The sequence below is a fragment of the Amphiura filiformis genome, chromosome 13 (assembly GCF_039555335.1).
Source record: "Amphiura filiformis chromosome 13, Afil_fr2py, whole genome shotgun sequence".
NCBI lineage: Eukaryota > Metazoa > Echinodermata > Ophiuroidea > Amphilepidida > Amphiuridae > Amphiura > Amphiura filiformis.
Genome location: NC_092640.1, coordinates 44600221 through 44744399, shown reverse-complemented (window position 1 = coordinate 44744399; position 144179 = coordinate 44600221). Strand labels below are relative to the sequence as shown.

At 36.9% G+C, this 144179-nt stretch overlaps 2 protein-coding genes, 1 long non-coding RNA gene and 1 other non-coding gene across 4 annotated transcripts; 1 reads left to right on the top strand and 3 right to left on the bottom strand.

The window, feature by feature from the left end:
* Positions 1-51011: 51011 nt before the first annotated feature.
* On the bottom strand, positions 51012-53428 carry LOC140167301 (uncharacterized). The gene is made up of 3 exons (XM_072190631.1): positions 53316-53428; positions 52060-52328; positions 51012-51380 (listed from the first exon to the last, which is right to left on the bottom strand). The coding sequence occupies exons 1-3, from the start codon at positions 53398-53400 to the stop codon at positions 51321-51323; spliced, it is 414 nt and encodes a 137-aa protein (XP_072046732.1). The 5' UTR covers positions 53401-53428; the 3' UTR covers positions 51012-51320.
* Positions 53429-55073: 1645 nt separating this feature from the next.
* Positions 55074-56618, bottom strand: LOC140167300 (uncharacterized). The gene is made up of 3 exons (XR_011861024.1): positions 56523-56618; positions 55909-56028; positions 55074-55310 (listed from the first exon to the last, which is right to left on the bottom strand). It is a non-coding gene; the product is annotated as an uncharacterized lncRNA (long non-coding RNA).
* Positions 56619-57039: 421 nt separating this feature from the next.
* Positions 57040-115422, bottom strand: LOC140168725 (uncharacterized). The gene is made up of 47 exons (XM_072192134.1): positions 115371-115422; positions 111953-113383; positions 111553-111678; positions 110688-110813; positions 110117-110242; positions 109547-109672; positions 108474-108593; positions 107307-107435; positions 106437-106805; positions 104556-104719; positions 103097-103264; positions 97490-97684; positions 95092-95308; positions 93415-93630; positions 92510-92773; positions 90791-90901; positions 89476-89681; positions 88463-88553; positions 87430-87654; positions 86552-86662; positions 85473-85733; positions 84054-84232; positions 83674-83749; positions 83147-83313; positions 81742-81922; positions 80687-80812; positions 79911-80033; positions 78970-79086; positions 77985-78227; positions 76208-76327; positions 75890-76024; positions 75191-75316; positions 74638-74838; positions 73811-73930; positions 72671-72907; positions 71794-71937; positions 70979-71101; positions 70446-70577; positions 67512-67624; positions 65496-65727; positions 64617-64757; positions 63406-63546; positions 62433-62560; positions 61978-62188; positions 58510-58752; positions 57949-58071; positions 57040-57215 (listed from the first exon to the last, which is right to left on the bottom strand). Exons 1-47 carry the CDS (start codon positions 115420-115422, stop codon positions 57040-57042), a joined length of 8892 nt encoding a protein of 2963 aa, XP_072048235.1.
* On the top strand, positions 102597-102667 carry Trnat-ugu (transfer RNA threonine (anticodon UGU)). Its single transcript has one exon. It is a non-coding gene; the product is annotated as a tRNA-Thr (tRNA).
* Positions 115423-144179: the final 28757 nt, after the last annotated feature.

Genomic DNA, 144179 nt, shown 5'->3' with positions numbered 1-144179 from the left:
AAAACATATAAATTCATAACTTGGAAGCAAAACCAGGCTCTTATCTAACTTTTCTAGTCCCTGCCCATATAAAAAAACATGTTTATAACTCACACATATGAGTTTGGCTTTAAATCAACATGCATTTTAGGTCAATAATGAAATCTGATGAAATAATGAAAAATGAAAAATGAAAAAGTCACCTCATCAACATGGGAAAAAAAGGGACGATAAACTCGGAATTGACTTTCATGGGCCTAATGGATACTTGTTAGATAATCAATTTTAAACTAGGAATTCAATAAAATATTAGTTTTATGTAAAAAACATTGATTTTGTGGAATATATCTGTAAAAATCATCATTCCAAAACACAATTGTGACCCTGATTTTTCAGGATTTCGGGTTGGTTACTAAAGGCAACACAATAATTATTTTGGTTCTAGTTGTTCATATTCCAAATGAGGTTTTGTAGAGGGTGTCTGCCTTCCATCTCTTTCGTCTAAAAACACTAATATAGAGGAATTATGCCTGTATATGGAATTGCTGTTCCTGGTTTTGTCAGAGTGGGTCACATGCTTGTAGATGTATGATGGTTAACTGAATATATACCTGTGATTGATTTCTCTGTGGTTGACATATCTGTTGATATCGCTGTGGTTGATTCTTCTGTGGTTGGCTGCTCTGTGGTAAATACATCTGTGGTTGGAATGACAAATAGGTTTTAAAGTGACATTACACACATCATTTTTGTGACAAATTAATACAATTCTGCCTCAATTTTGACAAATCCATGTAAGAAAGTAATGTGCTATACTATGATTTACAAAGTGTTAAAATTGTAATGGGTAAAGGAAATGAAAGATGTAAAAGAACCAATTTGCATCTGTAATATAGTTGCTCAAACTGCAAATAATTTTTTGTGGGATATCTGCCTTTCATCTCTCTTGTCCAAAAGACACTCATTTAGAGGTATACATGCTTGTAGATGGAATTCTACGGTATTATGGTTAAATGAATATATACCATATATATGTGTTGTAGGCTCCTCAAGCTCCTCTGTGGTTGATTCTTCTGTGGTTGGCTGCTCTGTGGTAAATACATCTGTGGTTGACATATCTGTGGTGGATTCTACTATGGTGGATTCCTCTGTGGTGGATTCCTCTGTGGTGGATTCCTCTGTGGTGGATTCCTCTGTGGTGGATTCCCAATGTGGTGGATTCCTCTGTGGTGGATTCCTCTGTGGTGGATTCCTCTGTGGTGGATTCCAATGTGGTGGATTTTTCTGTGATTGATTCCTCTGTGGTTGTTTCTTCTGTGGTTGGCTGCTCTGTGGCAAATACATCTGTGGTTGGAATGACAAATAAGTTTTAAAGTGACATTACACACATCATTTTTGTGACAAATTAATACAATTCTGCCTCAATTTTGACAAATCCATGTAAGAAAGTAATATACTATGATTTACAAAGTGTTAAAATTGTAATGGGTAAAGGAAATGAAAGATGTAAAAGAACCAATTTGGTGTAATTTCAATAATTTCAACAACACAGATTGTAATGTTGAAAAGTTCAACAACTGGTCAGTTTGAGGTTGTTGGTACAAAATAATTGATAATATTTGCAAGAAAGATCCAATACCGTAGAATTCCATCTGCAAGCATATATGCCTGTAATTATATGAGTGGTTTCTTGTTTGACAAAATACATAATAGATTGGTCTTACATTAATACATGTTTGTACAGCCACCTGCATCTGCCTTTCATCTCTCTTGTCCAAAAGACACTCATTTAGAGGTATACATGCTTGTAGATGGAATTCTACGGTATTATGGTTAAATGAATATATACCATATGTTGTAGGCTCCTCAAGCTCCTCTGTGGTAGATTCGTCTGTGGTTGGCTGCTCTGTGGTAAATACATCTGTTGACATATCTGTGGTGGATTCTTCTATGGTGGATTCCTCTGTGGTGGATTCCCATGTGGTGGATTCCTCTGTGGTGGATTCCAATGTGGTGGATTCCTCTGTGGTGGATTCCAATGTGGTGGATTCCAATGTGGTGGATTCCTCTGTGGTGGATTCCAATGTGGTGGATTTTTCTGTGATTGATTCCTCTGTGGTAGATTCTCCTGTGGTCGATTCTTGTGTTTGCACTTGTGTTGAATTACAAAGAAATCAAATTTGTTGGAGTAGTAGTCGTGTAGGAAGATAGGAGCCCACGAAAAAAAATCATGTTCAGAGTACCATTTATTATACGTAGGCACACTTTCGATAAATACCTTGACTTTGGTATAAAATAGTGTAAAATTGCACATTTCTATGCACTTTGTGCGAAATGAACCCAATGTATATCAACTTCCACTTCAAAAAGTAAACAACTTTTTTTTCGTTCAGATATCCCAACAAAATTGATATGGAAAATAATAAGGAATAGTTATAGTTATAATTAAAACCATCTCTTTTCAGCTAAGTGTTGCCTAAAGGTGAACACATGAAAGCAAAGCTCATCAACAGCTGTTAGTCATTTTGAGGGTTAATTCAAATACCCGAAGAGAACCAATTCCACCAACTCCAACTCTAGTAAGGGACGCACCATTTGATACTCGGGGGGGGGGTAGGAAGTTGGGGTCGGGGAAAGAAATTTTTTTCCAAAGGCGGCAAGTTTTTTTTTTAATTTCATGTATTTATACACAATTAGGTGGGGGAAGTTTTTAATTTTTTTTAAATGTTAGTGGGGAAAGTTTTTTTTTTGTTTACTCATGTAGTGGGTGAAGTTTTTTTCCAAAAACTTCCTACCCCCACCCAGACAATCTAATGGTGCATCCCGTCCCTAAGCTTCATTTTAATTTGCGTCCTTGTTTTCATTCTGCATCTAATGCTTTTTGCCATAAAACGCGCTGTGTGCCAATAAATTTCAACCGGGTAATGGCCATTGTTCGTATTGCAAACTGGCAATTTCTTTTCTGCACAACCAATGTAAATTCGTAAAACATATGGCAAGATATTTTCAACATGCTGTACGCAAATTGTCAGAACCACATTATTGGCACAATTTTTTTTTTTTTGCCGTTTTGAATTCTATGCATTTACTAACCACAAAAGCTACTTCAAGCTTGGTTTTTCGACAGCCATTTTGAAACAGCACCCTCAACCTGAAATTCCTGCCATTTGAAGAGATTGAATATCTTTTAAATGACTTCCAATGCTTTTAAAAAACAATTTAAGATCAATTTTGCAATCATTTAGCCACAGAAATATTCTCTCCCATTAATTTTGCTTGAAGCATGTGTTGTCTCACAAAATTGAACAGGTTTTATTTCAGCAAACAAACAAATATTGCAGTAATATCAGCATATTTTTATTATTCATTTTAATTTAGATACAAAATCTAAACAACAAAAACAAAAAAAACAAAAAAAAACACCACTTTGCAATAAATATCAGAATAGCCCTTAAAGTTTATGACCAAAAAGGGCTGCATTTATAACAGACAATGTTCAGGCATGTGAATGACCACACATACTGCTGAAAAAGCTGACATTTCAAAAGCTCCTTTACTTTTGTATATAGCAAGTGTGAAAAATAAGAGGAAATCAAAAAAAAGAAGAAAAAAAACAAGGAAATCATATGAAAAGAACTCCTGCATGCCTAAATGTAGGCCGACCCATTAACCTTTACATGTAGTCAATATGGTAACAATGCAGTTCAGGTCGGCTATGTATTTTAACTGGTTTGTGCTATTGTTAAAACCAATTTAAATGAGGCTTATGAATAATGAAGTACCTCTTGCGCACTTTTCGAACATTTTACATGCATAGTTTGGCTAAGAATAATATATCCTATATCATAAAATATTGAAAATTTAATTAATGATCATTATTGTATAACAATAAATAAGCGACCAATACCAAAATAAACCAGTTCATGGGTGATAAAGTGAGAATTTTGGTCATTTTCTAACCGCAATTAATCAGTGATGATGTTAAAAGGGGCCAGATATTTCTCTTTTTAAAAAAGTTCATGTCCCACCCAAAAATGAATGATGAGTGGTTATATTGCCTCTTTCTTGTGTTGAAATTTTGTAGTGATTTGTTGCTCTAAACGTAGTTTATCATACTGTAAATTTTGTTCATTTTGAACAATTCGTATAAAAAACTAAGTTTTTTAACTTACGTTTTAGTGACGTTCACTAGTATACAAATATTGACTGTTATGAGGGGGCATGGTTAAAATTATAGGCCAAGGTGATCTCAAAACCATGACTATGCCCCGAGGCGTAGCTGAGAGGCATAGTCATGGTTTTGAGATCACCACGGGCCTATAATTTTAACCATACCCCGAATAAAAAGTCAATATTTGTTTTATACACCAAATCTTAAGATTCTTGTCATCTGTTTGGTTAAAACTTAAAAGTATCAATTTTGGAAAGAGAAAGTAATAGTTTCAATGCGAACGGCACAGACGATGTCCGCGTAATTATAGCGCGCGAAAACATTAACGCGTGCGTAATATCATTTTAAGCTGGGAACAAAGCACACGCAGAACTATGCCCGCAAAAGCGGGCATAGTCAAAACTATGCCCGCTCTTTTAACCAATCAGATGGCGGGAATCTTTAGATGAGGTATATAATGGCTTCTTCAGACTGGCAACTCATCACATCTGGCTGTGTCCTTTTATGGGTAACAGGAGACACCGTAGAGGGTGTGATGAGCCCGGGGGTGATGAGTTGGTCAGATGATGGTGGATGCGATATCGCTATTTTGACGTCGCCATTGGATTAACACATAATCATGAAATCTTCACAAACAATTCTAAATTTGTTATGTGGTGTCAAAGCAAAATTATCTTACTCTAAAACCGTTGGGGTTCTGCAAAGTACCCCACTGCAAGTATGTTAATTGTCCATTTATAATCGCTAACCGTGTATTGTGAATGGGGCTGTCAGCCCTGTATCTTCGCCAGCCTCGTACGTCCGTGTTGCGTGTCCTATGCCGCCTGGAGTTGGTCAAAGATGTTGTTGAGGAATTGTTCAAAATTGGACAAAAGGTCACAGTCGATGTGAAACCATGAAGTACAGTACCACCAACAGCCATTTTGTTCATTATAACGAATATGCGGTATGTTTACTGTCTTCGCGTAAACGTCATGAACGTGGCCATATCGTGTAAACGCGAAGTTTATGGGCAAAAAGGACCCACAATGGCGACTTTGGTAGAATCTGCTGGAAAAGTGCTTTGAACCCATAGTTAGAGCTAGTTTATGATTTGGTTTTCAAATTAGGAATTTTTTTTTCCAACTGCAAGGATAGTTTCTGGGCGCAGTATATATTTACGGTCTTTCTTTTGCGTAAACATAAAGTCATGCAATGCTATATCATGTAAACACGAAGACACACAATGCGCCATCGCACTATAACGCGAAGGCACAAGATGCTGGCGCTATTTGTTAGGCACCTACGATTAAACAATCAGCCCTCATGGGATTTTACCTGTTTGTGGATAGTCTGTATAGTTTATCATGTTTATGGGCAAAAAGCACCCACAATTGCTACTTTGGGTAGTATCTGTTGGGAAAAGTACTTTGAGCTTCAATTGGAGGATTTCTTACCTGCATTACATACCAGTAGTAGCAGTATCAAAGAAAACGTCTGCATGCGTCGAGTCTCCATCTGCAAGGAGAAAATTATACCAATGATTATCATGAAATGATTAGATCTGTGGATCTTACAAATAAATAAAAAGGTGATCTTCTGTAAACGTAATATTCGCAAATGTAATTTTTTTTATTTTTGCCGATTACAGTGAGCTACCGTATTTTGCTTGTTTTGAAATTCACAATTTTGAGTTATACACCTATTCAAGGATGAACATATTTACATGGTAGCTGTGTTGAGCACGAACAAGATAAAAAGACATTCAGCCTGGAGATCCGTCAATCCCAAACTACGGTATTCAGTGGCATGCGCAGCACATTGAAAGTGTGGTGGGAAGGTTGTTCAGTTCCCCGAAAGGAGTCTGATTAGGAGTGTAAGGTGCTGACGAAATCAGTCATTTCGGGGAAATGACTGATTTCCCCCGAATCAGTCATTTCGGGGGAAACGGACTGATTTCCCCGAATGACCAACAAAAGTGGGGGGCGTGGCCCCCCTGCCCCCCCCCCCCACCCTTGCACACGCCATTGACGGTATATTCCCCACAAATGTCATCATTGTTACAGTTGTTGAATATTTTCTATGAACATCTGCAGAGATCCATCAATCCCAAACTAACACTATTCCCAACACATCATTATATTTGCAGTTTCAGAATATTATCTAATGTGCGTAGTAACTAACCCCTAATAGTGGGGCGAAAAACACTTTTTTCTCGGATCGACTTGGAACTCTCGGAGAATTTTACTGGGGTACATACTACTATTGTGCTAAAATATCAGTAAGATCGGAGCATGTTTCGCCCAGGCAGTCGATTTTCACAAAATCCCTACTTATTTGCTATTTCTTACTGTATAACTCTGTATAGAGAAATCAGTAGAAACAACCTGGGAAAAGTAGGCATGGAGATGACATCATAGCCAATATTAAACAATTTGGGTAGTTTGTTTAGACCTCATGAACATCACCAAATAGCAAGCAGTCTCTAATTGGCTACCATTATTTTTTGCTAAAGACATGTATTTAGTTAAATATTGATGATATTTGAGTTGCTATATGAATGGGTAGTTCTAGTGAGTCAAATTTCACAATCTTGGTCTTGTTGGTTAGATATGAACTGCAAAAGTCCAAACAATACATGAGATATGATCTTAGAGCAGCTCTGACTTGACCAGGGGTTAAAGGGTCATGAGACGCCTGATTTGTAGTAATTTTCAAAGCTGTGTGACCTCTTGACCTCTGGTCAAAACATGGATAGCCGAAAATCATATATCATTTATTTTTAAATAATGAAGAAGGAGGCGGCCTATATGCTTCACCCTAGCAGGGCGTAAGACAATGCGAAACACAAATTAATATATGCGAGGATCGGAAATAAACGATGCAAGCCCCTGCTAGGGTGAAGCATATAGGCCGCCTCCTTCAAATTGGCCGCTGAGACACAATGAGAGAGTTATCATGGGGACTTAAGTTGAGATTGCCCGAGTACCGACTGTCACTGTGAACTCAGGTAGTACAGTGGTAAAGCTCTGGACCGGTAATCCAGCGACCGGGGTTCAATCCCCGCTGAGTCCTGATTTTTTCTCTCTCAATATTTTCATATGCCAGTTTGCTCGAGCCCCAATCACGCCATCATTTATTTTTGGCAATGCTGCAGTTCATATCTATGCAACAATACCACATTTGGGAAATTTGACTGAGTAGAACTGAGGAAATGCTCCATAATGCTACCCCTACCCCTTAATATAGCAACTCAAATATCATTAATATTTAACTTACCTTCGTGTCTTTAGCAAAAATAATGGTAACCAAATGGAGACTTCTTGCTATTTGGTGATGTTCTAGAGGGCCCAAACAAACTACCCGAAGTGTTTAATATTGGTTAGGATGACATCTGAATATCTACTTTTCCGAGATTGTTTCTACTGATTTCTCTAGAAATAGCAAAAACGTAGGGATTTTGTGAAAATCTACTGCCTGGGTGAAGCATGCTTCGATCTTACTGATATTTCAGCACAATACTAGTATGTACCCCAGTAAAATTCTCCGAGAGTTCCAAGTCGATCCGAGAAAAAAGTGTTTTTCGCCCCACCCTACCCTTCAATGAATAAGCTAAGCACTAATGTTTTGCAAAGCGGCGTCTGACTTTGTGTGGGCGCCGAGCCTCGGCGGCGCACTCGACGCCCATGGCTCCCCTATTGAAAATTCCTGGATCCGCCCCTGTAACCATATGAGTAGGCCTAGGTATAAAATAGTTGAGCAATTTTTTCGTTTATGGATGAATTTTGTTTTAATTGATACAACCTTTTAATTAGGGAGTGTTCATAAATACTTTGGTGGGGGTGGAAAAGTTGGCGCCTCGCGAGAAAGCTGCAGTTACATATTCTTCCTCGTGAGAAAGCTGCAATTACATATTGGGGGTGGAAACGTTGGCGCCTCGGACACAATTGATCCCCCTTTTTTAGGGTCTAAATTTTTCTGATCCCACCTCATGTCTATAAGAATAACAAACGCTATAAGATACTACTAAAATAATGAGCGAAGTGTGTGGGGGTGTGTCGGGGTGGGGGTGTCTGTCTGTCCGGCTATGTGTTTCGCCGCACTTCGACGCATCGATCCGATATATATAAGGTACCGGAAAAAGCATGTCCTTCAGCTGGTTTTAAAGGTCGGAGGTGAAGGTCAAAGGTCGTGGATTGCAAACTTCGGGCTCAAACTTGGTGGGCGTAATACTTGATACCAGGGGAATATAATGTGCAAAATGAAATTGAGGTCAACCAAGGTCAAAGGTCATCACGGAGATTTCAAATTTCAAACTTTGCCCGATTGGGCTCAAACTTGGTGGGTGTAATCCTTGATACAAGGGACATATATGGGCGAAATGAAATGAAGGTCAACCGAGGTCAAATGTCATCACGGAGGAGTCAAATTTCAAACTTCGTCCGGTCCGGCTTAATACAGGAGCATGAATAAAATCAAACCAGGTCATCAGGGGTAAAACAGCATCGCTATCAGTTGCTCTCACAGCTACGAGTGAACTAGTAAATCTAATTTAAACTTAATTTTATTCCAAAGTATTCATATGACATTGACAGGTATCTAGATACAATTGTGTATACTTAGGGGGCCTACTACTTTTATAGTACTGGTATATGCAATTTGAAGTCAATTCTAGATAATTTGATGGTGCTGCTTTCAATTGGATCAGTTCATGTCACATTGATGTTTCTTCAACTCTGATATCATCAGTATACATGGTATAGAGACTTCGCCAACACTGATATCAGCAGTACACAACTTCAACAGTTTATGCAGAGGTTTAAAGGTTCTATAAAACATGTCATTCCAGAATAAAGTGCTACGACACAAGTCATTGTTTCTTCTGATGAATATGGGTATTTAGAAAATGCTTAAAATATCCTTTAATTTTGTTAAAGTTGAAGCTTGAGAATACATAATTGAATACTTAACATTTATTTACATGTTACCCCAGACATTTACCCTGACATTTTTGATCCCCCCTATTTACGACTGAATTTTTGTGACCCCCATATTTTCCACCCCCCTCCAAGTATTTATGAACACTCCCTTAGGTAGATTCAGCCCATGTTCAAAATTGTTACATTTTGACGAAACTATACATTTTTTTTTGAATTGACACCACCACCAGGAGTTTTTCCCACAATAATGACATCATAAAGTTTAAGATTCTATAGCTAGCAAAATGTACATGTAGTTTACCACAGACTTAAAACGCAGTATGTGCCGTGACCGTCTGCACACCTAAAGGGGCGTGCTCAGATGGTCATAGAATTCTTGAGGACCGGCGTACTTGAGAATTGTAATTCCTATCCACACAACTCTATTAAAAGCTGGAATCCTTGAGTTTTGCAATGCTTGATGCAGTAGCGTAGCCAGTGGGGTGACAAGGGGGTAGAGTGCCCTCCTGACAAAAAATGCAAGAAAAAAGTGCCCCTCTGACAAATAATGAAAGAGAAAATCTGGAGGGCAAAGGAAAAGAAAAGGCAATGAGCCAGAAAAGGACCAATTCAGGAGCCCCTTTTCCACCAAAATCCACCCCGATCATGGGCCAAAATAGTGTAATTTTTTTTTTCGCGCTGCGCGCGCACATTGTCACAATAAAGCCCTTTTCATCCCTATCATGGGCGAAAATAGTATACAAATATATACTGCCATGAGAGGTTCTGGTTAAAACTATGGGCCCGAGGTGAGATCAATAGTACTATTTTCCTGAGGTGCGCAGCCCGGAAGGAAAATAGTATTAATTGATCTCAACGAGGGACCATAGTTTTAAACCAGAACTTCGAATAAAGGCAGTATATATTTGTTTTATATACTTCATTAATATGTTCTTTGTTCATTGATTGGTTAAAAGAAAATTATTTGATGTTTTGACTCTCCAGCTTCTATCCTGAGTGAACAGCACGGCCAATTTAAGCACAACCTATATTTTGCCCTTCAAAAAAATCGAATAGGCTAAAATCGGGCTAACCAATTACAGCAGCGCGAAATCAATCTATGGTAGTTTCGCGTGCGTGAACTGTTCCGTCGCATCGAATGCGCGCACGCGGAAGGCATGGTCAAAAGTACTATTTACGGCTTGGAGGTACTATTTACGGCTCATCCGTGACATTGAAAATACTATTTACGGCTTAGAGGTACTATTTACGGATAGGAGTACTGATGGTAGAACTATTTTGGTCATGTGACCCACTTTTAACCAATCAATGAACAAGAATATATTAATGAAGTATATAATGTAAAATACAAAATTTTTGTGTGCTATACACGCATATCGTCCCATAAAAGCCTCTCTAAAATAACAAAACCGGTATGTATTGTACTATGATCCAACTGCAATTTTTTTTCGTCTGTGCCCAAAAATGTTATTTTGCCCCTCCTGACCAAGAAAGCTGGCTATTCCTTGAGTCAGTAAAGTAAAATCAAATTTTGAGATTTGCTCAAAAACTGTTAATTTTGCACGAATCTGTTATGCTAGTTGGATTCCTTGCATCATTTCCTTTCTGAAAATACTTTTATATACTTCTCATTGAGATACAATAAAAAAATCTAAATTAAAGGTATACAGGTAATATTGGATTTTTGGTGTTGGTAAAAATGTTTTAATAATATTTTAAATGTCGGGATATATAAAGGTCAATAAAACGTTTTGTATGAAAACACACTACAAAAATATTTTTAAACGTTTTCAAAATGTTAGTGTAAAATATTTTTTGCAAACATTTTTTGCCATATATTTTGTCACCACTTTTAAGTGGTTATTTAAAAATAACAGTATGTTAGAATATTTGGAGTAAGTTATCAAAAAACGTTTTTGAATGTTATAAAAAACGTTCATACCCTTTATATACCCTTTATATAACCCGATATACGAGGGTCGGTCAGTATGTAATAAGAGTTGACTTGTGACGCCATATATGGATTGTTTTCATGGCATTTTTCAATGATCCCATAAACACTGTACCTTTGTCTTTCAAATAACACATGTAAAAATTATATCGCACACATGATTACGTAACAGCATTAGCATAAAATCAATGGTCTAAAGTAACTGGCTGAAAATGAGTCGTTCTTGTTAAGGGAAATAAGAGGCTGAATTGAGGTATTGTTGTATATTTTATATTTTCTCGGGAATTAAAGTATGGAGAATGCTGCCTTTTGGAACAGTAATAGAACACAAACTTCCATTTCATTAAACCATGTTTGGTGGGCTGTAAAGGTTTTAGTTTATTTAAAATGCGTGGTCAAATATGTTTTATTTTTGACAGAAACAAGACTTTCTTTCTATAAACATTTTGATATTGCCAACAATAGCAAATATGGAAATTTAAGTGTTTTTTTTTTTTGCCAGTTCTGTTGACTAATCCCCAAATATTAAAACGGGAGTCTCCCTAGAAAATATTTGAAACCGTGATTAAAATATAACTGTTATTCTACTATTGTTACATTTATACAAAAATAGTGGTACAGAGAGAGAGAGAGAGAGAGGCCATCGTTTGAATGAGAAATGTATTTTAAAAACTTTTCTGTTCATTTGAGGTTGAGATCATCCATAAAAATTCATGTAAATATTATAATTAAAATTTTCCTAGCATTTTGTAAAATTTTAGGCCCTATTTTGCAATTTGTGTGCATTTCCAGCATGTTGTATCGGTCATCACACCTACGCATGCGCAGATTGTTGTTTGATTTGCACCAGTTATCATGGTACTGAGTACCAGCTCTCACACGTGACCAGTCATTATATTTTAATCTGTTTCATTTTGGAGATAATTAATGTCATTTGTAATAACTGCTTTATTTTCACTTTCGCCATTTTTGTAAAATAATGTTGCTTCCATTCAAGCCCTAAAGTTGTTGAAGTTCCCAGACGTCCCATTTCCACTCAAGTTTAATGGCAAGTCTCATATTTTACCAAAAGCAAACTTAAGACCTAGTTTCCTGCCCAAAACTAGCCATATAGTGTACTTTGTACTTTTGCTGTTCTCGGACATTTTGTACACCTGTCTTTGCTGTAACTTAAAAGGTCCGCCTTGTTGCGTGATTTGGCAGTGTCCCTAGTCTATTGATTGTATGCTAATGCTATTACGTAATAGCATTAGCATACAATCAATAGACTAAGGACAGTCTTTATGTGATCATAAAGAAATTCCATCCAAATATTGGGTAAAAGGTCAACTCTTATCAAATACTGACCCAACCTCGTATGAACGTTTTCTGGTAACCTTTTCTAACCTTTTCTACCCTCCCCCCACACACACACTAGCTACGCCACTGGAATCTGTTCCAGTAAAAAAAAATAAAGGGTGTACGCACAATTTTAATTGTCATTTCACTACAACAAAAATTCGTAGTTAGTCATTAACCACAATCACACTTTTGACATTAGTGCAGTAACACCACAAAATCATATTCAGTCATAGACCTACGCCTTTGCAATTGTACAGTAACAAAAAGACTGAAAACGTGATTTTTTGGCAATCATTTGTTAACTTTAAAATCATGATTTGCAAAACTTTTAGTGCTAAATGAATTAACTAGGCTTATCACACACCCAAATAACAAGGAAATCAAGTTGCTTTAACTCTCTCCACTAAAAAAAAATTAAACTAAACAACTAAAAATATTCAAAAATTGTACATTATCATTACAATAGTTGGAATCAGCATGAAAAATGCATTAATATGAATACAAACAAGCCCAGTATTGGTTCAGTGGTTCTTGAGATAGCTCTTGATATCTTGATCACAAACAGCTGAAAGTCTACATGTGACCAAAAAAGTGAAATAAATATAAAGCTTAAAGGGGCCAAATATTGATTTAAGGTGGTACTACACCCCTTGATAAATTTTTGACTATTTTTGCATTTTTCTCAAAAATAATAACACACTGGTAACAAAGGTTATGTATCTACAAGGAATCCAGTTAAGACAAGGGAGTGGTACGTTATTTATGATAAGTAAAGAGGTACCGCTAGAATGTACCTCATTTCTTAACAGAAGAAAAGTAATTCATTGGTAGAGCACCAGCGCAGTCACCTTCGGAGCCTTATTTCACCCTTATACAGATGAGCACACCATTATAATGCCTCTTTGAAGGTGCCTTGGGAAGTATTTCTTGAACTGCATATCTCCTTGTCTTGGGTAGGCATCAATTGATTCTCTGAGGTCTCTGGACTTAGGACCAGACTCTGGTGGGTTAAACCGGTTTTAAGTGCGCACAACCGTCCCGCTTCCCTCAGAGCATATTCCAGTGCTGTCATGAACTCCATCAACCGAAATGATCCCGAGCACCAACATACACACAAGCTCAAGTGCAGCGAGCTCAAAAGACATCCTCAGACGTTGTATCCATGAAGCAGGAATCTCTGAGGTCTCTGGACTTAGGACCAGACTCTGGTGGGTTAAACAGGTTTTGTGCGCACAACCGTCACGCTTCCCTCAGAGATAGATTTAATCAAACCATCATCAGAGATCGGGCACTCCATCCTACTTTCAGGCTAGGAACAGCTGGTATGAGTGGCGTAAACCAGCGTGCTAAGTCAATGCCCCTATATTACCCAGCAGACCCTTGAGTCAGCTGAGCAGAGCTTGCACTGCTGAGATGTGCAATGTCATTACGGACAATGACTGGTCATAGGAACCTAGTCTTACTATCAGTTAGAGGGGTAGTTCATTGGTAGATCACCAGCGCGATCATCTTCGGAGTCTAATTTCACCCTTCTTAAGATGAGCACTCCTGGTGTAGTTCTCTCTTGGAAGATGACAAAATTGGAAAAATCACCTTGTTGCAGTCTAACTACTTGTCTTGAATCACTGAAATTTTAGTAAAGTAATTGGATTCCTTGACCCTATAATAATATACATAATTTTTGTTACCAGTGTGTAGTTATTTTTTGAGAAAAATGCAAAATTAGTCACAAAATTTATTAGGGGTGTAGTACCACCTTAACTGTTCAAAATACAGTAATACAATGCAGTGCACATAATTAAAATCAAAAGTCAATATTGCATGAGAAGTTGTGAACAAACAAGTTGTTAACTGTGGTGACCAAATAGAGGCCGGAAATAAATGTTCAGAGTACTTTTATTTTGTAGATTTTTGCCTTGAAACTAGGTCAAAGTGTTTTTAATGTGTTCTAATGTATTATATTGTCTAGCTGCCTTCTAATTTGTATATTTGCATAATTAATGAGCTAATTTGCATAAATACTTATTAATTATGCAAATATGCAAATTTTAGGGCAGCTAGACAATATGATACATTAGAACACGTTAGAAACCCTTTGACCATTAAGTTTCAAGGCAAAAGTCTGCAAAAGTCATTCATTTTAAGCAAAATATTGGCAAAAATGACATATTAATGATAATTTTCAGTCATTTTAACTCATTATTATATTGATATATTGATTGATTATTTAAATAATGAAGAATGAGGCGGCCTATATGCTTCACCCTCGCAAGGCGTGAGACAATGCGAGACACAAATTAATAAATGCGAGGATCGGAAATAAAGGATGCAAGCCCGAGAAATTATTATTTAAATGAAGTGTTTGGTTTCCGAGCAAACTGACATATGAAATTAATATTGAGAGAGAAAAATCAGCATTTGACTGTGGTCGCTGGATTACCAGTCCAGAGTCTTACCACTGTACAACCTGAGTTCACAGTCGGTACTCGGGCAATCTCAACTTAAGTCCCCATGATAACTCTCTCATTGTGTCTCAGCGGTCAATTATATATTAAATAATGAAGAAGCAGGCGGCCTATATGCTTCACCCTAGCAGGGCGTAAGACAATGCGAGACACAAATTATATTATTTATATGCGAGGATCGGAAATAAACGATGCAAGCCGAGAAATTATTATTTAAATGACGTGTTTGGGGCTCGAGCAAACTGACATATGAAAATATTGAGAGAGAAAAATCAGAACTCAGCGGGGATTGAACCCCGGCCGCTGGATTACCGGTCCAGAGCTTTACCACTGTACTACCTGAGTTCACCGTCGGTACTCGGGCAATCTCTCATTGTGTCTCAGCGGCCAATTGTATATTAAATAGTGAAGAAGGAGGCGGTCTATATGTTTCCCCCTAGCAGGGCGTAAGACAATGCGAGACACAAATATTGATTATTGATGAAAACAATAAGGTACAAAGAAAGTATAAATTGGTGTATTATTGGGGTACCTTTTCCGCTCAATTAATCAACTCACTTCCAAGTAAATTACAGTTCCTGCTCATAGGTACACCCAATAAACGGTTCTAAGTAAGTCCCCCCTCATAAATTTGGGTATAACAAAAAACAGTTAGGCCCCTTAAGTTGATTTAAAGTGTGAAATGTAGCCTGGTGAGTTACACATTACATGTGCGTTACTTGTTTGGTCCAACATTTGCCCATCACCAGAAAATACAGCCATTTATGATGAAATATAATGAAATTGCTCTCATTATGGTTTAAAATTATCCAGCAAAAGTTTTGATCATGGCTGAGTGATTATTGTCAATTGAATGCTATTGATCAGGTTTCGAATGCACTGCTGGTCATTCCAGGAATTTAACGACTGGGATGGACTGCCAACTTGTGCCAAGTCCCCAGACTGTTACCCCATTGGACATCTCTGAGACCATCTGACGCAAGTTACAAACAAGAAAGTCAATGACAACACAACACTGCAAGGGTTGCTGAAAATACTGCAATGTGCATGGAATCACCTGGACCAGCGGTGCATTCAAAACCTTGTCAACAGAATGCAGAATTGTTGCAATGAGGTTCTTGAGAATGAAGGTGGACCAACACATAATTTACTAAAACGGAAAACAAAACTTTCACATTACACAAGTTACTTTGTTATTAATTGCTATTGCAACAGAAAGAACTTTGTGATGCCTGAATGACTCTTTGCTCTGACCAGGAAAATAAATTCACTGAATAATTTTAAACTGTTGTGATTTGGTAGTTCACAGCATCTTACGAAAGGCAGTAAGCTTTGGCAAAAACTGCATTGCTCAATTCATAGCGAGCGTGTAGAAGAATTAAAATATCACAGATATACTTTTATAGGTGCTGCGGTTCTTGAGTTACGTTGTAAAGAGGACTGAAACAACAACACTTTTGTAAAACGTACATAATTCATTAACAACAATAAATTAAGCAAGTTTGCAAAGTATACGATTTGTAGAATGAACTTTTGCAAAACATCAAGGTGTTAATTTTCAATACTATATTGATCTAGATAATGAAAATCGATTTTTAGGTTGCTTCGACCAACAATACATCGTCTACCCTTAAGGTTAGCCGAGAGTTTTTCATGCGCTTGATTTCAGAGGGCGTAAGTTCATAACAGAAACAGCCATGCAGAAAATGAACAAGCGTACCGGGACGTAGGCCTACTTACAATAGAATATCGATCCACGGTCAAGACATGAAAAGGCTATGAAACTTGGCTTAGCTCGTGCCCGGAGCTCGGATGCCGGGGGGGTGGCACAAGCCATTTTCGGCAATTTTCACAAGGATTTTATAAATTTTAAAATTGATTGGGGCACTTCGTCAAGCTACGCCCTGGAAAATGTGTTGATTTTGAATTTATAGCCTTGATATCTTTGATGAAATCAATGCTGCTATTCCCCTGATTACAATGTAAGGGTAGGCAACAACAACAATATCAAAAAGCAATTATTTGTAAATCGAATTTGGGATGAAAATCAACAAGACAGACTTAGCAGGCCTACAAAGTGAAAAACAATCAATCACGATTCACTGCACTCAGCGAATCAATCAAATAAAACTAAAAAGAAAGGAGCAAGAAAGAATAAAGAAATAGTGAAAAAGAGAAAGAGAGAAAGAGAGAAAGAAAATGAACGAAAAAGAAAGAAAGAAAGAAAGAAAGAAATGAAAAAAAAAATGAAAAAAGAAAGGGAGAAAGAAAAGAGGAAAGAAAGGAAGTAAAAATGAGAAAAGAGAAAAAAAAAAAAAAATCAGCCACACGGAGACTCGAACCCACAAAAATAGTTCATATTAGATTCCCAGTCCAACGCTCTATCCACTCGGCCACAGATCAAATTACACAAATTGACTGTCCTCAAAGCGGATGATATAACTATAATTGGATGCAATTACATATGATTACAATCGCGTCCGCATTATGGCTCTTAGAATAAACACGCATGTCGGCGCTGAAATTTTGAACGAACTGATGGAGGAAAACCTCGTTTTTGCAAAACTAGCTTCAATTTGGAGTGAAAATCAAATGGAATAGCAATTGGCAGAATGTTGAGAAATAATGTAGGTATTCAGATGTCTAAATTAACGTCTCGTAATCAAGATATCGATAATTTCACAAACCAGCTTTTTCTCAAGCAAATTCTCCAAAATTTTCCCCCAAAACGGGCTTTTAAAATTTAATCGGTACTGTATTTGGTTCTTCCCCATGGCAACATTATTTCTTTGATCGATTTGTAATACAATAGGAAAAAGAAGAAAACAATCGCTCGGTGTGGATTTATACGGAGCGCACATTTGAAAAAAACCTCATGGAACGTGTTTTTGATCTTGTGAACATGGTGGGTAAAAATGCTTTAAACGAAGGATTTTAAAATTTATTCTAATAATTTGTATATAACACACACAAAATGTTAAGCTACATCCAATGCACCAACATTTCACTCGCTGCGATATTTGATTACTGAGAAAACTCTGTTTTAGAGAACAACTTTATACGTCTTTTATACGTTTTTTATACGTCTCTTTGTGTAACCTTAAGCGTTGACTAAAGTCATGGGTTCTATCCAAACTGATAATCGGCATTCAATTGACAATAACAATAATCACTCAGCCATGATCAAATTTTGTGCTGGTTAATTTTAAACCACAATTTGTTCGTTTTCAATATTCTTGTCATTAAGGGGGTACTACACCCTGGTCAATTTTGTACCTATTTTTACATTTTTCTCAAAAATTATAGCGCATTGGTGACAAGTAAGATATGCATATTATAGGGGCAAGGACTACAACTACTGCACTGGAAATTTTATTTCAGCACAGACAACAGTTGTGGAGTTACAGTCAAAAATGAGGGAAAACCAATATTTGATCAATAAATCAATAACTACTTGCCTTGAGTTGCTGAATTTTCAGTGCAGTAGTTGTAGTCCTTGCCCCTATAATATACATATCTTACTTGTCACCAATGCGCTATAATTTTTGAGAAAAATGTAAAAATAGGCACAAAATTGACCAGGGGTGTAGTACCCCCTTAAAGTTGTTTAGGAGAAATGCACAGATGTGAGTCATGTGAGTAGGCCTACTTGAAATGCAACTCTTTTTCGGCCTCAAATTTCATAAATGGCTAACATTGCTAAGGGCAAATGTTGGACAAAAAAGTACAGCGCATGTAATGTGAAACTTATCAGGCTACATTTCACACTTTAAGTCAACTCAAGGGGCCTAACAGTTTTTTAATTGTGCTCAAATTTATAAAATTTATGAGGGGGCGACTTAATTTTTTGGAACCGTTTAGTTTAGATAAATTTAATGAGATCTGTTTTTGGGTAATATGGTAATACAAGCCTTGCTGTATAGATTTTAAAGGCGAGTGGTTAATCACACACTAGTATGATGCTAGATTGAGTGGAAGAATCACTCTATTCGCTGTAGTAATGATGTAAGTAGTGATGTAACAAGATTAATTATCAATTCAAAGCGATGGGTTTACACTATTTTTAAATGTATTGCCCTGCACTAGCCATTACACTGTCAAAGAACAGGGATAAAGACCGGGATCGTAATGTTACAGTGCAACTGCAATAATTTTGGACATATTGATATGTAATTTAAAATCTGGATTAAAGTGATAGATGCCATTTACAACATTTTTTTTCTCAAATTTTCATCTTTAAGAAGATTGCAAATTTCGACACGTTTTCATATAATAAGCATAATAAAAAGAAATGTATGAAAAAATTAACTTCAAAAGTTAATATGATTAAAACTTACAAGAAAGATTGACTCTTGTCAAATCCTACAATTCTGTCAGAGAAAATATGCATATTTGTATTATTTTTTTTTTAAATAGTGGACATAATTGATTAATTAATTAATTCTGAAGTGACCATAAGCTATATATCTGCCCTTTTGGATACAAAATTGATTTGGAACACCTAAACCCGGGCCTAAACCCTGAAATCACATGCTCAATCTGAGGCTATTGACATGTTGACTGTTGATTCCGTACAGTACGCGTATTGAGGGCCAAACTACGGGCTATATTATGGTATAGATTGCAATCACAGTGGATTGCAACGTAGGGCCTACAAAAAGTGGCCTGGGCCTGTTTGATATTTGATCCAAAAGTCACCAAAGGACCAAATTTTGATAAGAAGGTCCACTTAAAAAAAAATCGGTATTTCCCTCTGGAAAAAAGGGTCTACTTTTTTCAAAATCCGCACCCAAAAAAATCCCGCGTACAGGCCTGTGATTTTGTGATGATTTTTTTTAATACTGTATGTGGCAAAAAAACAAAAACAAAACAAAAATTACGGACCAGACGACCCTTACTTTATTATGCCTTATTTTTTAAGTCTATATGAAAAATAATTGTTTTACTCACCATATAATTGCTAGGGACTGGAGAGTATACTTCTTGAGATCCAGAGATGCAACTGTTGGTAAGGAAAGTCAAATTCAAGTTCATATAACAAGTCCAAATCCAACCAGCCACCTGTTTCCTGGTAGCAGTTTTCATGTGCAAATTATGATGGGCGCAATGTTAACCTTTTTGAGAACATTATGTAAAATACACAGCCTTATTTAGGCATACATGCACGTCTTAAACATAAACCTAGTTGAATGGTTTTAATGATGAACTGATATGAGTGCCTGGTAGTGGTAGTGCATGGCAATGTGTCACCAAATATAACCCATTGCCATTTTATCAATAATAGGAAAGTAGTATCAAAATAAAGGATATGTGCTCCGTCAGACCTGGATTTTTTTTCTCTTTTCCATCTTGAGTTGAGATACTTGCATTTAAAAATAACAATGTATTTTAAGATTTTTGACCAAATTTAATCCAAAAATGTCTTCATTGACCTACCTAAAATGTCTTCATTGACCTATAACTTCAAAAATAAACATGAGTACATGTCGTCACCTGCATCACATACTGTCGTATCGCAAAAGGCTGCAAAAGACGCGCGCTGATGTTGATGCGTCTAATGTACGAACCCCAAACCACGCGAGAAGAAAAAAAACCACATGATTTGTACTGTTTTTATAACAAATTATCACTAAAAATGTTGGAAAATAGAACCAAATATAAATGCATCAACCTGCCCGAAAAATGAATCAGGTCTATTCGACGCGATCCCGTGCGAAAACACTGCGCGTAATACATGGAGTGCACATTATACGCAATCAATGCACTCCGCGTACTTTTCTAACCGCTTTTTTGATTGGCTGCTTTGATATATATAGGAGTGTATGAAATAATTTTCATATTTGCTGTGGAGCATACATGTCACATTGGACTATTCGACTTGAAATTAATACACTTCCTACGGAAAAACAGCCTTGATCTCCCACACAGGGAGTGTGAATTTCAAATGGAGCTACCTGAATAGGTAAACTCCATTTGAAGTTTGCACTCCGTGTGTGGGAGACAGTGGCGTAGATTTCTTTTTGACATGGGGGGGGCACAGTGTCATCGCCCCCCCCGATATCTTCATGGCAGAAATCGCCATGGTAGGTCGAATCCACCGCCACGCATGGCCGAAGGACATCTGACTAAGGCTACTGACAATAGCCCGGTGACTGACCTCGAGCAAAAATCTATGGTGTGAGTTAGCATGGTACGCCATAGGTCACTGCTTTTAGACTACCTCCACGATTGACCTATACACTGCGCTATTATAATTCTGCACATATAAAATCAGAATTATTGTCAGTTTTTGAGTTCAAGACGCAAGCTTCATTCTCAAGACGCTAGCTAACGACTATCATATCTGTTCAACATGTATATTCAAGTGCAAGGAACCACATCTGGATTCTTTATACGAAATCATTTACGGGAGATATTCATCATTTTCTACCCCGGTATCCAAAGATTTTCGTCTGAATATCAACATCGTGCATAGCACATTCACGTGTATCGATCCCGGGTACTTATTTTAGTATATCCGCTATACCAAATAATTATTAGCCAGGCGATGTCGGTGTGGGGGGAGGGGGGGGATTTCTCAAAGTATAGTGAATCCAGCAGCTTTTGGCGAAAGAATACGTTTGTGGTAAAAATGCACGGGAAGCGCGCGAAATTTTTTTTGCCATATTGAAGCTACAGTGGTGAAATATGGTGCAAAAGTGGAATAAATTCGCGCGAACCGCGAAAAAATTGCACTTTGGGGGCTAAAATGTCCAATATGAGGTTAATTTGATCAAAAACCCACATACAGGCGTCAACATTGGGGGTGATGATTGTATGGACCATCCCCTGGATTAATATCGGGGATTTATCCCCCCCACCACCACCCCTCTCCGGGATCTACGCCTATGGTGGGAGATTAAAGTCATGTCTTCTATGAATTTCAAATGAAATAGCCCTTTACTATTCAAAATTGAATCACGCTATCTTGGTGCAATATTGGGTGATTTGGTCAAATTTTGACCCAAACAGCTAATTTTACATGGTAAATTATTCCAAACGTAAGATTTATGATATAAAAAGTATACCGTTGTATTGGTTTGAATTTTTGCATGAAAAAGTCAACTGCGACAACTGAGACCTAGTTCTAGTTATGACCTCTTGAAAATTAAGGGTTGGCAAAAATTCAACTTTTGGGCATCATTAGTCTTAAAAACAGTTATTGATAAGTACATTAACCGCATTGGTAAATCATATTTGTATATATTTGTTTTGTTGACTTTACTTCCGCCTTTGATACCATTAGGCGCAATGCACTCTTCTATAAATTAACTCAGATTGGTATTGGAGGCAAATTTTTGAAAATAATTCATGATGTGTATGCTTCAGTTTTATTTGCTGTTAAAAAAGACAATAATCATGATAATGTCTGACTTATTCAGTACTTCCGTTGGTGTGAAGCAGGGATGTATTTTGAGCCCATAATATTTTCCTCAGTAATTTACCTCAATTTTTTTATTCTACTTGTGCTCCAGTTAATCTTAATAATACTGATTTGAACTGCCTAATGTATGCAGATGATCTGATTCTCATGTCAGAGAGTGCTGCTGGGTTGCAAATTGCGCTTAAGGGGTACTACACCCCTGCCCAGTTTTGTGCCTATTTTTGCGTTTTTCTCAAAAAATATAGCGCATTGGGGACAAGTAAGATATGTATATTATAGGGGCAAGGACTACAACTACTGCACTGGAAATTTTATTTCAGCACAGACAACAGTTGTGGAGTTAGAGTCAAAAATGAGGAAAACCAATATTTGATCAATAAATCAATAACTACTTGCTTTGAGTTGCTGAATTTTCAGTACAGTAGTTGTAGTCCTTGCCCCTATAATATACATATCTTACTTGTCACCAATGTGCTATAATTGTTGAGAAAAATGCAAAAATAGGCAAAAAGTTGGCCAGGGGTGTAGTACCCCCTAAAAAAATTACACATTTTTTGTAACTAGTGGAAATTGGTAGTCAATATCAATAAGGCTAACGTAATGATTTTTAATAAGGGTGGTAGATTAATTCGTCAACATAGTTTTAAATATGGTACATGTAATTGTAACATTAATGTTACTAATGAATACTGTTATCTTGGAATTATTTTTGTACCTTCTGGCTCATTTACAAAAGCAATGAACAGACTTAAAGAAAAGGCTTTGAAAACCTACTTTAAAATACGTCATAATTTATTTGATAATTCAACAAAATGTGGTTTTAAGTTATTCCAAACATTAATGCAGCCAATAATTGGATATGGCTGCGAGGTTTGGTCTCCATTTCTGTTAAATAAACTTAATAATAGTAATCGTCTTTCATTATGTAATAAACTACCAGGTGAATCTCTTCATATTAAATTTTGTAAAGGAATTTTGGGTGTGCATAAAAAATCTACTAATCATGCTGTTAGAGGTGAACTTTGTAGTTTCCCTTTACTTATTCATATGATTAGTTTATCAATTAAATATTGGTGGAAATTAAATGTTAAATGCCATAAAGGGAGTAATGAGCTTGTGACAGATGCATTCATTGATAATAGAAGGCTTCACTCATCAGGTATATTTTCATGGTCATCTGGTATCTTTAATAGTTTAAAAATGATTATGGTTGGATATATGGGATAAACCCAATGTTATTACTTTTACTTTATCTAACTTTGATGATATTGTACACAGTATTATTAAAGATGTATACAGTGATTTATGGGTTAAACAAATCACTTGTTACCAGGCTAAACTTTTTGTCTTTTCAAAAAAAGATTTTCGTTATAGAAAATTATGTCATGATGATGAACCGTTCCTCTCGTGTCTTATTTTGTAAATTAAGAATTAGCGCACATCAGCTAATGATTGAAAAAGGCCTGAAGATAGGATTTGTAAGTTATGTGATGTTGAAGATGAGTTTCACTTTGTTATGAAGTGTTCTTTTTACAATGACTTGCGGATACGATTGCTTGATAATTTTAGAAGCATCTATGACTTTGACAGTCTATCTGATAGAGATATATGTATACTTATTATGAGTGTACAGGACTATGATACCATTCATTCATTCATTCATTCATTCATTTTAATTTTTCATCATCATCAATACATACATAATCAGCATAACAGATATAAACAATGTTGAAAATAATGATGTGATGAGGTAGATGCATTACAAAGCCAAAGGCCTGAAAGACAATGCATCACCTTTACATTAAATAATATATAAGTTAAGATATTTACACAAGAAAGAAAAAAAATCAGTATAAAAACAGAAAAAAAGAGACAGCACGGAACCCATCTTGAATATCACTTATATACATTAACCAGGCAAATTAATGCAATTTTTTTTAAAAAGTGTTTATATGTAACAACTTCAGTAACTTGTACAATAGAGTAAAAACAGAATTATTACATGAATGCGATAATCAAGAGTTAGTGATCACCTTTAACGATTCTAATAATACCAGTTTTGAATTTGGAGATGCAATTTGCTTCTTTGACTTCCTTTGGTAAGCTATTGGGCTATTCCAGATAAAACATGCACCCCCTATAGAGGGCAAAAATTTGTTTTTCTAAAATGTCTGGAATTCCAAAGCATACTTGAGGAAGAAACCTGGATTGCCGGGCCTGTTTAGTGCATGTAAAATCTGGAAATCCATGGAGGGTATAGAGGGTTTTTAAAAATTGTCAAAAAAAAGTTGGAATTTTCAATTGACTTACCAAAAAAAATCTGGAATTCCATCGCCCTCTATAGAGGGTTTCTAAAAATACCCAAATAAAAAGTTGGAATTTTTCAATTGACTAGCAAAAAAGTCTGGAATTCCATGGAGGGGTATAGAGGGTTTTTAAAAATTATCAAAAAAAAGTTGGAATTTTCAATTGACTTACCAAAAAATCTGAATTCCATCGCCCTCTATAGAGGTATCTAAAATTACACAAATAAGTTGGAATTTTTCAATTGACTACCAAAAAGTCTGGAATTCCATGTTAAGGTTTTTTTTTTTGGGGGGCACCTTTATTGTTCTAAAGGTTTCATTATATTTGCTTTATCTGCCTTTATTCCAAGTCATCTATGATGTTTTACATGTATAATATAGGCCCACCACCAAGGCGTGTGTTTGGCAGTAACGTATATATACGCAGGTTTTCAAAGTCTGGTTCAGGGGTCTCGATTCTCTGACTGTTTTAAAATTTAATAACTAATTCCCCAGTTTCCCCCCGATTGGGTGCATTTCCCCGAACTTTTGACAAAAGGGGGGGGGGGGCACATCCCCCTGTCCCCTTTGCGCACGCCACTGGTGTTGGTATCCTAGGTAACCACTAAAATTAAGCTTCTCTTTTGTGAAGGGTTGCTGTTCTCCTTACGGGTTTTCAATAACAATATGTGGTATGTAGGCCTACTAGTTTCTATATTAGGCCTAAAAAATGTTTGATTGGCGTGACATAATTTTAACATTCTTGTTAAACCGGGTCTTTAGGTCCATGAACTGAACCACACAAAGGGACGCATACTCTGTCGGCAGCACACATTTCGAACTATAAAAGGATTGGATTGTGAAACTCAGTTTCTTGCTTCAGCTCTTTCTAAAAATTCATTAGGGCAAAATTCTTCTTTATGTCCTTAATTATTCTTTAGTTATTCCTGTTCTTTCTTTCTTGAGGCCTAGATCTTTTTCCCCTACTTTACAACACGAATATTGTTGTATTGTCAATGGATATAGCGTAGAACGTTCGCCTAATGGCGCTATGGGCCCCTTTGATATAACTGGTATTAGACACAAACTTAAAGTGCCCTCCCACAAAAATCCCACCAGCAAATAAGGGCATGCACATATCCTTAATTCTTGTTGTGATTTTTAGAGGTGGTAGCTCTCTCTTTGTACATGAAATTTACCCCAAGGCAAAGGAGCCCATGTGCGCCATTAGGCGAACGTTTACGGTACATAAGAATTCAAACTTTCTTACTTTGGTTTGAGCTGAGACTAAAATACCTAAAGCCTCAAATGTTGTTTTTATATTAAATACATACCTGTATTTGAATGAAATAGATATATGTGACGTGTCATGTCAAAAGGAGACACTTTTGGGCAGGTTATCAATTTTGAGGTTTTTACATATCTTAAATATAGAGATATTTTGCTCCACAACGCCGTTTTCCCCAATGAAATCGGACATTCCTAAGTGAAGATATTGAGTTCGTAAGTTATGGTATTATAAACTTGGAAATAGAGATATCGGCCTTTAAAAATATTATTGACAATGTTGAGTGTAGCAATTACCTTGGAAAATGTCTCAAAAAATACAAGATGCCAGTTATATTCCGGTCTGAAACTATCAGTCAATATTTTAAACATTATAATAACATCACAAATTCGCAAAAACCCAAATTGTGAAAAAATTATCCCTGGGCATTTTTGGCTATATCTCCGTTTACGACTCTGCCCAAAAGTGTCTCCTTTTGACATGACACGTCACATATTTATAAATAGGCTACATGATAAATACATAAAGCCACAGCAAGTAGAACGAGTGCGACCTTGTCGCGCCGATGGTGCTTATGCTAATTGCTGCAGTACCTTGTACTACGCAGGTGCTCCTTTGTTAAAAGGGAATTCCCTGATTGGGGAGTAGACATCAAAGAGCTCTCATATCTAAATTCGTTGGGGACTGTTACTTTTAAAGTTTCAACGTCCGTATACATACGACATGTATGAATAAAATACGACATAAATAAAGTAATAATAAAGTGCACACACGTCTTCCAAATCTAGGTATATCAATTGAACACCCAGATTGGGAAGATGTATAGAGGAAATGGTCCTTTATTGTTACCAAAAATAAATACATGTTGCATGGATCGAATGGTGCAAAGTCATGTGCTAATTTCTTCGATAAAACAAAACAAATAACCACTCGTATCATACTGATGTCTGAGTGAGGGATTATTATTTGAAAGGAAAATAAGTTCACGACTGCACTTTCAGACCACAAATTGACCCCACTAACCCTAGTAAAAATCAAAATGCAAGTTTAAGAACTTGCAAGTTTTGGATTGGGAAACTTGCATGTTTTTACTGCACTTGACTCACAAATGCTAGTGTTTCGAACGCAATGCAACTTCCTTTCTAAAATGTGGAAGTTTTTGAGTTTTCTTCTTCCCGGGGGGGGTGGTCACTCCCATTGTGGCCTGTACACCATCCGCGATAATGAAAACGCGTAAAAAGGGTAGTTTTTCGTGGGTAGGCACGATACGCGCGTAACGTGTTTAGGGTGTCAAAACATGAAATATTGGAAAAAAGGCGGGAAAAAGGGTAGCAAAATTGCAATTACTAATACGCGGAAATGAAATTTAGGGTATGACATTTGATGCAAGGAAGAAAATCCGTGTTTAGGGTGTGAAAACACTTGTTTAGGGTATCGTTTTAGCCAAGGGTTAAATCGTTGTTTAGGGTACTTTTGAAAAGTTGATTATCGCGGATGGTGTACAGGCCCCAATGGGAGTGACCCCCCCCCCCCCCCCGGGGTTTTCTTGAGTAAACACGACCAAGCTGAGTTGTCCACACTTGCGTTTTACTTGACTTTGTTTATGTAAATATATTCAAGGTTTTTAGCTGCGGGTAGCAGCTCTATAAGTCACCATGTCTCTCCGTTAGTCCGTCCGTGCGTCCGTCCGTGCGTCCGTTAGTCCGTTAGTAGGCCTAACAAACGCTAAAAGATGCTGTTACGTCAACATCGTTTGTCGCATGGCTATGGTACTTGGTGAGGGGAGGCCTATACCGGCCCCATACTGGAAAAGAGTTTCGTCCCGAAATATGCTAATTAGGTCATTAAAGGGGCATTACACGATTTTCAACAATTTCAAAAAATGCTGTTACGTCAACATCGTTTGTCGCATGGCTATGGTACTTGGTGAGGGGGAAGGCAGGTACCGGCCCCATACTGGAAAAGAGTTCCGTCCTGAAATATGCTAATTAGGTCATTAAAGGGGCATTACACGATTTTCAACAATTTCTAAAAAATGCTGTTACGTCAATATCGTTTGTCGCATGGCTGTGGTACTACTTGGTGAGGGAGAGGGCTTATAGGGCAATTAAGGGAAATTTGGGAAAAGTGGGGAAATTGAGAGAAAAGAGGGAAATTGCGGGGAATGGGGGAAATTAAGGGCAATTTTGGGGGAATTTAGGGAAATTCAGGTGAATTAATTGATTTTGTGGGCAATTAAGGGAAATTGAGGGGAATTGGGGAAAATTGAGCGGAATTAAGGGAAATGTGGGGAAATTGAGGAAAATTAAGGGAAATTCAGGTGAATTAAGGAAATTTGGGAAAATAGAGGAATTTAAGGAAATTTGGGAAAATGAGGGAAATTGAGGAGAATTGCGAACATTGAGGGAAGTTAAGGGAAATTGAAGAGAATTAAGGGAAATTCAGGGAAATTCAGGGGAATTAAGGGAAATTGACAAGAATTAAGGGAAATTTGGGAAAATAGAGGGCAGTGAAGGAAATTTGGGAAAATGAGGGAAATTGAGGGAAATTGGGAACATTGAGGGAAGTTAAGGGAAATTGAAGAGAATTAAGGAAATTCTGGTGAATTAAGGAAATTGACAAGAATTAAGGGAAATTAGGGATTTAACACTTGATGTCAAGGCGCTTTTTTCCCGAAAATCGTGTGGACATCAAAAGTGTCCGAAATCGGTTTCCGAACACTTTTAATGTCAAGACGCTTTTTTTCCGAAAATCGTTTGGACATCAAAAGTGTCCGAAATCGGTTTTCGAACACTTTTGATGTCAAGACGCTTTCTTTCCGAAAATCGTTTGGACATCAAACGTGTCCGAAATCGGTTTCCGAACACTTTCGATGTCAAGACGCTTTCTTTCCGAAAATCGTTTGGACATCAAACGTGTCCGAAATCGGTTTCCGAACACTTTCGATGTCAAGACGCTTTTTCCCGAAAATCGTTTGGACATCAAACGTGTCCGAAATCGGTTTCCGAACACTTTCGATGTCAAGACGCTTTTTTCCCGAAAATCGTTTGGACATCAAACGTGTCCGAAATCGGTTTCCGAACACTTTTGATGTCAAGACGCTTTTTTCCCGAAAATAGTTTGGACATCAAAAGTGTCCGAAATCGGTTTCCGAACACTTTTGATGTCAAGACGCTTTTTCCCGAAAATCGTTTGGACATCAAAAGTGTCCGAAATCGGTTTCCGGACACTTTTGATGTCAAGATGCTTTTTCCCCGAAAATAGTTGGGACATCAAAAGAACACTTTCGATGTCAAGACGCCTTTTTCCGAAAATCGTTTGGACATCAAAAGTGTCCGAAATCGGTTTCGAACACTTTTGATGTCAAGACGCTTTTTTCCCCGAAAATCGTTTGGACATCAAAAGTGTCCGAAATCGGTTTCCGAACACTTTCGATGTCAAGACGCTTTGTTTCCGAAAATCGTTTGGACATCAAAAGTGTCCGGAATCGGTGTCCGAACACTTTCGATGTCAAGACGCTTTTTCCCCGAAAATTGTTTGGAAATCAAAAGTGTCCGAAATCGGTTTCCGAACACTTTTGATGTCATGACGCTTTTTTCCCGAAAATCGTTTGGACATCAAAAGTGTCCAAAATTGGTTTCCGAACACAATTTTTCAAATTTTGATTTTTTTTTTGGTGTGGATGGAAATACCCTTTCTGGCATTATTTTAAGATGAGCGCCCTCAAAGGTGAAGCTCACAGAGGGGTTACAGGTCAAAATAGGGGTCAAACTTGAACCTGCTTCAAAGACACCAACACTGCAAAATTGAATTTGTTGTCCCGCAGCGACCGCTACGGATCCGACGGTACTTGTTATAATTGACACCTAGTTCTTTCCTTGCCCTGTTATATAGCTATTATTATAAGATGAGCTCAAAGTGTATATTTCTACATTTTGAGCTCAAAATATTTAATCAATGATAATAGGGATATCATATGTCTATACTATTGTGTGTGGGGTGTGGGCTGTGGGAGTGAGTGTGATGCTGTTTTAAACAAATAGGCCTATAAAAACAAAATCTTCGCACAAGCTAGAATGAAGAGTGAAGACCCAAGTCGGGCTGGGGATCACCATTGCAGGGGATGAACCTATAGACCCACACCACTCTTCGTCATACATAATTTCTCCCAGTCACATTTCCCTAACATAATATGAAATTTAAAAAAAAAAAGGAAATTTTAATAGTTCGGCAGAGGTGGGGCTCGAACCCTCGCTGCACCGCTATCATGTATACAGTATCGACATATTACCAGCGCCTTTACCATGTTTACCGCTCGGCCAACTGACTTGTTGGAGCCATCTTGAAAATTTGAACATATAATCACAACTTCAATTACTTCATTACTTCAACATACCACGTGACAAGCAAAGACAGAAAACGTACCATATTTTGGAATTTTATCTGCTTAAAAACATTAATGTGTAGAGCTACCATTATTAATATTGTTGAATTCTCAGGCGCATACAAACAATACGAGGGGCCTATGATACATAAGCTTACATACACAATTGATTTCGTGCATGCACGTGCTCTGCAAGGCAGGGAGCCTAGTCAGCCTACCATTTGATTCGTAGTCCACGTAGGTCCCCAAAGTTCTTTCAGATATTAAAAGATTAAATTCCCATAAAGACGAAACAGTAATCTTTAGTGGGGACCTACGTAAATTTTACATAAAATTTCCGCCATCAATTCAGTGTTAATTTTTATTATTCAGAAAATATTTTGGCGTATATAAAATTGAAATAAAATTCTCTGCTTCCTAAACCACATAAACTGAAGCATGATTGGGTATCACGAATCGTTATATATGATGTAGGCCTACAGTTAATATTCAAATATTCTTTTACACATATGATGCTCAGTTTTTACACAAACAAGAAGTTCACGGATCAGGTGTATAGTACATGTACTTTGAGCTACTTTGGTCTAACATTTAATATTCATATGTAACCTACTCTGCACTTATTCGACAATAAATAAATGATATGAGGCTTAATAATGATACCTGTGTCTTGACTCTGAAAAACAATATTTTTTTAAACCTCATTTTGCATTTAGTTTTTTAAGCCACCTCGGAAGCCACCTACATGATCTCATTTTGCATTTAAGGTTTTTATTGCGTTGCAAAGTAGCAAAACTTTCTTTATATATGGCCCAATTTGTGCCTGGAAAAGGCTTTCCCCTCTTACAACCTATCAACAGGTCTGATTTCTATAATGAGGTGTCACCGGGTTTCATGAGATAATAATACCAAATCTAAACACCATGAAATTCAATACATCACGACCAAGCTCACATTGGGCGCCCCATTCCTTTTTTAAAGGAATTTTTATGAAGCCACCTACAGGAAACAAATTTGGCTATAAACTACGAAGTATAGAGTCTAATAAATAAATAAAATAAATAAAATAAAATGAAATTTGTACATGTATGCAAGATGCCTTATCACTAAAGTAAACAAATTACACAGCCATTTGCTCTTGCTAGCTTTTGTCAGGGTCAGGGATATTTGTCTCATAGTCCTGCTTTTATGAACACCAATATTATACAGGTTTATAGGCCTACACATGGGTTATTACAAGAGTCAATAAACATTTGACCAATTAACTATAGATAATGGACTTAGTTTTATGCAATGTAGTTATATTGAACTTTTTCTGAAGTAAGTCGCCTGCTGCATAGTTTTCTATACAGATGATATGTTAACTTTGTGATTAGACCTGACCATGACCTGCTAGTTTGATTAACCAATCAGTTATGTGTATTGTCAGCATGTGATGGCTATAAGCCAATTGCAAACATATTTATAAAAAAGGTTAAAAATTACTACAATGAGCAGACACTTTGCTGGGTTTAAGGGCTAAATAGTAAGTTGTCATGTGGGGCAAGATTAGATAAAGGCATACAAACTAGGGTATGAGATATTAGGAATTATTTCCTAGCCTCTTAACCACAGGGTTGGGTTATATAGCTATTCAAGACACAGGATATGTAAGGGATAAACTGTGCATATGAGATGTGGGGGCAAATGGCATCATTTCACTGATGTGAAAAAATATTTCATTGAAAACCCCCCACTCAGCTATTTTAAAAAGGTAATCAGGCTTCCTCAGCATATGTGTTATGGTATTATTTTGCGAATTGCCCCGTGGTACTTTATGGAGGGGAGACTTTTATTTAAATATAAAGGACGAGTGGCCAGTATTCGGTAGGGTCTATATAGCTTTACAAATTCAGAGTCTTGTAATTATGATTTTAGAGCCAAAGGGGTAACTATTATAAAATTATAAAAGGTTAGAAAGTCAGTATTAAAAGCAAGTCAGTAAGATACACCTCTACACTACAGGCTGCACTCCATAGTAGGCCCACAGCTAAAAACTACACTGACAGAAAAAAAAACTTTAAAAAGAGGAGAACTTTTTTATTTTTATTTTTTTCTACAATGCAAAATTTAGAGAATAAAGGTATTGTTTTTAGCTCCTGGAGTGTATCTATCATCTCATATAACACGGGCGACATCATTATTTTAAGTAAAACAACGAGGCGAAGCCGAGTTGTTTTATAAAATGTATAAAGTGTATAAAGACTGATATTGTTCAATAGGCCTACATGTATATCAATTGTACCCATATCAAAAATAGGCCCTGAAATTACATCGAATTTTTCCTGTTGAAAAGACAAAACTGATGTTTAAGATATCAATTATTTCATAAATGACATTTTGAGTCATTTTTATCCATAAAACGATACAGGATATAGGATATTTTTACTTTGACTTTTAGGTCCATAAAGGTTTTAATCATGTTATCAATACACTCACATCTCATGCTGTGCTGATCTCCAGGAGGTCTGCAAATGTAAATCTAAGAACGCCTGATAACAAGGATACTATCATTTTCTTTCGTTGATATGCTGTGGAAACTATTATAGGCCTGGCATATAACTTTTAATGTTATATTTCCTTCAAACCATAGCTTTTGAAATTCTCACTCGTTTTCATTCGTTGAAACGGCAAAACATACTTTCTTTTTCTTACAAATCGAATAACAGGTCTTACATATATTTTCACCATAAAAAGTTCCGCTAAGTAATTCAAACCAATGCTAGTACCCCGTAATCTCTTTAGCAAACAAAGACGATCTCCGAATTAGATAGCCAGCTCTTAGCTGGCGAAAATCAGAATCCCTCAAAGGGGCAGGGACAATCAAATGTTTGTTTGTTGTTGTTGTTTTGGCCAAATTATTATTTTATTGTTTTGATTACGTTCGATAAATTTGGTTTTACCATGGACCACTAATGTCTTATCTTTCATATTTTGGAGATTGATGATAAAAGACATAATGTATGATTTTGGTAAAATTTTAATTTTGTTCTTCTTTTTGTCAAAAATTACTATGATTAGGCCTACATAATATTACTACTACTAGTAACACTTTATCTGTCAAGGGGGTCTTCTGATCATTTTAACCTGAGACTAGTAAACCAACAGTCTCAGGTTTACTAGTCTCAGTTTTAACTAAGCGAAAATAAATGAGGTAAAAAGTAAAAAACCGACTTAGCCGCTTAACTGTGGAGCTTTGGGGATCCCAGTTTTATTATAAAAACTCCTTCTTCTTCCTTTTACTTCGAACAGGCTTAGTCCTTTACATGGTATTTCAGAGAGCCTTGGGCAATTACAGTCATGTAAAAAGTACATACAAATTTGAGCAAAATATGCAGCAAATGATAGATTTACTGTAATACCAGAACGGGAGAAATACACGTACATCTCTTCTGCTGATCAAGCAGAACCCCCCAGATCCACTGGGTGTACATAGACTGGTGTGCCTGTGAAGACTGTGCATGTATTATAAACACAAGTGTGTATAACTTTGTTTGCCAAGTCATGGAACCTTTAATGTGTTTGAAGAGCATAATTATCTTTATCCATGGTTAAACAAACCATGAACAAGATCTTGTTCTGTTACATGTACTGCTCTGTGGTTAAAGTTTTGCAAGTTACCAGTTTCGTTTGATTTTGTTTACTTTCGTTTTTTTAATCTCCATGTGTTATTCAACCTTTTTATGTTCACTCCGCATGCAGGGGAATTTTAGACGTGCTAAGAATATTGTAGGCTTTACAAAAGCAAAACGATAATTATAATGAGCTAAGTTAAATAAAGCCTAGTAGAAAAGAGATGCAGGGTATTTTAATGACATTCAAAGCTTTTTTCCTCCACCCCCTACACAAAACCCAAAATGGCATACATGTATGTATTTAAATTCCTCATCAAATTTATAATACGCTGATTAAAGGGATGATATCTGATATTGTATTTTAAGATTGAACAAAATCCACATCCCAAATCAATTTGGTTATACTGTTATTTATTTTATAACATGAAGCCATAGAATATTTTGTTGTTTTATAACTGGATTTATGTTTTCCAAGTAGTTTTTATAAGTTGTTCTCAAGCTTGCTTTTGGGAGAGTACATGTTTTGTAATATCCAAAAAAGAAGATGTGAGACTGACTTCTAGTACATATTCATACAGTACAATATTGCCCCTGTTGTTGCAAACGATTGTTTTCTGGATAGAACTCATCAACAGAAGAATTTTGGTGCTTAAATGGTCAAAATCGGATAAATACATTTCGAATTATGAATTTTCAAACTGTCCCATTGTGACCGGTCATTGGAACTGAATAACAAAGTCCAAAAATACCAATTCATGAATTAGGAACAAAATTAACACAAGTACATATTTACCTTTTCATACATGCATATTGTGAAAGTGTCAAATAAAAGGGGTTTCTTATGAAATGGCACTTTATATGTCAATAACATATCAATTATTTTTTTCAAACCGAGGCACTGCATTGAAATCATGCTTTTAGAATTTGCCAAAAATCATGGCCCACATGGCACAAGATCAACAGTCCAGGTGGTTTTTTTTTCACAACCAAGAGTTAAAATGTTATTGGGTTATGCATCAAATAGTAAAATGAACTGAAAAGTTTTGGGGAATTCTTATTTCTGCAGTCATGGGTGCAGAATTCTGACATTTTAAGGACAAATTCACCAAAATCCATACAAGCTGAAACTTGATCAATAATTTATATAAATATTATTTTGTGTATTATGTTCCAGTCTCCATTATATTTTTCACAAGTAGGCCTACCAGTATATAAAATATCCCGTAATTCATCGTAACTCAAATACCAAGGATGTAGAATTAAGCAACCTTGGCAGCAAAAATAACCAATTTCCCCCAAACCAGCAAATTAATGTGACTGAATTCAGTGAATTTTATAAATATGTGCATTGTGCATAGTAGGATTACGTGATCTTATAGCATAGTCTTTTTATGACATTTTCAGTAGATATCCACGAAAAAATTCCCAAAATTTCAGTTGATTCCGATTTTGCGTTTGCGAGTTATGCATGATTTATATGTGTTTTACACTGCTCCATAGGCCACTGTTGTAAATTTCGTTCTGGTATACCAGAACGAAATTCAAATTTGGCGATATTTTTGCTAAATGGAATTAATCTGCAAGAAATATTTGGTACATAAACATTATGTAGCCAGAGGTATCCAGTGGTATAAAAATCTCAACTTTTTTTGAGAAAAGTGAGGGGATGAGGCTGTGGATCACGAAATGCCCTTTTAACATGTTAACTAAAATAATTTAGGACCTATATCAATTATCATTAGGGACATGACATTAAAAAAAAAAGAATTTAAACCAGTTGAGTAGTCTTATTTGCATCACTTGAAAGTAAAAATCACTCATCATTTTCAAAAGATTAAATAAATTAGCACAATTGTACACTCTTAAAAACTCAACCTTGGGTAAAATCATACTCTTTTGGATGGTAAAAAGCTAGGGCACAACCCTTCTAGCAAGATAAATTTTACTCAACTTGATTGAGTAACACGTTTACTCCGGTATTGTGCAAAATTTTACTAAACAGCAGAGCAAAATCGTTTCCCTTTTTACTGTGATTTTTGGTTTACTACATTGTAATATTTTGGCTTAAAATGTGATTTTTGATCAAAAATATGATTTGGGTCAAAAACTTAGTTTTTGGTCAAAAAGGTGTTTGGTCAAAAATGTGATTTATTTTTTGATGATGTTTTGTTTTCCTTTTCTAAAACATAACTTGTTTTACAATTGGGAAACAAATGAATGATGTGATATTTATACATTGCCAATACAACATGTAGGCCTATTTGATTGAACATCTGCATTTTGTACCATATTCAAAGAACAGTAGTTTTAGCTAGTATATATACAGTTAATATTGATGAGAATTTTAATATGATATTGGATTCATATATCCCTCTTTCAAATGTTATCAATTTCAGACAATCCATAGAGACGAATTCGTATGACGTTTGTAATGAGGCATTTTCCAGATGCAAAACATGTAAAAACAAAATCAATGTCCGGTGTTTTTTTAGGCGGGGAGCATCATTTAATATAAATTAATTTTAATAATAATGCACTTCTTGATTTTATATGCTTTTGGATTTTTAAATGTATTTAGAGTCCCTCTTTCAAATTTTATATTTATGTGTAATCTTTGTATTTCATCGCTATATGAATTTTCTGACAATTTGGTCAAAATTTATATTTGATCAGAAAAAAAAATATTATTGTCAAAATTTCTGTTTTTTTGTGTCATGTTATTTAATCTAAAAAGTATTTTAGGCGACGAAAAAAAACCCCACCCTGTTCTACAGGCGGACCTTTCTACTTCAAGTAGGGTCAGGTGTTTTTGTGCTTGTTTTTCTAGAGGGAGGCTAACTTGAAATTACCCTAAAATATCACCAAAATCTGAAATATTTTTACAAACATATTTTCTATGATTTAAGCAAAATACATATTTTTTTCATTCTCAAAAACACTCGGTTGGGCCCATAGACAGGGGTTTTTTTCGTAGCCTTTGTCAGAGTTTAATACTATTTTATGTATTATTATTAAATTTATTTTATTTTGTAACATTTTATAAAACTTAACTAAATAACAAAAACTGATGCTAAACTTAAAATGTATATCCATCATTGAAAATCAATCAATCCCGGAAAGTAAACCTGTTATTAAAACCCAAAGCCATGATGAGTTGATTTGTTTTTAATACACAGTTTCTTGAGCTTAACCCAAATCAGCTATCCTAGAATATTCTAAAAGCACACTCAGTAAATTTTCAACAGATGACAGGATAACATAGGGCTACTGCATGACCAAGAACTACAATATTGACTTTCCTTGTGTGTATGTGTGTACTATCTATATGGTGTGTGCTATGTACCATGAACAATTATTACGTAATAGTATTGACTTTATTTGTTGAACTTGTTGAATGGGCAGTGTACCCCATTATCACACCTATGATGTACCAGATATTTTCTAATTAGTGCATTTGCTTGGGGGGGTGGGGGTGAAATATAAATTTTGCTGGTATCGCTGGTATATGGCTGGATTTACCTTTTGATGGTCCATGGGCAAGGCAACATGATTGCCACCTCTAGTGGCGGCCCTTCAGATAGAAGACACCCCTCCCCACAACTGTAACCCAAGGTTTTTTTTCCAAGCTTACCCCAGAGTTGCTATTTCAATGCTAAAATTCAAAGGTGGATGGTACCGGAATCACCGAACCAGTGGGCAAAATTTCCAAATCGTCCCACTGATTTGCTACTAAAAGAACATCAGGACAAATCCACGCGAAAAAAAATTGCAATTTCAATGCTAGAATGAACAAAATTGAGGACAACATGTGCCAAAGGAAGATGGAGATGCATAGGCCTTTTACAACGAGGAGCTGCCCTAGCACTCATATTATTTATGATTTTACATTATAGAAAGGGTGGAATTATAACTCTCATTTTTGAGATTCGTATTCAAGTTCGAGAAGAAAAAAAAGAATTTCCAAGGGATGTCTCGCAGATTTACTCACAGAATAGGCCTACCGAGAGGCGCAGCAATTTGGCATTTTAATACTAAGTGGGCCAAACTGGGGTAAACTATAGACCAAAAGGAAGATGCAAATCGTAAATTTTGTCACAACATATCTGTCGACTGTCTGAGCAGGGAGGGTCTGATTCGCCACCCTGCGACTTGTTTCACGTCAAGTTGGTGTACCTTGCTCTTTTTCTTTCCCTTTAAATAATTAGGGCCTACTCAACAACAAAATTGGTTGTCATAGTAACTTGGGCTGTCAATCATGATGATTATAACTAGTACCCACCACCAACTGGAGGCGCCAAGTATTGTGAACTCAACTTGTATGGGATGGGAGAAAACACCCCCCACACACCCCCTCCCATATGTACATACATAATGACAAATTACATTGAACTGGAAGAGAATGGAATTCCTGATATCTATTTGCACAAAAGACTGGAAATCCCGGCAAATTACTAACAAAACGATCTGGAATTCCAGCACCTCAATGGAAAAAAATATGGATTATTTTGTTGAAAAGAAAAAAAAAAGTCTGGAAATCCAACGAAGGATAAACACAATAAACCTGGAATTCCAAAACCCTCTATGCCTTCAGACTAACAAAACGGTGGAAAAATCTGGAAATTTTGCGCCAAGCATAGGCAGAATAGGCTGGAATTTGACAAGCATATTGTAGAATTGGCTGGAATTCCAAGCCCCAGAGACCACAAAAAAATCTGGATTTCCGTTGCCCTCTATAGGGGGGGGGGTGCATGTTTTATCTGGAATAGCCCATTCCACAGCCTAGGGCCAAGTGACAAAACATTATTAAGTCGATGGACCTCGGCCCGATAATCATTTTTACCTCTTGTATCATAATTGTGGATAGACTTCATATTGATGAAAGTATTATCAAAAGATCTTGGTAATAGACACATGTGGTATTTGTACATAAATAGACCCAATTCCTTATTATAAAGTTGATACACATCAAGAATATTAAATTTTTCAAACAATGGCTTTGTATGACACAAATAGGAGCTGTTAGAGATGACCCTTACAGCTCTTTTTTGAAGCTTTACAATTCTATCCAAAATATTTTTATTGGCATTGCCCCACAATATTATACCATAAGTTAAGAATGGTAAGATAAGGGTACAGAACAACTGGTACATGTTGGGTTTTGGTAAGAAATGTTTGAGTTTGTTTAGTACACCAATATTCTTACAGCATGTTTTACAAATACTATTTATATGCGACCTCCATGTGAGGTTATGATCTAGAGTAATACCAAGAAATTTTGCATCATATACACGTGTCAACTTACATCCATCAAGATATATTTGATAATCATTGGTAATATCATTAGTCTGATGAGGTGTTCCAAAGAACATAAGATTTGTCTTGGTGGCATTTAAAGACAGTTTGTTACATTTGAACCAATTTACAACCTCTTTTAACTCTACATTCATAGTATCACATAATCTTTGTATATTACTATCAGAGTAGCATACTGTTGTATCATCAGCAAACAGTATAAATGATAAAAGTGTTGATGTGTTACATATATCATTCATATATATAATAAAAAGAAGAGGACCAAGGATAGACCCTTGTGGCACTCCACAAAGTACATTTTCATATGATGATTGAGCACCATTAAAGGATACAAATTGTTTTCTGTTTGACAGGTAGTTTTCAAACCATTTATGAGATACACCACGAAAGCCATAATGATATAGTTTGTGTAATAAAATTTCATGGTTGATGGTATCAAAAGCTTTCGATAAATCCATAAAAATACCAGCAGTGTACATATTATCATCAATAGCATTATTTACATCTTTAATAAAATCCAATACCGCCATATATGTTGAATGATTATGTCTAAACCCATACTGTCTGTTGTAAAGAATATCTTTGGCATCTAAAAGTTACAACATCTATCATGTATAATTCGTTCTAGAATCTTGGAAAAACAAGGCAACACAGATACAGGCCTGTAGTTACCAAATGATTCAGGAGATTCTTTCTTATAAATTGGCACCACCTTTGCTATTTTTAAGGTATCTGGAACAATTCCATCTGAGAGCGACTTATTGAATATTAATTTAAGCGGATACACAATCTCAGCTGCAACCAATTTTACTAAGTCAGATTTTACAAGATCATGACCCGGGCTTTTTCTGTTACCCAGTTTTTGATGATTTTCAAGATTTCATTTTCATCTGTTGGTTGGAAAAAACATGTAGAGTTACAACTATTAGCTAGGTACTGGTTAAAATCTTTACCTTGATGTTTGATTGATCCAGCTAATGTTGGTCCAATGCTGGCAAAAAATTCATTAAAATTGTTTGCAATTTCTTTAGGCTCAGTATAGGTCTTATTGTTACTTACAAACTTTTGACATTGTACCTTTTTTGGACTTCTGAGTATTGAGTTCAGGATTTTCCAGGTATTCCTCATATTGTATCTTTCTTTATCCAGTTGAGAACTGAAGTAGTTTTGTTTTGCTCTCCTTAATAGGGAGTTTAATCTGTTTCGATACATCTTATATTTAGATACATTAGTTTCAGTAGGTTTTTGCATAGATTTTTTATACAACCTGTTCTTCCTGCGTATACATTTCAACAATGAGTAGGTTATCCAAGGTGCCTTTGGCGTCTTGTTTTTAGCGTTATGTTTTTTAAGCACTTTTTGTGGGATACATTCTTCAAACACTTCTTGGAATTTATCTATAAAATTGTTGTATGACACATTAGCATTTTCGTTTTCACACACATTATCCCAGTCAACCTGGCTCAGTTTGTCTTTAAGTACATCTATATTATGTTTACTCATGTCCCTGATTTCTATATCGACAGTACTGGAATTTCTGTCATAGGCACTTACATCTGTAGATACAAATATAGGTAGGTGATCACTTATATCACTTATTAAGATACCAGAGGTTTGCTTAGCATAATTGTTGGTAAATATATTATCAATAAGAGTTGCTGACGTACGTGTTATCCTAGTTGGCTTGATGATACTCGGATACAAGGAATATGAAGACAAAATGTCAACAAATTCGCCAGTTGATTCATGGACGTCATTATTTAACAGGTTTATATTAAAGTCACCCATTATATACAGAAGCTTATTTTCTTGACCTGTGATTTTAGACAATATCGTATCAACACATTTGTTGAATTCTTTCATATTCTGGTCAGGTGGCCTATATATCACACCAATGACAATGTTTTGTGATTTGTGCTTTTCAATTTCAATGAACAGAGATTCTGTGTCTTTGAGGCAATTAAGCTCATTGATATCATTTCTCATATTATAAACAATATTCTCCTCAACATGCATACACACACCACCACCTTTCTTATTAATTCTGTTACATACTTCAAGGTTGTAGCCTTTAAGATGATAATAATCATGAGGCTTGTCTTCCAACCAAGTCTCAACAAGTCCAATGACTTGAAAATTGATGTCGACTTCTGACAGTAACTCTGTGAGTGAATCAAAATTCTTTTTTACACTTCTTACATTACTACAAAATCAATCAAGTTGATTACTCAATCAAGTTATTCAGTTTGGAAACTCATCTTTCGATAACCGTATTATGCATGATATTTAATCATTTTGTTCTACCGTATATTGTTTATTTTTACCTATTTGTATCTGTTACAATGTATTTGATCATATCTTATTGTAAGATGAATATCAAATAAATAAATCTTGAATCTTGAATCATTATTTCAGACATATGTTTTTTATGCCTCCACCGCGAGGCATACTGTGTTTTGCAATGTCCGAGCTTCCGTCCGGATGCTGTATCTCGGGCATGGATGGGCGGATTGACTTCCGATTTTCAGGATAGATGGGTCATGGTCAAAAACTCTGGATACTTTTTTTTGGGTGGGGTTCAAGGTCATATACTGAGGCCAAAGGTCATTTGAGGTCAAACAAGGTAACCTTGTAAATTTGGTCTCATAGGAACAGTTCAAATCCTATTGCAACCAAACTTGAGTCATAGCTGCACTTTGTGAACCCTCATATATTGGTGGTGATTAAAGGTTATATACTGAGGTCAAATGTCATTTGAGCTCAACTTGTAAAATACCATTATTTTGAGACTTTTGGTTAAAATTTGGTCTCATATGAACAGTTTAAATCCTAATGCAACCATTGGGTCATAGCTGGACTATGGAAACCCTCATTATTTATTTATCGGGGGACCTTTTTTATACTTTGTTGGATGTAGTACTAGTACAGGGGCCCATTTTCCGTATTTAGGCCTACCTCTTTTCTCGGAGGCTAGGGGTCGCACGTTCCTCAAACTTGGTGGGTGGGTGCATCTTGACCACAGGCAGAACAAGTTTGTATTGGTAAGTGGGTTAAGGTCACCTGAGGTCACCTGAGGTCATCCAGAGGTCATCTGCGCACAAATTAGCAAAAACTGTCGTATGGGCATCAAACGTTTGGTAGGTACAGTCAACATTTAGAGCCAAATTTTTGGAAGGTCATTTTGGGGTCAGCCTGGGTCATCCAGGGGTCATCTAAGGTCAAATTAGTACAAACTGTCATATGAGCATGAAACTTGGTGGGCACAGTCAACATAGAGCCAAATTTTTGGAAGGTAATTTTGGGGTCACCATGGGTCATCCAGAGGTCATGTGATATCAAATTAGTAAAAACTGTCGTATGAGCATGAAATTTGGTGGGTACAGTCAACATTTAGAGCCAAAAATTTTGGAAGGTCATTTTGGGGTCATCCGAGGTCACCCAGGGGTCATCTGAGTTCAAATTACTAAAAATTGTCATATGGGCATGAAACTTGATAGGTACAGTCAACATTTAGAGCCAAATTTTTGTATGGTCATTTCGGGGTCACCCAGGGGTCATCTAAGGTCAAATTAATAAAATTGGTCATATGGGCATGAAACTTGGTGGGTCCAGTCAACATTTAGAGCCAAAGTTTTGGCATGTCATTTTGGAGTCATCCGGGGTCACCCAGGGGTCATCTGAGGTCAAATGACTAAAAATGGATTTGTACTCATTTAAATCGCCCCATGGTCATGATGGTGTAGGCATCCCATTCGACGTCTTGCGTCGAAAACCGTGACAGGGAAATGTTTTGGGTGTGTGTGTGGGGGGGGAGGTAGGCTCTATGTAGTACAAGGAACTTATACGATGTCCTCATTCACAAACTGATACTATGGCGAACGGTCCGAATTTTGAGCCATACAAGTTTACGTGGTGAACTAGGCCCTATGTATTTATGTCCATTGAAATGCTCTCTCAGTTTGGATCCAAATCTCACCAAATTCATACGAAAGATCAATGAATATACGAGAAGTACAATAAAATATATTTGGTTGAAATCGGTAAAGAATTGGCTCCAAAATCGGGGAAAAGGTGAATTTTAGTTTTAAAATGCTGCCGTTTCTATGCCAGTGGCTCCGCACACGTGACACCGCGTACGTAATGCAGCAATACGCACTTTGCCATCGCGTGCATAAACAACGCAGAGCCCTGCTACGTGCGCATTTGTCCAATTGCATTATTTTAAACAGCTTAAAATTGGCTCAAAATTGGCAAAATCTTTGCACTTCGCGTGGAAGTTATTAAATGGAACTTAATCTGGGAGCAAAATGCCACTTTCAAATTGCAAATTTGTGCGCGCTTTACACGCATTTGTCTCCTTCAGTAGTATAGGTTCTGTAATACCTAATACCTATACTACTCCTTCAATGTTCATATTTGATTATTTTATTGGCAGCTTCACCATAATTTACACCACTGCTAGCCCCCCCCACACACACACACACTTACGAAGTCCTGCACCATCATCACTGATCAAAGGGGCCCGTGCGTTCACATTGCCCCCGGGCCCGGCCCATAATGGCTCTCGCCTCTCGGCGGCACTGCATGATTCTATCATACTAGATTTCAGGCAGGTTGTCACCTCTGATGTCATCCCAGCAAACACAAAACATTTTATGTTGGGTTATTTTTAATAACATTCAACAACATTGCTGAAAAACATTCTAACATGTTCACATAGCACACCAGTGTACGAGATCAATTATTGATGCTTACCTGTCAGCCTAATATATCATACAAACAAGGGAAGAGGCCTACGCATCATACACTGGAACATAGAAACATTCAAACGTTACAAACTGGCACACAAGATCAAACAATGATGCTTAGGGCATGTAGGGGCGCACCATTAGATTTCCAGGGGGGCATGGTAGTTTTTTGGGAAAAAAAACTTCGCCCACTAATGAGACGAAAAAATAAACTTCACCCACTAGTGAGACGAAAAAAAAATTTTTGCCTCACTGATGAGTAAAAAAAAAATTTCCCCCACCCAACTTTGTATAAAGCTATACATTAAAATTGAAAAATAAATACTTTGCCGCCGAAAAAAAATTGCTGCCTTCGGAGGCAAAAAAAAATTCTGCCTGACCCAAACTCCCATGCCCCCCTGAGAATCTACTGGTGCGTCCCTTAATTGTTATTCTTAATATACAGGGGAAAGAAGAATCACACATCGCACACTAGCACAATTAAACATGAAATAGCAAAGGGAAACATATCATGTTAAGTATGGTGTAAGTCGCTATCATGGTGACAACCTTTAGAACTAAAACTGCTGTTATAATGCCTTAATTAGCCTCAATATAAAAGTTTTTTCTGCTACAAAATCACAATACAAATAGATCATATATTTGAAGAGCTTGTTTCCATACCATGTTAAGTCCACAATCACAAATTTCTCATTTACTTCGTGTAATGCAATCACAATTTATACTTTGACATTAGCAACAATGAGTTGTGCCATCAACAAGCCATTATTTACCACAATGCTGGTTAACAATATGCAGACTATTGTACTCATTTGGGAATCAATGGCCTCACACACTATTGTTACTATGCGTCCATCCACTGTATGCTTTGTAATGGTGCATTCAACCAGAGATGTAAGGAAGAGGAGGTTGATCCAGCCAGAGAAGATGAGAAAAGAGGAGATCGCTCGAACATATAATCCGATTACCCACAGTTATCCTCCATTCACTTTTCTTTGTTTGGGGTACTTAAAACGCCACTTGAAACTTCCTTTGTGGTAATCTGTTCATCCGCCACACACTCGACTGATTCGATAGTTTTCTTAGTGGAGAAAATATTCCACACACGGAAGTACATCGTTAAATTCCCAATTTCGCAGTCAAATCATGTTTTTTTTCTTTAAAAAAAATAATACTAACCAGGGTGACCATGATTTTTAAACGAGTGAAAAAAGCATTATATATATCGCAACTCCCATTAAAAAATCAAATATTTTGTTAAGTTATGGAAAGTCAAGCATAATTTATGTTCTGGTAAAATTAATATAAGGTCAAAGGAAAAGAAATTTAAATGATAAGCATTTGAATATTTGCGGCTATTTACGGAAACTTAAAACGAGTGTAATCAGTAGTTCAAACTCGTGTCAGTTTCTCCATATACTCCGTTTTGTGTCCAAACGTGTCCAAAAATGCTATTTGGATCCAAAATGAGGGTCTTTTCACAGGGATCTCAGGTCAAACTTAGCAGCCGGTCATGCCAAACAATACAGAAATTATATTTCGCGGTCAACTGACGTAACAAAGTGATATCCGGGCATGCGCCGTTTAGAGCTAGACAGTCGTGACTCGCAAAGCCACTTATCGTATTAGTTGATCAATCGGATTAGATCATTGTTTCCATCAATAGGCGGATGCACACATTATTTATTTGATGTGGGGAGCGAGCGACCTCCTCTTTTATCATCTTCTCTGATCCAGCTATCCTCAAACAAAATATGTGTGAGACCGCTCATTCAAAGTAAATGATGAATCACCCTATTTAGCCGCTTAAAAGGGCATTTCGTGATCCACAGCCTCATCCCCCACTTTTCTCAAAAAAGTTGAGATTTTTATATCACTGGAATACTCTGGCTACATAATGTTTATGTACAAAATATTTCTTGCAGATTAATTCGTTTAGCAAAGATATCGCGAAATTTGAATTTCGTTCTGGTGCACCAGAACGAAATTACAACGTATTGTCTATGGAGCAGTGTAATACCCATCATCATGCATAACTCGCAAACGCAAAATCGGAATCAACTGAAATTTTGGGAATATGCTTTTTTCGTGGATATGTACTGAAAAATGTCATAAAAAGAGGATGCTAGGATCACGAAATACTCCTTTAACAATAGAATACTACAATGGGGTTTGAACCCGGAACGGGTGCGATACACCAGAGAAGATGATAAAAGAGGAGGTCGCTCGCTCCCCACATCAAATAAATAATGTGTGCATCCGCCTATTGATGGAAACAATGATCTAATCCGATTGATCAACTAATACGATAAGTGGCTTTGCGAGTCACGACTGTCTAGCTCTAAACGGCGCATGCCCGGATATCACTTTGTTACGTCAGTTGACCGCGAAATATAATTTCTGTATTGTTTGGCATGACCGGCTGCTAAGTTTGACCCGAGATCCCTGTGAAAAAGACCCTCATTTTGGATCCAAATAGCATTTTTGGACACGTTTGGACACAAAACGGGAGTATATGGAGAAACTGACACGAGTTTGAACTACTGATTAAACTCGTTTTAAGTTTCCGTAAATAGCCGCAAATATTCAAATGCTTATCATTTAAATTTCTTTTCCTTTGACCTTATATTAATTTTACCAGAACATAAATTATGCTTGACTTTCCATAACTTAACAAAATATTTGATTTTTTAATGGGAGTTGCGATATATATAATGCTTTTTCACTCGTTTAAAATCATGGTCACCCTGGTTAGTATTATTTTTTTTAAAGAAAAAAAAACATGATTTGACTGCGAAATTGGGAATTTAACGATGTACTTCCGTGTGTGGAATATTTTCTCCACTAAGAAAACTATCGAATCAGTCGAGTGTGTGGCGGATGAACAGATTACCACAAAGGAAGTTTCAAGTGGCGTTTTAAGTACCCCAAACAAAGAAAAGTGAATGGAGGATAACTGTGGGTAATCGGATTATATGTTCGAGCGATCTCCTCTTTTCTCATCTTCTCTGGATACACGCAACTACTTTTAGGGATAGGTCAGCGATTGCATGTCATCGTAACATGCACACATACATGCAGGCCCTGTCATCCGATCAGATTTCAGATAAAATATGACTGAAGTTCCATGGCAAATTATACTTTTCGTCGCTTGCTGTCACTTTCAGCCTCTATCATTTGTGATAGAGAATGTTTTCAATTATCGGAATATCTTTGTTAGATTTACAGGAAATGACCGGAAAATACATTAAAAAAATAAAATAGAAATGATCAACAATCATCACTTCTCTAAAAAATCCTAAAAATGTCTTCTTTAGAAATTTATATATTAACAACAACAAAAAAGCCGGATTTGGGGGGGAAATTTTTACAACACTCGATTTCTTTCTTGTATTATCCACATGTTGTATCCCATCCAAGCAGCAGGTCCTTAATACACGCGTTTCATACTTTTCAACAAATTCTCTATAGAAACATTCGAAATATTTCCAATTCTTGAGTGCAAATCGGTCGACCGTGAGCGGTCTCACACATCACATCAAAGGCTACTGCAAGTGGATGTCTAACTACTATGAATAGGTGTAATCGGATTACCTACGGGATTATCTCAAGTATATAATTCCGTTAACCCTCCTCTTCCTTACATCTTCTCTGATTCAACAGAAATTATAATACCTATAGCATCACAACCCATAGCAATATCGCACAGGTAAATCAGACACACGTGTTTGTGGACTTAACACGGTTAGGAAATAAGCTCTTCATTTATTTCTTTGTTTTTATTCAATTATAAATTTCTCTACAGCTACACGAACATGTGTTAGACACATTAGGCCTATATTATGCTATAGTGCACTAACACATAGCTGTCCCGAAAGTATGCGTTTGTATTTTTGGGACAATTATGTGTTAGTGCAATAGGCCTAAATAGCCAAGAAATTACTTTTATAAATCAATTACGAGTCCTTTTCCAAAAGACAATTGACACTTTATGTACACAGGTTTAATGCACAAATCAATTGTAGTCCCGGCCCCCCCAGGGGCCTGGCAATAGCGGGGTCCGAGCCGGGACTTGGCCGGGAATGTAACAGCTCAATGTGTCCCCGCAGTGCGGGGAATAGTGGGGGAGTGTGCTTTTATGTAATGCCTCTCAAACAGACCGGGATCTACCCCGGGAGTGTACCCGGGACGTAATAGAAGAGTACTCACAACTGTGCCAGGTCGTATGCGGGGGAAACACTAGCGGGGACTTCGAACATGGTGCCCGGGGCTCTAGGGGCGGGGACTTGGCCGGGGATGTACACAGAAATAGTGCCCCGCCCTGCAGGGATTAAGACGGGACTGTAACATGTTTGTAACAGTTTCCAAAATTACATCCCCGGGTAGGTCCCCGCTATCCCTGGACCCCGGGGGGCCGGGACTACAATTGATTTGTGCATTAGACACATTATAAAAAAAGTAATTAACAAATACACTGCTTTCTGCAAAATGGTGTGCTAGAAAACCAGTAACATTGCAACATTGCCAAAATTCACTTTGATCATGGGCCAAAATCTGGGGCCAAAATAGTGTAAAATCCCAAAAGTTTTGCATGCTACTACTGCACTTTGTAACAATAAAATTATTTTGAAGCATGAGAAGACTTTACGATCTCTCTAACAAAATACCCGGTATACATGTAGGGCCTACGCCACAGTCTCTGTCCCCAGAGCTCTGCTCTGTCCCCTACCAAAACTGGGACAAATTGTTATTCCCCCAGGAAGCTGGCTACGCCCACGGCGTTAGTTATACTATTTCTCTTTAGCATGTTTAGTGTGTGTGTTGTACCCTGGAGGGAGAACTCGCATGTCAAGGTGATACGGGTGTTTGTGTGTGGCAATTAGAGTCCCCTTTTCAGGCTCTACAGCAGTTCTGAAGACCAACATTTGTTCTTTAGCCTCACCTTGAATTAAAAAACTAAAATGTGGACAAATTTGGAATTTCTTAGCTCCACATCCTATAATTTGGCCCAAACTGAATACATTGAAATTTCAAATCAGAAGTCCCAATTTTACCCAAATTCGGGAAGGCTTTCTGTCCATTTTAAGCTTAAATAACAGGGGATATATTGAAAGAAACCCCACTGGCTATTTTTATTGTATAACATGGAGTTCTATGCGGACATTACTTTATGTCAAACTCAAAATTGCTCTGTTGACCTAAAAACACAACAAATTTGCCTGATTCCATTTAAGTGTAAGTTCGGACGTGTGTTAACATTACAAATATTCCAAAAGATCAGGTTTGAAAAAAAGTAATTAATGCACAACGCTCTAACCAACTGAGCAACATAGGCATGTTAAAGAAGAAGGAAAGATGGAAGATTTTTATCTCCCACTCTTCTTGCTCAGTTGATTAGTGCCGTTTTTTTTAGCATAGTCGTTACTAGCAGTATACACTTATGACAGTAATACAATTTACGCTCTCAGAGTTAGTATTTGTGACGTGTCATGTCAAAATGAGACACTTTTGGGCAGGTTATCAATTTTGAGGTTTTTACATATCTTAAAGATATTTTGCTCCACAACGCAGTTTTCCCCAATGAAATCGGATATTCCTAAGCGAAGATATTGAGTTTGAAAGTTATGGTATTATAAAATTGGAAATTGAGATATTGGCCTTTAAAAATATTATTGACAATGTTGAGAGTAGGAATTACCTTGATAAATGTCTCAAAAAATACAAGATGCCAGTTATCCGGGCCTATCCGGTCTGAAACTATCAGACAATATTTTAACATTAACAACATTACAAATTCGCAACAAACCCAAATTGTGAAAAAAATCACCCCCAGGCAGATTTTTGGCTATTTCTCCATTTACGATCCTGCCCAAAAGTGTCTCCTTTTGACATGACATGTCACATTTAAATGTTTTATGCAACACACATGATTATTATGATCCAAAAATGTATACATGAAATCAGTGATAACCTTTTAAATGGGTATGGCAAAAAAGAAAGCACAATTTAAATTTGCAAATATTTACTATAGCTTTTGCTAATATACTATTAAATTGTTGATGTTGATTTAATGTTTTCTTTCCCTTTAATCATAAATCAATTTATATAATTGCACTATGAAATAAAATCACTGCAATTTGAAATGAACAATGAAATGAGTAATACTGAAACACCACTGATAATTTGGTAAGCAAGTTTCAGTGCGATTAGTGCAATGACCTTGGACACTAATCACACTTAAACTCACTTAAATGATAGAATTGTCAGTGGGGTTTCGGTGATTTTTCAGCGATTCATTTCAGGGATTTTACTTCATTGCAATATTTATTTTACAAATTTGTTTCATTTGACAAAACAGTTAAAACATTATACATGTCAGATTTCAAGGACTTTATTTCCTAGTGATATTTATTTAATTTTATAACTTTGTTTCATCTGCTTTGCCGACAACTTTATACATTTGTTTGCCCCTGTCGTTTTGCCCTTTTCCTTATTAATGTGTGACCATTCCACCACGAATAGGTGGTAATGTCAGCAGAGATTGTTTTGAGATATTGTCCTTTACTGAGTTTTACTACCTTGCAAACAAGCAACAGGGACATTTTGAGCAATATCTCAAAAATGAAAATGCCAACATTACAGCCCATTTGTGGTGGATGGTCACATATGTGATATGATCTAATCCACTAGAGAGATTGCGATTTCCAAACATACATATCGAACGTACATGGAATCTATTCAAAACCACTCTCCTGTGATGGGATTCCTAATATAGATTCCACGTACGTTCGATGCTACGTTTGGAAATCGCAATCTCTCTATTAACTTGCTCTTTACTTATTATACTTAAGCTTATGAAATCCTTAAGTCCTTGGCATACAAAGTAATGAACTTTTTATGTTAATTTTCTAATCATGTTTTCTCCTTAATTTGCTCAATTTCATTATTGCCGACTTTGGTCTGATTGGCTCAATCAGATCATGAGACATTCCAACATACTGCCCCTTTGTGGAGTGCAATGTTATATGGGCGGCTTTAGGGACCGTTCACAAACACTTGTTGGGGGCCTTATGCAAAATGGGGGGCAAACACTTGTTGGGGGCCTTATGCAAAATGGGGGGCCCTTAAAAGTTTTGACCCTCGTAAGGGGGGCCCTGAAAAAATTGACCAAATTTTCCCACTAAAATTGAGTTTATATGCTTTTCTATTGGGTTGACCCAAAAGGGGGGGCTCGAAATTTTTGAGATCTGAAAAGGGGGAGGCCCGAAAAGGGGGAGGCCCGAAAAAATTTTGTGATGAAATTTTTTTGCATCAGGCCCCCCTAACAAGTGTTTGTGAACGGTCCCTTATAGTCAACTATTGCTCATCAATATGCAGATCACTTTCCACTGGACAATATGGTTGTGGTGTCCTCTCAAAAGATAAGCACCAGCTCCAGTTTACCGATAATAATGATACCTTTTGTAGACATTGGTGCTCTGACCATTATGGGGCATCTCCTGTAAAATCAGAGAAAACATGAAACAAATAATGTGTAATTGTTCAATTATTATTATTTATTATTATTAACGAATACTTATATGGCGCTCTACAGAGATCACAGCGCCTTACAATCAGCAGCAAGTTTCAAAAGCTTAATTCAATGTACAAACATGATGTTTAAAAAAATATATCAGTATCATTTCCGCTTCACTAAGTCTGCAACTGATACGCACATACTCTCAGCGACTTAGATTGTGATTACCCCCAGCAGCTCCCCATTTTACACTTGGAAATTAAGCTATATCTTGCCCAAGGATGCAACACACTGGCCATGGTAAATGTCGCAATCCTGAGCTAAACCACCCGAGCTACGTCAAAACAATGTGCATGATATAATTGCTGTTTTCAATGTGAAAGTGAAACAATAAATAAATTTTTGGATTTATCTTCCTTTTCCCATGCATCAATCAATCTTCCTTTTCCCATGCATCAATAAATCAAAGGTTCGCAACACAGTCAGAGTAAGTTATATTTTTGTGTAAATTGTGCTTTTTTAATAGTACTCTGACTCAGGCAAATATCGGGCTGGTAACTTTTATGAGTTAACATGCCCGACTGGCTAGTGGTCAAAAAAGTTCGAATACACCCCTAAAAATCAATAACCCAACCTATAACTACAGCCTTCAAAATACTCACCAATAATGACGGGAAAGTCGGGCTAAGCTGCCTTGCAGCCCCCGAGTAGTTTTCCAGTGGTGTACGAAGATCAAGATCTGCTACTTTGTACGACGTTATTGTAGGTTCCGCTATGTAAGGTATGTCAATTTCACTTGAGACTTTCCCATTGCGTATATAAATACAGCAAAATGCACCTAGAATAGCAGATAAAGTCAGTAAAGTAATGACAACAAGAAATCCAATTGCAATCCAACCTGTTGCTCCAATTGAACCCGCTGTTAATGCACCTGTAAATAAATAGAAACAAAAGATACATGGCTACATCACTATCATTGTTCACTCTAGCATTTTATAAAAAAATTACCAATTTTATTTGCCCTCTCCCCCCTATGTATATCGATTTAATGTTTTTACTATAGCAACAATTCAACAGTAATTCAATGTCTTGAAATGTTATTGAATTTATATATAAGGCACCAGAAACAAACTTATTCTATCTTTGGATCAACCGTACATGATGCTTTGATGTTTGTTATTAAGGAACTAACGACTAATTAATCAGAATTAATGCTAAATTTATACTTTTCAATATCAATACAAGCAAAGATTTATGTTATCAGAATTAATAAAGGTCAATTAATTGATTTCATAAATAATATGGATCAACCAAGCATTTATGGTCGATCAAAAGATCAAACTAATTTGTTTCTATTGGGAGAGCATGGCGCAATGGTTAGGGTACTTGCCTTTAGTGCATAAGGTCCCGGGTTCGATTCCCGGCGGTGGCGATTTGCTGGGATATTGACTTGGAAAAAAAAGTCTGAAATGAATTGGCAACTTCTGTAGATTAAATTCAGACTTCCGCTCTCCCCATGGTTCATTTAGAATTGGGTAAATGAATCATGAAAGTACTCCGTCCTTCGGAGGGGACGTTAAGCCGTCGGTCCCGTGTACAGAGAGCCATACCTGTACATGTATCTCGCAGCCAGTTTCGAAAAAGAGTAGGGTGTTAACCCCTGACTGTTCCCAACCCATCCCGGTGTTCAAATGGACCCCAATGGAAATAAGCTTCAATAGAGGCTTTCTTGGGTTATCCAGGGTTGTCAAAACCTGAACAAATCAAATCAAATAAAAAAAAATTGCCTAAGTGATATAAAACAAATATTTCTGAAATTTATGTTCAAGTGATTATATTGTAATCATCACACTCATTGATAATTTTAAATATTTAATATTTGTTTTAAATATTAAAATATTTGTATACTATTACATACCTGCACAGATGATTCCATCCCCTTCATAACCACTGTTGCATTCACATGTGAAACTCCCATCTGTGTTAGTACATGCAGCATACATATGGCAATTATCAAACTCTTCTTTACATTCATTGACGTCTGAAGCAAAGACAAATTTCATTGAATTATAAAATAAGCCTAATTAAATATCTATCATCATCGTATTTTAATTTTATTTTCCACTTGATGTTAGTAAATAAAGTTCAATATGAGTGTCTTCTGAGATAGTGGAAGGGTATTTCTCCCACCCTGTCAAAGGCAGAGCAAAATTGCAAATACCATTTGGGCAAACATTTCAGGCAATCTTCATATTTTTGCCCTTCCCCTGAAATTCACTTTCCTATCCACTGGTAACAAATCATTAATGTACATCCAGTTTTTTTTATTTAATTGACAATAGAGACCTTTTTTTATGGATCTTTCTATATTAGACAACAACCTATATGGTCGGGAATCCTTCAATTAAGTTCAGAATTTCTTCGCGCCCCCATACACTGCTTAGCACGTGCAGATATAGGTAGTGTATGTGCTTCGTCCCGTGATTCGGAAGTCACGTAAAGCTGTTGGTCCTGTGTACAGGAAGAGTCAAACCCTGTGCACGTTAAGTGTCAGAGCTATTCGAATTGAGAAGGGGGACCATCCCCGGTTCTGATATCTGCAATCAATCCTAGGTTCCAGGATCGTGCATAGGTAAAAAACTGTGCACGTTAAGCCTGTGCGACAATACTCAATCTACAATCCTGGAAATATAGTTGGCACACATTTACTAAACAAATTAATATAAACAATATAGTGCAGACTTTGCCCCCTCCTCTGTATCTCACTCTTTCCCACTTTCCATATTGGAGGGTCTCATGGCTTTGTCAAACATTGAATTTGGGGTTGGGGCAAGAGATATACCAAAAGACAGGCAAAGTCTGCCAACATTTTTTTCCAGGATTGTAGGATTTGACACTATAATTTCTCAAAAAAGTTAACTTCAATAAAATTTTTGCATACAAACCCATTACAGTCTTATTGTCACATAATACATATTCAAAATTCTGTCACAATACTACACTACAAGATTCCTATTGGGCTGCCTACATACTCAGGTATACTGGTACTGTGCAGTACCAAGGGGGTACAGTGTACTACCAGTGCAGAGTCCTGCAGAGTAGCAGCATTTGTAGGTAATCTGTGCGTACCAGTCAGTAGCACAGTAGCAGCATTGGTACTGTGTAGGTACTCTGTGTGTACCAGTCAGTAGCACAGTAGCAGCATTGGTACTGTGTAGGTACTCTGTGTGTACCAGTCAGTAGCACAGTAGCAGCATTGGTACTGTGTAGGTACTCTGTGTGTACCAGTCAGTAGCACAGTAGCAGCATTGGTACTGTGTAGGTACTCTGTGTGTACCAGTCAGTAGCACAGTAGCAGCATTGGTACTGTGTAGGTACTCTGTGTGTACCAGTCAGTAGCACAGTAGCAGCATTGGTACTGTGTAGGTACTCTGTGTGTACCAGTCAGTAGCACAGTAGCAGCATTGGTACTGTGTAGGTACTCTGTGTGTACCAGTCAGTAGCACAGTAGCAGCATTGGTACTGTGTAGGTACTCTGTGTGTACCAGTCAGTAGCACAGTAGCAGCATTGGTACTGTGTAGGTACTCTGTGCATACCTTGGCGATGATGCACCTATGCAGGCAATCTTGTAGTGTAGCTCAAGTAAGAAAAAAAATGAATTTTTTGTACCTTCACACATTCCACCATCTCTCATAGCATAGCCCTGGTAACATTCACACAGATAAGACCCTTCTGTGTTACTACATGAAGCTTGCTGCTCATCACAGCCAGCATTGTAGCATTCATTGATGTCAATACAGGTACTATACCCATCTCCTTGGTAACCAGTATTACAGACACATTGATATGATCCGAGGGTGTCTGTGCATTCTGCATTCCTTGCACATGGGTTCGTAGTACACTCATCAACATCTGAGGATAATATGAAACAAACATTTTAGTTTTTGTTATTTTGACTAAAACAATGCCATTCGGACTTTACAATCAAATCATATTGCAGGGTGCCTGATACAGACCAGACACACCCCAAGACACTATTAGTTACCCCCTTGTTGTTCACAAAATACAAAAAAAATATCTACAATCTGGTGCCATATTCCATGAAGCCGAAAATATGGCACATATTTCTTATGTATGTGTGTTGCTGATGTTTATAAACACCCATACCTATTTCAGGCCCGTCAAAACTAATTTGAAAGTGGTGCGGCTGAAAGTGGGGGTCTGGGGTTGAAACCCTCCAGTGAGATTTGAAGGGGCAGAGCCCCTCATCTGGATGTAAGGGGGGCAAAGCCCTCTTAAAGCCTAAGTACTTTTGAAAATAAATATACTATTTTAACGGTAAATTAATAAAACTAAACTGCAAAACTATATGACATTAAAAATCTTTTTTTTTGTGTGTGTGTCAATTTGTTTTTTTATTTTTTTAAGCGAAAGTGGTGCGGCCATGACCGCATTTGCTGCTGCGGTTCCGATGGGCCTGCCTATCATAATGCACTTTTTGATTTCTTACTTGTACAGACAGTCCCATCTCCTGTATAGCCTGTATCACAAGTACAAGTATATGACCCATCTGTGTTGGTACATGAAGCTGATGTATGGCAACTATTTATCAGGCTGCATTCATCAATGTCTGGATGGTGAGAGAAAAATAGTAAAGTATGGTAAGAAATTACTTACTTACATGTACCTTAAAAAGATTTAAAGGATCAAGATTGCTCAAGTGGATAGGGATACAAGGCAAACAAAAAATTTGGGAAGGAAAAGCCTCAGCAGAAAGCTCTGTGCTTTAACGGTTTTGGGGACGAAGTATGAAATTAATGCTGATTCCATGGCCCCCATGGTAGAACCACTCTATGATCACCTTTTTCTAGTTTTCTGTCTGTTAGCTCATATCATTACTAAACTTTAAGTTATTTGATCATATATCTATACAGTTTATCCTGGTACTCTTTAATGCATTTATTGTGATGTGGGGTGTAGGGTCTGTATGTATATCTACACCTACACTGACATCTATAAGTTGATCATTATCTATTTCATAGCCATTAGCTACAGCTTTACCCTAGTTCCTCATTGGTGTCTGTGTGTCTGTCTGTCTGTCTGCCTACACACCCAGATACTCACCCCTACAAGTTCTCTGATCATTATCTAATTCAAAGCCATTGTAACAGCTGCAGTTATACCCAGGTTCCTTATTGGTGCATGCTCCATACACAGCATCACAATTATTGGTATCATCAGTTGCACACTCATCAATATCTTAGAAACAAGGATAACAAAATATATTTTGCTTGGTGTAACCATCACTTTTAACAAGTATAACTGGTAAATGCATAATCAATGCAAGGTCAAATCATATCCATTCTCTGCTTCTTTTGGCAATTTGAAATTCGGACTTCATTCAAAACTGTTCTTATTGCTGCAATACAATAGGCAGCAGTGGCTACCAGTGTGTATGTCTACCCATGGCCATATCTCTGCATAATGCTTAAGTTTGTTATGTTATGCCAGATGACTTTTAGAATGTGTGTCCACATTCCGCAATTGGGAAATAGTATGCTATGTTCAAATTTGATGTCCTCATTTGGCAGTGCTTAAATGTATGGGGATGTGTGAGTGAGTTTTGGGTGTGTGTGCAAGTCTATGTGAGCATGCCTCTATCAGTGCAGGTCTTACCATTGCATAATGTTCCATCATCACTGAGTTCTGCTCCTTGATTGCATACACACTCATCAGTAGTACCATCACTATTGCGTACACATTGGCCATATGGTCCACAGGTAATGGTATCATCAACACAATCTCGACCTGCTTGAACTGCATAAGAAATATAAGGCCAATATTAAACAGTCTATAATATCGAATTGATTAATTTGAATTAAACAATTCATTGATGTTAGCACTGGATAGTAGCCATTACTGCCAGTAGACAGGAAGTCTAGAAGGTTGACCTCAACGCTGTAGGTGGTCTTCCTGTACTTTTGAATGGAACAGCAGTAACCTTGGGCATGTTTTAGACCAAAATTTGGGATTTTTCAGATTTTTTCTAAGTTTGTGAGAGCATAACAAGACTATCCGTCGATGGATTTTTATTTCCGTCGGTAGATATTTTTAAAATTAAGTTTTTCATAACATATTAAAAAGGCAGAGACCCCTGATGTATAATAAATTAGCTAGGTAAGTTTTGAGTAACCTTGATGAAAATTATCAAAAAAGTGCCTATTCAATTGTGTGGGTATGGTCCATCACCTGTCACTTGGTAGTCTTGTAACATGTCTAATGGCGCTGCCCATGGCCACTCGATGAATTGTTTAATTCGAATTAATCAATTCGATATTATAGACTGTTAAATAATTGTTATCATCAACAACATAGTCCTTATACCTTAGTGCCACATTCAGTATAGTTATGGCTGTAAGGGGTTGTTCAATAATTATGAACTCTGAGGGTATGGTAAAAAGGGGGGGGGCAAGAATCAGTTTTTGGGCAGGTTGAAAAGGGAAAAGGTCTCTATTCCAACACATTTCTGTGTCTGATATATGGCACTTACCATCACATGTTAAATTGTCATCACTAAGTTCAAATCCATCATTGCAACCACACTCATATCCATACTCTGTATTCATACACACTTGTTCACAGTCATCAGTTTGAATTTCACATTCATTGATATCTGAAACAAGAAAGCATATACATAAAAGCCATAAATAGCACTTTCTAGCATGATATTTTGGTCAAAAATTTCGGAAGAATGAGCAGGATCCTACTTTTTATGAAGATTTGCCTAAGCTTTCAAAATGTGTTACATTTCAGAAACACCAAGCTATTTGTGAGGTGGTGTAAGCTGTATGGGCTATAGGGTGATCTAGTCGGCATTTCTCTGCAAAAGTCAGTGGATTCCATATATTTTCTCTACACTGGATGTCTCTATCTGACCTTCAACTTGCAGAAAGTGTAAGTTTAGAAGAACTGAATTGCCCTCAGGTAAAAAAAATGGTTTTCCAGAATCTGTTTGTACAGAAAGTCAAAGGGGACTATTTACTGGTGTGCACCCTGTAGTAAAGAAAGTGCCAAATGGCACTTTCTCACTTTTATTTTATTTAATACTAACCGGTGCATGTTTCTCCATCACCAATAAACCCATCTTGACAACTGCATGTATAGCTGCCCTCTGTATTAGTACAGTCAGCTCTCGAGTCACATTCTGCTGTTCCTGAATCACACTCGTTGACATCAGAACACTCAGTGCCATCCCCTTCCCATCCTGCATTGCAGTTACACTCATATGAGCCATCTAGATTCCTGCAGGTAGCCATTTCATGACAGTCATTTGCTCCTAGACATTCATCGATATCTGGGTGCAGAAACAAGTACTCTGATATGATATACTATTGCTTTTTCGCCAGCCCATCGGGCTGGTACCTATTTCTGGGATGGGGTCAGTTTGCTCAAGAGATTATTTTTTATTGGTATTGGAATGACTTTTGTTTAAAACTTTTGTGGTTGAATTTTTTTTAAATATTTTAATTCGATTTGTAAGGAAAAGTAAGTATGTTTTGCAGTTTCAACGAAGCTAAAACGCAGTGAGTATTACCAAAGTTATGTTTGAACTAATTAATTATGACTTTAAAAGTTTAAAGGCCTAAATGTAACAATAATAGTTAATATATATAGCATCATATGGTCAGCAGAAGAAAATCTGACATCACCTATGATGTCATATCAGTGTCCTTGACCGGGGTTCCTTACTCCTTGACCACTGAACAGCGTGATATCATGTTGATAACAGATCTATAGAATCAAAATCTTCATCATATCTCCGGATCATATCACAGATTCTCAACAATCTGTGATCATATGGACCATATTGATGTGAAAGTAGTTATCTATCATATCCTGTGTCGTTTTATGGATAAAAATGACTCAAAATGTTATTGATGAAATGGTTGCTATCATAAACATCAGTTTTGTCTTTTCAACGGGAAAGATCCGATGCAAAATAAAGTTTTTAGGGCCTGGCTATAATATGGGCATAATTTATGCATATAGTATTGAACAATGTACCCCATTTGACATGCACTTATAGATAAATAAATTGTCTTACTTTATTAATTTAATAACTTCTTTATTATAAATAAAATGACACATAACTATTTGATTCATAAAATTACATTCAACAAAATGATTGAAGAGAAAACACACAAGGCACTAGGCAGACTGTTATAGAATGGAGTATGTAAGATGCCATGTCCATAGCTTCGCAGGAGTTTCCGACTAGCAATCAACATGATCAGCACATTCAGAAAAACACAGTTTAAGAGTGAAGATTGTAGTGAGTAACCAGTCCTTTATAAATGTGCTGGCCACTATCTATTATAATATAGTAGGCTTAAACTATACATTGAATTAATTAAGTTATTTTAAAATAACATGTACATGTAAGTTAGCTCAAACCGGCAGTGTATATATCGAAAGCAGTGAAATCGGACATTCCTAAGCGAAGATATTGAGTTCGTAAGTTCTGGTATTACAAAATTGGAAATTGAGATATCGTGGGTAAAAAGCTGAAAAGACAAAAAAAAACCAACGACAACAACAACAACAACAAAACAAACAGACCAGAACAATTTGGAGTACATGTAATGAATTAAAAGAGATGACATGAGATTAGGAATTAATGTTTTCTGCTGTTTCAGTGTGCATGTTCTCATCGTTGATGGTTTGGTGGACTGTCATGTAGATGTAAGCGTGATCCTAAAAATGCCTTTCACATTGACCAAAACTAATTACAAGACCTCTTCTACATTGAGGCTGGCTTTCCCTTTTAAAGGGAATTTTATTATTTCCAGTTATTTAATAGTGCTAACTTAACCCCCTGAGCACTACCTGCCAATCCAGCATTGCCTCTGATTGGTCAATTACATGCTATCTTCACTTTAATCAACAATCAGAATGGAGCTTTGCAAATAATTCACCCCATTTCTTTGTGTGGTGAAATTATTCTAACAATGTTGACGATTGGTCCAATTGATAATGAAAACTTCTCATGGGGTTAAGGATTAGGATTGAGCTAGGTTTCATTTTTTAATTTAGTGCTGTATTTTTCTGGAATTGGGAGTAATGACATGTTTAAAGGGACAGTCATTAGCCCCTATCAAAACAGCAAGTCACTTTGATTCAAAGTTGGGTCAAAAAAAGCTAATTTAACAAAATGTGTTCCTAGATCTTCATATCTAGGTTTTAAAAGATAGTAAAAAAATACTGATGAAGTACTTTTTATGTTGTCCTATTCTTTGTCAAAGACACGCAGGAGAGACCCACATGAAAGTGGGGCTTGGGGGTCCACACTGAAGGCGTGAGACGAGGGTGAAGCCAGAAACCAATTCAATTATTACCAAGCTAAACGTCATGGGTAGTAATGTAACACAGACTAATGTTGTCCATAACATTATTGGATCAAAATTGTATTTTTTTATCATTTTCTCCCAAACTGAGCATTTTTACATCAATCAGTTGGATTCATCAAACATTTGCCATTCTAAATATAAACTTAATGCCAGCAATCTAGCAGTAATGCGGTACAAAAATGTCCATAATCAATAATACCAGAGTTAACAACAACCTAAAGACAATGTTCGTGTATATAAAATGTATAACAATAAATTAATGACATTTATTGACCTTTACTTAGTTCAAAGCAGAAAGATATAACATGCATTGTCATTTTCCTAATTCCTTATATCTCTGTTTTGCTGTGAACCAATACAACTTTTAAGATGATAAAATCCTCTTTCTTTTAATATAGAAGGGATTTCATTTCTACAGACAAAACAAACATTTTTGATGTTGTTGTACTGATTCAAAGCTTGTGAAATATCCTGAAAATAGCATGAAAAAGTCCAGAAAAACAGCATGAAAAATACCCTAAAATGGACTGAAATTAATCAAATTGCGTAAATTTTGGCCATAAAAATCAGGACAAATCCAGACAAATCACACCCCTGTAGCTATTAAAAGGTAGGAGTCACAGATATAAAAAAAAAAAACAGGTCTGAAAAAAAATCTGAACATGGAAAGCTCCAAGACCTATGCTTTTAAACAGAGCAAGTGCAGAAAAGGAGCTAAAAATAAAAATAAATTCTTGAATTCAGATTTAAATCTGAACTCTCACACCCCTGAAATTATAGACAAATCCAAGTGATGGTCAGAATTTAGTCGGCCATTACTGGGTCTCCTCTGCACCAAAATGGTGTTGTTACTGCCCAATTGGGTGGATTAAAGCTGCTTAAAAATCAATGTTATATTGTACTGTGTTGCAAACTTTTATCATTCTTTTGTCTATGTGTAACACGGGTGATGGAATGTAGTTTAAAATCCCCGCCAAGGATGCATCATTTCACATTTCAGGTGGGATAGACCCAAAGGGGGACCCAGCTATGGCTGCCATTGAGGTGTAGGAAAGCGTGAAATTGGATTCATCTATTAATGTGTTATTAGATTCCTGAAACAGCTACTTCATCATTTTTAGATAAATTTGTGAAATAGGGAACATGTATTTGTAGATAATGCAATCACATACCTATGAGTCTAAATGACGTCTCATCCACTGTAAAAACGGTACTACTAGTCATCAGGTATGATTTCGTAGCTGTAAGGATTTCATCATTAGTAGCTGTAGATTCATTCTCACCTAATCTGATGGTGTATACTACTATGATACTGCCTGGTCTAAACTCTAAGACTTCACAGTCATACAGCACTACAGTGATATCCCTCAATGATGCTATGATCTGAAAGGATAAAATTCAAATGAAATCTGAAGTACACATGCCTTATTCTGCATTACATGTGATGCATTTAGTGATCTCTTCAAGAAGAAGTTGATGCACACATTGTTAAAGCCATATTGTAACATTGGCTGACAAGGATGCTCTCAATATTTTTCAAAATTCTGTTTTTTTTACACGATTATAATGTATGTTATTAAACTAACATACACAGTAAAAATCAAGACTCTAGGTGCTGTAGTCTTACCTCTGTACACACTAATGTAGCAAGTTGTTTGAATTGTGCTGAATTTGGATCAGATAGAGCATTAGAATACACAGCTTGTACACCCTCTATAAATGTTATGAAAAACTCTATCTGCAGATACCTGGGTACTGAATACAAAAAGAAAGAAATACAAATATCAAAATATTATATAAGGTTGTCATACAATTAGACCATAGAACTCAAGCATATGAATCATTATGATACTGATAGAGGAAAAGAAGTGTACCTCTGAATTGCTTTGCCATGCACCCAGCAAAATGAATAAATAACAGTCGTCTTAGGGCATTTAAATAAAGGCACTTAATTTAATGCCCACGTGACCAGATGGGCGCTGACATTACAGCGCCTAGACAGGGTGTCTGGAAAAGTGACCTTTGGCACAGCGGGTGGTATTCCTGTGTATTTCAATTGGAAACGTGCGATGCATGTCCAACTTTTCTAGCAAATTTGTCATTTTTTTGCGACTTTGTAGTATTATTGTAAGAGTTTCCGTCAACCAAAACTTACTAAAAAACAGAATCCCTGTATGTATAATTAAGTTGCATATTAAATTTTCAGCAATTTTGATGATATTTGTCTGAAAAATTCCTCTCTCTTAGCATCGTAGCAGATCTACTGATCACTTGGTGGTCTTGGTATGGCGGTGCCCATGAGTCACGTGGGCATTAAATTTAGTGCCTTTTATTTAATACCCTATGGTAACTGAATAAGGTTGAAGGAAATTTGATAGGAAGGAAAAGATAAAAAAAAGGGGAAGGAAATGAAATAAAAGAAGAAAGAAGAAAAAATAGGATCAAATAAAGAAATGTAGAAGGAAATTAAACAGAAAAAAGAAAAGATGGGATGAAATAAAATGAGGAAAGAAATGAAATAGAAGGAAGACAAATAATTTAAACCTCTTCCTACTAAGGGTGTGATTACCACTGAATACCATTTCTTAGTAGTGACTTACCTACACATGACTCTTTTGTTTTCTCGTAACTGAACCCATCAGCACAGTTTTCACAGTGATAGTCTCCTGGGCCATCATGAACACAGACAATGAAGTTTTTATCCACACAGATATATGGATTTTCCCGACATGGCATTATTTCTGTATCAAATGAAAGATTTCAACATTATAACACCAGAAATAAGGTGGGCCCTCATGCCAAAATCCTGTGAAAATCTCTGCAGGCCTACCATTATGCTACCTTGTGGGCTTGCAGGGCCTGTATAATGACACCAAACCTGTTGTTGGTTTGCGAGTCTGAGATCTTACAAAGTGTCACACAATACTGGACCAGTTTAACATTCAAATGTAAAATTTGAGCTACCTACTTTTAGGCCACATTTGTCCTCTATTATGCCATTTTGTCTCATTTTAGTCATTGTAGTAGCAAAATCTTACCCATTCTGGCTCGCTGGCCCCCGGGGCTGACCCCTGTATGCCCCTGGTATATGGATCAAGTGCAGACCATGTGTATTTGTTCTATATTAACATGTTCTGGATGTTTCTGCTGCTTTTGTTTAGACACAAACTTTTCAAGTTAAAGAGGTTAATGACTACCCATTATTTGTTTTGAGGGAATTATGATGAATCCGTGGGAGAGCGAGTTGGTGCAGCAGTTGTTCGCTTGCCTTGCACCAACGAGGTCCTTGGTTTAAGCCCGGCCATGCCCAAGGACTGCATGTGCACTTGGTTTATCCTGATTCATGCACACTCTCGCAGGTTTTCTCTGGGATCTTATGCTTTCAAAATCGGTGATTAGTTGTTAGCTTTACCCAATAAAAGTTGGGGAGCTGCGCAGATAATTGGTGGATAGATTTGCACCAGGTTTGGCTGCGACCGGCCTAGTTGATACAATCTAATTGTCATGATTCATCATGGCAGTGAAATTACAATGCTTTGAATCCTCCGAGATCTGGAAAAAGCACTATATAAATCCAAAATTTATTGTTCAAAATGTATTTATTATTTATTTATCCAAATATTTTGTTATTGGAACATACCATTAGCTTAAGTTCACAAAAATTGTCCAGAAATCAGCTTCATGTTAGCTCTATTGGTTAGAGCACTAGCTGGATACACAGGGGGTCCTAAGTTCAATTCCTGTTCAATGATAAAATGTATTCTTGGCTGGTTCAAGGAAAGAAAAAATTATGTTCAATAACATTACTTACCTGTACATGTTGAGGCATCTGTGCTAATTCTATAACCAGTCTCACAGTCCTCACATCCGAATTGGCCATCACCTACAAACACACAGCTCACAAAGTTTCTGCTATAACAATCATGGGTTCCTTCTTCACATGGATTCATCACTACAGAAACAAAAGTTAAAGGTATGATGCTTAACGTCATAGATGATGGTATGGTATCTCCTGACCATTTTTTATTCTGACATTTTTGATCTCACTTGAATATAATGTTCTGATTGGTTTTCACTGTGTACTCAGATCCCTTTTCAAAAGCAAGTAAACATCCTTGTCATTCCAAGGGGACAAGAGCTCAGTTACTGAAATGTATATTCAGTCGAGAGAGGGAAACACGCAAAGATCATTGCTCTTTACAGGAAGCCTCTGATCACTTTTGCCCAATACAAATCTTATAAATCATTACCATCATTGTGGGACAAATCTCTAAACAGGTGCAGAACCCTTATCAGCAGTGGCGTAGTGTGGGTCATCCGATTTGGGGGGCACTGACCATTTTCCTGTGGGATTTTCTCAAATTTGCAATCGATTGGGGGGCATGTGCCCCCCTGCCCCTATGACGCTACACCACTGCTAATCAGTCTACATATAGAATAACCATTGCAGCCAGGATCAGCTCCCTTTTGTAACAAGGTAGACTGGGGCAATTAGCAGTAAATTCCTTGTCCACTGGAATTTCAACCTAGCTCAATTTTTCCATGAGAACAGAATTTTGACACTGCTGGAGCTCAAATATCCTTCAGATCCCTCCAACAATTTAAGGTGAAGTAAAAAAACTTATCAGATATCAGAAAAAATTGACAATGCTGGCTATGTATCTGTTCCCCATACACATTTGGTTCATACCTGGTGAGACAACACTAGCTGAAATAACTTTATTATCAGATCCCAGGAACATATCATCACTCAACCCATCATCCAAGAATGCCTGTTCAATGTCAGAAATCTCAACTGTAGCAGACTCTGTGAAATCCAGCCTTATGGTCACTTCTGCTCCATCTGATGTAGGGGTCATTGTCAGTACAGCGGCTCCTAGGAAATCGGCACTAATGCTACTTGTTTCAAAGAGTGATGTCAACTGTATTGGGAAGTAGAGAACATAGTTTTTTATGTCTCTTTGCTGTTTTATTGCAGTTCTATGATGGTACTGCAAAGCATAATAGGATAGAACATTCAGCCGCTGTGGTATGACCTGGTATGTGAGGGCACGGTGGCTCAGTGGTTACGACCTTGGACTCATAATCTGAGAGCTTGCTCGACGTGTGTGGGTTCGATTCCCCGTCCCACCACCGTGTTGCGCCCTTGGGCAAGGCGCTTTGCCTTGCTTATCTCACCCCACCCAGGTGCAATGGGAAGCTGTTAGGGGTAGTCACAGTCATTGTACTGATGGACCCTGCGCCACTTGTAGGCTGCAAATGTGGTTCCAACATATTATAATGACAGCGGAATAAATGTAAAGCGCTTTGAGGCTGTTTACGGCATAAAGCGCTATATAAATATCTACATTTATGTGTAATATACAGAAGCTCTGACCTTAGCGACTAACTGCTTAAGAACAACATTGAGTTGTGTGATCGGGTATATTTTCAAGTCATACATAGTTAAAGGCCCATTCAGTGATTTGCTCATCCGGACGATCGTAAAAATCATTAAAATTCAGATTTTGGTACTTTTGTCATTGTCATAGATGTGCTAACATAGCCTGCAAGTGGTTCAGCCGAAAGCCGTGTATTTAAGACAAAATAAGACATTTTACACGAATCTGTAATTTAGATACTGACAGTATCTAAATTAGCTACATGTATTTGAATGGGGCTTCAACTTCGTCAGTACTGCTGTTCTCTTCTTTTGTGCCAAATTTGTCATTTCAAAAATACTAAATGACAATTTGAATGACTTTTCCTTCACTTTTAAGCAATTTATAAACAATTTTATTTTTTTCACACTTGCGCTGGGATCACTGAATGGGTCTTTAACCACATCATTATGCTTCTGTGTTGACATAGTCAAACATCACAACAGAGTTGAAACCTAGCATGATGTTCAAAATACTACTTGCATTTTTAGTGCCCTTCAGGAATTGAACCTGTAACTTCAGATCACCATACCATGCATCTCTATTTGCCTCTGTGTTAACATAATTAAACAATTGAATACATGAATCCAAAACCCACCCAAGTCCATGGGAAGTGATTTTGAGAAAAAAACCTGTGTATCATTTTAATTCCTTCAGTTAGATTTACCTGGTCAATATGGTAAGTTGTACGTGCAAATGGGTGGGTTAAACTGTATTGGATATGACGATTAGCATTTCAGGGACTTTGTGGGGTTCATTTTAAATTCTGGACTTGGGTGGTTTTTTGAATCATATACAAAGACAATAATGTTGGAATGAGATTACCACTAGTAAGATAAAACAAAATAAAGCACACAGTTATGTATAATGCTGATAAGCATTCTGCCATGTAATATAAACCACACACTTTCCTTGATTAAACCCATTTTTTTTTCAAAAGTCACTCTCCAGCAATGAAGATATTACAAGTGGACTTTTATACATACTGGATTTCAATCAATGTGTTACAAGACTCAAATCATGGACCTGGGTTGATTCTTTCATACATGCTATTTTTCACATGCTCAATAGACACACAGGATGAATTTGAGTTGTTCTTTGATACATATGACAGGCCTATGTATTGCAACACTTTCCCATGCTTAACTCAATTTGGCCTAAGTATGGACTTGGGTGGCTTTTGTATTCATATATTCAATTGATTAAAACCCTTCACCAAGTTGAATATTACTTCCATCCTGGAATTGAACCTGTAACCTTTGGATCACTATACCATGCATACTTACATCTTCCGTCAATGCATCTCTATTTGCCTGTGTGTTGACAGTGTCAAATAACCACACAGGATTGAAACCCTTCACCAAGTTGAACACTGCTACCAATGAACGAGTTAATGAAGCTAAAATAAAAACATAAATACAGCGTGTCCCAAAAGTAACTTAACATTGTGAATTGGCCATATCTCAAATATTTCCTACTTCATACCAAAATGGAGAACATATTCACATAGATTGATCTTTTAGAATTATTCTGACACCAAAAACAGCATTATTGATGACCCATTGACCTTACTGTGCGACTGTACATATGTGTGTATCAAACCCACAAAAGCAAGCTCATGTGTTCTTTGTTCAAGAACATGAAATGATGTGCTTCCCCAAGTTGGTTCACCCACTGCACATGCTACATTTAGGTATGAACATTCATGGATTACACAGCTTAGCTTAAAGCGTGACTGCTGTTTAAGATTATAATTAGGATATATTGACAATATTAAACTTTACTTTAGAACAGTTGAAGTGAAGATGAATTTCCTATAGATCAACGGATTCAGGTCGTATGGTTCTTTGCCGATACAAAGTCGGACAAAGTCACTGAAGCAATGTTTAAGGAACATTTTAATGTAAATTATGCACTACCCAGCCGAAATACAATCCAACAACTAGTGCTGAAATTCCTATCAACTGGATCTGTTCATGATCTACTTAGGGCAGGACGTGGAAGAACAGGAAGATCGGCTACAAACATTGATGTCATACGAAGAGCGGTGGCGAAAAGCCCAAGGCGATCAGTAAGTCGACTTTCAATGGAGAACAACGTACAGCGTACAACTGTTCATCGAATCCTCAGAAAAGATCTTAAGCAGTTTCCAGATAAAACCCAGATAAAACAGAAAATGAAGATTACGCATTGAAAATAAACAAACAAACAATCAAACAAACAAAGCCAAATTAAACAAAACAGATTTTAAAATGATAACACATTTTGCGTTTATAAAAGTGGGTTTTACGGTACGGTAGATATCCATTAATTTCATGCCAAAGGGTCATGACCACATAGGCATGTTTGGTATCATAACATTTCTAAAAAAATTATCTACATACTGTGCAATTTTTGTAACAACACTATTAACCCACAGCAAGTTATGGCAAATTCACAATGTTAAGGGACTTTTGGGACACCCGGTATCTTTATATTATATTAGTGTAGATTATTCAAACAACACTTCCATCATTTAAGTTGAAATAAAGTCAAACATTGGCAACAAATTTTGGATTCATTCTGATCAAGTTCACCAGATAAATCCTATGGATGATGAAGTTTCTGCTAAACCTACAATATCAGGAAGTGGCCATTATTCACAGGCAAAAAGAAGGAAACTGTCTTTGAGCAATATTTATCTGATGGTAACTGAACTAAAGATTTACTAATGCATTTCTATAAAATATTTCAACAACATGATTCTGATAATAATCATTTTGACTACCCTAGTTGTTACAGGTACATCTATATTCACCAACCTGGTTCTCACACTTCTCATAGCTTGATGTGGAACATGGGATACTTGTGTGATAACTAACCTTGACAAGTTTGTCTGCTTCCCTGTCTATAGTAGTTTGTCTGACAGGTACATCTATATTCACCAACCTGGTTCTCACACTTCTCATAGCTTGATGTGGAACATGGAATACTTGTGTGATAACTAACCTTGACAAGTTTGTCTGCTTCCCTGTCTATAGTAGTTTGTCTGACAGGTACATCTATATTCACCAACCTGGTTCTCACACTTCTCATAGCTTGATGTGGAACATGGAATACTTGTGTGATAACTAACCTTGACAAGTTTGTCTGCTTCCCTGTCTATAGTAGTTTGTCTGACAGGTACATCTATATTCACCAACCTGGTTCTCACACTTCTCATAGCTTGATGTGGAACATGGAATACTTGTGTGATAACTAACCTTGACAAGTTTGTCTGCTTCCCTGTCTATAGTAGTTTGTCTGACAGGTACATCTATATTCACCAATCCGGTTCTCACACTTCTCATAGCTTGCTGTGGAACATGGAATACTTGTGTGATAACCTTGACAAGTTTGACTGCTTCCCTATCTATAGTAAACACAGCCAAATTAAAAAGTCGCCACTAGTTCCATCCCCATTGAATCAGAGTCTGATGAGTTTATTTGATTTTCTATACACTTTCCTTCGAAGGTTGATACCAAATTTGATATCAAAAGTTTAATCATTTTGAGCATAGGAACCGTTGTTTGGAAATTGGTGCAATTTTAAAAATGACAAATTACAAATTGACCACGCAAAAGCCAATGCATGGTATCAGCTTATTGTGTGGCCTGAAACAATTAAAAGAGCGGGGTATTTGATTTGCATTTTGACATGCATGGGTAAACCTTTAATGGCAATGAAATTAGACCTCTCAGTTGCGTGTAGATGTGTAAACCTGCCGGCCTATTCAGGTGACGTAATTCTTGGCACTCACGCTAGCTCCGCCGCGTGATACAACTCCCTATGTCATTTTTAAAATTGCACGAATTTCCAAATAACTGTTCCCATGCTCACAATGATTAAACTTTTGATATCAAATTTGGTATCAACCTTCGAAGGAAAGTGTATAGAAAATTATTATATAAATTATTTTGCCATAAAGTCATCAGACTCTGATTAAATGGGGATGGAACTAGTGGCGACTTTTTAATTTGGCTGTGTTTAGTTTGTCTGACAGGTACATCTATATTCACCAATACGTTTCTCACAGCTTGCTGTGGAACATGGAATACTTGTGTGATAACTAACCTTGACAAGTTTGACTGCTTCCCTGTCTATAGTAGTTTGTCTGACAGGTACATCTATATTCACCAACCTGGTTCTCACACTTCTCATAGCTTGATGTGGAACATGGAATACTTGTGTGATAACTAACCTTGGCAAGTTTGACTGCTTCCCTGTCTGTAGAAGTTCGTCTGACAAGTACATCTATATTCACCAATTCGGTTCTCGCACTTCTCATAGTTTGATGTGGAACATGGAATACTTGTTGCACACTCGTTGATATCTGAAAGATACAGGGAATCACCAAAACACATGTGGATCAGAACAAGTCATAGATAGGCCTATCGGAATACAAAATTTGGCACAACACTATTGATGACATGACTACCCTAGGTAATTTTAACATACATGTGAAGGAGATGTTACAGATATAGCTACTACATTGATGCTCTATTCACACTGCACACTGTCAGTGGTGATGAACATTTGATGTTACCCCCCCCCCCTCCCCTACACACACACTACGTAGGCTGGCTACACCCTTGCTCTTCTCCTAACATGTTATATACCTGTACAGGTGCCCCATCCCCTTTAAAAGCAGTATTGCTCATTATTGCATTCACAGGTGATACTCCAATCTATGTTTGTACATTCATATGACAGTTATCAAACTCTATTACATACCTGCACAGGTGATTCCATCCCCTTCAAAACCACTGTTGCATTCACATGTGAACCCTCCATCAGTGTTAGTACAGGCAGCATACACATGGCAGTTATCAAACATTTCCTCACATTCATTGACATCTGAAACATAGATATATCATGTATATTACACTGATAAAATTGCATATATCTTATAGGAATTGTAGCTTGGCTCCATAGCCGACCTTAAATTTTCCAACCAATAGAAAAGAATAACAACTGAGATGAAAAACCATGACATATCCTCTCTGATTCTGGCAAAAGAAAGCTCAGTGAGTGAGCTTTCTGGATATTGGTCTTACTTCAACTTGGCTTCCATTGAGAGCAGATAGTGGTCTTTACTTCTAAACTCGCTTTGCAAGCTATGGTGGCTTTTCTAGACAGTGGTCTTACTTGCTCAACATTGGCATAAGTAGCTAGGCTCAATTTGCGAGCCATGCTTGCCTTTGGCAAGCAATATGCCTACTCGGATTTAGTTTACCCGGGGTAACTGGACCTTCTCGGACATAGGGATCCTAATCAAATTTTAATATTTTCGCTTTCCACTTGGAAAGAAACCTACTGGAAGTAGGTAATAATAGTTCAATATTTTATATATATACAGATCAAAAAGTGCCATCTCGGAACATACATACACCTGTCTGATCCTGCATTGTTAACACATAAAGAGTTTGTATCACTTACCTAGACATGAACTCCTCATTGGCAACCAGTGTAGACTGCTCATAGCCTGTGTTACACATACACCTGAATAACCTTGCAATATTGATACATAGGGAGTTTGTAGCACTTACCTAGACACATGAACTCCTCATTGGCAACTGTAGACTCCTCATAGCCCATATTACACATACACCTGAATGACCCAGCAATGTTGATACATAGGGAGTTTGCTGGACAGTTGTCAGGGTTGATGAAGCTTGTGCATTCATTGATATCTGGATCCAGGAAAAGAAAATATCTTGTATTACATGTTACTATAGACTTATACCGGGAGTTAAATTTCAACTATAGCTTAGTGAAAATCAGATTTGAAACAAACAAGTTGCACTTGGATAATTACAGACTGATTTAATATCCTGTTTGCTACTTTTTTACAGTCTTTTATGTTGATTGTTGAGAAGGGTATACAAAATGTAATGGGCTTATTTAGCTGACTTTATTTTCACTTCATGCTATTTCATGCAGTATTTCAGCTTCTTTCCCACCAGACTGGATAAATAAATGAAACTAAATATTGACACTTATACAGTGCCTAGTTTTATGTGTATCAAAACACTTGACATTTATACTGTTGTTGTTAAAATTATGTCAGCAGCCATACCGTGTCCAATGCATGCTCATACCTTTTGGGTGCTCAAATGGGCAATATTCATAACAGCTCCCCATTTTACCCCTTGGTAGAGAGAGGCAAGTGAGGTAAAGCACCTTGCCCAAGTGCATAACACGATGGCACTGCTAGTGCACAAATTGCGAGGCAGAGCCTGTATCGCTGCCACAATGCTGAATGCTCCCAGGTACATTCCAGTAAAATGCCAACCCTGACTGACTATCATGAAGGGTTGTGCAGCAACAGATATTATAGTAATAGATAGAATTCCTTAAATAATGCTCTCTGAACACACTAATTTTAGTTCATTGAGATCTGTATTTTTGTTACAACCTACATACCTTCACATGTTGCACCATCTCCAAAATAACCCTGATTACATTCACACTGATATGATCCATCTGTGTTACTACATACAGCCTGCACATCACAGCCAGCAATATTACACTCATTGATGTCATCACAGATGTTGTACCCATCTCCTTGGAAACCAGTAATACAGACACATTGATATGATCCAGGGGTGTCAGTGCATTCTGCATTCTCTGCACATGGGTCTGTAGTACACTCATTAATATCTGAGGATATGAAACAACAAGTTTGACAAGTTTTCTTACTGCATTGTTATTCTTAATCATGGATGAATGAAGAGTATGTGGTGCAAGGGAGAGAGAGGTAACTTCACATATCGATCGGAGGACACTTGGAACATAAATCTTCAATATCAATATGTGTGAGTCTTCATAGCCGCCTATGCTGATGGTAGCAGTATTTTGTGTAATTAATTATTATGAGGCTGGTCCACCATGTTTTTATGTGACATCATTTTGACTAAGTCTTTATATAGCAATATGCATAATTTTTATGTAGCTTCCCCCATGGCATCATTATTATTGTCCAATGGCGATGCCCATGATCCAATATCAGCATCCACTATTCAAATCTGATTCTTGCCACAGGTGATGTTAGCTACATGTATCCCTTCTGTCTACTAATGTATTTTTCACCCTCTATTATAGAGGTCGCATTACTTCACTGGGCGGGAAAATCCTTCTATGTAAATTGTCCCTATTATACTCATTTGGCAAAACAAGGAACACTACAAATGTCAAATTTGAAGGTATTGTCAGTTTGCAGGGGACACTTTCAAAGATGTTGTTTGATGTCTAATGTGAAATGAAAATACTTTCATATTTGACATTTTGACCATTCCCTGTTTTGCCAAATGAGCAACAGTGAAAATTTACATAGGTTTTTTCTGCCCAGCGACAACTTAATCCATCTATCATTGTAATAAATAGGTCCCTGTATCACCACTGGTGATACAGGGACCTATTTATTACAATAAATACTGGTGATTCACCAGTTCCATGAAATAATGAATGGACCAATGTCCTAATTGCATGCACATGTATTACAAACTCACCCCTACACACTTCCAACCCCAGCACACACCCCGGACACTCTTATTGATTTCTTACTTGTACAGACAGTCCCATCTTCTGTGTAGCCTGTATCACAAGTACATGTATGTGACCCATCTGTGTTGGTACATGATGCTGCTGTATGGCAATCATTTGTCAGGCTGCATTCATCAATGTCTGGATGGTGGGAGAAAAATGGCAAAGTGGGTTACAAAGTTACCAATGGGAAGGAAAAGTACTTGGAAGCTCCAGTCATAGAAAGTATTAAGTCCTGATTCCTTGACCCCCCATGTTAGCACTTAATGCTGCTGGCACTTGTTCACTGTTCAGTGCCGCGGGGACCATGACAGGCCCTCTCCGACATTACAAAATCCACCAGTCCTGCACGCTTGAAGGCCGCTTCCCAGCTAAAAAGCCTACATAAGCATGCTGGCCTGTATGGAAAGAGAAGTGAGAAACAGATTTGATGACAAAGAACAAGGAAAAGAAGGCCACTCCCAACAATCAAGTTAACAATTTTACTGTCAGCCTTTGGGTCAAGAGAAAGGAAGTGCTTAAATCCAATCTTAACTGCCACTGAGGATGTGAGGAACTGGACCCAGTCCTATATATGTTACAAGAATGTTATGATCACTATTTTCTGGCTGTCCATCCGTCTTCTACTTACATACACTCACCTTTTAGAAGTTCTCTGATCATTATCATTGACAGCTTCACAGCTACAGTTATACCCTGGTTCTGCATACCTACACACCCATATAATCACCCATAGAAGTTCTCGGATCATTATCTAGTTCACAACCATCATCACAGCTACACCTACACCCAGCTTCCTCATTGGTGCTGGGTGCATGTCTTTCTACACACACCCATATAATACTCACCTTTACAAGTTCTCTCATCATTTTCTAGTCCATAGCCATCATCACAGCTACAGATATATCCTAGTTCCTCATTGGTGTGAGTCTGTTTATCTACACACCTATTATACTCACCTCTACAAGTTCTCTGATAATTATCTAGTTCATAGCCATCTTCACAGCTACAGCTATATCCTAGTTCCTCATTGGTGTGAGTCTGTTTATCTACACACCCATATACTCACCTATACAAGTTCTCTGATAATTATCTAGTTCATAGCCATCTTCACAGCTACAGCTATATCCTAGTTCCTCATTGGTGTGAGTCTGTTTATCTACACACCTATTATACTCACCTCTACAAGTTCTCTGATAATTATCTAGTTCATAGCCATCTTCACAGCTACAGCTATATCCTAGTTCCTCATTGGTGTGAGTCTGTTTATCTACACACCTATTATACTCACCTCTACAAGTTCTCTGATAATTATCTAGTTCATAGCCATCTTCACAGCTACAGCTATATCCTAGTTCCTCATTGGTGTGAGTCTGTTTATCTACACACCCATATACTCACCTATACAAGTTCTGCGATCATTATCTAGTTCATAGCCATCTGCACAGCTACAGCTATACCCAAGGCCATCATTGGTGCATGTTCCATCGCAAACATTGGTAACATCAGCTGCACACTCATCAATATCTTAAAGACAAGGAAAACAAGAATTATTTTGCTTGGTAAACATCACCATAATAAGCTATAATACAGACAGTAAATGTATGTGCTGTGCAAGGTAAAAGCATATCCATGTCTTTTTGTTTGTCTGTGACAATTTGAAAGTCTGACATCAGTCAAAAATATGACAACAGGCACCAGTGTTAGTGCAGGGATATGGTTAGTGTGACTACTCATATTTATTTCTGTGTTCTCATGAACAATTTTTACTCACTTATTGTTATTTTCACTGTATTTAGTCTTAAGATGTTGTTCTGTAGTTTATATTTGCAAACATAAGTTTGTAGTTCCAATTGGTACGAAATCCCCAGAACTTGCAGGTAAGGCACTCTACAAAATATGCCATGATTAGATAGTGTAACTTTATGTGTGTGAAGCCATGTCCATGCAACGTATGGCAAATGACTTAGGGAATGAGTTTCACATCCCACAATGTGAAAATTTCATATCCTCGTTTTAGGAGTGCTTACATGTAGGAATATGTGCAAGTGTTTAATGGTGGTGCATGCATCAGGACATGCATGCATGTGTGCATCTTACCATTACATGATGTTCCACTGAGTTCTGCTCCTTGATTGCATACACACTCATCAGTAGTACCATCACTACTGCGTACACATTGGCCATATGGTCCACAGGTAATGGTAGCATCAACACATGCTCGATCTTGTTGAACTGCATAGGAAGAAAGATAAGGCTAGAATATGTCATTAACAGCTTTTTTCAAAATATACTTTCCCATTTAGATATGAAGGTCTTAAACACAGCAGTTGTAGTCGATCTAAGGATACACCACTCACAGAATAAACAAGGTTTTTATTACAATACAACATTTGCTGCCTGATATATGGTACTTACCATCACATGTTGTGTCATCACTTAGTTCAAATCCATCATTGCAGCCACACTCATATCCAGGCTCTGTATTCATACACACTTGTTCACAGTCATCAGTTTGTGTCTCGCATTCATTAATATCTGAAACAAGAAATCATAATAGGCATGTAACGATATTCTTTTCTGCATATCTATCAGTAAATCATGAGCTATGGCAGACGTGGTTTGTACTGTAGTCCGACATTTTGGTATCCAATTAGCCTTGGGTGTTTATTGATACACATAACCTGGCGACACAATTGTTGGGTGTTATCGCTAATAATATATTATATATTGTAACATCTCCCTTTGTTTATAAAAGGAATACAAAGGAATCGCTAATAACAAAATCTCCTAAAATCTCACACATTTTCTGATGGTATGTTACTACGATCACATGCTGATGGCAGTCTGCTTGAAAGTAATAGAACTCACACAACATATGGGGATAATGCCTTCTGCAATTCTGTGCCAGCTCTCTGGAACCAATTACCTGTAAAACTTCGTACTTCACCTAGTCTGGCCACTTTTAAATCTAATCTGAAAACCCATTTGTTTCCAAACTAAGTTTTTTATTTTTAATTAAGTGGTACATTTTATTGTAGCCTAAGATGTAGTGTAAGTTGTACTTTTAAGATCATTGTAAAGCGCTTTGTTCATACTTATGCTAAGGCGCTATCTAAATTCCGTTTATTGTATTGTATTATTGTAACATATTATCACATAGTAACAAAAGTCAAATTTGTTCGATCTTGGGACTCATGACCGTCGATGTTGCTTCGATACTTTTTATTAATGAACTATCCTGCTGCCTGACTCCACTAGGAGTGTTATGCAGTAACTCTTCAGATTCAGAGAGACGTGTGTCAAAGACAAAATAGAACATTTTACATGAAACTGTAAAATCTATACTTAAGTAGAGAAATTAGCTATATGTATTTGAATGGGGCTTCAAGTGTCTTTTCCTTGTTTTTGTTTTTTTGCCAATTTTCTCAAAAATACCCTATGACAGGTTTAACTAATAAGGGATCACTGAACAATCACTTGATATTTCATAAATTACAAGATTGACTAAAATCAAATGAATTGCCTAAAAGCCATACATAACACAAAGTATAGATGAGTTGACATGCGTTTACATTTGATACGCCCTCTGTTGGTCTGAGATCAAAACTACCAGGCAAAAAACACTATAGTTTACATGGAAGAATTTGATTTATATTCATTAACTTTGGTATCAAAGCAAATAATGCTAAAAATGTTATCAAACTTGTTTACAAATGCATCAAGCTATATACATAATATCATACAAATGCATCAAGCTATATACATAATATCACACAAATGCATCAAGCTATATACATAATATCACACAAATCTTCAAAGGCTTTTAAAAATTGAGTTTTGACGAGATTTATGTGGTCTGTCATAGACACTCCTATGTTATTTTGCCTGGCTTGAAACAACAGAGGGCGGTCTGAATGTAAACATGTGACGTCCATCATAGGTCAACTCATCTATATGGCATGAAGTTTTTGGTTAGAAAAACTTCAAAAAATACCAGTGTGGTAACTTTATATAGATTTTCCATCATGCCTTTGTGATGTTGTTGATTTGCTAGATGTATAGTTTAAAAGTGAGTTGATAGGAGCTGCATCCAAAACGTAGCTTTAGATCCAGGCACAATATACTTCTCTTAAAATTCCACCTCTGTTCCCCCCTTTCTGCTATTTTCCATTTTCAACTAGTACACACTTACCTGTGCAGGTTTCTCCATCTCCCATAAACATATCTTGACAGCTACATGTATAGCTGCCCTCTGTATTAGTACAATCAGCTCTAGAGTCACATTCTGCTGCTCCTGAATCACACTCGTTGACATCAGAGCACTCAGTGCCATCCCCTTCCCATCCTGCATTGCAGTTGCACTCATAGGAGCCATCTAGATTCCTGCAGGTTGCCATTTCATGGCAGTCATTTGCTCCTAGACATTCATCGATATCTGTGTGCAGAAACGAGGTATCTGATAGATTACTACCAATTTTGAGCAATGACATTAAAAGGGCATGGTGAATTTGTGTCCCCAGGGACAATAAACAGCTGAAGGCAGCTGAATTCTGAGACTATTAAATTATGAGTTTAATAAAAAATGAATGTAATATGATAGCATATTACAGGTGCAATGATATAGCAAAAAAAAGTGTCCTTTAGCTATTTCTATGATTTGATCAATTGATAAAATAATTGATCAATTTTTGGAGCACTAAGGGAATACTTAAATCATTGAATGTTCTTGTGTCCCTAACCCAGCCAGAGCTCACTAAAGCTCACTATTAAAACCACTGCTCGTGCATGCATTCCACATGATGCAATGGTGCCATCAGCCTAAGTCATATATACTTAGGAAATCGCTGGCCGGGCCAACGTAACCCCTGTGGCTAGAGGCTGGTGATCTTCTATGTGGCACGTGAGGGGTCCGAGATTCGAATCCTGGGGGTACAAAGTGACTTCTTTGTTCATCTTCTTCTTCCAATAGCAAAATAAACCATTAGCACAGTTAGGGTTAGAGGAGTTCATCAATAGAATTAAGAAAAGGATTATTGTTCATGCCCTGGGTGCTTCCTCCGGCATAAAATCAATAATGTCCTTAATGCTATTAATTAACCCGGAAATCATGACTTAATTCAATCAATGAACCCCAAAATGATACTAAAATAAGTTTAAATTGATGAATTGAACCTTACCTGTACAAGTGACACCATCGCCATAGTAACCACTACGACACTGACAAAAGTAGGATCCAGGAGTGTTCACACATTCTGCTAGGTCTCCACAATCTTGGACTAAACACTCATTAATATCTGAAAAACAAAGGCATCAGTTCAAGACACCCATTTAGTAGGATATAATTATGTGGCAACAGGGTTTGGTGAGAAAATTACAGATGGGGGACATTATTTTCTTTATTTTTCATTGGATAAGTCGGATAATTAGATATCCAAAGCTAACGCTAAATGCAGTGCCTCCGCCTAATGAATCAGAAGGTTTGCCTACAATTGGACAATTTTTGTCCTGCAAACTATACTTGGGAAAAATGTGTTGCAAAGCTGGAGACTATGGAGGATCATATGTCACACATTTGCCTCACTGGGAAAAAACAGGGGAAAACTAAGACGGGGGAGTTTGCTCTCATCAAAGAATAGCCTAGGCTTGACAAGGAATTTACTGCTGATTAAATAATTATTGTTCACATACTAGTATATGAAACTTGGGAAGATGGTCAAGCAGTGATGGCTTTTGCAGAATAACTAGAGCATACACTTCTATTTGCTGTAAAAATGATTTATGGAATGTTACAGGCTACTGAGAACAAAGAACCTCAATTGCCAAGTCTTTATACAGAGTCTATGTGTACTTGGCATTCACAGTTTGTTTCACATTGCATACTTATACTTCCAAAGATATGATCTTTGGAGTAAAATTTACTATTTCTAAGCAAAACAGAAATTAATTTTTTTTAAATAATCTAGTGTTATACAACAGAAGAAAAATCCAAATAATATGTTTATGTGCAACATGACAGTAACAAAACCTTGATTTTTCTCAGAACTGCAAAGAGTGAACTTAATAAGCCTTTCTAGAGTGACCAGTAAGTTGCACTGTTTTCCAATGAAACATGACTCACCCACACAAATACCATCCAGGTTTTCATATCCATCATTACATGGGCATTCATAGGATCCCTCTGTATTGATACAGACAGCATTGTCATCATCATTGCAGGCTCCGTCAAGACACTCATCAATATCTAAAGAAATATGAAACAAATCTGAATTATATTTAAGTCTTTGTGGGGTCAAAAGAGTATTTGAGTAGGGGACAGAATGCTCCTTGACAAAACAATTGAAAGAGAAAATCAGAGCACCAAAGAAAATGGGAGAGGAGAAAAGAAAGGGAAGCAAAAAAGAAAAAAGCACCCCAAAATTGTCCAGGTACATCTTCTGTGTGGCCTGTTTCACACCAAAAATCTGCCATCAATTCAATTGGCTTTATGGATTAAGAGTAAGACCTTTAATAGTCTCTCTAAAATCACACTGTATACATTATTGATAATACCAGGCCAAAATGATACACACCAGGAAAATTTGCCACCCCCACCAAAACCAGAACAGACATTTTGTTTACCCCCCCAAGAAAGCTGGCTACACCCCTGTACAGGCTTGAACATGTTCCTGGGAGGACGGATTGGTGCAGTGGTCATTCCACGTACCTCTAACTGCTATAGCCCAGCCAATAATGAGCCAGGTGGCCTGTCCAGCTCACATATTTTTCTCTGTGCACTTTTGGTTTCCGCATCCTTTGCAACACTTACCCCACCATTTATGAGGCTCCCAGTCAAAACAAGCAAAGAAACTTAATAGTTTTAACCTAAACATTACACATATACTATGATACACATACCAATACAAGCCTTGTTGTCTATATGCAGTTGATATCCATCATTGCATGAGCACTCATAGCTGCCTAGTGTATTAGTACATATTTGGTCACAGTCATCGGCATTCTCATCAGCACATTCATTTAAATCTAATCAAAAGATAACATACAAATTGATATAGGGTTAGAGGATTAAGAAACTTAAGTTTAAGGTTATGATTATGGTTAGGTGCCAATCATTATTCTAAAGCTACACCGGCCACAGAATTAGAGAAGGAGAACCAGGAACCGCCACATACAATCGCGCTGTAAGCTATGGGGTGAAAATTGGGGGTATTTAGGTCCTTGCTGACGGTGGGCGGAGATAAATGAAAACAATTCTGTGTCTCATCTGAAGCATCTTGGTATTGGCAAGCAGGTCGCATCAAGTGCATCTCTCAAATGCGCCATCATCCATATTGCGCTTGCATGACAACAAATGCCTCTAGCGCATTCCAAGGGAAACCGAATACCCCCAATTTTTGCTCCATGCCTATATCAAGATGGTGGTTGCATCCTGGTTCTCTTTCTCTAATTCTGTGAGCTACACCCTTGGCAATAGTAAAAGGCTAACATAATATAGTTGGAATTATTTTCCCAATTCTCATTGACAAATGAACCCCCTCTCTGCATATTGTGTACTTGGATACATGTTTGTTCTGTCATTATAATACTTAAGGCCGGTTGGAGGAGGGCAGAGCCTAGGAGATTTTGCACCTAACTATTGAGACAAATAAAGCTGATACACAAGAGAAAAAGTATGGGTTCTATAAAGGTAATCCCAAGGTGTGATATAAGGGGTATTACTCTATGTGCATGATTTTTTTCAGGGGGGGGGATGGCCCAACATTTTTGAAACCTTATTGGAACCACAAGACCTATGTGAATATAAATGTGATTATTGGCTTCCTTAACTCATACTTATAAGAAAATATGGCCCCTGTCATCTGACTCACTTTAAAGATATTATCACAGTTACTTGTTCCTGCCCCTCTTTCCTATACCAAGTTTACACCACAGTCAAAGAACTTTCTACTTACCAAAACACTTAAATCCATCACCCATAAGATTAGGGGGGCAACTCCCACATGTTGCATTCACTTCAGGAGGTGGTAGATCTATACATTGGACTCCTGGAAAACAAGGATTTTCTGTACAGCTGTCTAACTCTTCAGAGCAATTATTGCCAAACCAACCAGGGGTGCAGATACAAGACACCACCTGAAAATAAATGAATATAAAAGCAGAAAAGTAAGTCACCCATAGCTAGACAAAAAGAATTATTTCATCAGTTTTTGCATGCCACTGTCATTTGATATATCCATGTCTGCATACTAGTATTCAAATCCAAGTGTTACTCTGTGCTCTGTTGCCTAAATGTGGCCATACACAACAAATGAGCCATAAAGTCAGCAAATTGTATTCTGAGTTACAGTGTAAAATGTGCATGAAGGTTGTATTCATAGGTACCTAAATTTGGTGCAAAATGTATCTCATTTGATATCACCAGTCAAACACCTTTTAAACCAATCAATAATCCTATTGCTGAAGAGAATAATAAGCTTCTACCTATTTCCTAGCTCTAGTCTTTGTTTGCTTTGGCTAAATCCTGTTCAAGTGGTGGGTTTCAAAGCATTGTATTTATAGGTATGTAAAACCAACAATTTGTCGCTCGTTCTTGTTCCATCTCTTTTGGGTGCGATGTACAATTTTTTCTGTATCAGTTCTATCTTTGCTTGATGTTTATTTAATTGTTTTTGTTTGTTAAGCGCCTTGAGCCGGGTTAAGGGCACTATATAAGAGCCTGTTATAATTATTATTATTATTAACAATAAGAGGACATTCCTGAGCCTCGTTGACATGGGGGTCTTTCATTGACTGGGAGGAGGCTAAGATTTTAGGCAAAGAGGCAGACAGATACAAACGATGGATCAAATAGGCAGTGAAAATCAGACAACAGGGCACCACCATGAACAGAGACGAGGGGCAATACAACCTAACTCACGATTTGACGATCTCCTGAAGAAACCAACTGGCAACCAAGTTGCTAAGCAACAACGAGTTGTACACAGAAGGTCGTCACAACAACATCAGTGTTGATAAAGGAATCTGACAGATTTCGAAACGTCCACAGTAAGTGCTGTTTTATTGGACTAGAACTATGAAATTCGTCTTTATGATATACCATTTTAAAGCTTTATATTTTCTAAATACGAAATAAAACAAAATTGACTGGGCCGACTTTACGGCTGATTCGTCATGTCCGGTCACAAAGAATAAAAACTACAAATGGAGAGTTGGCAGTGTGCATGTGTGCAGAAGCTGGTAAATGATTGCAACCAAGGATGTTGATCAGAATAATCTTCAATAATAATGGACACCAACAGACACATCTTTTATTTGTTTGTTTGCATGATTTTATGTTTGTTATTTTGTTTCACTTACTGAGAATGCAGCATTATCCGATGTGGAATTCCAGTCACATTCTCCTCCATTCTCACATGAACACAGCTTCAATTTAAATGAGATGGATGTATTTGCACTGCCATCACTCATCAAGACTGCAAGCTTGACTTCTTCTGTAGATGTTGGACTCAGTGAAAGCTCTCCATCTGAAATTAGGTGGGGATGGGGAAATTTTTTTAATACTTTCTGAACATCTGACATTGACCTGCTTACTTGCATAAAAGTGGATATAAGCACTACCGTACCTAGTGCATTAATCATTTAGGCTGTAGCTCCTAGATCATCATAAGGAAGAGAGTACATTACATTATCTCAACTCCATGGGGATCACCAGCATTTATCTGATATAGCTGGTGTCCACTACTTGAGAAAACAGACTTACTGTCATTAATAGTAGGTCCCAGACCACCATAAGGAAGAGAGTACATAATCTCATCTCCATTAGGATCACCAGCATCTATCTGATATGTATAGCTGGTATCCACTACTTGTGAAAACATACTTACTGTCACTAATAGTAGCTCCTAGACCATCATAAGGAAGCGAGTACATAATCTCATCTCCATTAGGATCACCAGCATCTATCTGATATGTATAGCTGGTATCCACTACTTGAGAAAACAAGACTTACTGTCACGAATAGTAGCTCCTAGACCATCATAAGGAAGCGAGTACATAATCTCATCTCCATTAGGATCACCAGCATCTTTCTGATATGTATAGCTGGTATCCACTACTTGAGAAAACAGACTTACTGTCACTAATAGTAGCTCCTAGACCATCATAAGGAAGAGAGTACATAATCTCATCTCCATTAGGATCATCAGCATCTATCTGATATGTATAGCTGGTATCCACTACTTGAGAAAACAGACTTACTGTCACTAATAGTAGCTCCTAGACCATCATAAGGAAGAGAGTACATAATCTCATCTCCATTAGGATCATCAGCATCTATCTGATATGTATAGCTGGTATCCACAACCAGATAAAGGAGACCATTATCTTGCAGGGAATCTGTGTTGCTTGTCTCAGTAATGGCACTGATGTTTGGTGGGAAATTGTCTGGAAAAGACAAATCAAAACTTGCCAATCATACAATATGGAATGGGGAACTATACTTTGTTTCATCTTGAGTTTGGTATTGGCACCAGTGATGTAAGTGTGTTGACCAACAGAATACACACCCGGTACCAAACTCTAAATGAAAGAAAGTATAGTAGCCCTTTGTCTTTTATACAGTGGCGTCACCAGGAAATTTTTTTCTGGGGGGCATTGAGGGGCAAAGTGAATCAACCAAATTTGCGCAAAATTGCAGCAAAAAGTGGAATTTTTCGTAATTTTGGGTTTTGACTGGGGGCATTTGCCCCCTCATGCCCCCCCCCCCCCGTGGCACCACCACTGCTTATATATAATATATGAAATCAGACAGAGACAAATAAAGATGCATGACATATATGCATACTGTGTTTAAAATAATTCCCTGTTTGAAAGGTTAGCCAAACCACAGGGCGTGCCTCTCTATCTGTCTTGGAGATGACTCTTTTTTGTGGGTTAAGACCATATATAAATTTGACTCCTTTTTTGTGGGTTAAGGGATCTAAAATAAGTGTTTATTGCGTTTCGACAGTATTTTTTGTGGGACATGAGAGCACCTCAGACCTATCGAATTGCATTCTGAATCTGAAGCATGTCTTTCTGATATCAAATAATTTTCATTTTTGAAAATCACAATATAATACAAATTTTATGACAAATTATAAAAATTTGATATATTTCAAATTTTGATATATAACAGTCCTAGAGGCAAATTATATAAATCTAATGACATATTCTTAAAGTGTATGTAGCAGGGATGAAAAGCCGACGGTCAATTGAAAATTTTGACCTTTCATATTGAAGATATGGATTTTTTTCCCAAAAAGACCTATTTTTTTTTGGTGTTTTGGGAAAAAAAATCCATATCTTCAATACGAAAGTTCAACATTTTCAATTGACCGTCGCCTTTTCATCCCACCTACATACACTTTAAGTATACATCATCACAGATTTATAAAGTTTACTTCAAGTACTGTTAAATATCAAAAATATCAATTTTAATGATTTGCCATAAAATGTGTATTAAATTGCGAATTTCAAAAATCAAAATTATTTGATATCAGAATGACATTCTTCAGTATTCAGAATGCAATTCGATATGTCTGATGTGCTCTAATGTCCCACAATAAATACTGTCCAAACGCTCATACCCCAGCCCTTAAGACCATCGATTTCAATTTGCATCATCAAAACTAAGTTTACTCACTCAGATTGCTAACCAGTTCTTGAAACATTTCATCCGTCTCTGCTGTACTAGCCCCTATCTCTGTGCTATTAGTGGCTAAGGAATCAAACAAGCACTCCCTCTTACTGCCACAGACTGACTGAACTCTTTGTAAAAACTCAGTGCCTTTGTACTGTTGAAGGAGTTCATCAAGGAATTTGGGGACAAAGTCCCTATCATTGCGTTTGCTCCAATCATCTTCTTCTGAGTATTCGAATAAGGATGTTTCAGGTGTGTTTCTCCCTTTAAATGACACAAAAATTAATGAAAAAAAATGTTAAAATACAGATACGGACTTTCAAAATCTTATTTGTTCCTAACTGACATCAGTTTATAAATCCATGTAATCACTAGTTTAGATCTAGTAATTTTTGTCATATATATCGAAGTATACTTTTACACTTGTCATACCATATTTGTAAGTAAACAAACAGCAGAAATTGGCACAATTTTGGCTAAACATTGGATCAGTCATGTTTATTATATGTTCCAGCTACCAGTCTATAATATCGAATTGATTAATTTGAATTAAATAATTTACCAAGTGGCCATGGGCAGCGCCATTAGATATGTTACAAGACTACCAAGTGACAGGTGATGGATCATATGCACACACAAATGAATAGATACTTTTTTGATAATTTTCATTGAGGTTACTCAAAACTTACCCAGGTAGTTTATTATACAGCAGGGGTCTCTGTCTTTTTAATATGTTATGAAAAACGTAATTTAGAAAATATTTACAGACAGATAAGTAAAAATCCATGAACGGAAAAAAAATCTTGTTATGCTCGCACAAACTTCTCCTCAATTTTGGTCTAAAAATTGGCCAAGGTTAGTGCTGTCCCATTCAAAAGCACAGGAAGACTATCCACAGTGTTGAGGTCACCTTTCCAGCCATTCTGTCTACAGGCAGTAATGGATGCCACCAGTGCTGGCATCAATGAATTGTTTAAAACAAATTAATAAATTTGGTATTATATACTGATATTAGGAGCCAAAATGTCCAAATAATTATCACATTATCACTCCTTGACAAGTCTTGCATTTTTGTAACTTACATGTCTCTCCATAGTTAAATAGTTCTCTTTCAGTAGGTGTGTCACCAGCTGGTTCTAGTATAGTCCCATTAGGAAACACAAAGTCATCTGTCTTACTTCCACTGTATACACCTTATCAATATAAACACAAAGAAATTATTACAACTTAATTGTACATTTAAGTGATGAACTTGAAATAAACATGAAGGAACATATGGAGCGTTCTTATAAAATCTTGCAAGGCAGGCGGCAAGTTATATTCTTTTGTCAGATTTCACTAAAAATTTCTTCCATTTCTAAGAGGTTCATTTTAACTCTCTTGACGCGGGGTGTCGACTGCAGACGACAAGTTTCAAAAAAAATTTAGAAATTCAAAAATTTCAGAAATGTAGATTTTCATGACCATATTTGGAATCAGCATGAAAAATGCATTAAAATGAGTACAAACAAGCCTAGTATTGATTCAGTAGTTCTTAAGATAGCTCTTGATATTTTGAGAAAATATTTCAAAATTTGAACTTTTTCCATTGAAGCGCATGGCTATAGCACGCAGAGCATTAAAGATTCATTAAACTTCTATGTATCTTACAAGCACCTATGACCATTATGGCCCAAATGAAACTACCATAGACAATGCCATTTTATACAGGCTGTATCAAAAGTATTGATACCCATCATATTTGATATACAGTGAAGCTGTTTCTTCCAAAGGCAACATTTCATTCTCATCAAATGACCACAAGGAATTGTTTAATGACCTTTCATAACATAATCTACCATTAGGTGCATCTTTTGTCAGTCTTGTCCATAATCAAAGGAAACGACTGGATAACCATAATGTTGATACAGTCTGCAAGCCCTGTGCAATTCATCCAATAAAAAGATTTGAAATATCTTACCCATAAGTCCTCTGGTGATATTCATCTCACTAAGCTCTGTTGGGACTTCCACGATGATATCCAGCATGGCCAACTTAACAGCGGCTGACACGGTAAAGTCTACATCTGTCAAATTATCGCCGGGCAACGTGGTTGACCAGCGGGCAGCGATGCGGCCATTACTGATGTTAGTAGGTGGTGCGTAATCTATAGTGACACTTCTGTCTGTATCATTTAGGTATGGGTCTGAAAAATGCATTATGGGAAATATATGATAATTGTGTCTGAAATGAACTAAGAGAGGGTATGTTATTCAAATAACTGATATCAAGTCAATGGTTTTGATTATTTTGGAAACAAAGATGTCAGAAGTTGTATACTCATGACACATGAAAATAGTACCCCTTTCTTTAGTAGTCTGCATTGACCTATCTATGTTGTTCACCTGAAATCACCTGGCAATACCATATGTACACAAATCAATTTTTTAATTTGAACCCTAACACCATTATCTGCTTTTTGGCAGAGAGAAAATAAAGAAGGAAGGGAGAAAAGGAAGACAACAGATGTTTGTTTTGGGCTGATTAATAACCATGGACTCCTCAGGTGCCACAGACAAAACTGTAATGGGGGTGGGGGAGGAGGAGTAGCAAGTCATGAGTGTTGCTCTGGCCCATCTGTTCTGATGATTGTGCAATCACCAGTGGCATAGCGTCATAGGGGCACAAATGGGCATGTGCCCCCCCCCCCCAATCGATTGCAAAATTTAAAAAAAGCCATAGGAAAATTGCCAAATGGCTTGTGCCCCCAATCCGCCCCGGTGCCCCCCCCCCCCATCATGGCCGGTGCCCCCAATTGGATGACCCACACTAGGCCACTGGCAATCACAGCACAGATTGCAACATACTGTTGTATTTTGTGGTGTTTAACAGTGTTAGTGTTAGTGTAGGCCTCAATGAACATGATGAAGGGGGAAGGCTAACTAATTACAGTTTTCAAATTATTTGAATGAAAACTATTTAAAAATAGTTTTCATTCAAATGGCTTCACTTACCACCTTCCTTGAGCATAGTGATATTAACAACATCTGTGCCATTCACAACTGTTACAAACTCTGTGCGTTCTTCATCCAAAATGAATTCAACCTAATCAAGAAATGAGAGAATTAAGTTAGGAGTAATCTCTTCCAACTAAAAGCATGTTTTTGTTTTGGGCTATTTCAGATGAAATCCATACACCCCCTATGAAAAACATTACCTTAATCTCTTGCACAGGGAGTGTAGATTTCAAATGGAGTCACCCATTAAAGTTACTCCATTTGAAATTCACACTCCTTTCATGCACAATTGATTTGAAAATTTAGAAAATCCCATAGAAAAACCAGCTTGTGCCCTCCTCCAGGTCAAATTTGGGGGAAATTTGGAGAAAATAAAAAAAACAAAAAACATGGTTTTTGGCCCAAATTTTACAGTCACCATAACAAAAAATTTCTTTTATATACTTTATACAAACAAGTTAGAAGTTATGAGGCCCTAAAGTGTCCATAATTCCAGGGTTAAGACCAATCTTAAATGAGAGTTTTGCACTTTTGTGCTTGCTAAACCTTATTTACTTTGTGTCATAATGACCACTGTTTTATTGGTTGGTTTATAGCTGATCCATATGTTCGCCTCAGACATGTTCTGAATTCCCTGGACCACAAAAACAATGATTCCAACCAAACCTGTTACTAGAATCCCAGAACTAAGTCAAAAAACTAAATAAGCAAACTAGAATGCTTGATCACACCCACCCTCTTTCACTCAATTCACTAATAATTACTCTCCCTATCTCACACATTGGGCTATGCTATATAAAATCCACACTCCCCCTGTAGAAGATTCAATCAATCAATTGATCGATCGGTCGGTCGGTCAATCAATCCATCCATCAATCAATCAATCAATCAATCAATCAATCAATCAATCAATCAATCAATCAACCAAAACAATCAACCAACCAATCAATCAACAGCGTTTCGAAAAAAGACACATCACATTCTCAATTTATGATTAATAATATACATACCGTAGTAGATCCCAGTTTTGCAGCAAATGCAACAAACACAGTACCTCCCGAGTCTAGTTCTGTACCGTTCACCATAACAAGGTCAGTACGTCCCTGTAACTCATAGTCCATGTCTTCTACAACCACCAAGGTGTATTCTCCATGACCATTGAAACTATAAGTATCTCCATCAAGGGTCCCAATATGTGGATCACCCCAGAAACGACCTGGAAAAAATATCACCAAATCTTATTATTTGTGTAATTAGCATATAAATAATAAATAAATAAATAAATTTCGGATTTATATAGCGCCTTTTTCCAGCTAGATCTTGAAGGATTCAAAGCGCTGTAATTTCGCTGCCATGGTGCATCATCACAATCAGATCGCATCATCTAGGCCAGTTGCAGCCGAACCTCAGGCGCAGACCTATCCGCACTTAGATTGTAACATCCACCAATTATCTGTGCAGCTCCCCAAATTCCATTGGGTGAAGGAAGTTTTTGATAACCAAACAACTAATCACCGATTTTTTGAAAGCAGGAGGAAACCGGAGATCCCGGAGAAAACCTGCGAGAGCGAGCATGGAATCGGGATAAACCAAGTGCACATGAGTCCTTGGGCGCGCCGGGCTTGAACCGGGACCTCAGTGGTGCAAAGCGAGGGAACTACCGCTGCGCTAACTCGCCCTCCCATGTGTAGCATGGCATACACACTGAAATTCAACATCTAACATCTACAGCTAAAGTTGACAAGTACTATCCAACTTCTTATTTTGGGTGCTTTTCTTATCATGGACTATTTAATGTAGAGATGCCACTTGGTGTTGTCAAAATTTCCTGAAAAACATGGAAAAAGTCTGAAAATACACTTTTCCCTATTAGGATAGAGCAAATATTTCCTGAAATTGGTCAATTTTCTTTATAATTTCCTGAAGTCAGGAAATTTCCAGAAAAGTGGGATCTCTTTTAATGCCTAATTATAAGAGACACATTTCTTATAATATATTGAGGAAAGCATAAATGACTAGAAATTTTAAGGTTCTCAATACAAGTGTCTACCCCAATGCCTCCTCCTCGATCACATTGTAAGAAATTTGTGAAACACATTATTTGAATAAAAAAGATTTTAATATTTTTAAATAAACAAATTTGAAAAGAAAAAAAAGAAAAAAGATGCAAATTAGCTCACTATCATAATAACAAATATGCAAATTAGACCCCCCCCCCCAAAAAAAAGAAAGTAGTCTGAGTTCTGACCATGGCCTTTCTGACCATGGATTTCCTCATGATGGATTTCAGATGAGGAGTTACTATTTATTTCTTTTAAGTTCTACCTGGTCGTCTTGGTCTGTATCTATCACACGTAAGCGGTGGTCTGTGTGTCTCATACAAATCACATTTATCAGATTTCTTACAGCAGTAGTAGCGAGCAAGAACATCCTTATCTGTAATGGAATAACAAGAAATGAAAGTTGAACTTGTGTGTATCTATCACATGTAAACGGTGGTCTGTGTGTCTCATACATATCACATTTATCAGATTTCTTACAGCAGTAATAGCGAGCAAGAACATCCTTTGAACCAATAGGCGGTCACTTTAACTTGTCTCCTCCCCTCCTTACTGGTGACAATTCACAGGCCCTGCAGGCCAATAGACTAGCATATTGGCAGGCCTGCAATGACGTTCATGGGCTTCTGGTCCAAGGGCCTGCTTTATTTTAAGCACTGATTATAATCATGATTGTGATTATACTTCTAATTGTACTTTTAGAGTCAAATTTTTGGAAGTTCATTTTGGGGTCATCCAAGGTCAAATTACTAAAAACTGTCCTATGGGCATGAAACGTGGTGGGTACAGTCAACATTTAGAGCCAAATTTTGGAAGGTGATTTTGAGGTCACAAGGGGTCATCTGAGGTCAAATTAGTAAAAACTGTCCTATGGGCATAAAACTTGGTGAATACAGTCACCATCAGGCAGGTAATCGCGACAGCCGAGAACCGCCAAATACGGGTAACCGCCTAGTTACTATAATTCACCAGAATCTGTACATCTGTTTGTACATCTGTTTGTCTGTCTGTCTGTCCGCCTCTTTTCTCGGAGACTAGGGGTCGCATACGTTCCTCAAACTTGGTGGGTGGGTGCAGCTTGGTATAGGGAAGAACGAGTTTATATTGGTTAGTGGGTCAAGGTCACCCAAAGTCATCCAGGGGTCAAATTAGTAAAAACTGTTTTTCTCTGAGACTGGGGGTCGCACGTTCCTCAAACTTGACGGGTAGGTGCGTCTTGACCGGGACAGAACAAGTTTGTATTGGTTAGTGGGTCAAGGTCACCAGAGGTCATCTAGGGGTCAAATTAGTAAAACTGTCATATGGGCATGAAACTTGGTGGGTAGGTGCATCTTGACCTAAGACGGAACAAGTTTGTATTGATTAGTGGGTCAAGGTCACCCAGGGGTCATCTGAGGTCAAATTAGTAAAAACTGTTTTCCGCCTATTTTCTCGGACACTAGGGGTCGCACGTTCCTCAAACTTGGTGGGTGGGTGCATCTGGACCTCAGACAGAACAAGTTTGTTTCGGTTAGTGAGCCAAGATCACCCGAGGTCATCCAGGGGTCATTTGAGGTCAAATTAGTAAAAACTATCGTATGGGCATGAAACTTGGTGGGTACAGTCAACTTTTATAGTCAAATTTTGGAAGGTCATTTTGGGGTCATCCGGGGTCACCCAGGGGTCATCTTAGGTCAAATTAGTAAAAAATGTCGTATGCGCATGAAACTTGGTGGGTACAGTCAACTTTTAGAGTCAAATTTTTGGAAGGTCATTTTGGGCTCATCCAAGGTCAAATTACTAAAAACTGCCATGGGCATGAAACGTGGTGGGTACAGTCAACATTTAGAGCTAAATTTTGGAAGGTCATTTTGAGGTCATCTGAGGTCAAATTAGTAAAAACTATGGGCATAAAACTTGGTGAGTACAGTCACCATCAGCCAGGTAATCGCGACAGCCGAGAACCGCCAAATACGGGTAACCGCCTAGTTTAATTAATTCTCACCTAACCAGTCTTTTTTGGTGGCATATGGAGCCCAATAAAAGACGCCTCCAAAAGCACCATGGTAAAGCTGAGCATTGCTATTGCCCCACACATCCTCATAGCCTGTAATGAGGGCACCGTCTGAATCATAGGTGCAACGAGCACCTGCGTAATAATAGGTCCTTGGATAAAATCGCCACCAGTCCCTCCACCATCCCCAGTATAAACCTGTAGATGGTATAAATGAAGGCCATCTTTGCTGGTAACACTCAACATCATCTTCAGCTGAAACAAGAATCACAAGGTCAATAAAAATAATGAATTTAATAATTAATAATCATTCTATTACTCTTACGACCCATTATTCAAAATCGCGGACTGTGATTTGTTAAAACACGTCACATGAGAGCCCATTATTCTGCAATAATGGGTCAAGCGCCGTAACATATTCTACGCACAGCATTACGCTTGGTCACGCGTGCTCCACCTTGAAGTAAACAACTTAAAATATTTGTGCCAAAAATTATATTTTCTCTTTAAATCACACTATTTTCTGGTAATAGAATAGAAATAAAGGGTGCAGCATTATCCTTTACACACAAATAATGTGTCCTCTGCAATAAAAGCGTTTCAATAATGGGTTCGGCTGCGCCTCACCCATTATTTACGTTTTACTGCCTCGACACATTATTTGGGTGTAAAGGAAGCTAAAGGATAATGCATTACCCTTTATTTCTTAATTATATTACCCCCACAACCCATTATTGTTAAAACACATCACATATAATGAGAGCCATTTATCATGTTTATTCGCAGTAATGGGTCAAGTGCCAGAACACATTCTATCCGGGCATATGCATTACATTATGCTTCAAGGCATTAAAAGAAGCAAACAACAACAACAACAACAACAATAAATTTCTTACCAGGTTCATTGAAATCATCCAGATTTAGTGAGATTCTTTCGCATGTTATGTATCGGCTATCGCTTGCAGCTTGCGCAACTGAACATGGACATGGTTGAATCCAGTTTTGAAAGACATCTGTCCAAAATGGCTGATCATAGGCCCATTCCTCACAGTACTTGCTGGGGTTGACAACATCTTTAGGATCATTGTCATCTAACCGAAACAGCCAGTAACCTTTGAATTGAACATGTTTATTATTTCAGATTCACCATATAAGGTCAACACAATGGCATATCAGAGGACAGTTTTCAAGTGGAGTAAGCATTGAGGTTTGATATGTTTAGGGGGCATATTCATGTATTTGGGCAAAATGTTTAGAGGGGTGGTAAATTCTTACAAAATAATTACCTTCTGCATAATAACAGGACAAATGCATGCAGAACACACGAAAATTGCAATTTTACACTATCTTGGCCCACAATCAAATTATTTTTGTTTTTTCAAAAAGAGGATATATTGCAGTATTGGTCCAATTTCTATGCAGAAGATATTGAGCTTGAGCTAAGGACATGTGCTCTGTGATCTACTCACAGCAACATTACAGTGAGTCTTGCCAACTGACTCCGGGCGAAGTGGGATACTCAGTACAAATGGCCATACAGAGATATGCTGCAAACATGGGTCGCATTTGTGGCCCTTTAATGTCAATTTTGGGATATTAACCATCTTTTCAAATATTTTTTAGAAAATAGCCAAATATTGCCCCAATGTTGCCAAAATGCTCGAAAATTACCAACAATTTGGAAGTAGTAAAAACTGACAATTTGCATCAACTTTGGCAGAAAATTTGGACATTTGATCAAAATATTTTGAAACATTGGCAGCCTGAGTGATGGGTCCACTTTCACTGAGATATAGATTCTCCTTAGCTAAACCAAACTTAAGTTTAAATCACTACTGAAAGAGACTGGGGAAAGAGAGTGTGGTCACCAAATTTGGTAAATTCAACCTTTAAGGGATGGGGTATGAACATTTGGACAGTATTTATTGTGGGACATTAGAGCACATCAGACGTATTGAATTGCATTCTGAATACGAAGAATGTCCTTCTGATATCAAATAATTTGGATTTTTTTTGACATTCGCAATGTAATACACATTTTATGGCAAATTAGAAATTGATATTTTTGATATTTAACAGTACTCAAAGTAAACTTTATAAATCTGATGATTTATACTTAAAGTGTATGTAGGTGGGATGAAAAGCCGACGATCAATTGAAAATTTTGACCTTTTGTATTGAAGATATGGATTTTTCCCCAAAACACCAAAAAAATTAGGTCTTTTGGGGAAAAAATCCATATCTTCAATATAAAGGTCAAAATGTTCAATTGATCGTCGGCTTTTTCTCTCAGTTACATACACTTTAAGAATATATCATTAGATTTATTAAATTTACTTCAAAGACTGTTATATATCAAAATGTGAAAAATATCAAATTTTAATAATTTGTCATAAAATTTGTATTATATTGTGAATTTCAAAAAATTAAAATTATTTGATATCAGAAAGACATTCTTCGTATTCAGAATGCAATTCGATATGACTGATGTGCTCTCAGGTCCCACAAAAAATACTGTCGAAACGCTTAAAATGCTCATCCCTTAAGATCCCTTAAGCTATAAGAAAATATACCTCTTTGTCCCATGTTGCCCATTTCCTTATCAGGTCTGTATTTATCCACCAATTCATTGTGCAAATTCTTAGGTCCTGTAGGACTAAATGGGTCATTAAATCCAATCACAGCATTTTTCTGTTCAAGTGCTTGCCATTTCATACAACCGTCCTTGTAGATGAAAAAGCAAAAGCTGCGTAGACCATCTGTGGCTAGTACAGTTTGGTAAGTATTGGTCTAGAAGAGAAATAAAGACAGAACTACAGTTTGTCCACTCTGAAGTACAAAGTACCGATGCGGACGCACACAATGTGCCGACTTTTAAGGCACGCATACTTGCAGCAGAAACGCAGGACTACGCACTGTTAATGCGCTGTACAAAGCGTGTTGTCACTTTGTACTTCAGAGTGGATAAACTGTAATGCAAAATATTTTGCTCAGATCTAATACTTTAAGGGGGTACTACACCCATTGATTTTTTTTTTTTTTTTTTTACATTTTGTGAAGAAATTACAAAAAAATTGGACAAAGTGGTATGCAAAATGAAGGGGCAAATCTTCTCGTTTTATTGGTGGCATCGGTATCAATGTAGCTTACATGCTTTTGAAGATAGAAGCCTAAAGGAGGTACATCACTGATGATTTAAATTCACTTCATTTTGGAAAGCTTACTATCAACGGATTTCGTTAAAATTTTGGATATGTGTTGCTAACACATCAGGGAAATAATGTTGATATGTAAAATGGGAATAAGTGGTCCCTGATTTCTTTTATGACTTCATGAACTTGGTGCTCCACAACTATCAAAAAACGAACCGGTTAAAATGCTTCTATTTTCAATGTCGAGCTATATTTTGTATTTTGAACTTGCAACACTATGTCACTGAAACTTAATTAAGCCATAGGTAACAGGTTACCACAACCACACTACAGCAATGTTGAAAAAGATTGTATTTTTGTCACCTATACCACCATATTAGGTAGTTTTCCGTAAGCTTCATTTTTGTGATTTTGGTAACTATTTCTGACCCTCATTGTTTGATTTCTTGTAACTCTTTTTTTGTCTTTGTATTCTGTTTTCATCAAACATTTCATTTTTGGTAATTAGCCCAATTTGGATTTAATTGATTGAATAAGTGTGTAATTAATTGAGCACCTGCAGATGAATTGATCTATTGATAATTGATTGTGTTGATGAACTTATTAAAAGGGCATTTCGAGATCCACAGCATCACCCCCCTACTCTCTAAATGTGAAAGAGTGAAAAATCGCTCAAAAAGAGTGAAATCTCACTCTTTCTAAGAGCTGTATGAGTGACAACTCTTTTAGAGTGAAGCTCACTCTCAAGAAAGAGTGAAAAAATTCACTCCGGAAAAGAGTGAATGAGAAAAGAGCATTTATTTATTTATTCATTTAGGCCTATTTCATATACAAGAATATCATAGCAGTTCATAACAGCTACTATGTGCTTTAAATTGTTGTGAGGCTAGGCCCCAGGTTAGGGTAGGGCCCGATCTAGGAATGTTGAACTGGTCTAAAGCTTAAGCACATACACAATGTGTCGAATTCAGTGTGGGATGAATGATGAAAAACTATGGATTTAGTGAAAATGGTGTATAGGACATAACACTTGGCAAATACCATGTTTACAGACTACAGTCTGGAGAAGCGTGATGCAGCGTAACCTACATAAGCTTACATATGCGTACATGTAAACTGGCAACTGTTTGCCATCTTGTTACACAAGTTCAACAAACATCGGCCGATTTTCGGCACTTCTGATTGGCTGACAGTTCACTCCAAGAAAGAGTGAGATTTTGAGCCACTCTGTGAGCGAGTGAGGCTTACTAGAAATCGCGAGTGAAATATGTGTACTGTTTTCACTCTTTTAGAGCTAAAACCCACTCTTTTAGAGCTAACTTAAATTCACTCTGAAATTCAGAGTGGTTTTTCACTCTTTTACATTTAGTGAGTACTTTTCTCAAAAAAAGTTGAGATTTTTATATCACTGGAAACCTCTGGCTATAATGTTTATGTACAAAAATTTTCTTGCAGATTAATTCATTCAGCAAAGATATCGTGAAATTTGAATTTTGTTCTGTTATACCAGAACGAAATTACAACACATTGTCTATGGAGCAGTGTAATACCCATAATCATGCATAACTCGCAAACACAAAATTGGAATCAACTGAAATTTTGGGAATAAGCTTTTTTCGTGGATATCTACTGAAAAATGTCATAAAAAGAGGATGCTAGGATCACGAAATACTCCTTTAATTTATTGATTCATCAATCAATTTGTTGATTGATCAGTCAACTGAATGATTCGTTGATTGATTGATTGATTTATCAATACAATTGATTGATAGGTCAATCGATCAATCAATCGATTGATTGGACAATTGATATTCCTTACATTTGCAGTGCCACTATATGAGGATGTTACTTCAGGCATATCTTCCCAGGTCACTACTAAGGCCCATGTAGCTTCAAAATCAGCATATAATCCATCTTCAGCAGCTTGGATACGACTGTTAATTTCTGATAATATTTTTTCACAATTATCATGCTGGTTCCACCACCAAAACTGGCACCAGAAAGCATAGTAATACTGAAATAAGAATAAAAGGCAATGGGAACAAAGAATATTAATTTAAATGGAACAAAAATATCTTTAACTATATCTGTATACCGGTATTACGTAAATTTCAAATGAATGTGTTTTCTGACATTTTGTAAAAAAATATTGCAATTTGACCCTTGGGCTACAATGTTATTTTTGACAAACTGAAATTGATTGAATGTCAGTATTTATGAAGGAGAAAGACAGTGACATAGGGCCTGCACTTTGGCTCGTTTTTTGCAGGTTTACATGGTCCAATAATCACAAGATGACTGACATGTGGTAACAAAGGAAGCAGTCACTGCAATTTGATTATGTCCCATATGATTGGCCATTCAAGACACCCCTGTGAATATACTATAGCGGCCTTTTCAAAATATAATACCTGTTTGCTTGACTGCATTGACAATACCGGGAACAATACACACAGTATATGCATTGGACAAACTTTTTACAATAAGCATGATAAGTAAATGTGACCTCCAGATTTATACATCGTTCGTCTCGCATACTGACAACATTTGATTGAATGAACTGTAGGCTACTGCGCCGTGATTACGGTGAAGGACACCGGTTCAAATCATTTGTGTGGAGCCAATCGATAAAAGCATGCAGGGCCTCTATACCCATGTACAGTTTATCCCTACATAACCTATGTCTTGAATACGCTGGCAAAGTTATGTAATAATCGGATTAATACTATATAGCAGTAGGTAAAAACAAGTTTTGAATAATCCGCTATAAAGTCCCATTCAGTGATCCCAGCGAAAGTGAAAAAAAAAATCAAATTGTTACGTTTATAAATTTTTTTAATGAAAAACAAATGACAAAAAAACAAAACAGGAAAAGCGACAGTATTGGACGAAGTTGAAGCCCCATTCAAATACATGTAGCTAATTTATATACTGTCAGTACCGGTATATAAATTACAGACTCACGTAAATGCATTATTTTTTGTCTTAGACACGCGGTTTTCGGCTGAACCACTGCACTAGCAAGCTATGTTAGCACATCTATGACAATGACGAAAGGTACAAAATCAGCCATAGGCCTTTAGATAGCAGAAGACACCAAAGTGGTGTTTTATGACCTTTGACATTCTTTTGTGGCGAGTGACATGGTCTTTCAATTCACGCCGAGTGTCCTTGACAGGTTTGACTATGCTTCAGTGGTCATGAAAGAATTCAAAAGATAACCTCTGCCCCAATAATCCCAAGCAATTGTCTGAAACTGCTCCTCGGATCATAAGAACTCAGTCCTCAAATGATAGTCATAATAATGTCCAAAATATAGTTCTGCAGTCTAGTATCCAAAATCTGAATTTTGATGATTTTTACGATCGCCGGGATGAAAAAAAATCAAAAAATCACTGAATGGGCCTTTAGTTCCCTCCTCTCCTTACCCTGGCAATATAAATCAAAGAAAAATAAAGAAAAAAATAAATAAAACAAGAAAAGAAAAAAAAAAGACAAAGAAAATTAACCAAATTAAGGGATCTGGAATGAGCGTTTCGATAGTATTTTTGTGGGACATGAGAGCACATCAGACATATCGAATTGCATTCTGAATCTGAAGAATGTCTTTCTGATATCAAATAAATTTCATTGTTTGAAATTCACGATATAATACAAATTTTATGACAAATTATTAAAATTTAATATTTTTCACATTTTTGATATATAACAGTCCTCGAAGTAAATATCATAAATCTAATGTTATATTCTTAAACAGTCCTTGGCATACCATACATGTATAGGCCTATGTATAGTAAATTTGTCTGATTTATCTGTTTTGTGCTGTTTAAGCAAATAGTTAAACATAATTGTAAAATGTAAGCTTTTACTGTCAGATATGTCCCCTTTTAATTTTGAGCAGAACAAGTGAGGTAAAGCAAAGAAAATTGGAATTTACTACTACTAGCGCCAATGAATGTTATACGATTGTAAAAGCAGCACGATCCTCGAAGTGTGTGTGTCCTGCACGCGTATTTTTTTCTGCAACTATAACGGGACGCAATACGATACCGGTATGTTATAAGAATCAAACTTACAAGAAAGATGGCTCTTGTCAAATCCTACAATTCTGTCAGAGAAATATGCATATTTGCATTAAATTTTTAATTAATTGACATAATTGATTAATTAATCAATATTTTATTTAATGATTTACCATAATTCCAAATATGTCAAACAATATGTCAAATTAAAGCTAATGAAATGCTTTATAAATTGGTCAGAGCGCATTTTGCAGAATGCATTTAGTACTTTAGTTACATGATTTTTGCTATACACGCATAGGAGCTGTACTTTTAAAATCCGCGCCTGCAGTTTTGTAGCAGATGACAGTGCTCATTCAAGCCTGTCAAGGTCAGTTAGTAGCCACTTGCTGAATGGATGGCCATTATCAACTATCAAAGAGATGCCTTGTGCAGCTGCCAATCACAGTAGAGGTTTGATAACATTTTGTTAAAACCCAAATGTGATATAAGGACAATGCTGTGCATGTTGGTACTTAATTGTTTGGATTCTTACGTTGAAATTCCCTTGTATTAGTATTTTTATGTGTAGTGTATAGTGGTCATAAATTATATAGCTTTTAAATTTTGGGCATTTTTGCTCTGTTGCACTGTACCATTATGGAATTTGAGTAAATCAATTACCGACACAAGCAGGTATACAGTGTATTATTTTATTTTTATTTCAGTATCTCAGGAGCACAGCTCACTTGGTAAGGCATCAGAATTTGGTACACTAAGCGCTTGAACTTTAAATCGGAAGGTGGTGAGTTCGAGCCTCATCACGGTCACATTAATTTTATAAACCAAATATTGTTCGAACTTTTCATATTTGTTTTTCTTTTATTGTTTCTTTTCTTTGTCTTTTTTTTTCTTGTTTTATTTATTTTTTTCTTTATTTTTCTTTGATTCATATTGCCAGTGTAAGGAGAGGAGGGAACTAACGGCCCATTCAGTGATTTTTTTTCATCCGGACGATCGTAAAAATCATCAAAATTCAGATTTAGTACAAGACTGCGGAACTCAGTCTTCAATGATATAGTCAGTAATAATCTTTTGGTCATTATATGACTATCATCATTTGACGACTGAGTTCTTATGATACATCATCCGAAGAGCAGTTTCAGACAATTGCTTGGGATTGTTGGGGCAGAGGTTATCTTTTGAATTCTTTCATGACCACTGAAGCAGAGTTAAACCTGTCAAGGACACTCGGCGTGAATTGAACTGACCATGTCACTCGCCACAAAAGAATGTCAAAGGTCATAAAACATCAACTTGGTGTCTTCTGCTAGTGGTTCAGCCCTAAGCCGTGTAGGCCTATTTAAGACAAAAATAATGCATTTACGTGAATCTGTAATGTATATACTGACAGTATATATAAATTAGCTACATGTATTTGAATGGGGCTTCAACTTCGTCAATACTGCCGTTTTCTTGGGTTTTTGCCAATTGTTTTCATTAAATTTTTTATAAAAGTAACAATTTGATTTTTTTTTTCACTTTCGCTGGGATCACTGAATGGGGCTTTGCAACGCGATATATTCAAAACTTGTATTCACCTACTGTTATAGCATTAATCCGATTATTACACAACCTCGCCAGCGTATTCAAGACATCCAATGCAAATAATCACCTAGATTATGACGTATCATACCGTAAATATGGCGGAGTACTCAAATTCATTCAACAAAAGCATGATTACAAGCTATTGCAATCTACCGCGACAGCTCGTCTCACACACATAACAAATGCACTATACGATCAAATAGGTTGGCGACAACGTTTGATTGAATGCACTGCATTGCGCCATGATTACGGTGAAGGACACGGTTCAATTCCTTTGTATGGAGCCAATCAATAATTTCACGCACATCCTCTATTATTGCCCAATTATTTCCGGGATGATTGCACACTGTAAAAGAGCTATTGTTATAATGTTTGATGAAATCGTGTTTAACTACCGTATTTGCTTAAGAACGACACAATACAGATAAAGCAGGCAGATTTACTACATGTGGTACATGTATTATAGGGAATGTGTGTGAGTCGAGTATTACCTAATTATAATAGGGGCGTATCCAAAAATGAATTCACGCCCCTTTCAAATGTCGAGCCAAAGTGCAGGCCCTATGACCTGGTGAAAAATTATTTTTATTTTAACATTATCATTCCTGTTGATCATGCCACTGTTTTTCCATGTAATATTTCCTCACAGGGAGGATGGCAATTTATTTCTTGTATTTACGGCCCTAGCTACTATGGGCTATTTGCGGGGAGGAGATAAGTTTAAGTGACCGCTTTTGGGTTCAAATTTCAACCAGCCTAATCATGAAGCTGCCGTGGCCCAGTGGTTAAGGCGCAGGTCTCGTAAACCTGAGGTCCTGGGCAGGCCCGTACGCAGGATTTCATTTGGGGGTGCTGATTTTGAAAAAGTGGACTTTTTTCCAAGGGGAGGGGAGCAATTTTGTGAAAAGTGGACTTTTGTCCCAAAATTTGGACCTTTTTGTCCAAAAAAGGCTAAAAACCTGATTTTTTTGGGACTTTTGTACACTTTTCCAAATTTTTTTTGGGGGGGTGTGCGTCGCACCCCCCTGAGTACGGGCCTGGTCCTGGGTTCGATTCCCAAGTGGGATCACTTTTTCTACTTGTCTCCTTTATTATTTGTGATGGCGAACCTGGTGAAAAATTATGTTTATTTATATAATTTCCATCGATCATGCCACTGTTTTTCTGTGTAATATTTCCTCACAGGGAGGATGGCAATTTATTTCTCGCATTTACGGCCCTAGCTACTATCATAATGGGCTATTTGCGGGGAGGAGATAAGTTTAACTGACCGCTTATGGGTTCGAATGTCAACCAGCCTAATCATGAAGCTCCCGTGGCGTGGCCCAGTGGTTAAGGCGCAGGTCTTGTAAACCTGAGGTCCTGGGTTCGATTCCCAGGCGGGATCACTTCTTCTACTTGTCTCCTTTATTATTTGCGACGGCGAACCTGGTGAAAAATTCATGGTCAGTGTTCGCAATAGGATATGACTCATTCTACACCAATGGCGACAGCCTTATATAACCGTCGCACACACACATATGCGTAATGTGTTATGAACATTGCGTACGCATTCAACTAATATTTCCATCATAATAATTAAACAACGGTTCCTACATTTTATAAAAAAATCTCGGATTTTGACCAAACTACAGCACCTTAAGTCTCGATTTTTGCAGGGTATGTTAGTTTAATAAAGTAAATTACAATAATGTAAAAAACACAACATATTGAGGGTGTCCTCCTCAGCAAATGTTACAATATGGCTTTAATTAGCATTGAGTTAGATTTTCCTTCCCTTATTAGTTTTGACAATATGGTTTAACACTATAACTCACATTATAATAGACATTTCCTAGGCCCTTGTCAAAATCTGTTCGAGTCCAGAATGGTGCTACTACAGCCTCTGAATCAAAAGGACTCAAGTTCCTTCCAAAGGGATACGAGTAGATACGTCTCCACCAGGAGTAATTTCTCCGGAACACTATCAGGCCATCAGCAGTAAACTGAGTATATTTAACAGGATATAAAAAGAACAAATCATGATTTTTGAACAGGACCGATGCAGGATTGGGAGGGGGAATTTTGATGGAAAAAGTAGACTTTCCCAAAATGTTGACTTTTTTACCAAAACAGCATAAAACACCTAATCCCAACACATACGAAGCTTGTCTTTGAATCACGATTATATCAAACCAGTGGCGGCGCCATGGGGGGGCATGAGGGGAAAATGCCCCCAGTCAGAACTCTTGCCCCCACCCCCTGTTTCCCCAGAAAAACCCAAAATTACGAAAATTTTACCTTTTTGCTGTAATTTTGGGCAAAATTTGTTGATCTTGCTCCCCCTGAAATTCACTTTGCCCCCTCAATGCCTCCCCCCCGGGAAAAAAATTCCTGGCGCCGCCACTGTATCAAACTAAAAAGTAACCCCAGTGTTTGATTCCAGTAGGTGTGCAAAAACCTGAGATGTGAGATGCAAATTTATTTTCGATTTATTTGTCATCATTTTTGGTAAAATCAGAAATAGTTAGGTAAACTCAGTTATAAAGTAGTTCTGATATGAAAATAAAAGTTCTTTTTGGAAATTCATGATTGTCGTGAACAAATGTGAAAAAATTAGTTTTGCACTCAAATGTTGGGAATGGAGTTCTATTAAAACCAATACTTAATACAGATTTTGTTTAACAGCTAATACACTGAATTATTGGTCTTTGTAAATCTGCACAATTGGTTGCAAATGGATTTTAACTGTTCAAGTTACATCATATTTTTCATTGAATTTTGACCTAACACATCAGAGGATGATTTAAGGAAGCCCCATCATGCACTGCGAAAGTGTTATCACTAGAGTTTCAACTGCCACTTTACTTTTCAAATCCCATTGAACTCTGTGCAAAAGATGTTGTTTTAGAATTATGCATGTGTCATTATTACTTGGTCGATTTCAGAACAAAAGTGATGTGTGTTTAAAGGATAATTCACACCTTCTGTAGATAACACAAAATGTGAAATCGACCAGCATGTTCACAGAGTTTTTTATGTAAATATAACTGTACAAATTCAAATTTAACCATGCACTTGTGTCATATTACTCACACTGCTCGCCTGCTGCACAGTAAACCCAGTGGAGTGTTGGGTAGTACTTAAATCATCCTCTGGACCTAACATGAGCTAACATGACTGCTCAATATTTGATACAAGTGGAATACAGATGCATGAGTAAAGATGTCTGATAAAAAAATTTACACAAAATATGCAAGAGCCATTTTAACCTTTCCTTGTGCAAAATATACTTACATATAGGTATCTGAAAAAATCTGTCCCAAACGGGAAACCAGATGGAGGCCACAGATAATATGACATATACTCTCCAAGATAATACCAGGCGTAAAAATCACGGTTGTATCGAAGATTGTAGGTGTACGTTCCAGGCTCATTATATGAGAAAAAAGTGGAGCCACCTGTAGAAATCAACATAAAGGTGATTGGATGATTGAGTGTTACCAAGTTACTTTAAGTACACTATGAGATGTTAAGCTGTCCAAAATTGCTGATCATAGGCCCATTCTCCACAGTACTGGCTGGGGTTGACATCTTTAGGTTCATTGCCATCTAACCTAAACCTTTGAATTGAACAAGTTTATTATTTCAGATTCACCATATAAGGGCAACACAATGAGCTACAATGGCATATCAGAGGACAGTTTTCAAGTGGAGTAAGCATTGAGGCTTGATATGTTTAGGGGACATATTCATTTATTTGGGCAAAATGTTTAGAGGGATGGTAAATTCTTACAAAATATGTGTACAAAACACACAAAAAATGCAATTACACTATCTTGGCCCCCAATCAAGTTATTTTTGTTTTCAAAAAGAGGATATATTGCAGTATTGGTCCAATTTCTATGCAGAAGATATTGAGCTTGCCAACCCGGTAAAAGCAGAGAAGATGTAATTACACCTTCTCTGGTAAAAGCTGTCTGAGGACACTCTGTGATCTACTCACAGCAACATTACAAGAAGTCTTGCCAACTGACTCCAGGCAAAGTGGGGTACTCAGTACAAATGGCCATACAGGAATATGGCGCAAACATTAGTCACATTTTTGGCCTTTTGACATCAATGAGCCATTTTTATAGGCCAATTTTGGTATAGGCCTATTGATCATCTTTACAAAAATTTTTTAAAGAAAGAATTCAACATAAAGGTGATTGGATGATTGTTTGATGATTGAATGGCAGTATAAGGCCTAAATTCTTTTTTTGATTGGCATAACATAAAACAAAATTAGGGTAGGTAGGTAGGGATTTTTTTTACTTTCAAAGCTGTAAATTGCATTTGATAAAGGCCTTGGAACTTTTTGTTCTTCTTTTTTATTATTTAAATTTAGTTTAGTTTTTTTTTTTTTTTTTCAAAAAAAAAAAGTCAGGGTCAGAACCTAATTTTATTTAGGCCTAATTGATGATTGACAATTTAATTTTTGATCCAAACCAAACAATTTTTCCTACAAAATTTGCAGATGTCATATGTCTCAGATCGAATGATTGGTTAAATTAATTCTTGTTTAAATGTTGAATATCAGTTGTTTGATTGAATGACTAATTTATCAAATGATTAATAAGCATAGACAAAATTTTATAAAATGTATTTTGATTTGGTTATTAACCCTAACTGCCTTAAACAATACACAACAGGTCAGCACATGATATCTGATTGCGCATTCATCCATGGGCATCTGAAGAGGGGGCATTAGGTTTACAATGCAAAACCTGCAAATTCTGAGAGAGGAACAAGAATTAGAGAATGAAAGAAAGATGGAACAAATTTGGCACAATTTAAAATATTTTAAAATCTACAGATTGTTATCTATTATAGTTTAACCTTCACCACGTGGGTGATGCAGACGACAAGGTTTTTTTTAATCAAAAATTTTATAATATTGTAAACTCTCATGACCATATTTGGAATCAGCATGCAAAATGTATTAAAATGAGTACTAACAAACCTATTATTGTTTCAGTGGTTCTTAAGATAGCTCTTGATACTTTGAGAAAATATCTCAAAACTTTTTATGTTGAAGCCTATGGCCAGCATGCAGAACATTAACAACAGCTCAGTTTGAGGATTGGAGAATATTTGTATAAAATACTTAATAACATCTGTGCAAGAGACCAATACCTGTTGTAGGTGTTGTACTAGGCTGCTCTGTGGTTGATTTCTTTGTAGTTGATTTCTCTGTGGTTGATTTCTCTGTGGTTGATTTCTTTGTGGTTGATTTCTCTGTGGTTGATTTCTTTGTGGTTGATTTCTCTGTGGTTGATTTTTTTGTGGTTGATTTCTCTGTGGTTGATTTCTTTGTGGTTGATTTCTCTGTGGTTGATTTCTTTGTGGTTGATTTCTCTGTGGTTGATTTCTTTGTAGTTGATTTCTCTGTGGTTGATTTCTCTGTAGTTGATTTCTTTGTGGTTGATTTCTCTGTGGTCAATGTCATTGTGGTTGGTTCTTCTGTGGTTGGCTGTGTTGTCATCAACATTTCTGTGGTTGGTGCTTGTGTTTAATGATAAAGAAAAAAATAGGTTTTAGGTGACATGACACAGACCATTGTGTGAAAATTTAATACAGTTCACCCTTGGTTGATCAGTCCATGATGGAACTGGCAATGACAGTTTTGATAGGGTAATGTAAATAAGCCCCCACTGCCCCTATCAATGTTGAATCCTACTTTTTTTTTGGTCACACACACCTAGCCTAGTGGTACCCAACATTGATTAGTGGGGGCTGGAGGAGGGTTTGGGTGTTAGAAAAAAGTTTAGGCTTGACACCAAAGAAACCTCCATTTGATCATATTAAAATTAACAGAAATAAGGCCATAATAAAGTGTACGTTTTCCATAAGTGTCCCAACACATTTGACGATGGCTGTAGCACTGATCAGTTAAAAATCCAGATCCAGATATACGAGATAGTATTAATGTGTTATCTATTAGGTTAGGAAGTTATTGATTATACCTGTGCTAGAGATCAAATATAAAGAAAGTGCACTAAATACCTGTTAGAGGTGTTGTACTAAGCTGCTCTGTGGTTAATTTCATTGTGGTCAATATCTCTGTGGTTGATATCTTTGTGGTTGGTTCTTCTGTGGTTGGCTGCTCTGTGGTCAATTCTTCTGTGGTTGACACTTGTGTAGAATGATAAAGCAACAAAAATGTGACATGACATGTTGTGATTATTCAATATGTTTAATATGTCTCAAACCAAAATTTCAGCATGTTACCCCTCTCTTGAGCCAACTTTATTGGCTCCTTGTCAGTGAGAGGATTGTATACAAGACAAGAAGATCATCCCAGAGGGCAATGAAGACCCGCTCGGCAGATATAGTATTTCCTTCTTTGTGCCTCATTCCAAGAAGGGTGCTGGTGATAGTGCCTTTTCAGTGGCAGCTCCATGTTTGTGGAACACCTTACCGGTTCATATCAGAAATGCTGCTACTCTTGAATCATTCAAAACTATGCTTAAGACATATTTTTTTACATAATATTGTTGCCTTTGTTTTCTGTATTTGATCATGTTTGCTGTTCTTTTTATGATGCTGTTGTTGCGCTTTGTAGCCACAGGAAAAGGCGCATTATAAAAAAAAAATTAAGTTAAGTTAAGTTAAGTTAAGTTAAGTTAAGTTAAGTTAAGTTAATACAGTTCAGCCACAGTTTTTATGAAAGAAAGTTCAACCATGGAACTACTAATATGGAGCAAGCACTATCTTAATCTCATTCCCTGTCTTCTTCTTTATATGCGCTAGTGACCATGACAAGGACTCTGTTACATGCTCACAGCGATCATAGCCACTCTATTCATCCTTATATTTATGGTGATTGATACAGTCGGTTGCAAGGACAATACAAAAAGTGACAAACGAAAGTTTGACCTATATACCGGAATCAATTACCTATTCCAAGATATTTTGGGGTGAAGTGGTATAATTATGTACATAAACTTCAACATTTTTGTATTGACTGAAATTTGTAGCATTCAACCAGCAAAACCCAAATCAAAATTGGACCATTTCTGTCAAAGTTATGGCAATTTATCAAGAGTTCTGTCATTTGGCAGTCAACTTTTTTCAACAATGCTCTGTTTGTTGATGTTGATAATATTTGTGCAAAGTAATTGATTATATCTGCAAGAATGGATCAAATATTAATACAGTAAGCTAATATACCTGTTATATGTGTGGTAGGCTCCTCTGTAGTAACAATTTCCGATTTCTTTGTGGTTGATTTCATTGTGGTTGATTCTTCTGTGGTTGGCTGCTCGGTAGTTAACATTTCTGGAGTTGACACTTGTGTGGAATGATAAAGAACCAAGGTTTTAAAGTAACATGACAAATCATTTTTGTGACTTTATTCAAAACAGCTAAGCCTCAGTTTATATATAGATCCATGATGGGACCTAGCAGTGGTCAGTTATATGCAAAAATCCAGGTGTGAAGGGAAATAATAATAGAAAGAAGAAAAGAAGAAAGGGAAAGAAAATAAAGGAAAATAAAAAAGCATAGAAAGAAAGATCAGTTTGATCGATTTGATAAATATTTTGTGCAAAATTATGAATAATATCTGCAAGACAGATAATATATTAAGACAGCAAACTGAATACCTGTTATAGGTGTCGTAGATTCCTTTGTAGTAAGCTCCTCTGTGGTGGATATCTCTGTGAGTATTTTCTTTGTGGTTGACACTTGTGTGGAATGATAAAGAAACAAGGTTTTAAAGTAACATGACAAATCATTTTTGTGACTATTCAAAACAGCTCAGCCTCAGTTTATATGTGACACGATCAAGGGGAATGTTGTTAACATTGATTTTGAGATATTGGCAAAAGAGTTTTAAAATTCTTTTTATTTTCTATTGTTTTCAGGGATTGATAAATTGACGTAACTTCACAAAAAGAGGTCGTATCAACTTTTGGTTTTCAGTTTCTGAAAGCTCTAAATGTCTTCTTTAGAAACATATGTAAAACTCATTTTTGACGAGGGTCGATATAATTATAACTCATTCCCCTTGATCATGTCACATAAGTCCATGATGGGACCTAGCAGTGGTCAGTGATATGCAAAAATCCAGGTGTGAAGGGAAATAATAAAAGAAAGAAGAAAAGAAAAGAAAAGAAAAGAAAGGAAAAGAAAAAAGGACAGAAAGAAAGATCAGTTTTATTGATTTGATAATATATTTTGTGAAAAAATTATGGATAATTTCTGCAAGACAGATCAAAATATTAAGACAGCAAACTGAATACCTGTTATAGGTGTTGTAGATTCCTTTGTAGTAAGCTCCTCTGTGGTGGATATCTCTGTGAGTATTTTCTTTGTGGTTGATTCTTCTGTGGTTGGCTTCTCTGTAGTAAATATTTCTGGGGTTGACACTTGTGTGGAATGATAAAGAAACAAGGTTTTAAAGTAACATTACAAATCAGTTTTGTGTCTATTCAAAACAGCCCAGCCTCAATTTATATGTGACCCATCACATCGAAACAGACCACTTTGCAGCTAGCTTAATTGGCAGATAACAATGAAAGAAGATGGAAAAATATAAAGAAAACAAAAAGAATTCTGAGCTTGGTTTGCCTCATAAAACATTTTTACTGTATCTGATTTCAACAAGTAAGGTGTCATTTTCAAGCTAAAAACAGCAGTTAATCCCAGTGTTTAAATCTCCATTTGCATTTCTGCCGCAAGGTGGTCTGTTTCGATGTGATGGGTCACATATATAGGTCCATGGGACCTAGCAATGGTCAGTTATATTTTGTGCAAAATTATGGATGATATCTGCAAGACAGATCAAAAAATTAAGACAGCAAACTGAATACCTGTAATAGGTGTGGTAGATTCCTTTGTAGTAAGCTCCTCTGTGGTGGATATCTCTGTGAGTATTTTCTTTGTGGTTGATTCTTCTGTGGTTGGCTTCTCTGTAGTAAATATTTCTGGGGTTGACACTTGTGTGGAATGATATAGAAATAAGGTTTTAAAGTAACATGACAAATAATTTTTGTGTCTATTCAAAACAGCCCAGCCTCAATTTATATGTGACCCATCACATCGAAACAGACCACTTCGCGGCTAGCTTAATTGGCAGATAACAATGAAAGAAGATGGAAAAATATAAAGAAAACAAAAAGAATTCTGAGCTTGGTTTGCCTCATAAAATATTTTTACTGTATCTGATTTCAACAAGTAAGGTGTCATTTTCAAGCTAAAAAGCAGCAGTTAATCCCAGTGTTTAAATCTCCATTTGCATTTCTGCCGCAAGGTGGTCTGTTTCGATGTGATGGGTCACATATATAGGTCCATGGGACCTAGCAATGGTCAGTTATATTTTGTGCAAAATTATGGATAATATCTGCAAGACAGATCAAAATATTAAGACAGCAAACTGAATACCTGTTATAGGTGTTGTAGATTCCTTTGTAGTAAGCTCCTCTGTGGTCGATGTCTCTGTGAGTATTTTCTTTGTGGTTGATTCTTCTGTGGTTGGCTTCTCTGTAGTAAATATTTCTGGGGTTGACACTTGTGCGGAATGATATAGAAATAAGGTTTTAAAGTAACATGACAAATAATTTTTGTGACTATTCAAAACAGCTTAGCCTCAACTTATACACAGTCAAAAGTTCATGATAGGACCTAGCAGTGGTCAGTTATATGCAATAATCCAATTGAAGTCATAATGTACGATCTTTTTTCAGAATTTACCTTTATTTTTTTCAAAACCGATTTTTTGGCATATTTGTAATACTTACACATGTTCTAACTTAAATCTATGAGCAAACTGTCAAATTCGTCCTATTTGTAGTAAAACGGGACGATTTTCTGTTGGTCCGACATAAAGTCATAATTTTAGATTATGACTTTATGTCGGCCACGATCGCATAAACCGTAGTCTCAGTACAAAACTAGCTTAGTTACGCTCCCTCCACATGTGGAGGGAGCGTAACCAAACTGGCCGCGTAGGAGACTAACTCTGAGGCCGCACTCGCTGTCCTAATCTAAATAGTGCGAGATGTTTCGAGTGATAGAGGTGAAGTTTATGATGTTGTTTCTTTGCAAATTCCCAATGTTTTTTTCTTTTTAATGTATTGGGAACTTTCACAATGATTGCATATTATCATTTTAGAAGAAAACAAGAAAAATCTAAAAATTTAAAAAGATCGTACATTAAGGCTTTAAGCAAGTAATGTGTTATTATGCATTGAATAAGTGTGAAGGAAAATAAGAAAAGAAAGAAAAATTAAGACAGCAAACTGAATACCTGTAATAGGTGTGGTAGATTCCTTTGTAGTAAGCTCCTCTGTGGTGGATTTCTCTGTGAGTATTTTCTTTGTGGTTGATTCTGCTGTGGTTGGCTGCTCTGTAGTAAACATTTCTGGAGTTGACACTTTTTTAATGATAAATATATACAAGTGGTTTTAAAGTGACATGACAAATCATTTTTGTGACTATTCAATATAGTTTGGGGAACACTCCCTTAATTGGTCAGTTGTTTGATTGAATGACTAATTGCCATTGAATAATGAATAATTGTTGAAGACAGGGCCAATCTTAAAAAAAAAAAACATTTTTTCAGAACTATTTATATATAAAAGCGAAATAAACAAAGCTTTGATTGCTTCAATAATTTGTGAAAAGTTTTCAGATAAATAACTGCATACCTGTTATAGGTGCTGTAGGTGCCTCTGTGGTAAGCTCCTCTGTGGTGGATTTGTCTGTTGTGGATCCATCTGTGGTGGATTTGTCTGTGGTGGATTTGTCTGTGGTGGGTCCCTCTGTGGTAAATGTGTCTGTGGTGGATTTGTCTGTGGATCCTTCTGTGGTTGATTTGTCTGTGGTTGATTTGTCTGTGGTGGATCCCTCTGTGGTTGATTTGTTTGTGGTGGAACTGTCTGTGGTGGATCCCTCTGTGGTGGATTTGTCTGTGGTGGATTTGCCTGTGGTGGATTTGTCTGTGGTGGATTTGTCTGTAGTGGATCCATCTGTGGTGGATCCCTCTGTGGTGGATTTGTCTGTGGTGGATTTGTCTGTAGTGTATCCCTCTGTGGTGGATTTGTCTGTGGTGGATCCTTCTGTGGTGGATTTGTCTGTGGTGGATTTGTCTGTGGTGGATCCTTCTGTGGTGGATTTGTCTGTGGTTGATTTGTCAGTGGTGGATCCCTCTGTGGTGGATCCCTCTGTGGTAGATTTGTCTGTGGTGGATTTGTCTGTGGTGGATTTGTCTGTGGTGGATTTGTCTGTGGTGGATTTGTCTGTGGTGAATTCTTCTGTGGTGGATTTGTCTGTGGTGGTTTTCTCTGTGGTGGATCCCTCTGTGGTGGATTTGTCTGTGGTTGATATGTCTGTGGTTGGCATGTCTGTGGTGGATTTGTCTGTGGTGGATTTGTCTGTGGTGGATTTGTCTGTGGTGGATCCCTCTGTGGTTGATTTGTCTGTGGTGGATCCTTCTGTGGTAGATTTGTCTGTGGTGGATTTGTCTGTGGTGGATTCTTCTGTGGTGGATTTGCCTGTGGTGGATTTGTCTGTGGTGGATCCCTCTGTGGTGGATTTGTCTGTGGTGGATATGTCTGTGGTGGATTTGTCTGTGGTTGATCCCTCTGTGGTGGATTTGTCTGTGGTTGATTTGTCTGTGGTGGATCCTTCTGTGGTGGATTTGTCTGTGGTGGATTTGTCTGTGGTGGATCCTTCTGTGGTGGATTTGTCTGTGGTTGATTTGTCTGTGGTGGATCCCTCTGTGGTGGATTTGTCTGTGGTGGATCCCTCTGTGGTGGATTTGTCTGTGGTGGATTTGTCTGTGGTTGATCCCTCTGTGGTGGATTTGTCTGTGGTGGATTTGTCTGTGGTGGATTCTTCTGTGGTAGATTTATCTGTAGTGGATTTGTCTGTGGTGGATCCCTCTGTGGTGGATTTGTCTGTGGTAGATTTGTCTGTGGTGGATCCCTCTGTGGTGGATTTCTCTGTGGTGGATTCCACTGTGGTAGATTCCTCTGTGGTGGATTCCTCTGTGGTGTATTCTAATGTGGTGGATTCTTCTGTGGTGAATTCCAATGTAGATTCTTCTGTGGTCGACTCCTCTTGTGTCTGCACTTGTGCTGAATTACAAAGAAATGGGATCCCAAGAAAAAAAGAAAAAGAAATGTTCCATGTTCTTAGTAACGTATATAGGCGCACATTTGGTAAATATCCTGATTTTGGTATAAAATAGTGTAAAATTGCACATTTTTATGCACTTCATGCGAAATGAACCCAATATATAATATCAACTTTCACTTCAAAAAGTAAAAAAATGAACTTTTTAAAGGTCTGTGACCCGATCGACAGCATCACACCCCCCGATATTTTTCATTGTTGATGAGGTTTTGGTATCACATGATAGATACTATTTTTCTCATTGCTATCCTGAAATTTGACGCTCCAAGTCGATGTATTTCCGGAGAAATAATGAAGCACAGCGGCCTTTTGAGCCTACCACTTTGTAAATACTAAAAATTACTTTGGGTTTCTGGACAGGGAATTAATTGCGAATCATTAGTCTCCTCAACAGCTACTTTGGTTTTGCGTCATTCACATTCTGTGAAAGAAGCGTACTACACTAAGTGCTGTGGAGACGGCGTGCCGTATATAGTTTTAACAAATTCCTTGACGATCTCAGTGGGCTAAATGGCTCAATTGGTTAGCACATTATGTTTTTGCCTGGAAGGTACCCGGTTCAAAATCCGGTGGTGGAAGTTTTTTTTTTCCTCTCCATTTTTAACCCAAACTTTTTTATATTCATTTGAAATGTACATGTTGCAAGGGGAAATATATTTTGTTTCCTTTTTTTTTGAAACGGTACAAACAAGAGTTAAAAACAAATATTTTTTGTTCAATACGGGCCGGGCATTGCAACATTGTCGTCAGGTCTTGTTGCTTGCCTGCCCAGAATGCAATTCACGCATACCAAGGTATTGGATTGCAAATTTGGCTATTTATTCACATTTACACTTAAAATGCTCTCGTTTTTTCACAAAGCAGCATAAAGAAGGCGATATTTGATATTATTATGTAATTTTAAAGACAATCCATATCCAAAACCAATAGGGTTACCCCCCCCCCTTTTAAAGTTCAGTTATCCCAATAAAATTTGACAAAAAGGTCACAAATGGGCTAAAAAGTACAAACAAGCATCCCACAGCAATGGAGGTAAGAGGGGGCAAGTATTCTCATGGGGGGGGGGGGCAGCTGCACCCTTTGCCCTCCCTTGGTTACGCCACTGGGTATCATACTGCTGACAAGGCTGACATTTCAAAATATACTTTTGCACAGAGCAAGTGTACAAAAAACAAGCAAATTAGCTGAAAAGAGGAACTTTTTACTAAATGTAGGCCGGGCAACCCAACCCAGTAACCTTACACGTAGTCAATATGCCAATGCAGATCAATTCAGCTTTGTATTTTAACCGTTAGTCAAATAAAAGAAAACAAATACAGTTCTGGAGTTAATATTGGTAATTTTCCAACTCTTAACAGATTTAGTATGAGATGTAGGCCTATTGTTTAGTAATATAGCACACACTCAGACAGTTTGTATTTGTAGCTATTTGTGTTATGAAGCATTTTGAATATCTTGGCTGACACCTCCAGATTTAATTTAGGCAAAAAAAAAACCAGAAAGGTTTGTCTCAAAGCTCATAGGTAGTTTGAAAACAAATGCGAACTCGATTTTTTTTTTTTTATTATTCCCAACTTGGTATTTTTATGGTGTTTTGAGAAAAAAATCTGATTTTCACCTAAATTTTTCCAGAATTTTTTTTTTTTCAAAATAAAAAAAATTCTACATTTCTTTTTTTTTCAAGAGTTCAATACGTAAGATCCCAAGACCCGCCACCCAAGACTTATTGCACAGGGTTTAATTTTCCCCCATGTGCATGATTTTTCTTGAACAGGGGTGATAACAACAACATTCGTTCTGGCCTATTATTTATCATAACTCAAGAACTGCAAAACTGCAATGGAAAAATAAATGTAACCAGTAACCAGTGGCTCCATGACTCATTCCTATAAGATCAATGTATTATCCTGCAGGAATAAGCAAAATTACCAACAAATATGACCTGAAGATAAGTGGGCAGGAAATTGGATACAAGAATCATAATCTATGACGACTGCGGACAATTTTCGCTGATATTTCTCAAAATAGCCTCAGGGCAGATATTTGTCAATGGCAAAAACATAAACTATAAAAGAGATTCAGACTATCCACAAAGTCCCAGCATCATCCATTAACAGTGGCGTAACTAGGAGGCAATGGGGGACGTGCCCCAGGCGTTACCACTCTAAGGGGGGCGCCAAATCGGCCTCACTTAAAAAAATATGCCGATGCCATTCCCACACCCCCGCGTCTAAGATATTCTTGGGTGGGGGGTAGGGGCACCAATTTTGTTTCTTGCCCCAGGCGCTACCAACCCAAGTTACGCCACTGGCCGTTACTGAGGGCCAATCATGCCAAGAAAACTACTTGTACAAAGACTAAGACACATAACACTCTGTTGCATAGCATGCAGGCACGCAACGCTGGCATGATTTGTTAGACATATGCACGATCAAATAATTGACCCTCATGTATATGTGAGAATTCACAGCATACAAAGCATAGGACTTTGCCTGTTTGTGGATAGTTTGTATCTCTTTAGTTTATGGGCAAAAAAGACCCACAATGGCTACTTTGGTAGAATCTGTTGGGAAAAGTACTTTGAGCCTCAGTTGGAGGATTTCTTACCTGCATTACATACCAGCAGTAGCAGTATCAAAGAAAACGTCTGCATGCGTCGAGTCTCCATCTGCAAGGAGGTAGAGTATAGAATTTATTTCTATGGTTATAATCATAAAATGAACAGCTCAATGATATGTAAAAAAACCTGGATCATCTGTAAACGTAATATGAGCTATTTCACCAGCTTATTTTTAAATTCACAGTTGTGACTCGCTCTGACAAAACCAGGAACAAGTCACATTTTTAACATGTCATGATTTGAATAAAAAAATTGTGAGCACTAGAAAATAAGCTTTAAAATGATACCAAAATTATATAAGTGGAATTTTAGGCACAACATGAAAGTGCCCTCCTGTAAAATTCCCACCAGCAAATAGGAGCATGGAACCTTAATTTTTGTTGGGATTGCAGAGGAGCGAGCTCTTTATTTGCACATAAAATTTACCCCAAGACAAAGGAGTCTAAGTCCACTATATTATTATTATATATTAGGCAAATCTAACTAGAAATAGAAGTCCAATTTTAATGCGCTGCATGCTAGCCATAGGCTTCAACATAAAAAGTCTGAAGTTTTGAGATATTTTCTCATTATATCAAGAGCTAACTCAAGAGCCTGCAAACCAAAATTAAGCTTGTTTGTACTCATGTTAATGTCTTTTGATTCCAAATATGGTCATAAAATTTTTTGAATTACCAAAAAATTAAACTGTCGTCTGCAAGCGGCATCCACGTGAAGAGAGTGAATATTGTTTGCAATTTGGCCCAAAACATACAATTTAGCATGTTTTCTTACAACTGTAGTCTCCAAATTCTAAGACTTGGTACAAGTCTAAGCATTCAAAATCTGTATTGACTAAGAATTAGCTCATAATTTTAATATTTTGTGTTATTTTTGATTATTGTTTGTGAAAAAGATGTGTTTTCCAAAAATAAGATGCATAACTTGCAATATTAGTCTTTGTATAAGAACAGTATTTTGGCTTGATTGCCATACATAAAATGCCTTAAAACCCCATATTTTGGTCCATATTTAAAAAAATTGATATAAATTTATATTAAAATTTCACTTTCATTGCCAATTTATAGTAGGCCTACTAATTAAGAGTTCGGATAGCAACATTTGCACAGTATTTTTTCTGGGACATGAGAGCACATCAGACATATCAAATTGCATTCTGAATACGAGGGATGTCCTTCTGATATCAAATAATTTAGATTTTTTTAAATCTGAGATATAATACAAATTTTATGGCAAATTATTACAATTTATTTTTTTGATATTTAACAGATCCCCTAAGTAAACTGTATAAATTTAATGGTATGTACTTAAAGTGTATGTAGCTGGGGGGAAAAGCCGACGATCATTTAAAAATTATGACCTTTCATATTGAAAATACACATTTTTTTCCTTAGGTCTTTTTTGGGAAAAAATGTATATCTTCAACAAAAATACACATTTTTTTCCTTCAGGTCTTTGGGAAAAAATGTGTATCTGCAATCTTTGTGAATTTGTCCTTAAATAAAAAAGGCTAATTTTCTATGTGGACCTTTTTATTCAGATTAGACTACGGCTTTGGTATTACCTTTTAATCACTTATGCAACATCTAATTATACTGTTAGTTAAAGGATTATTTTGTGATCCTAGCATCCATTTTTTGTGACATTTTTCAGTATCCACGAAAAAAGATTATTCCCAAAATTTCAGTTGATTCCGATTTTGCGTTTGCGAGTTATGCATGATTATGTGAATTACACTGCTCCATAGACAATGTGTTGTAATTTCGTTCTGGTATACCAGAACGAAATTCAAATTTCATGACAAAACGACATCTTTGCTAAACGAAATAATCTGCAAGAATTATTTTGTATATAAACATTATATACCAGAGGTTTCCAGTGATATAAAAATCTCAACTTTTTTGAGAAAAATGGGGGGATGATGCTGTGGATCACGAAATGCCCTTTTAAGTTTGTGAAAAGAATGCTCTTGATAGCACGAAATTTCTTTTGCATTAATGATGTAGTTAATGACTGATATGATTTTGCTGTCGTGCAAATGACAAAATTAATGCACTTGCCCTTTATTCTCCCATCACAATTAAATTTAATAATGCACTCCACCATCGTGGTTGTGTCATTATTCTGGTGACAAAATAAAGGGCATGTACATAAACTCTAGCGTTCGTTAGCTATGTTCACATTGTCGGATGTATCCCCGGCGGAACTTGATTGCTGAAAGTTGCTAGGAGTAGCAGTAGGCACTGCCAGGAGTAGTGACAGTGTGATCGATGGTCAGCTATAAGTTCCGCCAGGCTAGGCGTACATCCAACGATTTAATCCTGACAAAAGTCAGGAGTATCAAGCTGGGTGTAACCTCCGCCAGGCGTAAGTTGCAATGTGAACGCTGCTATGCCTGGCACCCCGGTCTAAGTTTGACCTTTTTTTTGGTCAAAACTAAGAAACTACATATTGTGTGGTTGAAAAAGGTCACAAAAACACCAGGAGTGGAAACCGATGTTTACATACCAGAAGTGAATGCTTGATGGAACTGGTCAGGGTAGGTCTAGGGGTAGGCGTGGACACGTGATATGAATAGGGAAAATATTTGTGGAATTTTGATCAATGTTAGCGTAAGGGGTGATGAAATGATTATGTGTACCCCGGGTGGTGAATTCTCAAAATGGTCTGCCAAAATTGCTTGCCCCCCATTTGGCCGTGTCAAAAATCTTTGCCCCCCCTCCTTTTGACGTGCCAAAAACCTTTTCCCCCCCTTTTGATGTGCCAAAAAATCTTAAATTGTCTTATCATATAAGCGAGCGCAGCGAGCAGGAAAGTTTGCATATTTGAATGTATTCATTACATTTTCCAACACTCCTTGAATAAGTTCATCAGGATTGTTAGATATCAATTATTGGTCAATTATGCTTTACAAATCCACTTGATTACTCAAGTTTTCAGAGGTTTCATCTACTTACGGAAGATGAAACGTCTAAAAACGTGAGTAATCAAGTGGATTTGTAAAGCATAATTTAGTCTATTGTTATTTCACTCCAGAAAATTGATTTCAATTCTATTCAAATTCAATTCTTTCTTTCTACACCTGGAGTCTTGCTATTCAATTCCGATTCAATCCACCTTGCTTTAGAACTAATTAAATTCGATTCCAATTCAATTTTTCAATTTCAAAATCATTTCATTTCAATTCCAATTCAATGCATTGAAATTAACAGCTAATTAATTTCAATTCAATTCTGAGCATTCATTTCAATTCCAATGCAGTTGCAGTTTGTGTTAATTGACCAAAGGCAGACTGCAAAAACTGTGTCTAGATATTGGACATTTTTTTGTCCCCGATTTGTAAACACATGTAAAATCTACACACAAATGTCAAACTTTAAAACATCAAGTGTTTTATATATATTTAAACACAAGGCATCAAATTACTAAACATGTTTAGCATTTAAACATGTTAACAAATCGAGGACAAGATGGTGTCTAGAATGGTGTTTAATATCTAGACATTGTTTTTGCAGTGCATGTTTTATATTTCACTACCAATTTTATAACAATTATATAATTATATATAACAATTGAGTCAGCCCCCTATAATTCACCACCCCGGGGTACACATAATTATTGCACCACCCTTAAGGGTAGACGAGGTATTGTTGGTCAAAGCAACCTAAAAATTGATTTTCATTATCTAGATCAATATATTATTGAAAGACAACACCTTGATGTTTTGCAAAAGTTCATTCTACAAATCGTATACTTTGCAAACTTGCTTAATTTATTGTTGTAAATGAGTTATGTACATTTTACAAAAGTGTTGTTGTTTCAGCCCTCTTTACAACGTAACTAAAGAACCGCAGCACCTATAAAAGTATATCCGTGATATTTTCATTCTTCTACACACTCGCTATGAATTGAGCAATGCACTTTTTGCCAAAGCTCACTGCCATTCGTAAGATGTTGTGAACTACCAAATCACAACAGTTTAAAATAATTAATAACCTTAAGTTTACGCTAGGTGTAACTCAAACTGGGAACATGACTTCTATCTATCATGCCTTTGGCAATTCGCTGTTGTAGTGCACATTAGAATATGACTGTTGCTAGGTCAACAGGCTCACGCTTTTTTTGTTATGAACCACTGATCGAAATGATCACAACATAAAGCATATGGCATATCAAAATTCGGAACAGGTGTATGAGCCCAGGCTTGAACCAGTAACCAATGGTTACTAACGCATGATGCATTCATGTCTACAGTAGAATTCACCACGACCTTCGCAGGACTTAAACCCCATTAAAAGCTATTAAACCAAGATAACACTCATTGAAAACAGCTCAACTGATTAAATCAGATCTTCTCTGGTTGTACACATGTTTCTGTTTTACCTGTGCAGTATCGCAATGAGCTGGTATTATAGTTTCAGTTGGGTAACCGATTATAAAGAAAACGTGAGGTAACAATGGTACGTGGGCCTTTGTTCACGAAATGAGACAATACTCTGCTTATTGTTAACCAGCATTCTTGAAAATAAGCAACATAATGATTGTTGACTTAACACAGTTTGGAAATAATTTCTTCATATTTTTTGGTGTTATCTGCCGTTTACATATCCTTCCTAAAACACAAAAGTGCGAATACTTCCAAACACCTAAATTAGCTAAAAATTTAGGACATGTTACAAACTATATTTTCTAGAATTTCAGAGAATACTTTAAATGTAGCTTGTACCGGTTTTTTGTGGCATCTTTTAGAAGTGAGCGGTCCGTTACCAATATTTTCGGTCAAATCTCCATTCAATTAACATGGGGAATTGGCTAGCTATGCCTTGCCCTCACTCATATTTTACCAAAGTGCGAATATTTCTGAACATCTAACCTAGCTGTAATTTTAGGTAATGTTAGAGAAATATATTTGCCAGAAGTTTGGAGAATACTTTAAATATTGGCAGGTTATTTTTCACACAGTGATGTTAACTAGACAAATGCCTATACTTCTAACATACACTATTTGTAAAGGTCGCGCATCAATGGTGAGAACCCTGTGTATTGTGTATAGGAAAACGGACAGTAACTCCCGGTGGGTTCAGTTTGTATTTAAAGGTAGGACGTATGACCGTTCCAGGATTTGAAAATGACCCCTATTTCATGGGGAATCAAGGACATTTGCAGCAATTTTACCCCCTATTTTGCGCGAAATCAAGGAAAATTTTCCCCCAAATACTTCCCCTATTTTTATCATTTTGAGGACGCATTTTCATTTCACCCCTTATCACGAGGAATCGAGGAAATTTTTCCGAAATAAATACCCCTATTTTTACCATTATCAAGGACGCTTTTGAATGTCCCCTCTATTTCACGGGGAAATGAGGACAATTTTATACCCTATCAATTTTTGTGTGGAACTTCTAAAAAAATGGACAGAAAAAATACAAAAAACGTAGCGGTAAAACGCGGACAAAAGTCCTAGAAATACGCCCTATTTTTCATTTCAAGGACAATATTGCTCCACCCCTAATTTGGACAATCACGAACAATTTTGTCCTCGAAAATTCCGCGGACATTTCTTGAAAAGTACCCCTAATTGGAACCATCATGCGTACACGTCGTCAGTGAAGACTGAACCCACCGGGCAGTAACTGCAGTATGGTGCACTTCAGCAGCGAATTGTGTGAAGTAACACAACACAATCATATTCAGTCATAAAACCTGCTGTTAAACAATTATACCTTTGGCAATGCAGTAACAATCAATAAGGACACAAAAAGACTGAAAACGTGATGTTTTTTGCAACCATTTGTTGACTTTAAAATCATGATGTGCAAAAAATTTTAGACCAACTTTGAGAAACTTGCACCAAAAATGATTCTTTTATTTTTTTTTTTAATTAAGCATTTTTCAAATGAATAATTTTTGTTACATGGTCCGAAAAATTTTGGGCTTACTAAACGTTGTTTTGGATTTTCTCCAAAAATTTTTGCCTAAATGTGGCCTTGCAGATGAATTCCGCAAGTCTTTGCCATAGACCAATATAATTTAGTGGTAGTGACATTCGCCTGGAAGAAAAAGCCATTATTTCCACAACTATTATGTGGCTTTATATTTTATTATTCGTCCTCATTTTCAAAGTCTAGTCCTGGGAGTCCAGCCAACAGGAACACAAAAATACAGGATTATCTAAAATGTCTGTCCCAAATTGACTATCAAACCACTGAAAAGGTTTTTTTCTCTTGCCCTAAATCATGCCATATCTGCAATTGAATAATTTATATAGGCAATAAATGCTGAAAGTCTACATGTGACAAAAAAGTGAAATAAATGTAAAGGTTAAAGGAGCCAAATATTGATTTAACAGTTCAGAATGCAGCAGTAATACAATGCAGTCCACAAAATTAAAATTAAAAATCAACATTGCATGAGAATGAACAAGGAAGTTGCGTGTTAGCAAGAATTGTGAATTGTGGTGACTAAAATAGAGGCGTGTTCTTTTTTGGAAATAAATGTTCAGAGTACTTTTATTTTGCAGACTTTTGCCATGAAATTAAGTCAAAGTGTTTTTAATGTGTTCTAATGTATTATACTGTCTAGCTGCCCTCTAATTTGTATATATTTGCATAATTAATGAGCTAATTTGCATAAATCATTAAATTATCATACTATTTTTTAATAGCTTAACTGAATAACAGATGGGTTGGAACAACTATAGTCTCATTACAGTTTTTAAATGCCTGATTGGTATTGCACCTGAATAGGCTATATTATACAAATTCTTTACCTCAAAGTTCCCACGCACATTTTATTTTAGAGTCATATTTTTTTATTTCCTTTTTTTTCAACTAAAAGACAAAAAATGAAACTCAATGAAAAAATTCTCAAAGACCCTTAAAGGTTGACGTTCGGTATGTTAGCGCTGCAGAGGGGTGTGTGAGGAGGCAGTGGCATACACAGGTTTTCAAAAGTGGGAGGGGCATGGGTTAGAGAATGTTGATAATTTGTTTTTCACCAGGGTGCTCAAGTATCAAAAAAGCTGTCTGAGGACCTAGGATGTGCCCCCTTCAAAGTTCAATTTGTTTTCAAAATGTAATTCCAAATGATGCCATCCATTTAGTGCAACATTTTTGCATCACATATTATTGATTATTTTCAGGGGGGGAACCTACTCAAAATGGTAGGTACATATGTGCCGCCAATATGGGTTGCATTTTTACCCTCTCACTTTAACGGTGGGTCATTTTTTATTTACTATAAAGATGGTTCTTTTTTTTGTCAATGAAACTATGAAAGTGGGTCATATCTAGCCTAGCACTACTATAATAATGGTTCTCATTTGTAGCCAAACTATAACACTATGGGTCAATTTCTTCTTTTTTCATGTTTTCTGCAGGGGCGTAGCAAGCGGGGGACAGGGTGGACGAGGTCCATGGGCCCGAGGGTTCAGCGGCCCGAGCACAAAAGCGAAAATCAAATAAGGATGGGATGGGGATGGGCACGGGTCCAGGCCCCAAAAATTGCCCTATGCATCTTTCTTTTAACCCCAATAACAGAATATTTTTTGGGCAAAATTGTACAATTTTCGGTGCTTCGCACACATTCAAATAGTAAAATTCATGTTGATCTGGGGCTAAAATAGTCTGAATTTTGTGTGTGCTTTGTTAGTCCCCCTCTATATTATTTAATTTTTCTCTATTTCATTTTACTTTGTTTCACTTATTTTTGTCTCTGAATTGTTACAATATTAGGCAAAAAGTTTGTTTCCTGTAGCGCACGCATTAGCTTTTTGACAGCTTATTTTGCGCATTAGAATTTTGTTTTTTCATTTACAAAGAAAAAAATCACAAAACCGGAAAAAAATCACAAAAAATAATATAAAACACTACTGGAGCAAACTTTTACACATAGTGAAAATCTACTGCAGAAAACATTACACATTTTTTTAAATACTTTTTAATCTGCATGTTGACAGGGGATCATAAATATTCTTGAATATGAAGAAATATGATTTTTTTTGTGTGTCAGAGAGTCCCACTGTAAATTTCCATTCCAATTTGCAGCAAAAAAGGTGTTTTTTTTATTTGAAGACATGGATTATTGAAGAAAAAAAAAATTTGACTGCTACAGGAAACAAATATGTGTTTTTTTTTGCCTTATAACAAAATGTATTGTATCATACCTTGTACTTTGTATGTACCAGGGTCACTGGGAAGCAATGTCTAATTGTACTAAAGGGGTACCATGTATAACAAAAAGCCCAAATAAATAAATAAATAAATAAATAAATAAATAAATAAATAAATAAATAAATAAATAAATAAATAAATAAATAAATAAATAAATAAATAAATAAATAAATAAATAAATAAATAAATAAATTAATTAATTAATTAATTAATTAATTAATTAATTAATTAATTAATTAATTAATTAATTAATTAATTAATTAATTAATTAAATAAATAAATAAATATAGATAAACAATAAGTCCAAGGTCCTACATTTAAGAAATGTACACATCTCCCAAAACTCAGGAGGGGGCACTTAACTTTTGAAGTGACATGTACTATGCCTGCCAATAGGGCCCCTTGTCGTAAGTTGAATATACTGATGACCCCCTTTTGTTAAATTCTACCTGATGACCCCTTTCTTTAGGTTCACCTACTCAATGAATTTTATCATCAAAATGCTATGCAACAATTTTTTTTCTTCAAAATTTTATACCAAATGACCTTCTTTTTTCTCAATTTATACCCAAAGACCCCTTTTTTTCATTGGTTTCTACACACATTTTTAAACAGCATTTATAGGTGATAGGCTTTTTTTCATGACTTTGTAAAAAACACCATGTCTATTGAAAAATAATTCGAATTTTGCCTCGGTGGGCCATGTCACTGCATAAAAGACATCATGTAAAATGCAACTTCAACAATGAGTCCATAACCATAAAATTTGGCAATGAAATGGAAAAAGAGCCGGATATCAAAAGTATTCTGTTTTACTCAGAATTTCAGAGAAATAGAAAACTAACCTTTTTAAATTAAAAAATATTATCCTGTTATGCCGAATGAAATGTAACAAAATCCTGATTCTTTTGTTGGACACAACTGACATTTAAAAAAAATTATATTTGGTCAATCATTTGGTATAAAGGGTGTGTGTTGTTGTTTCATTTGTATGCTAGGACAATAAAACCCAAAGACTTAACCTGGTTTCAGTCTACACTCTACAGTGGTCTATGTATAGTCTTATTTTGAGCAAACACATTTTCTATTTTGTTTTGTTCAAAAAAGGGTACAAATTAAGCACAAATACCTATAGCCTATGTAAACTCAAGTTTATGAATGCTTAGACTTATGCCAAGTCTTTGAATATCGTGACTGCAATGGTAATAAAATGTCCTGTTTTCACACAAAAATATTAAAATTTCACTCAACACAGAATGAATGGAAAATGTTTAATCCTAATAAATTTATATAGCTCTAGATAGAGCCGTGACAAAACACAGACCAGTCAAACATCAATAGCCAGTAGATATAGGGGAAAGCATATAGCTCACAGTGGCGTATCATGGCAGCTCCTACCCTGGGGGCTACAGAAAATGTAAATTTTGCTGCCCCCTGTAGCAACAGCAAAAGTGCTCAAAAAGTGGGGTGGATCCAAATATTTTTCTCAACAATTTGTTTAAATATTACAGAATTAGAGGTGTTACACCCCCCAATAACCCCACCGCCTTGAGCAATAGCCCTGCTGGCGACAAAAAAGGTATAGTACATTAGTTTTCCATAATTTTCTGCCCTTTATCATTAATAATTTTTCTTGCCACCCCTTCTGACCTGCATTTATTCTTTAATAATTCTTCTTGTCTTCATCTTCCGCCGCCCTTCGTTTTGGCCCCCCCCCCCCCATTGCTTTTACCCTCAGGGTGGGAGAGGGTGGCTCATGCCCTCAAAGCTCCACCCCAAATTATGTGCATGGTTCAGTGCTTAATAATTCTTGCTTCAGGTGCATATATATAGGTCCCAGGTTCGATTCCTGGTAGTGGAAACTTGATGGGATGTTGACCTGGAAAAGTCTAGATTTAATTGACAACATGCATCTGTAGATTAAATTTAAACTTACGGTCTCCCCGTTGGTGCATTTAGAGATGGGTATATGAACCATGAGAGGACGTTCAGCTGTCAGTCCCATGTTCAGCGATTTTGCAATTTTTAGATTTTCAGCAAATTTGGAGACCTAAGCCCATGTGCTGAAATCACGTAACATGTTCAATTTGAGACTACCGACGGACATGTTGATACTACGTTTTATTCCGTACAGTAGGTGTATTCTTAATAGAGGGCTAAACTACGGGCTGTATGCATTGTAATTTACAAAAAGTAACTTAGATTCGGAAGAGTAACCTCAGATCGTGTACTGTCTGTTAAATTATTCATGGGTTATTTTAAAACAATTCAGGAAAAAGTCACCCAAAAAGTACAGTATATCCAAATGAGGCAGATTTGTATTAAACTTATGTTCACGTCATAATCTATTAAAGATTAAAAAATGTACACATTTCTATATAGGCCTATTTAATATATTAATTCTGAAGTGACCATAAGTTACATATCTTCCCCCTTTGGATACAAAATGGTAACCACGAATGATATTACTTGGCTCTAGGTCAAGGAACTCTCCAAAACCATAAAAAAAAATCATTTTACCCCCCCAGCAGTACCACTTTTTTTACATTATTATGTTTTGATGGATCCAAGTGTGTTAAAATATTGGATCCAAAACATACTATAATGATAAAATTGGATGCTTTATGCCCAATATTTATTGGTCTCACTATGAGTTTTAAAATATGGGCTCAAGCGATCTAATCTTAAATCAAAATCAGCCCTTCCCCCTGGAAAAAAAGTCTGCTTTTTCAAAATCTGCACAAAAACATCCTGCGTACGGGCCTGTGATTTTGTGATTAACTTGTGTTTTTTAATACTATATGAGGCAAAATAAAAAACAAACCACAAAACAAAAATTACGGATCAGCCAATCCTGACTTTGGAGGTTTAAGAGCAATACAAACATTTGATCAATTACATGTAACGCTATATAAAAAAAAAATTGATTTACTCACCATATAATTGGTAGGTAGATCACTTTATGAAATCCAGAAGACATGCAGCGGTTGATAAGTCAGATTCAAGTTCAAAATCAAGTCCAAAACCAGCCGGCCAGCGGACACACCTGCTTCCTGGTAGCGTTTTCATCTACATAATGATGGGTGTAACGTGCAAAACAGAACATTAGTCCAATTCAACTTTTTGTTAACCTTTTATCAACCTTTTGAGAAATTATGTACAATATTAAGCCTTATTTTAGGCATACATGCACGTCTTAAACATATACTAGTTGAGTGGTTTTCAATACACAGTGATGAACCGATATGAGCGCTTGGTATGGTAGTGCATGGCAATGTGTCACCAAAATATAACCAATTGCCATTTTATTAATAATAGGGAAGTTGTATATCAATATAAAGGTTATGTGCTCCTTCACACTAACATACCTGGATTTTTTTCTCTCTTTCACCTTAAGTTGAGATACTTGGGTTTAAAAATGTATTTTATGATTTTTGACCAAATTTAATCAAAAAATGTCATTATCAAATTAGCTATAACTTCAAAAAATAAACACGAGTACATGTATAATTTTCATATTTGCTGTGGCGCGTACATGTCACATTGGACTATTCCACTTGAAATCCATTCCACACAGGGAGTGTGAATGGGGCTACCTGAATAGGTGAACTCCATTTGAAGTTTGCACTTCATGTGTGGGAGATTAAGGTCTTGTCTTCCACAGGGGGTGTATGGATTTCAACTGAAATAGCCCTAAACTACCGTATTTCCTTGAATAGTCCCTCCCCCTCAAATAAACACCCCAGCAGTTTTTGTGATGAAAATAATCCTTAAACTAACACCCCCCCCCCCTCTGAACAAAGGGCCCAATTGTACATGTTTTTGACTGCAATACTACAAATTTCACCCAAAAAGTTAATGAAAACAGTATGTAAAATCTCATAACAAGCTATAACATTTCCATATTTTTCAATGGCTGCGACTGGGTAGCCATCAGTCTGCTCGTAAACCCGGAAGTCATTGATCCTAAGTTCATATTTCATCATTACAGCATGAGCTTTAAAGCCATATTATAACAGTTGCTGAGGAGGATGCTCTCAATATTTTTCAAAATTCTGCTTTTTTACACAATTATACGGTGCTTTATTAAACCAACATACCCTGCAAAAATCAAGACCCTGGATACTGTAGTTTTGTCAAAATCTGTGATTTTAAATAAAAACGCAGGAACCGTCGTTTTATTATTACGATGGAAATATTAGTTGAACACATGTACGCAATGCTCATAACACAGTACATACATGGTGTGCGGGACGGTGATTTACACAACAAAGGATTGTACCGTAACACAACCGAAAGAGTCAATATCACTACAGGCACAAATTACTATTTTATCACAATTAAAATAGTAAATTAATTGGTTTCATAAATAATAACGATCAACCAAGCATCGATGATCGATCGAAATATGGAACTTATTTGTTTCTATTGCCTAATGTATCATGAAAACTAGATATTACAGCAACTACACTGATTATATCGCAAAAGATTAAGAAAGCAACACTTTGCCCCGGTATCCCCTACAATCAGTGGCGGCACCAGGAATTTTTTTCGGGGGCATGGGGGGGGCAAAGTGAATTTCAGGGGGCAAAATTTGCAAATTTTCCGCAAAATTGGAAATTTACGTGATTTTGGGGGTGGGGGGGGGGGCAAACTGGGGAGGCAAGAAAAATATTTGGGGGGCCGCCACTGCCTACAATGTAAGTCACATTGTAGGGGTGACTGGGATAAAGTGGACCCAAAATTTGTGTCCACCCCCAAACAGGATTACCAAGCAAGGCAAAATTTAGGTTTATAATCTTACCTTTAGGACTGCAACTAAATGACAAAGTTAATCAAAAACACAAATTTATTAAATGGTGTGAACTTAAAAAAATCATTCCGCTTTGCCCTAGGTTTTTGGGCCGGGGAATGTGAAACATGGAAAGAGGCATTACAGAAATGCACCCCTTCAGGTGTCTTCATTGTCATATATATATCACATCATTTATTGAGCGCTATATCAAAAATTACCACAGCGCTGTACAATAGCAAATAACATGGTTAAAAACACAATAATATAGAATTATACAGCAAAAATAAATATCACTTACATGTACAACAATAATTATTAAAAAGCAACACGATAAATCATCAATAGACCATAATAACATGATTAAAATACAATTTTAAAAACCCCAAAGCAAATATAATGATAAATAATTGTCAACACCACCTAGGGCCTACCTCCTGGTATATCAGTATACTATGGCCGGATACATTTGTATTGCATAGCTCTGAGTGGGGTCTGTTTTCAGCGTCCCACTTTGCCCCATCCACTGTGGACTATTGTCCACTTTGCCCCGGTCCACTTTGCCCCGGTCCACTTTGCCCCGGTCCACTTTGCCCCAACCACATGAGATATCTCCCAACATGCATCACTATCATGTATGCTAATGTATGCTAGCCCTGTTAACATGCATAGGGATGGCCCCTTCTGTCATAATATGGCTATCAAAGTAATTCCGCAAAAGCATAATGCTTCGGCAGTTATTGAATTATTGGTTTAAACATATGAAAGACAGACATTTTCTGTAAAAAGGCCCTACCTGACTCACTCGAACATTTGCTATCACAAACAATGCTGGATCCATGCTATCTTTTAAATACATGAGCTTGGAGATTGAGGGCAGCATATACATGGGGTTACTGGGGTGGTTTTTTTTGCACATGTGGTCCACTTTCACTTTGCCCTGGCAGAGCACCCGGCTTAGGCTAGCGCGTAGCGTCATAGCCCCCCTCCCCCACCCCTCCATCGATCTGAAATTGTTAAAAATCCCATAGGAAAATGGCCGAAAAACGGCTTGCCCCCCCCCCCTCAGACCCGGTGCCCCCAATCATGGTCGGTGCCCCCCCCCATTTACATTCACGGTAAGTCTTCTCTTGTGCAAGGAGGAAAGCCTTAGTGGTAGCTGCACAGTCATGATCGGATCAGCCAAAAAGGACAGCCAAAAAGGAGGGTCTAGGGAACTGATCGGCCGGTCAAAAAGGGGGGTCTTGGGAACTGATTGACCGACCAAAATGGGGGTCTTGGGAACTGATCGGCAGCGAAATCCGAAAAATCTCGGAAACTAAACCCGCAGGCCAAACCAGGGTTCAATTTTGTTGCGCGTTTTTGCCACAGATTTTTGAAGGAATCGATTTCACTTTAAACTGTGCATTAAATTATTAATCAGGAAAACCATTAATGCAAAAGAGGTCTGGTTTGGCCTATACGATGGAAACCTCAACAAAGCAAAACAGCATTGAAATCAAAAATGACTAGACCCTGTAGACCTACAATCTATGCTATTAGCCTACTAATAATTATAGCAGCAGCCCACCATAAAAACAAACCCACAATAATTATTTTTTTCAGTGCCGAAAAGAAAAACATTTGGACAACATTGAACTGCATGCCATGCTTAACATCGATGTGTGAGATGATTGAGTGAAGTGTGCAGAATTTGACAGCCATTCAACTCCCGATTTCACTAGACCAGTAGATCGTAAATTACCTTTTAATTCATTGTTTATGGAGAGCTGCAAGGATGTGTACATAATTATTTACGGTACTTTTCCTCATATTTGGCAAGTTTATTCCCAAAAGAGATCTCAAAATCATTTATTTCTAGCTAAATGTTCACCAGCTGGAACTAAAGCATCGCGGTCTGCAAGCACTCGGCAGTGCTGCAATGTTTATGAACAGTCAACCAGTGTTGCCACTCTAAAAGGAGCCCAAAATCCCGCCCAAAGTTCACTTTACAATGTGTTTCAATGGGGAAGAAATAATTGGAAAATTCCTTTGAAGTTTTGGGCTCGCAAAAGTAGCTTTTGGGTCTGCTTTTGGGCTTGAAATAGTAGGACAGTAAACACGCCTCTCAAGATGCCGATGAGAGCGGAAATCGATGATCTGAGGGTCTATGGAACTGCTAGAAAAATTTTGGGGCTTCAGCGGCGGGCAAACAATGAATTCAGAGGGTCTAAGGAACGGCCAGCGGCTCTGAAAAAGGGGGTCGTCGCCGCGCGCGGCACATACCCGTATAGCTGGGAAATGTGAGTGCCCCCCCCGGGGTTTGCCGTCGAAAAGTCTATAAAAACAAAACCAACATTTTATCCCAGGAATTCAGCAAATTACCCGATTACCGGACGAATATCGCTACTGACAGCCCGGATACCTATACACTTTTTACAGCTCGTAGCACCATCGTTGATCGTTGATTGGCCATATCATGCTGGAAACTTTTTTAGACCCGCCCCTTATAATAGTAGAGAGGCCACTTTGTGGTTACATAGGGCCACTCAACAGTTTTAGACAGAGAAATAATCATTAGAGTCTCCTACTAGTGGCGTAATTAGGGTTGGTAGCGCCCGGGGCAAGAAACAAAATTGGTGCCCCCCCCCCCCCCGAGAATATCTTAGACGCGGGCAATTCTTGAACAAATAAGGCATACCACAATTAATTTTGGTTACTAGAAGTTGATTATCGGTCTTAAAATGTTCTTTCAATTGATTTTGTGCTGAAATGCACGCGAAGCGCGCAAAAATTTAGACTTTCATCACTTGGATGGCCGCAGAATTGATCCTGAATTGATCAAATTTGCACCCCCCCAAGGGTGGCGCCGGGGCACATTGCCCCCCCTAGTTACGCCACTGGTACTAGTGCTCCCCAAAATCCCTGCGCCTGTATTCCCAAAATAGGCTGGTCTTACATGAGTGATGGGAGGGGGGAGGGGAGGGGGGCGCTCAAATCCATATCCCCAATACCTAGTGTGTACATACCGGGCACACACATGCATGGGCGCCTCTGTGCCGACCCACCCAGCTTTACCTGTTGAAAATTATACCAAGCAATATAGAGGGCGAAATTGTGCATTTTAGATGTTGCAGCCCAGACACCATGGCCTGTTGCAGCCCTGCAGCCCTGAGATGTTGCGTAGGTCTACATGGTCTATGCCTGATGTTGCCCTGGGATGTTGCAGGCTGCCTGTTGCAGTCTTAAGATGTTGTAGTCAGGGGGTTGGCATTTTCTTCGGAAGGAGAGTGGGGTCCCAAATTTACAAAAAGTCAGCGTCAATAAAATTGCGACCCCCTATTTTGACAACAAAATTTTTATCCCCCCCCCCCCCCACCACCACCGATTCACCTAGGCCTAGCCCTTAAACAGGCTGAAATTTTATTGAAATCAGTCTTTTTGAATAAAATAAACACATTATCTGTGGTCATCTTGTGACTCTCTAAATTTTGGTCATCAAAATTTTTATGACCCCCTATTTTTCTTCCAATAATGTATGGGACCCCCCCCCCCCCCTTCCGAAGAAAATGCCAGCCCCCTTAGCGTGATACGCTGCATGAACTAGTCTGTGCAGGCCTGGTCTGTGCCTGAAGTTTAGTATTGACTTAGGATTGTTTGCTTTGCAAGCAGCTGCCCCTGTGTGAGAAGTCTTGTCCTCCGGGGGGGGCACTTCAATATGAAATGGATATAGGTGTAGGGCTGGCACTTTCGCACTAAGGGGCATTCGGTGAGAGCAAAATGTACAAAATATGGGGTCATTGGGTGAGAACATGACCTTTTTTTAAAATGGTATCTTTCGTAAAAAAAATATGGGGTCTTTGGGTGGCAGCGATGCTGAAAAGGGGGTCTTAACAGCCCTACATACGCGTCACCTCCAAAGTTGGAGTGCCCCCCGGGCTTGTCCCACTGTGGACTTCAATGGATAATGAATTACATAATTACTGTCCTCAGTAGATATTGCAACAATGAATTGCATAATAACTATAGCAATAATGAATTACATTAATCACTGTCTTCTGTCATAATTAGATGTAGATAAATTACATAATTACTCACGTTCTTCGGCAGATAGCAAAAACAAGCTACTTTTAAAATAACTGTCTTCAGTAGATAGTATACTAATACGTTTTATAATTTTATGACCTCAAATGACCACTGACTCCCAAATGCCAAATGACCCCCAAGATCCAAGCCAGTGTGATTCCAAATGACACCATTCCACAAAGGTGACCGTAGTTGCCCAGAATTAATTCAGACTCGAAATGACATAATTACTGTGTTCCGTAGATAGCAATAGTAAATTATATAATTACTGACGTTCTTCGGAAGTTAAATAGTAACTGTCTTCAGTAAATAATAATAATAATTTCATAATAACTGTCTTCAGTTGATAGCAATTTAAATTACACAATTTCTTCAGAAGATATCTATAAGAAATTATATAATTACTATCTTCAGGAGATACTAAAACTATATGTTATAAATTCTGTTAGTACTACAACAACATTAAATTACATAATTGCTGTCTTCAGTAAATAGTAATAATAAAATAAACAATTTTGTCTCCAGAATAATATAGTAGTACTAAATTAGATAATCGTCAGTAGATAGCAAAAATATTAAATACTTCAGGAAATGTTACAATATTGCTGTCTTCAGTAGCTAGCAACAGGAAATATAGACTTCTCCGTAGTCCACTTATCTAATGTTTGGCTATTACTATTAAAACATAAAGCTTTGATTTGTATTATTTGTGTACAATTTACTGTTTGTTAGCTTCCCAAATAATATTTTTACTCCGGCTTTCGCGATGTAGTGGTAGATCCAAAATCAGAATTGTAAAGTGAGCCCTCATTATAATTACGCCAAATATGTTGCATTCAATACCACACGTATTACATTACAAACTTTTTATGACCATTTATTGAATACAATACTTTAATAGTGATAAACATCAGCATAATTTCGAATTAAACTATAAAATGCGTTCATTTTGATTAATAACATATTTTTGACGATCACAAACCGACTATGGCATAGTCTACAATAAATTTCATAATTACTAGTAATAAAATACACAATTACCATCATTACTGCATTTAGTTATATAACAAATTACATAATTATCATGATTATTGTCTTCATTCAGGAGATAGTTATAATAATTATATTTTTATGGCCCTAAATGTTTTTATATAAGGTCATTTATTTATTAACTATCCAATGATATAAGTTATTATGCAAGTTTATATTGCAATCTTTTTTGACATTGTGTTTTTATTGAAAAAAGGCAAACAACAGATACATGATTGGAAAAAATCTTGCAATCTACTAAAAGACAGTAATTTTGTAGTTGTGAAATCTATTATTACTACGTACTGAAGACAATATTTATTAATTTAATTATTACTATCTACTGAAAACAGTAATTATAATTTAACCCGTTTTACTACCTACCGAAAACGTAAGTAATTACCGGTATGAAATTTATTATTGCTATCTACTGAAGACAGTAATTATTATTATCTACTGAGGACAGCAATTATGATGCAATTTATTATTGCTATATATACTGAAGACAGTAATCATGTCATTAAGGGATGGGGTATGAACGCTTGGACAGTATGTATTGTGTGCCATTAGAGCACATCAGACATATCGAATTGCATTATGAATACGAAGAATGTCCTTCTGATATCAAATAATTTAGATTTTTTTAAATTTGCAATGTAATACACATTTTGTGGCAAATCATTAAAAATTGATATTTTTGATATTTAACAGTACTCGAAGTAAACTTTATAAAGCTGATGATTTATACTTAAAGTGTATGTAGGTGGGATGAAAAGCCGACGATCAATTGAAAATTTTGACCTTTCCAAAACACACACAAAAAAAAAAGAGGTCTTTTTGGGAAAATGTGAAAAATATCAAATTTTAATAATTTGTCATAAAATTTTTATTATATCGTGAATTTAAAAAAATGAAAATTATTCGATATCAGAAAGACATTCTTCGTATTCAGAATGCAATTCAATATGTCTGATGTGCTCTCATGTCCCACAAAAATACTGTCGAAACGCTCAAAACGCTCATTCCAGATCCCTTAAAGAGTCTGAATTCATAGAGTCTGTGCACCTTCTTGAATTTGGGGTCAGGGGTCATTCGGGATTGAGAGGAATCATTTTGGGTTAAAAGGACATTTTAGGGTAATGTTTAGGGACCGCTTTGGGTCATCCGAGGGCACTTTGAATTGGGTCAATTTTATTGTGGGCACTTTGTGGAGATGGGTCATTTGGAGTCACTCTGGCATCAGGATGACCTTGATTTCAGTGGTCACTTTGGAGCTAATGAATCGGGTCATTTTGGAGTCAGTGTTCATCATATGGGGTTTTCTACCAAGTCTACTGAAGACAGTATTATGTAATTGCTTATTGCTATCTACTGACGAGTGTAATGCAATTTTATATTGCTATGTAATTATGTAATTGTAGTTCATTATTACTATCTATACTGAAGACATAAATTGTAAAATTTATTAGTAGTATCTACTGAAGACAGTGATTGGTTTTGCTATATAGTATCTGCCGGAGAATGTAATAATATGCTGTCTACTGAAGACAGTAATCATTTAATTTATTATTACTATTTGTTTGGTGGTTCTGAATTTATTTTGGATCACTATTCGTTGTAGAAGTGACGTAATAATCAGATTAACTATTATAGCAATAGGGTAAAACAATCGTTGAATATCGACCTGCACTACAAGCAGGTTGCATGCACTCATCACTTGTGTATGTCAGCAATCATAGATTGAATGAATACAATACAGCTCTTTTCAAAGATACTAATCTTACAGGTGCGAGTGAAGGTGTCATCCGGGTTACCCTTTACGCCTGCATGGACACCAAATAACCAAGCAGCAGTGCAGGCCTGGTGCAGGCTGTGCAGCCTAATTGACCTCTACCTCTATTCAATTGCTCGTCCCTGTTTCGTAATGGTTCATCCATTCATTCAGAGAAAAACCATAAACCCGTATTCACAGTCAGCGCTATAGTGTTCCACTTGCTTGGGAAACGGGCATATCAGTCAATACACACTTTAGATGCACGGAGACGTGTGATCGTTCGCAATTCGCTGGGAATTTCACTCAACATAGGAATTATTTTGGCTTATATTCTCTCCTGTGACTACCTATCTTTCTGGAGGACTTTTATATACAACTACCGGGATATATATACAAGACAACCGTGAACCACAGTGCTGATTCTACTCTAATATTTATTTTCACTTCAATGTGAATCAAATCCCATGTGTGATTGAAGAAGCGTGTTTGGAAATCCTACGGCCTCAACTAGTAGATTTGGAGTATATATAGTGCGATATCCATTCGTCTTATACAATCCCACACACTTACTGCTCATCTAACTAAAACAGTGCCGCTGTTATTCATTCGGATATACCGATTGGATCTATTTATCAGTGATATTTAATTATTGTGATCAAAACCGATATGGAGAATGGCAAAAAGTCGACACAAGCGTCACCAACGGATGAGCGAAAAACAACTTCAAGTTCTCGTGGAGGAATAGCAGGTGGGTCGGGACCAGGTACCCCTATGTTGGATAAGTCGACTCAAGTCAGCATGTTACTTCGACAGGATTCAATGGCACGTCGATTTGTGCCTCCACTAAGGTCAGTCATTATGTAATTTATTTAGGGATTGTATAATAAACTGTCATGGAAAGTGAACCATTTTGACATTACAGGAACCTACAGGTGTCAACAGCAATAGCGTTATTCACAGACCGCATGCATATTTAAAGGCCCTTTCAGTGATTTCACAGGAACATTAAAAAAAATGGAAATTTGTCAGATTTGCTTAGAAATAAAGAATAAGTCTACAGAATTTCATTAAACCACTTTTCCCCTGAATACATCGACAAATTAGTCTAAAAACAGAAGTTTTAGAAAGGTTTTCTACTTCAACTCAGATCGACTCGAGAAAATCGAGATTTTCGTACAGTGCATCACCAATCGACTGGAAAAACTTCCTAGTCCAGTGTTTCTAACACGGGGAAGTAGAGTCTAAATTGATTTAAAACAGGCGCTTAATTTTGTAGTAGAAAACAAAATCAGCAATTAAAGGTCACCGAGGCAAACTAACGGTCAATTCAAATATGAAAAACAGTTAAAAGCTGTTAAAATTGTGTATTTTGTTTAAAAGAGTAGCTACTGATGTAATAAGTAGTAGAAACAATACATAGCAGCGTGTTAGCACGTGGAGAGTGAGCTTCTTTCGATCTCGAGTCGGACTTTTGTACTGTCAGTATCAAAAGTCCAGAATCATGCAAATGCTTTATTTTGTCTAAAATACACGGCTTTCGACCGAACCACTAGCAGGCTATGTTAGCACATCTATGCCAATTACAAAGGTACCAAAATCTGAATTTTGATGATTTTTACGATCGTCCGGATGAGCAAATCACTGAATGGGCCTTTAAGCTTATTAAGTATCGAAACAGATTCAAGGTTGTGTGCAAAGGTGGATCAGGGGAGGGAGGTACTTCAGCCCACCCCCATTTTTACCCCCCCCCCCAATAAAAAAAGAAAGACACATGTTTTTAGGCAATATTGGGTATTGCCCTTGTGCCCCTAGGACGCTACGTCACTGAATTTTTCTACTCCCAAGGGAGAAGTACCCCCCATAGGCTACCCCATAATAGCCAATACAGTCGATTGTGACCCCTTCAAAAACCTGGATCTGCTGCTGGTAAACATGGACAGACTGCACTCAGTATGTGTAGTCAGTGGCGTAGTGTGGGTCATCATATTGGGGGGGACACCGACCATGATTGGGGGCCACTGGGTCTGATTGGGGGGGCACAGGCCATTTTTTGCAATTTTTCTATGGATTTTTCTCAATTTTGCAATCGATAGGGGGCACCCTGTGCCCCTATGACGCTATGCCACTGTAATGCACTATTCATGTACTCTACACTCCCCTACCCCTACCTTATTACGTGCATCATAAAATTAAAGAGTCCTTACAGTTTTTATCAGACCCTTCGGTCACTTTCAACTGGTGATTTAAGGATCCAAAATGGTCAAAATCATAAAATAAGGAGTCCCTGGACTCACAGACTTCTTATAGACGAATCCAATGAGCCAAGTCATGGTCAGGATTTGGTCGGCCATTTTTGGGTCCCGCAGCACCTAACTGGTGTTGTGACTGCCCAATTGGGTGGATTAAAGCCGCTTAAAATTCGATGTTAGATTCGTTTGTGTTGTAAACTGTCATCATTCTTTTGTCTACGTGTAACACGGGTGATATAATGCAGTTTAAAATACCCTTCAAGGCCGCATCATTTCACATTTTAGGTGAGATAGGTGGGTCCCCGTCGCGGCTATGGCTGCTATTGAAAATGCATGAAAATGCGCGAAATTAGATTAGTCTATTATGCGACCCCTGCTTTGACACCACTAGCCCTATCATCAAAACACTGCACACAACCCTGAAATGCTCCAACTTCTTACTCCCAATATCAACTTGCAATTCCCACCCCCTCATTTCCCCATCAGATAAGTACGGAAGCGTAAATCAGTATAAGAATCATCGATTAAAAATAAAAAAATTAAAAAATCTGTAAATCTTCCAAATCGCCATTGGCCAATGACACTAATAATTTCACTGGAATATTTGACCAGTTCCAAAGTTAAGTATTTCGCATTTATAAATGGACCCCTTAAATATTGGTTTTGCAGGTACCAAAAATACAAGAAAAATTAAATTAGACCATTTTGATTTTTTGTGCTCGCGCTACCCCTGGGTCAAAGAAGGGTGATGCATCTGATTCAGTAACTATTACTTGGGCTCCAGCTTATTTGATGCAGGTTAATCTTTTGAGATAACTTTTTTTAAATCAAAATTGTAAAAAACAAAACTGTCACATAGAGTGAACCATTTTAACATGAGCAAGAAACTACATGAACAAGAGAGACTATGGGTGTCGTTAGCAAATTCTTAATACATGTTTAGTGTTATTCACAGCCCGCATGTATATTTTTAAAAGCTTAAAGCAATGAAGATACGGGTAGGGGATACTCACATATATAAGGTATACAGGGATGTGCTGACAATGGTTCACTTTTTGGTTAAAAAATACCTATCAACAAAAATTCAACATGGGTCCCGATTTGAGAAAAAATTGTCAAAAACTGTCAAATCAGCTGTTTTTTAGGTTAAAAATAGTTAAAACATTTCGTTTTCCATTCCGGAGACCTCCATTTGAAATTCCTAAACCCTTTTAATTAAATTTCCATTCAATGCTTGAGCTCCAAGTGCTTATTTATGAGAAATATTTAGAAATATTTGCCAAAAGGGCACTGAACCATTTTTAGTTCTGGAACCCATGTCCCCAAACTCTGGTCAGGAGCATGCAATCGTATAAAAGTTTTAACAAATTTGATTTTTCAAATAATTATATCGAGTCACCTCTTATATTTTACTTCTGTAATGCATATTGAATACAGCGAATAGCGAATGACATTGTTCATGGGCATGCCACATCCTATCACACTGCATTGCCAAAGAGAATGTTTGATGCTTGCAATATTGCCAGCTTTTATCTTTGTTGTACATGGATCAAGTGATATAGGGCATACCAGGCATGTAGCAGACATAATACATTTTATGACAAAGCTGTTACTTTGTTACTGAAAATTTTAAGATTTAAATGTAAATGACATGCAAACATGAAGGGCTTTGACAGGGTATACCACTGCTTTTAAATAGGCCATAATGAACTCTTCCAGTTAAAATACATACACCCACTATGGAAGACATGACTTTAAATCTCCTACACAGGGGGTGTTAATTTCAAATGGAGTCGCCTATTCAGGTAACCCTAATTGAAAGTCACACTCCCTGTGTGAAAGATTTAAGTAATGTCTTCCATAGGGGTGTATGTATTTAAACTCGAATGGCCTAAATGCATTGTTAATGAAATCTACTGAAGATAGCATACTGATCCACATTCTATGACACTTCATGTGTAGATCTCGGGCAAGTTGCAACAGTTTTAATTTAATTCTATTTCATAGTATAATTTCTATTTTATAGTATTTCTATTTCATAGTATTTCCTATGGATACCTGAATAGCTGTAGTGAGATGAAATATTTGCTAGTATGAACATTTTGTGAATCCTTGCCATAAACACAAATATTTTATGCTTTTTACAGTAGTGTATAATGTACTTTCCGTCCCTGGATTGAAATATTGGATTTTGCCATTGACAAATTTGTAGGAGGCAATCATCATCACAAACTTGCACAGCTGTACAGACTGCTAAAACAAATGATATTGCTGATATCCTAATACATCCCTAGCATTCCTAGTTGCATACTTAGGCTAAAAAGTGATGTTCCTGTAGGCCATGCACATTTGGTTTTTGGGAGTAATTTACCGCTATTTGCTTTTTAATTTCAGAAATCACATTTGCAAGCAAATAAATGACCCTCATACATTTTCTTCAGTGGCGTAGCCAGAATTTTGGAACCGAGGGGGCACAACTTGTAAATGTACTGACGGAAAAAAATTTTGTGACGGAAGTTGTGATTTGTTGACCCAAAATTTTTTGGCATGGTTTAAAAAAGTGAAGAGAAAAAAAGAAAAGAAAAAGGATTATAGGCGGTACCATCATAAAAACACAACATTTTTATGTAAAATTCAATTTCAAGCCCAAAAGGGACTTGACTACAACTCCTATACGATGGAAGAATGGGTTAACTTGTGTGTAAAAATATCATTCATTATTATTACCACAGTTGAGAAGTTCCAATACAAGCAATGTCATGTTAGTTTCAGTTTGTATGGCTTTATTGAAGATACCATAAAGTCACATTCTCAACTCCATCCTGATGAGTTTGTGTTTTTTTAGGCAATGAATAAATGTACCTGTTCTACGGGCCCAATCGACCCAGATTTTGGATTTTGATGATATTTGTTTTATTGCATACTGCAGTTAAGCGAGCTTCAGACTCCGTATTGTACGTACAATATTGTATGTACAATACTTTTCGTGACGTCAAAAAGTATTACATGTGCAATAAATATACGTGCCACGACTAGTTGAATCAGATTAAATAACGGCGCTATAACCCTGACGGTTCATTGTTTGCTAAATCAGCGAGGACACCAGAAAATCTATGCAAGATAAATTTCTACTGCTGCTGATGAAAAATCCTAGAGTGCGTTTTGAGGTTTTTTCTGCACTTTACCAGTAGGCCTAATAAATTCATAAAAAAATAAAAATCAAATAAAGATTTAGGGCGAATGCTTTTACTCACTGCTCAGCTGATCCACATTCCCAGGAAACTAAATACCGATGCTCCTTAGTTTTTCCCTGACTTTCCAGACATAATTATGAGTAAACATCAAATTTAATGTTTACAAAACAATCAAATATATATACATTCGTTTGCATTTTGTACATAAATATTAATATTAATAATGTACAAACATTAAAAAAAAGGGGCCTAAGAGTATGTCTATCTTTAATCATATACTAATTCCGCCATGCCCAAACATATTTTATATATATGAAATCGTGTAATGGCACCCAAATTCCAATAAAAAATAAAAATTTGTTATCAAATACACTAGGCCTATACATTGTATTACAGGAATTTAATAGATGGTGCATTTTAATAAATAAATAGATTAACACGGGTAATGGACGATAAATATTTGGCAATACCGGATTTACCACCGAGCCAGTGGACAAAGAAATTAATTACAATTAAAACAAATTAAATGAGAAAATGAAAGCAAGGACATTTGATGTTCAAAGTATTGTTTTAGAATGCGAAGGAGTCCTTAATGTTATCCTGGCCCAGGACACTGATTAATGTAAATTCGACCCATAGTTGTTTTATCTACTTTGCCAGCATTCAACCTGTTCAATGTGATTTGTGCCTATTTTAATACAATTCCGAAATCTGACGTATCAATGTTGTATCGTCCACAAACTATGATCCGAGACTATTTCATTTGACACGGTTGTATGGATTTCAAAAGATCGGTCCTATAATAGATATCGATTAGAGAATTACAGCAAGAGGCTTTGAGGATGCCGTAATCCTCTTGACAATCAACCAATCAGAGAGACATATTTCAGAATTATGTTCGTATAGCTGAAACTCTTTCAACACTGAAATATATATTTCAAGTAATCTCGTTTCACATTAACACGTTTATGGATGTATTGGGATGATCATAAGTAGGTCTATAACATACACCATCATAACATGCCTCAACGATATCAACATGTAAAAAGCTGTTGCAAATTCATAACACAACGTGTTATAATGTATAATGTTATATGCCAAAACTTTAAAAAACATCAGTATCAATCAAATCAAAACCAGAATAAATACATAGGCCTACAAATAATACTTAAGAAACTGACTAAATCAATATATGACTAAATGTCAGTATAAATGATTCGCTAAATCAATTAATCAATCAGTAATCAATCAATCAATAAATAAATAAATAAATAAACAAATAAATAAATAAACAAATAAACAAATAAACAAATAGGCCTAAATAAATAAATCTATAAATAAATAAATAAGAACTGAATGTGCCATTTATATTATTATTACAATTTTAATATTATTAATATCGTTAGTATTAATAGGGCTAAAGATGTTCATCATTCCGTGCACGAACATTCACTAAATTTACCACTCTTAGAAATTTGGCAACTACGTATCAATTAAGCAACCAATGATTGTAGCACAATATATATTTTCCGGTACATACTATTTATTGCGTGTAATACTTTTTGGCGTCACGAAAAGTATTGTACATACAATATTATACGTGCAATACGGAGTCTGAAGCGCTTTACTGTCCGTTTTCCTATACACAATACACAGTGCTCTCACCATTGACGCGTGACCTCTACAAATGATGTATGTTGGAAGAATGGGCACTTGCCTAGTTAACATCACTGTGTAAAAAATAACCAGCCAATATTTAACTTATTCTCCAAACTTCTAGCAAATATATTTCTCTAACATGACCTAAAATTACAGAGGTTAGATGTTCAGAAATAGTCGCACTTTTGTAAAATATGAGTGAGGGCAAGGCATAGCTAGCCAACTCCCGTGTTAATTGAATGGAGATTTGACCGAAAATATTGGTATCGGACCGCTCACTTCTGAAGGATGCCACAAAAAAAAGCGGTACAAGCTACATTTAAACTATTCTCTGGCAATCATCATGATGAGTTTCTTATATAATATGCCGAAATTGGGTACTGTAGGTGATTGACAAAGGGTCGCACTTTTGTGTTTTAGGAAGGATATGTAAGCGACAGATAACACCAAAAATATGAAGAAATTATTTCCAAACCGTGTTAAGTCAACAATCATTATGTTGCTCATTTTCAAGAATGCTGGTTAACAAAAAGCAGGCCATTGTCTCATTTCGTGAACAAAGGTCCACTACCATTGTTTCCTATGCGTTTCCTTTATAATCGGTTACCCAACTGAAGCTGTATTATAGCAGCTCATTGCTATATCGCACATATAAAACAGACACATGTGCACAGCCAGAGAAGATCCGATTTAATCAGTTGAGCTGTTTCAATGAGTGTTATCTTGGTTTAATAGCTTTTAATTAGAGGTTAATAACTGCGCATCGGTTATTTGGAGGGCATTGTGAAAAATCTAAACATTTTGTCTTTGGAACCGAGGAATAGCCCGAGGGGCGCGCCCCCGAGGGATATTCCGAGGGCCAAAGCAAAATGTTTAGATTTTTCACAATGCCCTACATTATTACCGATGCAAAGTTATTAACCTCATTCATAACCGTCACTTTGATCTTTTAACTTTACAAAATAACACAAAATTTTCCTCAAAAGTTTGTAAAAATAAACAATTCTTACATCTTCCCTTTCCCAAAATCGATCAGGCTAAAACAAAAGCGACCAATAACAAAAGTGCGTATCAGAATCTGTGCAAATATGGTAGCGCGAAATCCAAATCGGCAGCCAGCGCCAGCAGCAGCAGTTCGTTGGACGCTAACACTGGCGCACGCAGAAGTCAATTGTGTGCGACATT

What these genes read in the sequence shown, in the direction of transcription:
- LOC140167301 (XM_072190631.1), bottom strand. Translation starts at nt 53,400, where the DNA reads ATGTATGCTGCATGTACTAACACAGATGGGAGTTTCACATGTGAATGC. An exon ending in GGATGGAATCATCTGTGCAG is followed by an intron (nt 52,329 to 53,315) that starts GTATGTAATAGT and finishes ATTTATTTACAG; the next exon opens with GTGCATTAACAGCGGGTTCA. An exon ending in CGACTTTCCCGTCATTATTG is followed by an intron (nt 51,381 to 52,059) that starts GTGAGTATTTTG and finishes CTGATTTTACAG; the next exon opens with GAGATGCCCCATAATGGTCA.
- LOC140168725 (XM_072192134.1), bottom strand. Translation starts at nt 115,422, where the DNA reads ATGATTCTTGTATCCAATTTCCTGCCCACTTATCTTCAGGTCATATTT. An exon ending in AAGCAGTCAAACTTGCCAAG is followed by an intron (nt 67,625 to 70,445) that starts GTTAGTTATCAC and finishes TTTTTATTTTAG; the next exon opens with CTTCATTAACTCGTTCATTG. An exon ending in GAGATGCATTGACGGAAGAT is followed by an intron (nt 65,728 to 67,511) that starts GTAAGTATGCAT and finishes TTCCCAATACAG; the next exon opens with TTGACATCACTCTTTGAAAC.